The sequence below is a fragment of the Dama dama genome, chromosome 19 (genome assembly GCF_033118175.1).
Source record: "Dama dama isolate Ldn47 chromosome 19, ASM3311817v1, whole genome shotgun sequence".
In the NCBI taxonomy this organism is placed as follows: domain Eukaryota; kingdom Metazoa; phylum Chordata; class Mammalia; order Artiodactyla; family Cervidae; genus Dama; species Dama dama.
The window spans coordinates 61,158,211-61,302,389 of NC_083699.1; the positions used below are offsets into that span (position 1 = coordinate 61,158,211).

At 43.4% G+C, this 144,179-nt stretch overlaps 3 pseudogenes; 2 read left to right on the plus strand and 1 right to left on the minus strand.

Annotated features, from left to right (window-relative positions):
* Positions 1-47,296: 47,296 nt before the first annotated feature.
* LOC133074091 (kinesin-like protein KIF11) lies at positions 47,297-90,232 on the plus strand (annotated as a pseudogene).
* LOC133074254 (5S ribosomal RNA) lies at positions 69,602-69,720 on the minus strand (annotated as a pseudogene).
* An 11,566-nt stretch (positions 90,233-101,798) lies between the features above and the next one.
* Positions 101,799-101,917, plus strand: LOC133074330 (5S ribosomal RNA; annotated as a pseudogene).
* The last annotated feature ends 42,262 nt before the right edge of the window (positions 101,918-144,179 follow it).

Sequence of the window (144,179 nt, forward strand, 5' to 3'; positions counted from 1 at the left end):
GCTCTTTGTTCCTTTTGTTTTCCCTCTGTCTCCCTAAGTCTCCTATCTGCTAATAGTTAACATTGATGAAGTACTTACTGTGCGCCAGGAAATTAAGTTCTTTTGTTAATACTTCCAGAGTAATTCTGGATTCAAGAATATTTTTCTTATTGTGATTGCCTGTGAGTGCATGTGCGCACATGCGTGCTCAGTTGTGTCCATCAAACTCTTTGTGACCCCCATGGACTGTAGCCCACTAGGTTTCTCTGTCCATGAGTTTTCCCAGACAAGAATACTGGAGTGGGTTGCCATTTCCTCCAGGGGATAGAATATTAAAATTTCAATTGAATTAAATTTAATTAACATTAAAATTAAGTTAATATTAAAGTTTAAAGAAGTCCCTTTCTTGTATAGTTTATAGATCTGGGTCTGGGAGTTCAGAAAGGGTAAGTGTGCAAGAACACTCACAGAGCCAAGGAGTAGAACCCAGGCCCTTTGAGAACTCCATTTACATTCTCTTTGTTACCGCCACATTGCCCTCATCCCTCTTTTTCATCCCTGCACATACCAGGAGTGGCTGACTGCCTTTAAGGAACCTTAGTTTCTAGGTTTGTTTTTTTAATCCTCATCATTCAAGAATACTCTCCTTACCTTCAGTGCCCCTTTATTTTTCCCCCTTTTCCAATTGTAACTCAGTTTTTGTGTTTTAAGGAAATCTCCATAACGAAAATAATGACTGAATAGCCTGTTTGCTCATGTATGCCACCAGGTTACTCTTTAAATTAATCTTCAACTGATGTTGGGCTTCCCTGGTGGCTCAGACAGTAAAGAATCTGCTAGCAATATGGGAGACCTGGGTTTGATCCCTGGGTTGGAAGGATCCCCTGGAGGAGGGCATGGCAACCCACTCCAGTATTCTTGCCTGGAGAATCCCCATGGACAGAGGAGCCTGGTGGGCTGCAGTCCACGGGGTCGCAAAGAGTCAGATATGACTGAACAACTAAGCACTCAACTGATTTTACTGAAATATCCTATTTTTTAATACCTTTAATCTAAATGATATGTAGTAATAGGTATTGTCAACATTTTCTCCCAGTTAAGCCTTATTTAAGTACAGATAGTCTCAAATCTTATTTTAAGCTAACAGTCATTTATTTCAGTCACCACTAAGTGGCATAAATGATTTTGTTGGTCAAACCTTTTTAGTTTCAGATCTTTTTTTCCTATTGAAATCTTTGTATGGGTACCTAATATATAAAATAGGGTTTCCCTGGTGGCTCAGTTGGTAGAGTCCACCGGCAGTGCAGGAGACCCAGATTCAATCCCTGGGTGGGGAATACCCCTAGAGAAGGAAATGACAACTAGCACTCAAGAAAAATGGGGTTGGTTTGATGAACAGTGAAGTTGTTTTGATGAACTTAGAATTGGGATTCAGATTATGTGCAACAGTCTTACAAGCCCTCACATCTAGTTTATTTTTTATATTAGCTTCATGTCATTCTTAAATGTCTTATTTGCATATATAATAGTAAATGGTGATGGTTTTTTTTTTCTTTTCTAACATTTTTTTGGAAATAGTTTTATATTTTTAAAAGAATTTCAGGTCCTGTACATCCTTCACCTAGCTTCCTCTAATGTTAATATCTTGCATAACCACTTATCAAAACTAAGAAATGAATGTTGATGCAATACTATTAAGTAAACTACAGATTTCTTTGAGCTGTTTGTGCAATTTTTTCCTTGCCTCTTTTATGGTAGTGACACACAATATTACATCTTTTCATGTGCTGTTGGCCATCTGCTTTTCGTCTGGAAAAATGTCTATTCAGTTCTGTGCAGTTTTAAATTAGATTTTTTTTTTGATGATGAGTTGCATAGGTTATTAATTTATGTTGAACAGTATCATTCACGTTATTTGCAAATGTTTTCTCCCATTTAGTAGGTTGTCTGTTTTGTCAATGGTTTTCTTTATGGTATAGCTGTTTTAGAGAGGAAACTGGTAGTATGTGGTCACATTAAGTATGTCTCTGGTTCAGTAATTTTGCTGAAGTGGCTAACAGAACTCAGGGAAACACTTAACATTTGTCAGTTTCTAAAGGATATGATGAAGAGCACACATGAGCAGCTAGATGAAGAGCGAGGTCTGGAAAAGTCCTGGTACAGAAGCTTCTGTTGCTGTGGAATTGGAGTGCATCACCCTCTCAGAGTGGATGTATTGGCCAACCTAGAAGATCTCCAAACCATACTGTTGGGATTACTGTTCCTTACATGCTGCTGCTGCTGCTAAGTCGCTTCAGTCGTGTCCGACTTTGTCCGCTCCGCTGTCTGGGATTCTCCAGGCAAGAACACTGGAGTGGGTTGCCATTTCCTTCTCCAGTGCATGAAAGCAAAAAGTGAAAGTGAAGTCGCTCAGTCGTGTCTGACTATTGGAGACCCCATGGATTGCAGCCCACCAGGCTGCTCTGTCCATGGGATTTTCCAGGCAAGAGTACTGGAGTAGGGTGCCATTGCCTTCTCTGGTTCCTTACATAGGCCTGATCAATAGTTAACTCTGTTTCTAGCCCTTTTCCCTCTCAGGAGGATGGGGAGGTGGGACTGAAAATTTTACACTTCTAAGCATGGCTTGATCTGTCTGGTTATGAGTCCAATCCAAGAGCCCACTCAAAATTATCTTGACAGAGCAGAAGATGTTCTTAATGCTCTTATCACTTCGGAGTTTAAGGATTTTAGGAACACTGTGTCAGGAACTGAGGATAGAGACACACAACATATATATTGATTACTGTATTCAGTAATATATATACACACACATATAGATTACTGTATTACAGGGAACATATAGGAGGATGCTTGTTACTGTTTTGTTTCTGGTGGCAGGAGTTGGAAGTGATCTGGGAAATAATCATTGGTTGAGATACCAGGTCCTGTACAGCCATTAAATACATAATAGATACACATGAAACAGCATGGCTAGATCTTAAACATAGTTGTAAATTTAGTAAGTCTCAGTTATTTCCTTTGTAGTTTCCTCTTTCATTTTTTTTTTTTTGTTCCTATTTAATCTCTCAAATATGTCTAAAGCAAAACTCCTGATTTTATATTCACTGCCAACAGCACCTACCATAACCAAACCGCTAACAATAAAAACCCATTCACTTTCAATTCTATCCACTCAACATCACTACCACCTACCCAGCTGCTGAGCCAAAACCCTGAGTCATCCTCTTGCCCACTGTCCACCCCATCCCACTGATACATATCACGTCTCTCAAAAACTGAGTCTTGCCTTTTACTTCCACAACGTGTCCTGGTGCCTGAGACTCTTATTAAACCAGCAACTCACAAGGTTTTATTGTAGGAGATTGATTCATGGATCACACTTAGAGAAACCTAAAGAAACACAGTCTGGGAGGAGGGAACTAAGATGGCAGAGGAATAGGACAGGGAGACCACTTTTCTCCCCTACAAATTCATCAAAAGATCATTTGAACACTGAGCAAACCACAAAACAACTTCTGATCGCTAGCAGAGGACATCACACACCCAGAAAAGCAGCCCATTGTCTTCGAAAGGAGGTAGGACAAAATATAAAAGATAAAAACAGAGACAATAGAGTTAGGGATTGAGATCCGTCCAGGGAAGGGAGTCTTAATAGAGGAAGTTTCCAAACACCAGGAAACCCTCTCACTGGCGGGTCTGGGGGAAGTTTTCAAATCTAGGAGGGCAACCCAACTGGGAGGAAAAATAAACCCACAGAGTACATGCCTAAAAGCAACTCCCAGCAGAAAAGTACCCCAGACGCCCACATCCGCCACCAGCAAGTGGGGGCAAAACGGAGAGGAGCAGGTGGCATTGCTTAGGGTAAGGACTGGGCCCGAATGCCCTGAGGGCGATTGGAGGGAGCTAACGTGAGATAGCAACTTAAACTGTGGGATAGCAAGAGAGAGAACCTGGGAAAAGCCCTAAATTTAGGCACTACCCACCCGTTCCCAGAACAAAGGACTGAGCAAATACCAGAGAAGAGCTAGCTGGCTACAGACTGGCCCATCCCCTGCCAGAGGCAGGAGGCAGGGCGGAGGAGAAAGGGGCAAATTCGGCCCCAGAGACGCATCCCCTACCAAACTGCAAACAGACTCCCAGCTTCTAACTAAAGACTTCCTGAAATACTGGATGGTCGACATCCGCCAGGAGGGTCGCAGCTAGAGTCCAGCTCCTCAGAACAGACACAAGGTGCACCCGACTGGCGTGCCCAGAACTGAGGCCGGGACCGCGGAGGGGATAATGCACGCTGCACATGGGGAGAGCGCGCTCATCAAGCTTGTAGCTGCCTGAGCTGCTCGGGCGGGGAAGGCACAAAACGCAGGCCCAACTGAGTCTGCGTCTTTGTGGAGTACCCGAAAACCTGAATCTGAATGGCTGAGGCCTGGGAAGTGCACGCAACTCAGGGCCCGCTCCCTGGAGAGCAGCCTGGACCCTGAGCAGTGTAGACGGGGGAAGCATACATGCTGCAAGCGGGGGCAAACCCAGTGTGGCCGGAACACTGCGAGTGCTCCCCACACACACCAGTGACATTTGTCTGTTGTGCCCCACACTCCCCACAGCACAACTGAACAAGCGAACCTAAACAAAAGACCACCTCCGCCCACTTGTTTCAGGGTGGAAATTAAACACTGAAGAGACCTGCAAACAGAAGCCAAATAAACAAAGGGAACTGCTTCAGAAGTGACAGGTGCAACAGGTTAAAATCCCTGTAGTTAACACCGACTACACAGGAAGGGACCTATAGATAGTGAGAAGTGTAAGCTCGAACTAAGCTATCTGACACTGAACCGAACCCACACTGCCTGCAACAGCTCCAGAGAAATTTCTAGATATATTTTTACTATTTTTTTTTAATTAAAAAAATTTTTTTCTTTTTTTTTCTTTTTTCTTTTTTCTTTTTTTTTTAAGTCCTCTATTACTCCTATATTACTCCTTAATTTTCATTTTTATAACCCACTATAACCTGGCAAATAAAAAAAAAAGGACCCTATTTTTAAAGCGAACTTCATATATATATTTCTTAATTTTTTTGTGTTTTTGTGGTTTTTTAATATTGTGTTTTTGAGAGTCTAACCTCTAGATTTTTAATCTTCGTTTTTCAGTATTTGGTATCAATTTTGGACATTTAAGAAACCAATCTTCAGTACCCATTTTTACTCAGGAGTGTGATTACTGGTATGATCACTCCTCCCCCTTTTGACTCTCCTTTTTCTCCCCCAGATCACCTCTATTTCCTCCCTCCCCCTTCTCTTCTCAGTCCAATTCTGTGAATCTCTGTGGGTGTTCTGGACTGCGGAGAACACTTAGGGAACAGAGTCCAACCTAGATCTGTCTCTCCTCTCTTGAATCCCCCTTTTTCTCCTCCTGCTCAGCTCTATCTCCTTCCTCCGTCTCCTCTTCTTCATGTAACTCTGTGAACCTCTCTGGGTGTCCCTCACTGTGGAGAATCCTTTCACCATTAACCTAGAAGTTTTATTATCAGTGCTGTATGGAGTGAGAAGTCTTGAGGCTACTGAAAAGAATAAGACTGAAATCCAGAGGCTAGAGGCTTAAGCCCAAAACCTGAGAATGCAAGAGAACTCCTGACTACAGGGAACATTAATTAATAAGAGATCATCCAAAAGCCTCCATACCTACACTGAAACCAACCACCACCCAAGAGCCAATAAGTTCCAGAGCAAGACATACCATGCAAATTCTCCAGCAATGCAGGAACATAGCCCTGAGCGTCAATATACAGGCTGCCCAAAGTCACACAAAACCCATGGACCCATCTCAAAACTCACTACTGGACACTCCATTGCACTCCAGAGAGAAGAAATCCAGCTCCACCCACCAGAACATCGAAACAAGCTTCTCTAACCAGCAAACCTCGACAAGACATCCAGCCCCACCCACTGGGAGAAACCTTCACAATATAAAGGAACCACAGACTACCAGAATACAAAGGCCACCCCAAATCCAGCAATCTAAAGAAGATGAAAAGGCAGAGAAATACCCAGCAGGTAAAGGAACATGAAAAATGCCCAAGTCAAACAAAAGAGGAGGAGATAGGGAATCTACCTGAAAAAGAATTTAGAATAATGATAATAAAAATGATCCAAAATCTTGAAAACAAAATGGAGTTACAGATAAATAACCGGGAGACAAGGATTGAGAAGAGGCAAGAAATGTTTAACAAGGACCTAGAAGAAATAAAAAGAGTCAATTGAAAATGAATAATGCAATAAAAGAGATAAAAAAACACTCTGGAGGGAACCAAGAGTAGAATAACGGAGGGAGAAGATAGGATAAGTGAGGTAGAAGATAAAATTGTGGAAATAAATGAAGCAGAGAGGAAAAAAGAAAAAAGAATCAAAAGAAATGAGGACAACCTCAGGGACCTCTGGGACAATGTGAAATGCCCCAACATTCGAATCATAGGTGTCCCAGAAGAAGAAGACAAAAAGAAAGGCCATTAGAAGATACTCGAGGAGATAATAGCTGAAAACTTCCCCAAAATGGGGAAGGAAATAGCCACCCAAGTCCAAGAAACCCAGAGAGTCCCAAACAGGATAAACCCAAGGCGAAACACCCCGAGACACATATTAGTCAAATTAACAAAGATCAAACACAAGGAACAAACATTAAAAGCAGCAAGGGAGAAACAACAAATAACACACAAGGGGATTCCCATAAGGATAACAGCTGATCTTTCAATAGAAACTCTTCAGGCCAGAAGGGAACGGCAGGACATACTTAAAGTAATGAAAGAGAATAACCTACAACCCAGATTACTGTATCCAGCAAGGATCTCATTCAGATATGAAGGAGAATTTAAAAGCTTTACAGACAAGCAAAAGCTGAGAGAATTCAACACCACCAAACCAGCTTTTCAACAAATGCTAAAGGATCTTCTCTAGAGAGGAAACACAGAAAGGTTGTATGAACGTGAACCCTAAACAACAAACCAAATGGCAATGGGACCATTCTTATCAATAATTACCTTAAATGTAAATGGGTTGAATGCCCCAACCAAAAGACAAAGACTGGCTGAATGGATACAAAAACAAGACCCCTATATATGCTGTCTACAAGAGACCCACCTCAAAACAAGGGACACATACAGACTGAAAGTGAAGGGCTGGAAAAAAATATTTCATACAAACGGAGATCAAAAGAAAGCAGGAGTCGCAATACTTATATCAGATAAAATAGACTTCAAAATAAAAGCTGTGAAAAGAGACAAAGAAGGACACTACATAATGATCAAAGGATCAATCCAAGAAGAAGATATAACAATTATAACTATATATGCACCCAACATAGGAGCACCGCAATATGTAAGACAAATGCTAACAAGAATGAAGGGGGAAATTAACAATACAGACAGTTTGTGTTCTCTAATAGGGCTTCCTCAACCCTGAAGGGCTCTGTGCCTATTAGGGCCTTTTGTGTAATCAAGTTCTTTACGCTGTTTATGATTAAGATGTTGTGAGCAGTCATGTGCATTAGTACGCATTTGCCAAGCAGGCTAGAATGCCAGCAAAGGGGTCTAAATTGAAACACTCCTTTCATCCTGGATAATCTTATAGGATATCACCATCTGGGGGACATACTGATTAAAGTTCTAAGTTGATTCTGTTTGGAGAGAGATTGGGGAAGGCCTTCTACCTGTGTCAGAGAAATTAGGAAGTAGTCTAATATAGCAAGCATCAGAAAGACAGATATCGTCTTTAAGGTGAGTGCTGGGGCAGCTTTTCGAAATCCCTGAAGTCCTGATCTGCCTTGCTTGTCAGGTCTTCTCCTCATGACCTTGTCATGGGTGGGATCTTGTGTGCTGGCTCCCAGCAGTGTACTTTTGTCATTTCTATTCAACATTGAACTGGAGGTTCTAGTCAGGGCAAGTAGGTAAGAAAAATAAAAGACATCTATTAATAACTTGGAAAGGAAGAAGTGAAACTATCTCTTTTCACAGATGACGTGATTTTAAATATTAGAAAATCCTTAAAAATCTGCACAAACCATTATACTAGATCCAGTAAATGAATTCAATAAATTTGAATTATCAACACAGACAGTGACAGATTTACTTCTTCCTTTCCAATCTGAATTCCTTTTATTTCTTTTTCTGTCTGATTGCTATGGTTAGGACTTCCGATAGTGCATTGGATAAAATTGGTGAGAATTGGCATCCTTGTCTTGTTTCTGATCTTAGAGGAAATGTTTTTAGCTTTCCCCACATTGAATACGTTGTTAGCCGTGGGCTTGTCATATATAACCTTTATTATGTTGTGGTGTATTTCCTCTGTACCCACTTTGCAGACAGTTTTTATCATGAATGAACACTGAATTTTATAAAAGCTTTTCCTGTACCTATTGAAATGAGCATATGGTTTTTACTCTTCAATTTGTTAATGTGGTATGTCATATTAACTGATTTGCAGATATTGAACCATCCTTGCATCCATGGGATAAATCCCACTTGGTCATGGTATATGATCCTTTTAGTGTGTTATTGGTTTCAGTTTGCTATTATTTTTGTGAGGATTTTTCCATCTATGTTTATCATTGATGTTAGCCTGTAGTTTTCTCTTTTTTTTTTTTTTATGATATCTTTGTTTTCTTTGCATCAGGATCACTCACCATCATTTTTGCATGTATGTCCATTAAGAATATTGCCCTAAAATACTGTTTTCTTGTAGTTTTCTTATTTTTCTATCAGGATATTACTGGCCTGGTAAAATGAGTCCAGAAACTTTTCTTCCTTGGCAATTTTTGGGAATAGTTTGAGAAGAATAGATGTTAAGTCAGAGCTGAAATTAAGATCTACAATCTGTCTCCCTTGAGGCCTAACTTCAGAGGGAAGGGAAGCAGCATTCCCTCCTAAACTGTATGTCCCAAGGGGATGACTGGAGAAGAGTGTAAAGGGTGAAGTAGTGAGAGGGGACATCTAAGAGCAGTGTAGGAGACATGAAGGACATTTTAAGTTCCCTCTCAAGATTTCTATTCTTCTAATTTCCTACTCTCTCACCTTCTTATCATTCCCTTTCTTATCACATTGATGATTTGTGCTCCTGAGCCCATTAGAAATTCTCCAAGACTTTGCTTTGACTTTCTACTCTTGTCTGTCAACAGCCTTTCACTCCATAATTGGCTCCCTCGTGGAGCTTCATGATCAGCTCAGACCTTCACTATCTTCCTTCTAAATATTCCAATTAATTGTATGAACTACTTGTCTTTTAATTATCCCCACTTTTGGTTCATTTCAGCCAAAAATCTTCCTGACATACTCAATTTGCCTAATAGGCTTCTTTCATAATGCCACTTCTTAGTTGATCCCCTGCAGGGCATTCTCAGTGCTTACACTATTAGGCTGACACCAATCTGCCTACACCTATCAAAATTCTACCTCTCCTGTCAATCCCAACTCATTTTCTAATTCTTTATGAAGCTGTCTATGTTTATCCTAGAGAAAGTGACTTCTCTTTCCTAGTAATTTTTGTGTCATTTAAGGTCTTTGCCTCTCATTTATCACAGATTTCCTTGTACCACAGATATGTAGGGAAATGTCTTTTATCCCATGAAGGGTTATGATACACTGGCAAGCAGGAACTATGTCATACTTCTTTGGATCATCCTTGCTTCCTTTACAATAGTCAAAAGACTCATTTAGAAATTGTCTTTGAGTAGGGTGTGGATTTTCCTTCTGTGAAGTGATTAAAACAAACATAACAAGAAGAGTGTCAAAGAAAAATTATTTTCTTTTTGTATCAGTGGATACTCAATGAACTGAGCATGATGTAAGGAGAAAAATATACTCTGAAATTATATTTCAGGACCATGCTTTTGGTAAATAAATTTTGGAGCTATGATATAAAACCTTTCATTTTCCCCCTTGAAATATCTTTTTTACAGAATATTGGAACTTTTCCTGTTTTTGTGCCTGACTCTGCTTTGCTTTTTATGTTCAAGTTAAAAATCAGTGGGTTGCCTGGTGGCTCAGATGGTAGAGTCTGCCTACAATGCAGGAGACCCAGGTGTGATATCTGGGTCGAATGGTCCTTGTGAAAGCAGGATGTGACAGAGTCCAGGTTTGGATGCTGGTGGGAAAGCAATTATCTCCCAGAAGGAAGAAAAGCAGTTTGCAAAGTCTCAGGAGAAAAGTCAACAGAACAGTCACTGAAACACAGACTGGCCTGCAACTCTGTTCTCTCCAATCTGCCTTAGGTCAATCAATCCCTAATTAGGAGCTTCACAAAGGCAGATGGTACTGATTTTAGCAGGACAGTGCGGGTGTAAGAGTGGGCAGAAGGTGAGAAGCACAATCTTTTTTTCAGAATTAATTCCCACCACATCATCAAAAGTCTTCTTTCCTCGTGGCATTCTATACTCCCTTGAAGCACCTGCTGAATGTATATCTTGTTATTCCAATTGCTAAAAGGAGTCCTATAGGCTGAATTGTTTCCTTATACTTAAGGAGGTGGAAAGAGGGAGTCAAAGCAGAAAGAGGAAGGTTGGGTTGTATTTATACAGTCTCTCTTTAAAAAAAAAAAAAAAAAAAAACTTTTTATTTTGTATTGGAGTATAGCCTATTAACAATATTGTGATAGTTTCAGGTGAACAGCAAAGGGACTGAGCCACACATATACATGTATTCATTCTCCCTCAAACTCCCCTCACATCCAGGCTGCCACATAACATTGAGCAGAGTTCCATGTGCTATACACATTTTAGTTTTCCATTTTAAGTGTAGCAGTGTTTTACAGTTTTTCTTTGAGACTCAAAATAAACCCAAGGACTTTTGTCCATGAACTTGAAGTGATGATCTACACATTTCCAAACTGCCTTTCAGTTGAATTATTGAATTATCTGTTAGTATGTAAATACAGATGTCTTCTCGGAGACTAGCTCTGATTTTGAACAAACCTGAATAGAGCCTTCATTGTTTTCACAACCAATTTCAATTCTTTATTTTGTTTTTCTAGTTCAGAATGGACTCAAAATAATTCAGAACATCCTCTTATAGGTATCAAACTTGCCAAATAAAATCAAGGAAGTAGATTGTTATGTGGTTGGAAAGTAATACAGGTTGCATCTTCTTCATTGAGTGGATTTGTTTGTACTAACTTATCTGTTGTGGGAAACAGTCCTGGGCTCCTATCCATTCCCCTCCCCCAGACAGCTAAATTTGTCACTGTTCGTAATAAGTTGGCTGCTCACCCAAACTAAATAGCCGCTGCCACATGAATAATACAGTATTTGTTACCACTCAATTACCAAACTACTTCACGCCCAGATCCAGTAGCTCCTGATCACATTTACCCCAAAACCAAGGATATGAGGAAGGAATGTATAACTAGGTTAATATATCTAGAAAAACTCCTTCCTGAACAAACAAAATTGAGCACAAGTACAAAGTTAAAAGATTTATGATGAATTCTGATATTTTCTATTTTGTTATCTTTCATTTTTTTACTTCATTTGTTATCTGTTACATTGTTGCATGACCCACTAGTAAGTTACAACCTATCATGGAAAAACAGGGCCTTAATGCACATTGTGTGTGTGTGTGTGTGTGTGTGTGTGTGTGTGTGTGTGTGTGTGTTAGTCGCTCAGTCGTGTCCGACTCTTTGTGACCTCATGGATTGTAGCCCACCAGGCTCCTCTGTCCATGGGATTCTCCGGGCAAGAGTACTGGAGTGGGTTGCCATTTCCTTCTCCATAATGCACATTAACATTGATCAATAATAATGGGAAACAGTTGTATGCCCATAGAAGCATATCTGGAGATACCAAAGATATTTGAAGATAATAAAAGTATTTGGAAATATCAGGGTTAATGAGACAACACAAAGCATTGTGTTAAAGAAACTTCAATTTTGTTTCAAAAACATGTTGGCTTGAGTCCTGGCAACTGCCATTTACTAGCTGTTGGATTTCTGGCAAAGTCTTGGGACAATTACTCTTCTCAGAACAAGTGACTGATTTTTTAAAAAAAGTACTCCTTAGTTTTCTTCTCCTCTGTTTGCTGTTCTCTGTTGACTTTTCTTAAGTGATCATTATGAAAATTAAATAAGACATTGTAAATGAAAGGGCATGGTGAGATACTTTCTGAGAGCTGTTATGGATAGTGTTTTACAGATTAGCCCTAGCAGAATTGAAAGATAAATTATAGCCACTCACAAACACTCAGCATTAAAGCAAGAGGTGGGGGAGAGGACTAAGTCCTGGGGTTCTTGGGAGAAACCTTTTAAAAGAGAAATAGAGGCATCAGCTAGAACTGCATTCATGTTCTGACAGTTCAGAGGGTGTTACTTCATTTGTCTCATATTTTCTAACCGTCTTGAGTATTAATGAACATTTCAGATACAAAGAATGCCTCAAGACCACTCACCAAGGAAGAGATGGTAGGCGGACAATGGATCCTTTATAGTTTGCTTCCTTTGGGGGCTTTACCTTTACTTATTACCTGTTTCTACCTATTCTGCTGCCTTAGAAGGCACCTAGGTGAGTTCCATCTTCTCTCTGCTGCTCTGTGCCACACATTTGGGGTTCATTTACAATGGCTGATAGATTTTTAGTTAGTTTCTGGTGTTTTTTCCCCACCATATTCTAGTATAAACCATGAACAATGATTTCCTGGGGGAATAACTCATCTTTCCACCAGAAAGCCAAATGGATGAATTCAGATCTCCTCTAGTCTTGAAGAGGCATGCTCACTACAGCAAAGGCTTGTGGTGAGAAGTAATATTGCTGGGACTTATTCATTCTATTTGGGTCCATCATAGGAGGAACTCCTCTAACATTCAGGGTGTTGAAAAGGAGGTTGAAATAATTTCACAGATCAACATGTCTGCATTGAATTAGTTTGTCTGGTCCTGTTTTCCACAGTCATATCACATCATGCCAGTCATCCACACCCCTGTCTAAATGAAGACCCAGTGTCCCCAGAGAAAATTCTTATGTCTGTGCTTGTGTCACCATCATAAACAGATGCTTGAACTGAATCCCCACCCAACAATAATGTATTTGAAAAACGTGGTTGTGACTATGATCAGAGAGGTGATATTTTGAAAACAATTACTTTCTATTTCTGTAAGAATTCACTTAAGGTCATCAGTGAACACTTAAACACATAAAAGAGAGGGGTATGATGAATTCTGGTCTAGCTGGAGTCGAAACCAGGTCAGTCTTCTCTTTCCTTTTCCCCCTCAGTCATCTTGTCTAATTCCTTTTTCCACAGCAGCAGACACAGTGTAGCTATAGAAACTAAGCTGGACAGAACAATCCTTATTTCTGCCACAAGAGAAAGGCTTATCTGAGCAAAAGTGCTCTTGGTGTTTTGTGGTGAGGACTTCTGGAGCCTAGAACCTTCTCAGGATGCTGAGAGACTCCTCTGTGACTCCAACTCCACTTCTTCAACACCAAGGCTCTTTCAATGGTCCCCCCTTCAGTTTCCACCACCTTTCTTGAGGTATCTGGAGCTTCAGAAAAAAAAAAAAAGCAAGGATAAATCTTTTGATTTACCACATCCAAAGTGAACTAGGCCAGAGGAGATCCAAGCTATGTAGGTGACAGGACAGCTGTGAGTGTGGCATTGCATACAGAATGTCCCCAGAAAAAGGATTCCCAGGGTTTCAAAGTGCCGGGCTAGGTCCTGTGCCCTCCTCTTGGCTATGCCATAGGCTGTTCTGGAGTGAGAAGTGAAAAACCAATGAACAAAATGCACAGCACGAATTCTCACAAACAGAGGTTTGTGTGCCATGATGGACATAGCAAATAAAGAAGCCCAAACTAATAATAACACTGTGGATGGTGTGCACATGGGTGAGGTGGGGAGGCATCCCCACTCTGGGACTGAATTTCAACCTAGCAATCTGATTCTAGAACCCCTATTCTTAAATGACCCTAACTTACAAGGAATTGAGGAAGAATTTTATTTTGTGCTGTTCTTTACCTCTTTTGGTTTTTTATTTTATTTTTCTTTTTGAATTGCCGGGAGACAAAAGAAACTTTCTAATTCAACAGGAAGGGATACTAACCTGGCGTGTTTGATGGTATATAACACAACCTGTGTTATACCATTCTAATATTTATATATTTTTTAAAATTTAATTGAGTCTATGTAACACCGTGTGCCAAGAACTGTTCTAAATGCTATATGTATTTACTTACTTTTAAAATGTGTTTATTTTACACTTACTTTAGTCTGTAGCAAAGATTCTTCCAGACTGTTGTTTAGTTGCTAAATCATGTCCAACTCTTTTGCGACCTCATGGACTGTAGCCCACCAGGCTCCTTTCCCCATAGGATTTCCTAGGCAAGAATACTGCAGTGGGTTGTCATTTCCTTCTCTAAGGGATCTTCCAGACCAAGAGATTGAACCTGTGTCTCCTGCATTGGCAGGCAAATTCTTTACCACTGAGCCACCTGGGAAGCTCTTCCTCGGGATTAGCAAATCTCATAAATAAGTCTTATTAGGCATAGAAGGCAGTGTAGAATCTAAGCAAAAAATGTCAGAGGCTGAACTACACAATGTTGACTGTTCTCAACCTGGTATGTGACTTTAGGCTATTGATTTATTCTCACAAAAATGCCTTAAGTGTTTCCAGAAGGGTTGTTGTTCAGTCACTAAGTTATGTCCATCTCTCTGTGACCCCATGAACTGCAGCATGCCAGGCTTCCCTGCCCTTCACTATCTCCTGCAAGTGGGAGTAAATAAAAGAAAGAATCATAAATAACCTCATAAAATCAAGTATGATTTCTTAATGAATCATACCAGCAGATAAAGAAGCATGATCACAGGTCTAGTTATTATGCAAAAGTCACTCATAATGTGTGTGGGCTTATTAAGGAGGAGACTTCATAGACAAAGCAAAGTGTTCTTTGGAAGCAGTGCAGTTTTCCCACAAGTTCTTGGAATACCAGTTTAGACCTTTCTTTTGGGTTCAATGTTCTATAAAGATTGGAACTCAAAATAGAATGCAAAATAAAGCAACATATTCCTGGAAAAAAATTTTATGTAGCTCTGATTAAAAACAAATAGTCATAAACAAGGTACCACGAAAAGAACTTGTGTGGGTGTGGGTGTGCCGGGCCAGCCGGAAGATTTCAGCGAGCAACACGACGCGTTCCTTTAGGCTAAGAAATAAGGAGACAGAACAGATGGGGTCGAGAGGATCGCTGCAGTCAACGATGATTCTTTATTTCTCAGGGTTACATATATACTAAACCAAGAAGAGAGGCATCCCATAGAAAATTCTTCCCCATGTACATCATCTTTAAGATAACAATAACCAGAGCTCTCTCATGGCGCCAAAGGCATCCTACTTATCTTAAGGGCAGTCGTGCAAAGCCATCTATCTGCACCTTGTGTGCATTCAAGGCTCACTAATGGTCTGTTAGGAGTTAACTTGGATAGTAAATTTCAGAGGGGTGGCGGGACAGAGAGCTATGTCTGCGAACAGACCCTTGATAATCAATCAAGGCAGCTCCCAGAGTCAGCTCTTTCAAGCCGCTCCCCGCATGGGTGTTTCCATTAGGTGTAGTAATAAAGGTGCATTCAATGTCTTAAAATTTCTGAAAATACCAGAGGCAGATATAACCAATAGTTCTACATATAATATTAAATGGTACTTAGCATTCCCCACCAGGTGGCTTAGTATTAAATAAAAGTAAATAAATTCAAATTAAGAAACTTGTATGAAATCTTTAGTATCACTGTGTTGAGTACTAAGGTTTTGTTTCTTCACATAGGGAAATTTTCTTAAATGTGATTTCCTTTCTTTCTATAATAAACAACAACAAACTGCACTCTGTTACAATGAGCCCTAAAAGCTATGACAGCATTCAAAACAATGATCTAGGGGCTTCCCTGGTTCCTTAACCAGTCCAGTGGTTAAGACTCCAAACTTCCACTGCAGGGGCCTTGGGTTTTATCCCTGGTCAGGGAACTAAGATCAATCATGCTTTGGCAAGGTAAAAACAAAAATCTAAATAATTTACTGGGCACGTAAAGCCCAGGTTGGTTAAAATATAGTTACATTTCTTTCTGTGTAAACTGGATGAATTATTTATGATTTGCAGTTGGATTCAAGAGGGAGGTTGTCTATGTGTACAATTATCGGGGAATTTTGTTTTCTGATCTTCATGTATTTCATTGGAATTCAGAGTTTTGCCCCATTTGAGTTGTCAAACATTTCAGAAAATAATCAAAGAGATACTGTATTAGATCTTTGAGACTCAAAATTTGTTAAGAGGGAAGTTGTATGTGAACCAGTGGAATATAAATCCAAAGTAGAGAAAAGATAATATAAAACATACTTTTAAAGGTCAAAATTTTAATCCTATTCCAAGATGTCCTTTGAGGGCATGAAAGTACTTGTATAGTATAAATAAGTGAATTGCATATTTTCTAAAGTGCTTTACAAACAGTGGAGTGCTATACAAATATAGAATAAGACAGCTGCTTCAGTTTTGCCATCTCTACCCATCACACCATGGTGCACCAGCCTTGTGGCACCCACCCACTTGGATCAGGTGCCACAGAATAGGTTTAGCCACCATGTTTTCTTTTACCTAATTTACTCTAACAAAATTTTCCATGGAAACCAGCCACCTTTTGGGATGGGAGGCAGGTAACTGAGTTGACAGACTACATAGATTGAAAAGTACAACAGAGACCCTGTTAATCTGTTAAAGATTTATGGCTAGTTATGAAAGGGTAACAGGCAGGAAGGCCAGGGGTCGCCAAACGGAGGAAATAGGCTGCAAGTGTCAGGCATTTTTTTAATCTCTCTCTTAAGTGGCAGAAGGAAACAAACTAGTAATATATTTTCCCCCCTTCTCTATACAAATTTAAAAAGAGGTTTCTCTTAAAATACTGTGTTGCCATAATGACACCTGGCTCCAATTTTGAGCTAACCAATACATTTTTCTAATGGAAATGTTTGTCTTAAGCTTTGTTATGTACTATGCATTTACCCCAGACTCTGTCTTCAAGTCGGTTCACCTGAGGGCTCAGAACTGACTTGACAAACCAGTATGTTATCCTCATACATTGTTCTCCTAATCCATGTAAACAAAACTATTTGTATGGTAATCTGCCTTTCTTCAAGATTCAAGTCAATCGTTTAATGGATGACTCCCCTAGTGCCAAGATTATCTCAAAATGCATCTTGTGGGTGAGGGGCCATTCTCTGAGTTTTGAGACATTCCTTTCTTTTATTAACAGACTGCTAGTAACTATACAACATCCAGCTAAAGACTAGCAGGCAGGTATTCTTTCTGCCCCCTTCTGATATCTATGTCAGAAGCTTTCTCTATCTTTTTTGTACTTTAATAAAACTTTATTACACAAAAGCTCTGAGCCATCAAGTCTTGTCTCTGGCCCCGGATTGAATTCTTCTCCTCCGGAGGCCAAGAATCCTGGCGTGTTTTGTGGTTCAGCAACAACCTTTCAGTTATTAGGTCACATGACAGTCGTCTTCTCCAGAGCTCCAGAGACTTTAGTAGGGCTTCTTTGAGACACTTTCCATCTGAGTCAAGAGACAACAAAGCTTAAGTGAATCTTGCTTCTTTCAATCATTCAGACTCGGTGCTATTTCCTAGGCAGATAGGCCATCGGAGAGAAGCAGTATATTCAGCAGTTAACACTTCACTTGTCAGAACAGAGTTAGACATGTTTGCATGGTGTGTGTGTGTGTGTGTGTTAGTTACTCAGTTAAGCTCGACTCTCTGAGATCCCATGGACTATAGCCAGTCAAACTCTTCTGTCCATGGAATTCTCCAGGCAAGAATACTGGAGTGTGTTGCCATTCCCTTCTCCAGGGATCAAACCAGGCTTCCCTACATTGCAGGCAGTTTCTTTACCACTGAGCCACCAGTACAGAACTCTGTATACATCACAATGTGGGTGACAAAAGAGCAGGTAAGGCATATAGGTTATCAGGTTAGGCATATCAGGTTATGAACCTGATACCTCAAAGAAATTAGGCCAAACCTCAAGAACATAAATTGACTGGCAAAATTTGGATTTAGAAAATTGAAATAACATCTCTTAGCATTAACATAGTATCTTCATTTTTTACCAGCTGGGTCCCTTGTATAGGTAAAAATAGCTAACAAATAATTGAAAAAAGTTTTTTAAAAAAACAAGTTTAAGTACTTTTAGTTTACATAAGTTCACCTCTTTCTTGAGAACTTTAAGATATTTGATTCAATTTGGAAGTGTAAGAATATCTTTGTGGTAGAAATAACAACTGGAATATTTTTGGAACTTTTTCTAAGCTTTGTCCACTCACATCAAACTGACAGCAACTTCCAGTCTCAGGTTTCAAGTCATAGTAATGTATCTTGGATAATATTTATTCTTCATAGTATTTATTCTTTTTGTCCCTTAGAGAGCAACTGTTCTGCTTTATCTTTAATTGTTTTATCCTAAACTGTGTTAATGCTATACATTATATTACAAATCTCCTGATGTTCTGAAGGGATATTTTATGCTTTTCTCATTAATCTGGTGTGTGGTTTCCATTTCAAAGAGGGGTCAAAAAGGGTTCTGTGAACTCAAAAATGACCATAAATAAAAGGGAGCTGAAACCCAGTGCTCTGTGACAACCTAAAAGGTTGGGATGGGGTGGGAGATGGGAGGGAGGTTCAAGAGGGTTGGGACATATATGTACCTATGGCTGACTCATGTTGATGTATGGCAGAAACCTTCACAATATTACAAAGCAATTATCCTCCAATTAAAAATAAATGACTTTTTTAAAAAAGCACAAAACAACTCTTTCAGAAGAACATAGTGGTCTTTAAGCCTTTCACCGTTAATAAATGAGAATTTGCTTTAAGGAGTAGATGTCAACACCTGCAATGAAAAATAGATTATTTCTCTCCATGTATAACCACTCAATTTAGCCTACACTCATAGTTTCCTAGTGGATACACACTATCACATCCTTAAGTTGTAATTAAAGAAATCTTCTTTTTCTCTCTCTCTCTTTTAGGTTGATGTTCCCCAGTTCTTTAGGAGTGAGCAAACTGAAGTAAACATCATGGAAAGTTCCCGAACATTGCTTTCAGAAACTGGAATTTATGATAACAACCCCTGGTTCAGGGTCCAGAGAGTGTCTGGGGTTTATTTTAACTCAAGTCTGGAGGAAAACAAACAGGGCATTGTTTATGCTTCCCTGAACCATTCGGTCATTGGAATGAACCCAAGACAGGCAAGAAATGTGCAAGAAGCACCTACGGAATATGCAACCATATGTGTGAGGTGTTAAATCTGGTCCTGATCTCCCACCAGTGATCAGCAACTGATTTGTTAGCCAGCACCACTACTGAAGACCAACAGAAAGTCAAACAATGGTCCTTGGCTTGAAAAGTTTCACTTTCAGGATGTTCACATTGGTGCTTGGGCCTCAAGCATCCATAGGACAAATGACTAAAATTTCTCCCAGAAACTTCTTTGGGAGATTTTTATGTTATAGCCTTGGGCAGTAAAATCTTCTTTCCAAAACCAAATGATGTCATGCATAGCAGAGTAGTAGCATTTTTAGATCGAGCTACATTTAACCTGATACACAAACTCAATATTTTCTTTGGGACCACAGAGAATGTAGAACAGAAAGGTTTAGATTCTTTAGATCAGTTCACTATATACTCTTGAAAAAGAAGTCCCAATTCAGATAACTTAACATAAATACAGTGATGATTGTGTGTCTATTTGCAATCTCCCATAAGAAGAAATTTTTTCTTTATCAATCTAATATAGGAGTTTCTTAAATGTAAAGGAGAAATAATTTTAAACTTGATGATATAAGAAAAGAATGGAAAGAATAAATGATGCAATAAAGATGTGGAATATACCAACTGGATACAGGGTAGATGTTTCTCATGCCTGACAAGCAAATGCTTATATCTATCCTGCTAGATTACTAAGCAAATAGAGGTAGTAAATATAGCAATTAATGTATGATGCATTTATAAAGTGACTGTGTGTGGGTAACATAGACTAATATATATGAATGTGACATAATGCTACTGAGTTATTACATTGGTACAAAAGTAATTGCAGTTTTGAACTGTGAATTTTAAATCATTATAACTAGGTTCAAAGGCATCTTTATTAATCAGAATAGGAGCCATTACAATCAACACATTTTTGCCAACAAGAAATAAGTTTGTTTATTCCTGTAGCACAAAACTCATACTTCAGGATTTGACAAACACTTGGAAGGGATTTTCTGCCTACTGCTGGTTGTGGAAGCATTTTCCCTGCAAAATATTGTCCAGATGCTTGAAGAAGTGGTAGTTGGTTGGCGAGAGGTCAGGTGAATATGGCAGATGAAGTGAAATTTCATAGCCCAATGCATTCAACTTTTGAAATGTCAGTTGGGTGGCGTGTGCTTAAGCATTGTCATTGAGAAGAATTGGGTCCTTTCTGTTGACTAGTGCTGGCTACAGGAGTTGCAGTTTTCTGTGCATTTCATCGATTTGCTGAACATACTTCTCAGATGTAATGGTCTTGCCAGGACTCAGAAATCTGTAGTGGATCAGACCAGCAGCAGACCACCAAACAGTGACCATAACCTTTTTTTTGGTGCAAGTTTAGCTTTGGGAAGTGCTTTAGAGCTTCTTCTTGGTCCAACCACTGAGCAGGTCATTGATGGCTGTCATATAAAATCCAGTTTTTGTCACACATCACAATCTGATTGAGACATTTCTCAGTCATTAACATTTCATTATCGTTGCATAGAGTAAGAGAAGATGACCCTTCAAAATGATTTTTTTTAATTTTTTGATTTGCAGTCTGCTTATGAGGCACTGACTTATAGAGCATTGTCACCTTTCCAATTTGCTTCAAATGCCAAATGACCATAGAATGGTCGATGTTGAGTTCTTTGGCAACTTCTCCTGTAGCTATAAGAGTATCAACTTCAATGTTTTCTCTCAATTGGTCGTTGTCAACTTCCGATGGCCAGCCACTTTATTCCTCATCTTCAAGGCTCTCGTCTCCTTGTAAAACCACTTGAATCACCACTGCACTGTACATTTGCCACCAATTCCTGGGCCAAATGCATTATTGATGTTGCAAGTTGTCTCTGCTGCTTTACATCCCATTTTGAACTCGAATAAAAAGATCTCATGAATTTGCTTTTTGTCTAACATCATTTCTATAGTCTAAAATAAATGTAAAATAAATAGCAAGTAATAAGTCATTAGCAGAAAAACATAAAGCAAGAAATGCACATTAAAATGATGTATAACATAACCATATTTAAGAATGTATTCCAATATCAAAGAGCAAAGTTCAACAGGGAAAAACTGCCATTTCTTTTGCACCAACTTACGGGATTCCCTAGTGACTCAGTAAAGAATCCGCCTGCAATGCAGGAGACCTGGGTTCAATCACTGGGTCAAGAAGATCCCCTGGAGTAGAAAATGGCAACCCATTCTGGTATTCTTGCCTGGAAAATTCCATGGACAGAAGAGTCTGGTGGACTACAGTCCACAGGGTTGCAAAGAGTTGGACATGCACACTCAATAATATACTAGTGGGTGTCTGAATAAATGTAAAAATCATTGTCAACAGATATAATCAAGCAAGTGCAGATTAATGGCTTAAACTGCTTCATAGTTTAGCTGATACCAAATTAAAAGTACAATTGATGGAATGGAGAAAAGTCCAAAATATTTAATTGGCCAGTATGGATCAACATACTTTGATTTACTGTATCTGTATCTTGCTGTTCTTCTTAACAAAGATTAGGGGCAGATCATACATGGTAAAGTAGTGCAATTTGATAGTCATTTATTTTAAAATAATGAGGTTGCAGCCACTTAGGAGTAAAGCAAGAAGAAATGAATTTCTGAATTTCCAGTGTACATGGTCTAATTATTTCAAAAACAGCTTGTAACATTCAACAGCTTGAGGCTCTTAGGATTCTCAGATGCTTCTGAGAATAATGCAATAGACCTCATACAAAGTGGATAACAAAGGTTAGGATCTATTAGAGCAAATACATAAACTACTGCACAAATGAATGTGGAATGTGAGAAAGTATGTGTGTGTTATTGTATAGAAGGGAGGGTAGATGACTTACATAAATGCTTTTAAAAAAACTGAAAAAGCTGACATTCCATTTCAGCTTACTAAAGAAACTCAAACTATTAGAGTAAATGGGTCATTAAAGAAAATGTATGAAAATAATGTATTATGTCATGGCAGTTAATATGTTGGTTGGAAAAGAATTTCCAGACACGGAGTATCAGAAAGGAATGGGTTTATTAAGAATAAAGAGCAGAGAGAATGTGGTTGCTGCAAGCACAGAGGGCCGGGGCCGACCTCCTGACAGGTTAGCGAGAGTTGATGCTTTTAGTGGGTTAGTAGCCAATTTTTATAGCCTCAAGATAAAGAAAATTCCTGTGGAAGTTTGGGTGATTGGTCAGGGTGTTATAAGGTGAGTACCAGAGTGAGCATTTTTGCCTAATATGGGTCAAGAAGCTTGCTGGTGATGTTCAGCAGAGCTTTGGCAATGGTTCCAAAGGGGCTCAGTCAGTTCCGGAAATGACCTTGGATATGGCTCTGCCTCTGTGGCCTTGGTGAAGGCCTTGTGGCTTTGGGGAAGGATTCCACAAGATGTGGGGATGGGAGTATGACATTCCATAGAAGTTTTTGTTCCAGAAAGACACAATTGAGATTTGGTAGCAGAGTTTTTCTTATGTAACACTGACATTCAGATTTTGCTGCATAGGATTGGGGTTGTGGGCGTTGGGTTAGAGTCACTGTCATCTATCCAGTATGATAGCACCTCTCCTAGCATTTTGAACAAACAGTTCTAGGTAGGCTCTTTCAGCCAAGACACACTTATGGGCAACTAACTCTGCAAAAGATATACTAGAATAGCTGCTATGCTTTTAGAAATAAAAACAGGAAGTATGGGGAGGATATATTTAGCTGTCCTTATCAGATGAACACGCGAAGTTGAACAGTTTCTTCATGATTTTCTTGAATTTAAACAACAAAATATTTCTATTATTGAGACATTCTTAGCATATCTTATAGTAAAGATAGCATTAATAATGATTTCAACTTTAAATAATTTATACTTATATTTGTACCATGCTGCCCAAAGCACAAATCATTTACATTTTTTATTCCTTCTTAATAAAATGTGTCAGGGTTATATGTGTCCCCAATAAATCTATTTCAGTATTATCTACATGGTTTATTTCATTAATAAAATAAGAAAAATATAATAATTTAATGAATTTTAAACTTGCTGATTATTCCCAATAAGAAGACAAAGTTGTTAAAAACATTTGGAATCAATTTGGTATTGCTTTATGTACAAAAAAAGTGTGGAAATGAAAGAGAAGAATGATTCTCCAACCTTATGGAATATAAAACAACTTGAAGAACTTTCAAAACTGCAGATTACCAGCTCCCAGCACTAAGAAATTCTGATTCAGGAAATCTAGGATATGACTCCACAATCTTCACCATTAAAGGACACCCTAGGTAAATGTAGGTTTCCCAGTGGAGAGGGTAATTTTTTCTATGTAGTTAATTTGACAGCTTTGCCTACTAATTGAAACTTTCTGGCCCCACCCAGAATGGATTATCTGGCCTGATTATAATTACACACACACATACATACACACACATATATATACACACACTTCTTTAAAGAGCAGTTTTAGGGAAGTTGAGTGGAGAGTACAGAAAGTTCCCATATGTCCCCTGCCCTCAAACAGGCACAGCTTCTCACATCATCAACATCCTGGTCCAGAGCAGTGCATCTATTACAATCAAAGAACCAACCCTGACACATCAACCAAATTCCATAGTTTACATTAGGGTTTCTTGGTGTTGTAACTCTTCGTGTCTGACAAATGTGTAATGACGTATCAGTCAGTTCAGTTGCTCAGTCGTGTCTGACTGTTTGTGATCCCATGGACTGCAGCACACCAGGCCTCCCTGTCCATCACCAACTCCTGGAATTTATCCAAACTCATGTCCATTGAGTCAGGGATTCCATTCAACCATCTCATCCTCTGTCATCCACTTCTCCAGCCTTCGGTCTTTCCCAGCATCAGGGTCTTTTCAAATGAGTTAGTTCTTTGCATCACGTGGCCAAAACATTGGAGTCAGTATCAGTCCTTCTAATGAATATTCAGGACCGATTTCCTTTAGGATGGACTGGTTGGATCTCCTTGCAATCCAAGGGACTCTCAAGAGTCTCCTCCAACACCACAGTTCAAAAGCATCAATTCTTCAGTGCTCTGCTTTCTTTATAGTACAACTATCACATCCATACATGATTAAAGGAAAAACCATAACTTTCACTAGATGGACCTTTGTTGGCAAAGTAATATCTCTGCTTTTTAATATGCTACCTAGGTTATTCATAGCTTTTCTTCCAAGGAGCAAGAGTCTTTTAATTTCATGGCTGCAGTCACCATCCACAGTGATTTTGGAGCCCCCCAAAATAAAGTCTGTCACTGTTTCCCCATCTCTTTGCCATAAAGTGATGAGACCAGATGCCATGATCTTAGTTTTCTGAATGTTGAGTTTTAAGCTAACTTTTTCACTCTCCTCTTTCATTTTCATCAAGAGGTTCTTTAGTTCTTCGCTTTCTGCCATAAGGGTGGTGTCATCTGCATATCTGAGGTTATTGATATTTCTCCCAGCAATCTTGATTCCAGCTTGTGCTTCTTCCAGCCCAGCGTTTCTCATGGTGTACTCTGCATGTAAATTTAACAAGCAGAGTGATAATATACAGCCTTGACTTACTCCTTTCCTGCTTTGGAACCAGTATGTTGTTCCATGTCCAGTTCTAACTATTGCTTCCTGACCTGCATACAGATTTCTCAAAAACCAAGTCAGGTGACCAGGTATTCCCATCTCTTTAAGAGTTTTCCACAGTTTGTTGTGATGCACACAATCAAAGGCTTTGGTATAGTCAGTAAAGCAGAAGTAGATGTTTTTCTGGAACTCTCTTGCTTTTTTGATGATCCACTGGATGTTGGCAATTTGATCTCTGGTTCCTCTGCCTTTTCTAAATCCAGCTTGAACATCTGGAAGTTCACGGTTCATGTAATGTTGAAGCCTGGCTTGGAGAATTTTGGGCATTACTTTGCTAGCATGTGAGATGAGTGCAATTGTGTGGTAGTTTGAGCCTTCTTTGGCATTGTCTTTCTTTGGGATAGGAATGAAACAGACCTTTTCCAGTCCTGTGGCCACTGCTCAGTTTATATATCTATATCTATATAGATAGATAGACAGATACACACACACACACACACACACACACACACACATATATAGTGACGTATATCCTTTATTATAACAATGCACAGAATACTTTCACTGCCCTAAAAATCTCTTGTGCTCTACTGCTTCATCCTTCCCTCTCCCCAAACTCCTGGCAACCATTGGCACTTCCCACCGTTTTGCCTTTTCCAAATTGTTGCTTAGTTGGAACCATATAGCATGTAGCCATTTCAGGCTCACTTCTTTCACTTAATAACATGCATTTAATGTTCTTCCAGGTTTTGTTTTTTTGTGTGTGTGTGTGTAGCTTGATCACTCAGTTCTTTTTAGCACTAAATAACATTTCATTATCTGGAAGTACCAAAGTTTATTTATTTAATCACCTACTGCAGGACATCTTGGTTGTTCCCAAATGTTGGCAATTTTGAATACGGTTGTTGTAATCATCTGTATACAGATTTTTGTGTAGAAATCAGTTTTCAATTCATTTAAGCCAATACTAAGAAACATGATTGCTACATTGTACAGTTTGTTTTGGACTTCCCAGATGGTGCTAGTGGTGAAGAACCTGCATGCCAATACAGGAGATGTAAGAGATGCAGGTTTGATCCCTGGGTTGGGAGAATCCCCTGGAGGAGGGCCTGGTAACCCAGTCTTCTTGCCTGGAGAATCCCATGGACAGAGGAACTTGGCAGGCTACAGTCCATAGTGTCACAGAGAGACATGACTGAAACAACTTAGCACACACATAGTATGTTTAATTTTGTAAGAAATTTTCTTCTGCCTTCCAAAGTGGCTGTGTCATTGTGCATGCCCATCAACAACGAATGAGAGTTCCTGTTGTTCCACATCCTCACCAACATCTGGTGTTTTCGGTGTTCTGGATTTTGTCCATTCTAATAGACGTGCAGTGACACCTTATTGTCTTAGTTTGCTTGGTTGCATCTGATGATGTGACATTGATCACCTTTTCACATGCTTATTTGTCATCTGTGTATCTTCTAGGTAAGGTATCTGCTAAGGTCTATGGCCCGTTTCTTAATTGGGTTGTTTCTTTTCTTATTGTTGAATTTTAAGAGTTCTTTGTGTATTTTGGATAACAATTCTTTATCAAATATGGCATTTGCAAATATTGTCTCCCGGTCTAGTCTATGGCTTGTCTTCTCATTCTGTTAATGATCTTATCATTTTTAGAACTTATGTGTTACTATGCTTGCTGCCACATTGGGCCATAGGTTTCTTATGAGTGAGGATTATGCACAGTCCTCTTTCATTTCTTGGCTCAGTGTTTGACACATAGTAGAATGTTTAAGGAATAAATGGTTGTGTTTGTGTAGTGTCATCTATACTCTCACTACTCAAAATCTGACCAAGTCAAACAGCTGGATAGGCATCCTACCACACAAAGATGTGAATCAAGAGAGCCTTGAGCATCTTCACAGTTCATCATTTGTCTGGTTCGAGTGAATTATTTGGTGAAAGAGAAACATTTATTTCCTAAGTAATTTATTTTCTTTATATCTTTTGTAAAACCTCCAAACCATTAAACCAACACAATCCACTCAAATTACACTCTTAGGATAATGAAAAAATTGAAATTATATACCAAAGAATTTTCTGACCACTTCTCTTGATTAGTGGTGTGCAGTAACCTGTGATATGAGCTTTATCCTGTGAATCATTTATTTGCAATGTCAGATGAGTTGATGACTACCCATTCATTGTTAATTTTTATCGCTATGACTTTAACCTCAGACTTCTTCAAACACAATACCTCAAAGAGCTATGTGTCAACTCTTGAGAGGGCAAAGGGCAGAAATTTTTACTTTTCAGCTATTCAAGAGAGGATTTGATTGACATGTGAAATGCACTCAAGTAACTAAAAATTAAATGGTGACTTGATGAATAAATACACAGGGCTCAGAATAAGAGAAATTACACTATGAAATATGAGAGAAAAAAAGAAGCAGGATACCTGACAGATTTATAAAGGATTAGAACAATATGATAATTAATTTCACTTATCAATTTGTCTAGGCCATGATATTCAGATATTTTGTCAAACATTATTTTAGAAGTTTCTGTGAAGGTCTTTTCTAGATGAAATTAACGTTTAAGTCAGTAGACTTTGCGTTAAGCAGACTGTCCTGATAATTTGAGGATGGGTCTCATCCAGTCAGTTGAAGGCATTAATCAAAAAGACTGACCCCCCTAGAAGAAGGATTCCAATACCAGATGACCTTTGGACAAAACTGCAGTGTCAATTCTGGGTCTGCAGCCTGTCAACTCACCCTGCAGATTTTGGACTTGTCAGCCTTCACAATCATGTCAGCCTGTTCCATCTCCCTCTCTCTCGGTATATATATGTGTGTGTGTGTGTGTTTATATATAGTTATAGATATACAGATATATGGATTTATAAATATATGTAGATATATGTATGGCTTCCCAGGTGGTTCAGTGGTAAAGAACACACCTGCCAATGCAGGAGATGCAGAAGATTCAAGTTTGATCCCTGGGTCAGGAAAATCCCCAGGAGGAGGAAATGGCAATGCATTCCAGTATTCTTGCCTGGAAAATCCCATGGACAAAGGAGCCTAGTGGGCTACAGTCCATAGGGTTGCAAAGTGTCAGACACTATTGAGTGACTGAGCATGCACACGTAGATATATATATATAGCTTCTATTGGTCTGTTTCTCTGGTGAACACTGTATAATACAGGCAAATTTCCAAGAATAAATTACTTTTGCATTTTAATAGAGCTTCTGCTTCACTGGAGGAAAAACTTATTAATAGTTTATTGTTAAAAAGAACACTCAATATTGTTACTTAATTTCTGTTGCTCAACAATTAAAATCCTTGATTTTTTAGGCCTGCTCAACTATAATGCAGTGTCAATAATCCTAAAAGTTTTTCTGTCGTAATTATATAAATTTTATTTTTTCATTCTTTTCTATTTAAAGAAGAAATAAATTGCTATTTATATTTCCTAAGTATTTATTTTTGCCTGGACTAAGTCTCATTGACTTCTTATTTCCAGCTTTACCCTTTTCCCTTTGCATTTGAGAATCAAACCATCCCAAGAACTCAACTTTGCCCTAATAATTTTTAAAAATTATTTATTTGGCTGCACTGGGTTTTAGTAGCAACACTCAAGATCTTCAATTTTCATTGCAACATTTGGACTTAGTTGTGGCATGTGGAATCTTAGTTTCCTGACCTGCTAAGTTCTCTGACTTAGTTCCCTAAGCAAACCTGGGCCCCTTGCATTGAGAGTCTTAGCCACTGGACCACCAGGGAAGTCCTGCCCAAATAATCTTGAGGAAGTTCAAATAGGATAAACCACAAAAACTGAAACTGCCTCCATGAATAGTAGTGCATAGGTACTAAAAGAGAAGCGATCACTCCCTGAGAAACCTGTGGGATCCTACACACATCCCCATAGTAACGATGACTCTTTGCCAGTGGAACTAGGATCCTTTGAACATTTCCTCAGTATTCCATTCATCTCTTCATTTATGCAACAAAAGTATACTGACTTTCACCTGGGAACTGGGAACAAAGTAGGAAGACGTGTAAGACATACCACCTACCTTTAAGGAGATTAAAGACCTAGACAGAGGAGAGATATGTAGACAAATCAGTACAGAGCCTTAGAGGTATAGTGATGGAAGTACTTGTAATATATAATACATGTGTATATTGGAGATCAGTGAAATGCTGACCCCAGATTTTATTCCTGTGTCTAATGCCTGTGCCTTTATACCTGTGCCTATAGATTTAACTCTGTTTACTGTGCCTATAGATTTAACTCTGTTTAGGCACAGGTAATGATTATTCAAAAGGAATTGCTGCTAAAAAATTCAAATAATATGTTTCCTGTGACTTTTTTGCCACTAGAACTTTAAAAATTCTGCTCTGAGCACCAGTACTTACCCTTACTAAATCTGTGTGACACACTCATCTGAAAAGACTCAGACTGTAGTCTACTTCATTTTACAAAGTACGCCATCAACTTTCCTCATGTTATATACCCATCACCTCAACGACATTTATAGACTATTTTCTGTTTTGTTTTTAATACATTTTTAGGATTCTCAAGGCAATTATATGTGAGAAATTATCAGAATAGAGATGGTGTTGCCACCCCTCCCAAATTGCCTCTACCAGCAGTTTCATCCCAGGCTGTTTTAAGCATGGCCTGCTAATGGCTCACAGCTGCCTACCCGCCCTCTTCCTTGGACAACTGCCCTCAGATGAATGCCTGTCACCTGTTGGGGAGACTACCAACTTCTCTCCACCACTGCCTACAGCCAATGACGGACTGACTAGTCAACACTGGGTATGATAGAACCACCCCTTATGTCAACAGGGAACAGCTCTGTGGTGCATTTATGTTCCTGTGCACCCCTACCCCCTGAAATCCAGCCACCTGAGGTTCTGTTCACCTCTTTCCACTTCCCTCTTCTGCTTCACTCTCCTCTTAGAGATTCATCCTGAAGCACACTCCCTCAATAAAACTTGGGCATAAGAATCCCTTTCTTAGGCCCAGTATTAGGAAATCCAACCTAACCTGGTCAATCTCATCATTGATGGCTATCTTATACAGTAGCAGCCTGTGGGGGGTGGGGGCGGGGGTGAAGAGAGCAGCTCATGATTTCAGTTTAGGAAGGAAATGATTAAGCAGTGGAGCTATAAACTATATTCTCTTTTTACTGGTGGACCCCTAAGAAAGATGGTAGGCACAACAAACCCTCTGATAGTCATAGGAGACAGAGAAGTTGCACTAAAGGTCCTGAAGATAAAACTGGGAGGGTATAAAGGTGTCACAGATGGAGGGAACCAGGGCAGGGGGGAAGTTGCACAGTGACTGGAGAGATTATTTGGTGGTTATCACCCTAACCTGAGTGCCTCAATGCATGGTACATTCAACCGTTGGCCATGCTGCATAGGAACCACTGGAATTATCTTAGCTTCCTAGTAAATATTAAGTAACACAGAATTGCAGGAAGCAAGAGATAACATCTCTGATAAAGAAAATAATTGAGGAGGCAGTTTTAATAACTACTAACTCCCTTAAGAGTCCTGTCTAGCTTCAGAACATAAGGCAGATGGTTCTTGAAGGTTAATAGTAGTCTACGGAGAAATAAAAAACTGGTTTGTCTGATAGCTTTAGCAATGTCTAATGTGCTAAAGGCTATGTATAAAGGCTAAAGGAGATTATTGTGCCATTTTAGGCCTTGTTAATGATTTATTTTCAGTCAATTTCTGAGTCCAGCCAAACACAGTGGCATTCTCATGGAATGAAATCCACGATGCATTTACTATTTTTGACACGAAATATTTGAATTTGCTTACATATTGTCAGTCTAATAAGATGAGATTAGATTTGGTAGCCACTAAGAGAAAGTTCTGGAGAAGGAAATGGCAACCCACTCCAGTACTCTAGCCTGGAAAATCCCATGGACGGAGGAGCCTGGTAGGCTACAATCCAAGGGGTCGCAAAGAGTCGGACATGACTGAGCGACTTCATTTCACTCACTTCATACTTTATCACTGGAGAAGGAAATGGCAACCCACTCCAGTATTCTTGCCTGGAGAATCCCACGGACAGGGGAGCCTGGCGGCCCATGGCCCATGGGGTCGCAGAGAGTCGGACATGACTGAAGTGACTGAGCAAGAGCAAGTTAGACCACCATGGGGCTTATCAGGTGGTTCAATGGATGAAGAATCCACCTGCAGTGAAGGAGACCCAGGTGACGCAGGTTCAATCCCTGGATCAGGAAGATCCCCTGGAGAAGGTCATAGCAACCGACTCCAATATTCTTGCCTGGACAATCCCATGGAAAGAGGAGCCTGGTGGGCTATAGTCCATAGGGTGGCAGAGAGTTGGACATGACTGAGCAACTAAGCACAGCACAGGCAGTTGTTTGGATACTTATTGTGTGGCTGCAGTTAGTAGCCTTACTATGCGGTCAAGGCAGATGAAACATAGATGAACATAAGGAAAATCCCTGTATGAGGAACTTAGTTTTCGAATTCCCTGTAAAAACTTGGATGAAAAATTAAAGTGACTCACTATGCCCAACAAAAAACCCCCGTTGCTTGCTCACAAGGGGATTGGAAGACTAAGGTGATTGCCTTTAATCATATCACTAGCTAGAAGTTATTACTACCTTGAAATGAATAGGTGTGAATGAACTCAGGTCATGTGTTAATGGACTTAAGGATTCCCTTTGTACCTGCTGACTAATGTGATAAGAAGCTATGTCTTTGTCTACAAAAAAGAAATTCCTTGAAATGGCTCAAGTAAGATTAAGGTCAAAGGACCTCTACACAGCTGGCATGTGGATTGCATTCTACCATTACTGGTAGTCCTGGGGAGCAACAGTGGGTTTTAAATGGGATTGAGACTATACTACAATAGGTTTGCTTATCTTGTAACAAGAAGCAACTTTGGAGAATAAAATTAAAGTTCTGTAGAAACAAAATATCCATCAATTTAGCTCAGTTGGATATATTTCACTTGTTTTTCTTCTACAATGTACAGAAATGAGCAAAGAATAATAATACTTTATGGTTATGCCACATTCCTTTTCATTCTTAGATCAGTGGTTTCATTGAAAAATTGGGTTCAGTTCAGTTCAGTTCAGTTCACTCAGTCATGTCCAAATCTTTGCAACCCCATGAACCACAGCACGCCAGGCTTCCTCATCCTTCTGGGAGTTGGTGATGGATGGGGAAACCTGGCATGCTGCAGTTCATGGGGTTGCAAAGAGTCGGACATGACTGAGCGACTCAACTGAACTGAACTGAACATGTCCATTGAGTCAGTGACGCCATCCAACCATTACATCCTCTGTCATCCTCTTCTCCTCCTGCCTTTAATCTTTTCCAGCATCAGGGCCTTTTCCATTGAGTCAGTTCTTCACATCAGGTGGCCAAAGTATTGGAGTCAGCATCAGTCCTTCCATGAATATTCAGGGTTTATTTCCTTTAGGATGGACTGGTTGGATCTCCTTGCAGTCCAAGGGACTCTCAAGAGTCTCCTCCAACACCACAGTTCAAAAGCATCAATTCTTCAGTGCTCAGCTTTCTTTATAGTCCAACTCTCACATCCATACATGACTAATGGAAAAACCATAGCTTTGACTAGACAGACCTTTGTTGACAAAGTAATGTCTCTACTTTTTAATATGCTATCTAGGTTGGTCATAACTTTTCTTCCAAGGAGCAAGAGTCTTTTAATTTCATGGCTGCAGTCACCATCTGCAGTGACTTTGGAGCCCCAAAATTAAAGTCTGCCACTGTTTCCCCATCTCTTTGCCATGAAGTGATGAGACCAAATGCCATGTTCTTAGTTTTCTGAATGTTGAGTTTTAAGCTAACTTTTTTATTCTCCTCTTTCCCTTCTTTAGTTCTTCGCTTTCTGCCATAAGGGTGGTGTCATCTGCATATCTGAGGTTATTGATATTTCTCCTGGCAAACTTGATTCCAGTTTGCACTTCATCCAGCCCAGCATTTCCCATGATGTACTCTGCATATAAGTTAAATAAGCAGGGTGACAATATACAGCCTTGACTTACTCCTTTCCTGCTTTGGTTGTTCCATGTCTAGTTCTAACTGAGCTTCCTGACTTGCATACGGATTTCTCAAAAAGCAGATCAGGTGACCAGATATTCCCATCTCTTTAAGAGTTTTCCACAGTTTGTTGTGATGCACACAGTCAAAGTCTTTGGCATAGTCAATAAAGCAGAAGTAGATGTTTTTTCTGGAACTCTCTTGCTTTTTCAATGATCCAGAGGATGTTGGCAATTTGATCTCTGGTTCCTCTGCCTTTTCTAAATCAAGCTTGAACATCTGGAAGTTCACGGTTCATGTACTATTGAAGCCTGGCTTGGAGAATTTTGAGCATTACTTTGCTAGCATGTGAGATGAGTGCAATTGTGCGGTAGTTTGAGCCTTCTTTAGCATTGTTTTTCTTTGGGATTGGAATGAAACTGACATTTTCCAGTCCTGTCGCCACTGCTGAGTTTTCCAAATTTGCTGGCATATTGAGTGCAGCACTTTCAACAGCATCATCTTTTAGGATTTGAAATAGCTCAACTGGAATTCCATCACCTCCACTAGCTTTGTTCATAGTGATGCTTTCTAAGGTTCACTTGACTTCACATTCCAGGATGTCTGGCTCTAGGTGGGTGATCATACCACTGTGATTATCTGGGTCATGAAGATCTTTTTTGTACAGTTCTTCTGTGTATTCTTGTCACCTCTTCTTAATATCTTCTGCTCCTGTTAGGCCCAGACCATTTCTGTCCTTTATTGTGCCCATCTTTGCATGAAATGTTCCCTTGGTATCTCTAATTTTCCTGAAGAGATCTCTAGTCTTTCCCATTTTATTGTTTTCCTCTATTTCTTCGCATTGATCACTGAGGAAGGCTTTCTCTCCTTGTAAAGAAGAAAAGGAAAGATATATGCCATTTGAATGCAGAGTTCCAAAGAACAGTAAGGAGAGATAACAAAGCCTTCCTCAGTGATCAGTGCAAAGAAATAGAGGAAAAATTGTGATGTAATCTGAAATCCTTGTTTCTCAAAAACTGCTGAAAATTGTTTAAGGGGTGGAATTTTTTTTTTTTTTTGATGTGGACCATTTTATCAAATTTATAATATTGTTTCTGTTTTGTTTTTTTGGCCCTGAGGAATGTGGAATCTCAGCAGCCTGACCAGAGATTGAACATATACCTCCCTGCATTGGAAGGCAAAGTCTTAATCAATGCATCACCAGGGAAGTCCCAAAGATTAGATTTTTTCAAATGATTGAAGATGAGGGAAACTATAGTGAGGACTCCACTGGAACTCTCTCTATAATTTGGAGATGGGGATGATGGGTGGGGGAGAATGTAATTATAGTACTTTATAAATTTCCCATCTTACATTTTTCCATTTTGTTTATCTGATGGTACCAAGCTTGGGTTTAAATATACATATGCCCAAGAAAGCTGATATAAATGAACAAGATACAATATCTACACTATTAATTTTGACAGTGTATATTCCAAAAGGTACTTTTGGGGAGGTCATAATTTTATCCCATATAACAAAATTGGGGCTAACTGTAAATATGATTCCATTTCTAATCAGCAGGGCATATTACCTTACCTCTTAAATACTATGAAGTAGGAAACAGATGTTAAAAAGTTGGTTTCATAGGTTGTTCCTGACTTCAGTCCTCCTCACAAGAAGACCAACTAGCAGCTATCCACAGACAAGATATCAAGAGAAAATTCCAGCACAGGGAGGTGAGACTGAAGTATGTCCCTGAATCAAAGGAACCTAGAAGGCCCACATTAGAAGGGGAAGAGGAGTGGTTACTCTTTCCTCCCAGTGGCTGGCACTGAATCTCTGGCCCCCTCTGAGCCTACAGTCTCTGCAGTGGGGAAAAGAAAACCCAAGTTTGCATCACTCCTCCAATGTTGTAGGACATGTCCTGGGAGTCCTACAACTCCCTAAAGTCTCATCTCAGACATCACTGAGGGAATCTATGGAACTTAGTCACTGGGAATCAGATAGACACAAAGAAGGAGGACAAGGCTTATAGTAGCCAGTGCTCAGATCTTAGGGGACAACATTCTTACCTGTGGTGGTGCCCAAGCAGAGATACCAGCCAGTGGCTCTGACCATCTGTAGAGCTTAGCCAGTGATCCTGTCTAGCTAGGGAGCTTGGTGTGCAGTTCTATCTAATTTAGGTCCCCAGCTTCTGAACTGTGATGTTGGAGAAGACTCTTGAGAGTCCCTTGGACTGCAAGGAGATCCAACCAGTCCATCCTAAAGGAAATCAACACTGAATATTCATTGGAAGGACTGATGCTAAAGCTGAAACTCCAATACTTTGGCCACCTGATGTGAAGAACTAACTGACTCATTGGAAAAGACCCTGATGCTGGGAAAGATTGAAGGCAGGAGGAGAAGGAGACAACAGAGGATGAGATGGTTGGATGGCATCACAGACTCAAAGGACATGAGTTTGAGATTGCTCTCGGAGATGGTGAAGGACAGGGAAGCCTGGCTTGCTGTAGTCCATGGGGTCACAGAGTCAGACACAACTGAGCAACTGAACAACAACAAGCAGCCAACAAGCCTACTACTCCCTATGGGGCTACTCCCTATGGCCCCAAGCTCAGGGATAACTGCCCCTAAGAAAGGAACTCCAAGAAGCTCTTTTCCAGGAGGCTGGGACAGGGAGTTCATAGGATGCGGGGAAAGCGAGCCTCCTTCGGGGAAGAAGAGGCAGCTACCCGGCGTGTGTTTGCAAGCCTCTGTTTGAAAGGAATGGGTTTGCTTATACAATGGGTAGACCGCCAGATCTTCTCAGAGGACTGAAATTCCAGAAGCAGGGCCGTGTATCTCCCCTTCCCTTTGCGATCCTTGCAAAGACATTCCTAGTTGATAGCGGTACTGACCATGAAGAAGCAAGCAGCAGGAGTGTGTTTGACATGACTGGGTGCCTTCCTGGGCTCAGCTCCTCAAGGGGCCTTTCCTCTCGAAGGAGGTGCCATGTCCTGTTGGGAAGGGGGTTGGGACCTCTTCCCTCCACACTGCCAAAGGGTGGAGAAAAGCTAGCTCTGTCAGAGGTATGAAAAGAGCAATTTGATGGATTTTCAAGCTCTTGCTAGGCTGCACTGCTTCAGGGCCCACTTGAGTGAAACAGGCGCCCTGTGGCCCCTAGGTCGGGTATGCAGATTCACAAACAGGATGTGTTCCCGTCAAAGCCAAGAACTTTCCTGACAGACCTAGGCTCACTAGAGCTCTCCTACAGAGCAAAGGGGATGGAAGAGATGTGTGGAGGTGGCTCTGCCTTTCCCTGTGAGTGTGGGGCCACTCCCTACGGCCCTGCCTCTGGAACTTCGGTCCTCTGATCTGATCTGGAGGTCTTCCATTGTATAAGCGAACCTGTTCCTTCCAAATAGAGGCTTCCAAACACACGCCGGGTGGCTGCCTCTTCTCCCTGAAGGAGGCTCATTTAGAACATACATATGTATGCATACCTGCCAAAATATAGATAATAAAATACCTCTGTGTGCGTGCTAAGTCACTTTTCAGTCATGTCTGACTCTTGGCGACCCTGTGGACTGTAGTCCACCAGGCTCCTCTGTCAGTGGGATTCTCCAGGCAAGAATACTGGACTGGGTTGCCATGCCCTCCTCCTGGGGATCTTCTTGACCCAGGGATCAAACTCACACCTCCTACATTGTCAGACAGGTTTTTTTACGACTAGGGCCACCTGGAAAGCCCCCAAATACCTCTAGATGTGTTTAAAAATGGTAACAATCTCCCCTCAGAGGTGGGAGTGGCACTGGGGTTCTAGGGGCTGGAGGGGAAATGAAGGAACTTTTTTCTGCAATACTGTTTTCTACCTTTTCTATTTTATATGTATTCAAAAAAGTAAAAATAAAAAATAAACTTAGAACATTTAAGAAAATAATTTTATTTTTTTGGCTGTGCTGTGTCTTTGTTACTGCAAGGGCTTTTTTCTCTAGTTGCGGTAGCAGGGGCTACTCTTTAGTTGTGGTGTGTGGACTTCTGTTCGTGGTGCCTTCTCTTACTTTGGAGTACAGGCTCTAGGGCACATGGGCTTCAGTTGTTGCAGCATGTTGGCTCCGTAGTTGCACTTGTGGGCTCTAGAGCACAGGCTCAATAGTTGTGGCTTGTAGGCTCAGTTGCTCCACAGTTTGTGGAATCTTCCTGGATCAGGGATCGAATCTGTGTCTTCCTGCATTGGCAGGTGGATTCTTTACCACTGAGCCACCAGGGAAAAGCCCCTAGGACATTTAAGAAAAGAAAGAAAAAAAATTTTTTTTTTTTCTCTTCAGAGATAGAAGATCAGAAGAAGGAAATGGATGGCTTTCTTAGTACACTGTGTAACAATCTACATGAACTAAAAGAAAATACAGTTTCTTCCTTGGCTGAATCACAGAAGGTGTGTGAAAACTTAACTGAAGACATGAAGAAAACAAAGAAAATCCATTCACAGGTATACAGGTGATTTGAGTGTAAAAAGAAAGCTTTATGATCTTTAGATCCCTGTTACAGACGGAATGCTATATAACTAAATTAGAAACCTTAAAATACTGTCTGCACTTTTGCTTATAACTGTAACTAATATGAAATAATCATGAGTACTTCTCTTGATCAGTTAATAATTGATGATTTGCTACATTCAAAGTGCAGTGAGACAAGACAGTCCTTTCTTCATATCAAGAAGAAAGATGAAGCTGCAGAAATATACCATTGGGGGTACAGTTAGAAGAAAATGATTATAACATTTAAAGTGAACTTGTATCTACATTATAACCAAGGTGACTCTAGTGGTTCCAGAAGCAGCAGTAGCTGTAGTCGTGGCAGAAGGAGACAAAGCTTAGCAGGAGAGGAGAGCCAGAGAAGTGACAGGGAAAGTTATAGGTTGCAATAGATTTATGAACTCAGCCAAGAACAGTGGTGGCAGAGCCTAGCTGCTTCAAAGAAGACACGTTTTAGACAATACTTATGTGTATGGGCAGAAAAACTTGAAGACTATATTTGTGACTGATTGTGTAAGTTTATTTTAGTTTCTGTTCTGTGGAAAGTGTAAAGCATTCCAACAGAGGTTAATATTGAAATTCGTACAAGTAATAGTTAACATTTATTGAGCAACTCACTATGTGTTTATTCCTCCCACCAGTATAGATACAGTTTCTATTACTAGCTCAGTTTTCTATTGAAGAAACTGAGTCCTTGAGAATATCTGAAAATACTTAGATCCTCTTATAGCTATGGTGGTGATTATATTGCCTGAAAGGAATCCATTTTTGGAGGAGCTTTTCTATATGTTTCTAGAACATATTCTTGAAATTTGAAATTGCAGCAGTTTCTTTTACCTCTTCATAGAGTGTTTGCCTTAAACCTGTCTAGATCTTTTTAGGTATATATTCTGAGGAACACTTATGATGTGAGAAGTATTTTAGCATGAGTGACTTGACTTCCTTGGCTTAAAAGAAGCAGGTTTACTAACTGAACTGTTTCTTAGATATTCTAGGACTTGGGGTTAGCACTGACAAACCTGTTTACATGTAGATAAATCTAACACCTGCATTTCCCTCTACTTTGTGATTAGCAGAAATACTGACATTTTATTCAAAATTCAACGGGTTAAATGTGTATTGTCAGCTGCTGTGTTATTCAGAGATGTGTTTCAAGATGCCACATATGAGAAAATGATAAACTCTTTAGACATTAAAATGATCCAGCTAGGTTCTATAAAATGTTTCAGCTATATTAGTTGATAATATTTTTGGACTGCTTGACCCATTAGATATTCAGCATTACTTTTTCTTCTAGTAGTGTTATCAGTTAAGAAGCAACTATGTGTATCCATCAAAATGGTTCTCTGTTTGGTATATTTGGTTAGTTCTGAGGTACACCGAAAGTAACTTGTTACTTATAGTTAAAATAGCTTGCTAATTTAAAACTTTGCTAATTATTTACTTTTTTTAAAAAAAATGCCTGTAATGTGATTATTCCTTTAACATCACTTCTGCTGCCCTCCTTCGTCAAAGAGGTAGAGTTAAAGATCTCTTATCAGGAATGTGCATCATTCTCACCTATGGAAAAATACTTTATATCAGTATGGAGTAAAAAGTTTAACCATTATAATTTTAATCTTTTCCCTCCCCACGCCTTTCTTACAGGAACTTTACCAGTTATTCAATCTTTGGGAGGAGAGGTTCTGTGATTTGGAGGAAAAGTGGAAAAACATCCAGAAGCCAGTTAGCAGTGTTCAAGAAAATACAAAGCAGTAAGCTGTTTTAAAATTCACTTTAGCTTTTCTCTACTTGAAATTCTTTCTGAATAAAAAGTTAAAATAGTACAAATACGATCAACCCACTTTCTCATATGTTTTATATGTTCATTTTATCATCCTCATTTCCTCTCTCCCCCTGTCTCTGTAATATTATATATTATATTAAATAATCATATAATATTATATAGTATGTTGAAGTGATGTGAAGTGAAAGTTGCTTAGTCGTGTCTGACTCTTTGTGACCCCATGGACTGTAGCCCACCAGGCTTCTCTGTCCATGGAATTCTCCAGGTCAGAATACTGGAGTGAGTAGCTGTTCCCTTCTCCAGGGGAACTTCCCAACTCTGGGATCAAACCTAGGTCCCCTACATTGCAGGTAGATTCTTTACCGTCTGAGCCACCAGGGAAGCCCATATAGTTAGTATATTGTATTATATAATATTGCCTGTAGATGAACAATCTTTTGAGTGACAGTGGATACAGATATACATATATTATATAATATATAATACTATATATATACATATATAATTTTCTGAATAAGTTAGGGTCTTTGTAATCTCCACTTTCCCCCAAATACTTTAGTGTACCCTAAAAACATAAGATACTGTCTTATATAATAATTATTTTATTAAATTTTATTGGAATATTTGATTTACAATGTTGTGTTAATTTCAGGTGTACAGCAAAGTGAATCAGTTAAACATATACATATATCCCATTTCTTTTTAGATTCTTTTCCCATGTAGATTATTATAGAATATTAATTAGAATTCCCTGGGTATACAGTAGGTTCTTATTAGTTATCTATTGTAACAATTATCTTAAATTGACAACTACTCTTATCTAACATACATACCTAATTCAAATTTTGCCAATTCTCTCACTAATTTTTTTACAAGAAAAAAGAAAAAGATTTTCCTCCTGGTCCAGGATTTAATTCAGAATCACACATTGCATTTAATTGCCATGTCTCTTTGAGTCTCTTTTAATTTGGAGTAGTTGCTTAGTCTTTGTCTTTCCTGGCCTTTTCTTTTTCCAGGAGCATAGAATATTTATTTAGTAGAGTGTCCCTCATTTGGAGTGGCCTTCATGGTTAGTTGGAGTTGTCAAGAACAACAGAAAAGTAGTGTGCTCTTAGTGCATTTCAGATATCAAGAGGTTTATTTTAACTTTGATAATTTGGGTATAGTGTTGTCCTCTAGATTTCTCCCCTGTAAAGTTCCTTTGCAATTAATAAATAATTTAAGGAGCAATACTTTGAAACTATATAAGTATCCTGTTCTTAGAATCCATTGATATGTGTGTCTGAAATAATTATGATTCAGTTCACTTCAGTTCAGTCTCTCAGTCAAGTCCGACTCTTTGCGACCCCATGAATCGCAGCACGCCAGGCCTCCCTGTCCATCACCAACTCCCGGAGTTTATTCAAACCCATGTCCATCGAGTTGGTGATGCCACCAAACCATCTTATCCTCTGTCGTCCCCTTCTCCACCTGTCCCCAATCCCTCCCAGCATCAGGGCTTTTTCCAATGAGTCAACTCTTCTCATGAGGTGGTCAAAGTACTGGAGTTTCAGCTTCAGCATCAGTCCCTCCATTGAACACCCAGGACTGATCTCCTTTAGGATGGACTGGTTGGATCTCCTCACAGTCCAAGGGACTCTCAAGAGTCTTCTCCAACACCATAGTCCAAAAGCATCAATTTTTCGGTGCTCAGCTTTCCTTATAGTCCAACTCTCACATCCATACATGACCACTGGAAAAACCATAGCCTTGACGAGACAGACCTTTGTTGGCAAAGTAATGTCTCTGCTTTTTAATATGCTATCTAGGTTGGTCATAACTTTTCTTCCAAGGAGTAAGTGTCTTTTAACTTCATGGCTTCAGTCACCATCCGCAGTGATTTTGGAGCCCCCAAAAATAAAGTCTGAAACTGTTTCCACTGTCTCCCCATCTATTTCCCATGAAGTGATGGGACCAGATGTCATGGTCTTAGTTTTCTGAATGTTAAGCTTTAAGCCAACATTTTCACTCTCCTCTTTCATTTTCATCAAGAGGCTCTTTAGTTCACCTTCACTTTCTGCCATAAGGTTGGTGTCATCTGCATATCAGAGGTTATTGATATTTCTCCAGGCAATCTTGATTCCAGCTTGTGCTTCATCCAGCCCAGGGTTTCTCGTGATATACTCTGCATATAAGTTAAATAAGCAGGGTGACAATATACAGTCTTGAGGTACTCCTTTCCTGATTTGGAACCAGACTGTTGTTCCATGTCTAGTTCTAACTGTTGCTTCCTGACCTGCATACAGGTTTCTCAAGAGGCGGGTCAGGTGGTCTGGTATTCCCATTTCTTTCAGAATTTTCCACAGTTTATTGTGATCCACACAGTTGAAGGCTTTGGTGTAGTCAATAAAGCAGAAATAGATGTTTTTCTGGAACTCTCTTGCTTTTTTGATGATCCAGAGGATGTTGGCAATTTGATCTCTGGTTCCTCTGCCTTTTCTAAAACCAGCTTGAACATCTGGAAATTCACGGTTCACATATTGCTGAAGCCTGGCTTGGAGAATTTTGAGCATTACTTTACTAGCATGTGAGATGAGTGCAATTGTGCGGTAGTTTGAGCCTTCTTAGGGATTGGAATGAAAACTGACCTTTTCCTACCCTGTAGCCACTGCTCAGTTTTCCAAATTTGCTGGCATATTGAGTGCAGCACTTTCACAGCATCATCTTTTAGGATTTGAAATAGCTCAACTGGAATTCCATCACATCCACTTGCTTTGTTCGTAGTGATGCTTTCTAAGGCCCACTTGACTTCACATTCCAGGATATCTGGCTCTAGGTGAGTGATCACACCATCGTGATTATCTGGGTCATGAAGATTTTTTTGTACAGTTCTTCTGTGTATTCTTGCCACCTCTTCTTAATATCTTCTGCTTCTGTTAGGTCCATACCTTTTCTGTCCTTTATCGAACCCATCTTTGCCTGAAATGTTCCCTTGGTATCTCTAATTTTCTTGAAGAGATCTCTAGTCTTTCCCATTCTGTTGTTTTCTTCTATTTCTTTGCATTGATTGCTGAGGAAGGCTTTCTTCTCTCTCCTTGCTATTCTTTGGAACTCTGCATTCAAATGGGTATATCTTTCCTTTTCTCCTTTGCTTTTAGCTTCTCTTCATTTCACACCTATTTGTAAGGCCTCCTCAGATGACCATTTTTCCTTTTTGTATTTCTTCTCCATGGGGATGGTCTTGATCCCTGTCTCCTGTACAATGTCACGAACCTCTGTCCATAGTTCATCAGGCTCTCTGTCTATCAGATCTAGTCCCGTAAATCTATTTCTCACTTCCACTGTATAGTCATAAGGGATTTGATTTAGGTCATACCTGAATGGTCCAGTGGTTTTCCCTACTTTCTTCAGTTTAAGTCTGCATTTGGCAATAAGGAGTTCATGATCTGATCCATAGTCAGCTCCTGGTCTTGTTTTTGCTGACTGTATAGAGCTTTTCCATCTTTGGCTGCAAAGAATATAATCAATCTGATTTCAGTGTTGGCCATCTGGTGATGTCCATGTGTAGAGTCTTCTCTTGTATTGTTGGAAGAGGTTGTTTGCTATGACCAGTGCGTTCTCTTTGCAAACCTCTATTAGCCTTTGCCCTGCTTCATTCCGTACTCCAAGGCCAAATTTGCCTGTTACTCCAGGTGTTTCTTGACTTCCTACTTTTGCATTCCAGTCCCCTATAATGAAAATGATATCTTTTTTGGGTGTTAGTTCTAAAAGGTCTTGTAGGTCTTCATAGAACCGTTCAACTTCAGCTTCTTCAGCGTTACTAGTTGGAGCATAGGCTTGGATTACCATGATATCGAATGGTTTGCCTTGGAAACAAACAGACATCATTCTGTTGTTTTGAGATTGCACCCAAGTACTGCATTTCGGACTCTTTTGTTGACTATGATGGCTACTCCATTTCTTCTAAGGGATTCCTGCCCACAGTAGTAGATATAATGGTCATCTAAGTTAAATTCATCCAACAAAAAATGGAAAGGATACCATCCTCAAGGAAACATACACTGAGTTTCTGCTCCCCACATTACTACCTAATGAGACCGTGCCCAACTCTAACCTTTAAGGCAGATAGTAGAATGCAACTTTTTAAGTATGTGGCTAAAGATATTCAAGGGCATCCTGTCCTTTTAAGCTGTTAAAAAGTCACTGTTTTTGTTGAAAGTGGTTTAAAAGTCTGAATCTCAGTAGGTAGTCCCACCTGGCATACCACTGTTTCTTAAGCGTATAGAAAAGAGAAATGCAAATAGAGCTACTGGTAAAGTGAGATAATTGATGCTTAGGTGTTTCAAGTGGTTGCCAGTGACTGGGCTATGACCTGCAGGTTCCCCCAGGTTAAGATAATTTGGCAGAGTCCCAACTTATCCAATATGGCTACAAAGGGAACAATGAGGCTGCTTTCTAAATGAACTGATCTTATACAAATGTCTTAAGACCACCTCTTTCTCAAGAGGTTAGAACAGAAAAGAAATGCCCAAACAATGGCAGTTGTTGTTCAGTCACTAAGTAGTATCCGACTCTTTGAGACCCCAAGGACTGCAGCACACCAGGCTTCCCTGTCCTTCATTCTCTCCTGGAGTTTGGTGAAGCTCATGTCCATTGCGGAGAAGGCAATGGCAACCCACTCCAGTACTCTTGCCTGGAAAACCCCATGGATGGAGGAGCCTGGTAGGCTGCAGTCCATGGGGTCGTGGAGAGTCGGACACGACTGAACGATTTCACTTTCAGTTTTCACTTTCATGCAATGGAGAAGGAAATGGCAACCCACTCATGTTCTTGCCTGGAGAATCCAGGGGACGGGGGAGCCTGGTGGGCCGCCGTCTATGGCGTCGCACAGAGTTGGACATGACTGAAGCGACTTAGCAGCAGCAGCAGCATGTCCATTGAGTCGGTGCTGCCATCCAACCATCTCATCCTCTGTCGCCCCCTTCTCCACCTGCCTTCGATCTTCCCCAGCATCAGGGTCTTTTCCAATGAGTCAGCTCTTCATATCAGGTGGCCAAAATATTGGAGTTTCAGCTTCAGCATCAGTCCTTCCAGTGAATATTCAGGGTTGATTTCCTTTAGGATTGACTGGTTTGATCTGCCTGCTCTCCAAGGGACTCTCAAAGAGTCTTCTCCAATACCACAGTTCAGAGGCAGAATAAAATAACAGTTCAGAGCTCATGCTCTGGCATCATACAGACATGGGTTAAAACACAGTTCTTCCAGTAAACAGCTGCATACCCATATCTTTTAACATATTCCTATTATGCAAAGTAGGATTGATTACCTTGCTTAAGATTTAAATATATGGTAACTTCATATGTTAGTATGTTCCTTCCTAAAACTACCCCATGACCCATTTGATTGGACCTGCATTTTCCTTACAAGCCTCAGTCAGTAATCTTTAGTGAAGAGCTTTCTAGATGGATGACCTCAATTATTGTGCTTTGAATCTGCAATTTCCCTCTCTGAGAACCACTTTATTTTGAAGTTCTGGTTCTTCAACCCATGCCCTGGGCTTCATCAGTGCAAGTGAAGAAGAGGAGGAGAAAAAACAAAGACAGTCGAATTATAAGTAGAACTTACAAACTTTGTAGTTGTGTAAACTTAAAATGGATGCTTTCTTTAAAAATCACAAATTCTGTACAACTATTAGCAATAATTTTAAAAAGTGTTCATACATGTAGGAGGCCCAGGGAGGTACCCTGCCTGTGTTCAGCACCCCCACTTCCCTCTCTCAACTCAGGGATCTTTCTGTATGTTGTAGTGGAATCCGTGGTGTAGTGGGAAACAGAAGAGGGAAAAGTTCCACAGATTCTTCATTTGCGTTTGGTCACCTTTAGAACCATTACTACTCTCCTAGTTCAGGCAGTAAAGACTAAGTCCCAACCAGTTTCAACTCCCTTACAATCCTGCACAAAGCCACCAAATTAAACCCTAAACTAGCAGTCTTCATGAAGATCCCTTCCCACCTCAGAAACTCTTAATGGCGCCCTACCTTTTATTCACTAGAAAGAGCCCAACTCAAATCCAAAGGCCAGGCTAACATCATCCTACTTTTATAGTACAGTACTTGTTTCCTCCTAATTCCCTGAAGGAAATTCTTTAAGGCTCTGACTAATCTGCTCATTGTGCTCCCAACACAAACACCTGCACACCCAGGAAAGATTATTACACCCATCCCCACACCTTTCCTTCAAAGGCCAGCCCAGACCGCTCCCCCTCACCCCCGCATCTTTGCCCCTCAACCATGCTCCCCAAACACACTGTCCAGTCTTCTGACCCTCTCAAGTCAGACCCTCTTCTGACCCTTCTGACCCCTTTTTACTGGCTATACTCTCGTGGCATCTCAATCCATTCCAACCACTTGGAAGGCAGGCCACGTTCATTACACAGAGCGTCATCACTGTGCCCTGCACTTAGTATTTTTTAAACCAGAGGAGGAGTTCAAATAGTGTATCTACATAGGGCAAGACAAACTGTCCATCTTTGATAATTCCCCTTTTTTCACAGTAAAGGGTATTCAACATTCACTACAAAGCTGAAAATTACCTATTAAGGAGTTTATTAAGAATAGTTATTCAGGGTAGAGATAAAAGAGACTTGGACAAGAGTGGAGGCCAGAGTGATAAAAACAATAGGTCTGCATTGGACAAGGAGAACAAAGGAATCAAAGGTCTCGTTAGAATCATGTGTCTAAATGCGAAAGATCAGGGTGGAGGTAAGGGGGGGGATAGGGTGAAGAGTTCCATTTTGGATAGGTTCATTTAGATGCTGGTGAGCCATCTAAGAGGAGATATCAGTAGACAACCGACTATGCAGGATGAGATGACCATTCATCTAAGCTGTAGATATGTCGATTCCTTGGGGAAAGAAGGTAGGTTAATAAGAAGAGGAGCACTTAACGAGGCCTGTGAAATTTCCACCCCATCTGGCCATTATCACATCATCACTTAGGAACTACAAAGATACCTAGGTTCCTGTGGGCTAAGGACGGTCCCAAAGCAAAGTTCCCAGAGCCGAGTATAGCACAGGCCCATGATTCTTTATTTCCTGGGTCTGCGACCCACATCTAATCTGGTCGAGTAACTGTAAACATTGCCAAAACGCCCAGAGTACTCCTATGGAAGCAGGCAGTCACTGAGCGTGAGAGGAGCGGGGTAGCGTTGTCTGCAGGGAGTTGTAGGCTGATGGCCGAGGGCGTTTGCGCAACCTCCTTGAGAGGTCTGCGGGATGCTGCGCCATGTAGCCTGCAACAGCTACTGCAGGACCATGGTTAGAAAATGCAAATCTGACCTTGTTTTCTTGCTTGGAATCATTTGGCAAGGACGCGTTCTCATCACTCAAAGGATAAATTCATAGTCCTAAAGTAACATTCAGTGTCTTTTTCATCACGATTTAGTACCCGTGGTAGCCTTAACATTTCCTAATTATTCTTCAAGACGATTCTGGACGCTTCCTCCGAGAAAGGGGCTTGCTTTGGACCTCTCTTTTCTGTGCTTCCACAGCACTATCTTACAAATCTCTAATACCATTTACAATCACGGCTAGGTTTCCCGAGTGCTTACATGGGCGTTCTAGCCTAAACTATTTACCCTCACCAGCTCATTAATTTTCACACAACTGTCTGAGACAGTTGCTATCAGTCCCATTTTGCAGATGAGGAAACTCTGGCCTAGAGACGTCAGTTCACTACTCAGGGACAGTCTCCCACTAGACTATGGGTTCCAGGCTGGCCCCGAAGGACCAGCTATTTGCTTTTCCGCGGGCCACGCCCTGGGGCGGGGTCTGGTGACTACACCGCTTCCCATGGTGCTTTGCGCGTCAGCGCTGCCACGGCCGGCCAGTCGGCTCCTTTTTAAAGTGAGGAGTTGAGTGGTTCCTCCGTTTCCTGGGCTTGGGACGGAGACTAGGTTTTTGACTGGAAGGCTCGGGCTAGTGCGGGGCAGACGCCACGGTCAGTCATGGTTCCTGGGCGATAAGGATTTCCGCGTGCACGCCAGCACCCGCCAGGGGAGGAGGGTACCTAGGTCAGCGCCGGCCGCCGAGCCGCTCCATGCCTCACAGCGCCCGAGTCCGTGACCCGGCCTTCTTAGAGGACAGTTGTGGCGTCTCAGCCGAATTCATCTACGATGAAGAAAGATGAAAAGGGGAAGAACATCGAGGTGGTGGTGAGATGCAGGTAGGGTGAGCTTGCAGGGTTCCGAGCCCTGGGCTTTGCTGCCGGGCTCCTTCCTGCGCAGTCCGAGGAGAGGGATTTTGTTTGCAATTTTCTGAAGGAACCAGACCTTCCTGTTTGATAGTTTCCTGCGTTCTGTTCGAGAAAAATGACACCCGGTTACTGTGAGGAGTCAATTAGTGTTTTGTTTTGTTTTGTTTTTCCAGAAGAAAGGATATCTGTAACTGAGTTTATAGTTTAAACTGCTATTGAGGAGAAGTTCGTCGCCGTTTTTTAGTGAAATGTGTTTTTTTAAAAAAATACTGTAGACAAAGATTTAGGTGTTATTCTGTATGCCACTCCTTGCAGTTGATCAGTTTGGAAACGACTCCACACCTACTAAACAGATATTTAGCACTTTTAAGTTGTTATTACCATCCTCTCCATCATCTCTATAAAAGTAATCATTTACTTCCTCACTTTGTTCTAGAAGCAATATTTTCTTAATCCTTAGTAAATAAATAAACATCATTGTTGTTAAAAATATAAGTTGTAGAATGAGTTTATGTTTTAAAAAATCAGGGAGACAACTAAAGTTGTGCTACATTTTCCAGTGGGTGGGTGAAGGTGTTCAGCTTTCTCCTGATTAGTTCCCTGCATCACTTCCCAGCTTTAAAATGCGGTAGGAGAAGAAGAACATACTTGAACAATCTATTGATTAACCAAATATTGGATTGATTTGGCTTTTTAGACGCCCTGCACAGTCTGCTGGTATATGTGTATTTTGTGTGTCTATTTTTGTTGCTGTGATATTAAAAACTCTTACCAACTCTGAGAAACTTTTCTGTAAATCCAAACGTATTCTAAAATTAAAAGGTTATTTTAAAAGTGTATTAACAAACTTTATTAGGTTATTGCCTACACAGCTTTGGTGGCTTGAGTTGTACATATCAAAGGTAATAGCTAACTCTAAAGTAGGTGCCTGAGAGGACACTTGTCTAGCCAATTCCCTAAGTCTAGCCAATTACCTGGAGAATCCCAGGGACAGAAGCCTGGTGGGTAGCAGTCTATGGGGTCACACAGAATTGGACACGACTGACGTGACTTAGCAGCAGTAGCAGCCAATTACCAGTTGCACTCTGGGGCCTCTGTTAATAGTTACTTATCTTGAAGGTTAAAAAAAACAGCCCATATTCAAATACAAATTTTTATATGATTTTGATCACTTAATAAAGTCAAGCAGTATTACCTTTTCAGTGTGGCTTTATTTTCTTTAATTTCATTTTATTGTTAGTTAAAAAATAGGTCAGACCTATGAAAAATTATAAAGAACAATATACCAAGCATCTGTGTTTAGAAACAGAAGAATCATTACAGCTAGAATCCCACTGTATCCCTCCGCATCCCTTTCCTCTACCTCAAGAGTTGAACGTTATCGTGAATTTCATGTTTATTATCTCCATACATTTAAAGCTTTAACTTAAAAGAGATTTATTTTATTGCTAATGAAAAGTGCTTAGGTAGTGTCCATTGTTTACAATAATTTCAGTATAAAGAGATGTTTTTCTTTTCAGGTTAGCCTTTTCTTTTTCAAATAGCCCTCCTACTGCAAGGATTTCTGTTCTTGGTGTGGTGGTGGTGGTGTGTGTGTGTGCTTAGTTGTGTCCAGATCTTTGCGACCCCGTGGACTGTAGCCCACCAGGCTCCTCTGTTCATGGGATTTCCCAGGCTAGAATAGTGGAGTGGGTTGCCATTTCCTTCTCCACGAGATCTTCCTGACCCAGAGATTGAACGAACCTGTGTCTCTGCTGTCTCCCGCCCTGGCAGGTGGATTCTTAACCACTGCGCTACCTGGGAAGCCCAATGTGTCCTTAAACTTTAGTAAATAAACAACTTATGCCCTTGAGGGTTATCAACTCTTCTCAAAGGGCCCAGAGAGTAAATATTTTAGGCTTTTCAGATTACATGTGGTTTCTGTCACATCCTCTTCCTCTTCTCTGATTTTTTTCCCCCAGTTTTAAACTCTTTATGGCAACAGTTTATGATTACCTAAGAGATCAGCCTGGGAAATCCCATGGACAGAGGAGCCTGGTAGGCTACAGTCCATGGGGTTGCTAAGAGTCGGACACGACTGAGCGACTTCACTTTCACTTTTTACTTGCATGCACTGGAGAAGGAAATGGCAACCCACTCCAGTGTTCTTGCCTGGAGAATCCGAGGGACAGGAGCCTGGTAGGCTGGTGTCTATGGGGTTGCACAGAGTCGGACACGACTGACGTGACTTAGCAGTAGCAATAAGAGATCAGCTTAAGGGCTTCCCTCGTAGCTCAGTTGGTAAAGAATCTGCCTACAATGCAGGAGACCTGGGTTTGATCCCAGGGTCAGGAAGATCCTCTGGAGAAGAAAATGGCAACCAGTCCAGTATTCTTGCCGGAAGAATCTCATGAACAGAGGAGCCTGGCAAGCTATAGTCCATGGGGTTGCAAGAATTGGACACGACTTAGCAACTACACCACCAAGAGATCCGCAAAATTTTAAGAGAGATGACTTCAGTTTTTGATTACAATGAATGCAATCTTTATGATAACCTAAGAAATAAGCAAAATTTTAAGAGATGACTTCATTTTTTTATTACAATGAATACAATCTTTATGATGTTCTTGTTCAGTAGCTATATGAATATTTATGGGGTGAATGAATGAATTTAGTGGACAGGACTGTTTTTTTAATCCTCAGTCTTTCTTTACCATTTTGGTTGTTTGAATTTTAATCTGACTGTAGTGAAGGCATTAGTGTTAGTCACTTAGTTATGTATGCCTCGGCGATTGCATGGACTGTAGCCCGCCAGGCTTCTCTGTTCGTGGAAATCTCCAGGCAAGAATACTTGAGTGAGTAGCCATTCCCTTCTTCAGGGTATCTTCCCTACCCAGAAATTGAACCCAGGTCTCCTGCATTGCAGGCAGATTCTTTACTTTTGAACCACCAGCGAAAGTCAACTACAGTTGATGGTTTTGCTAGTGTCATCAGCAGCAACCTTGCAATTTCTAATTAAAGAAGTCTGGATAGGAAAATAACTGGTTGGAAGTACTCTTTATCGCAGTATAAACAGTCCCTAAAGCTCCTTTGTGGGAGCTTTGATGACTTTTAGGAGTGTGTGATTTGTGGGAATTTCTACTACTTTGCCTAAACAACTTGAATGGTATTCATTTGGTAATTTAATCACACATCCAGACTAGATCAGACCAATTGGAAAAGCTTTAACCACAGGAGAGCAATTCTGCGTACTGTGACTTGTGCGTTGTTAGGTTTCAGCACATTTAACAAATGACAGCATGACAAGATAGTACTTGGAAGTTACTGAGTTAAATTTCTCAGGATCACAAGTGTGGTCTGACAAGTCAAATATGGGGGTGGGGCATGCCAGAGGACATTGAGGTATTCTTAACAACATAAATAGCAGTTTGGTTAGTCTAGTGATGAGGGGAAAGGTAACTTCCTATTTGGCATTTCCTGTCACAGTATGTGATAATGAATTGGAAAAGTGAACTCAGGGCAAGAATACCTCTCCCTTAGGCTCAGATTTCTGTTAAGTATGTCAGTATCTTATGGATGCTACTCTGTGGACTGTGGTTCTTTTTAGCTTTCCTTTCGTTCCCCTAAGGATGACATTTATTAAGCAGTGTAGTATAACAGATATTAATATTTGAGTGTCTGCTAAGCAGAGTAGTAGACGCTGGGGAAACAGTAAATTACATAGGACTTGTTTTCCCACATTTTGGGGTTGGTACTGTTACCAACCTTTTAATTTTCAAATGAGGGGACAGGCACAAAGGGCTCCATTGCCCGGGCAGACTGGATGAAGAGTCCTCATTCTACCGAAATGCCTAAGGAGGCTTTTATCTTATTTTACTTCACATAGAGTCTTTCCCATCACACCTCCTCTGTCCTGCTCTGTCCTAATCAGGGCCCCATTAAGTTTCTGCTGTATGTTCCTATAGCACCTTTTACTTCCCCTTACTAAACGTCATCTCTCTTATAATCATTTGTTTTATGTTCCCCAGTAGACCTCAGTGTCTTGAGGACAAATTGAATTAACACATGTGAAACACTTGGAACAGTGAGTACCTGGCACGTAGTAAGCACTCTATGTATTAGTCATTATTTTAATATATTGTTTATTTTGTGCCAGTTATCCCTTGGCAGGTTAATACTTTGGATGCAAATTTGGCATGTTCTTTCTACTGCATCATAACCTAACTTGGCTGGATTCTAGGAACAGTGGAAATAGAATTCTGAAAAATAAGTTTCACCTTTTTACAAATTAATTCTCTTAGTGTCTACTCCAAGAAACTGTCAGAATTGTACATGTCTTTCAAAACTTTTTAAACTAATTTTATTTCTGGCAATTGAAACCCATAAAATTCTGCTGTCTGCTTTAGCAGTGTCATTTAGGCCCCATTTAATCTCTGTCACCAACAGTGTAGTTAAAACTTCCCGTTGTTCTTCTCTGAGATATTAACAAAAATGTCATCAGTAACCTGATAACTAAGAGTTCTTAATTCTTAAGTGAACTTACTTACAAAACAGACTCACAGACTTAGAGAACGAACTTATGGTTGCTGGGGAGAAGGGATAGTTAGGGAGTTGGGGATCGATAGGGACACACTGCTATATTTAAAATGGATAACCACAAGAACCTGGAACTCTGCTTAATGTTAAGTGGCAGCCTGGATAGGAGAGGAATTTGGGGGAGAATGGTTACATTTATATGTATGGCTAAGTCCCTTAGCTGTTCACCTGAAACTATAACAACAGTTTTAATTGGTTATATATACCCCAATACAAAATAAAAAGTTAAAAAGAAGAAGAGTTCTTTAATTACCTTGTGTGTTTCATGTTACAGACCATTTAATTTGGCAGACGGAAAACTAATGTCCATTCGGTAGTAGGATGGGATCATGTGTGGAAAGAAGTTAGTGTTCGAACTGGAGGACTGGCGGACAAAAGCTCAAGGAAAACATACACTTTTGATACGGTACTTACTTCCTAAAGTGCTGCTACTTCTTATTATCCACTGATGTAAAATTATCCTAGTATGTATATTTTCTGTAGGTTCTGGTGTAGTTAGAAATTTCAGTCGATCCTTTGAGTTGTCAAATGGTTTCTCGTGGGCTGGATAAATTAATATATTAAAAACAATTATTAAGGTAATTTTGAAGTTTTTTTTTAAGAAATGCCTTTTGTTTTTTGGCTAGGTTTTTGGAGCAAATACTAAACAAATTGACGTTTAGTGAAGTGGTGTTTGTCCAATTCTGGATGAAGTTATTATGGGCTATAATTGCACTATTTTTGTGTGAGTGAAGCACTTTTCAAATTGATGAAAAGTTTTAGATGCATGTAATCAATGTTTTTGTTTAACACTTCTGTTAATTTTGACAGATATGGCCAAACCGGCACTGGAAAAACCTTTACAACAGAAGGTGAAAGGTCCCCTAAGGAAGAGTATACTTGGGAGGAGGTATTTATTGTTTATATCAGACTTCTGTCTCTAAAGTGGCTCAAGTGCAGCTGAATAAAACTTGGTTGGACGCCTCTGTCTGAAATAGATCAGAGTACCATGTCAAACATGAATTTAGGATAAACTACTAGTGTAATGATATTAAAGTATATGTAATGGCTTCTGTTTAAGAAACATAAAGTCTTACTGGGAGAGAGAGGAGCAATACATATGGTACAGTTAGATGATGAGAGAAGGGTCTCTTTGGGGCAGAAGGTTGGAGCAGACTATTGTGGGGAAGTGGAATGTGAGTAGGACTTGAAGGGGAAGGCTTTGCAGTGAGGAAGTGAGTCTTGTAAAGTTAGCATAACCATGGGAGCAGTATGGTACTTTATTAATGATGACTTTGAGTGTGAAATTAAGATCACTGTATTGTTGAAGATTATAGGAAGCACATAGTACATTTCACAAAGAAATGTGTTTAAACCTAAATGAGTTTAATGACTAATATTTTCCAAATTACTAACATTTAGGCAGATCCTTTCTTCTAATGGTTGGGACATTAACTTACTTTATGCATGGGTAATAGTGTTATGGAATTGTAATCATAGAAAATATGAAATAGGCTTAAAGCACAGTTTCAAAATTTATAGAGTCATAACAGGTTTATTAAGGATACTTAGACATTTGAGAAACAAATTTGTTTTATGTCGGAAATAGGGAATATACTGTTAGATGAGCCACTTTTCTGATTAAAAGAATGGTACTATGTTCTCATGAGAAAAGTTGGAGAGGATTATTGAAGTTGGCTTTATAAGGAACTTGATTCAGTTGGTTTCTGTATAATGCTTAGGCATGAAGTAGCTGACTGGAATGACAGATTTGTGGAAGGTGTAAGGAAGAATAATTTTTATTGAACAGATTGTTGTAAATGGCTTGTAAGTGATTTGGCTTCTCTAACATTAGTCAGCTTTTTAATTTTTTTTTAAACCTGTTTTGACATATTTATGTTTAAATATACTATAAAGAAGCCCCTTGTTATATATGAGTTTTAACTATTGCCGTAAATGCTATTCTTTAGGTCTTTATTAATATTATAATTTCAGGATCCTTTGGCTGGTATCATTCCACATACTCTTCATCAGATTTTTGAGAAACTTACTGATAATGGTACTGAATTTTCAGTGAAAGTGTCACTATTGGAAATCTATAATGAAGAGCTCTTTGATCTCCTTAATCCGTCTTCTGATGTTTCTGAGAGACTGAAGATGTTTGATGATCCCCGTAACAAGGTAACTTGAGTCTTTGACAATGAAATGTCTCCAAATGTTAATGTGTGATATTTTGAGATATATATATATATATTTAAACCAATTTAATTGATGCTCTTCTGATATTTGGTCAGAGGGGAGTGATAATCAAAGGTTTAGAAGAAATTACAGTGTACAACAAGGATGAAGTCTATCAAATTTTGGAGAAGGGGGCAGCAAAAAGGACAACTGCAGCAACTTTGATGAACGCCTACTCTAAGTAAGAAAGCCCTTGTTTCCCCCACTGCTCCATTTTGGTTTTAAGAAGAATATCCAAACTTGGGAAATCAAATTGGGGTGTGTCAAGGTATGTGAGTCACACATCTAGATTGTGTGCTGGATTGCTTGCCTTAGTAATTGGCTTGAGGTTTATAAGGAGAGCACCAATATTGGGAGAATGTTGAAAGGAGGACAAAGATAAGTTGAATTTGAGCAGAATTATTAAGTTTTTTTAAGTAGAAGGTTTATTTTCCCAAATGAAATTATACATGGGAGCCCTGATTAAAATGTGGCTGGGGTAGTTGATTTGGCAGTGGGATACTCAGGGGCTTACCTCCTCAGCCTTCAGGAGATTTGCCCTGAGTACTTTTCTGGAGCCCCTAAGGATACTTAGAATACAGTTTGAAAATCCCTTGTTTGAGTAAAGATTAGAAGAAAACCAAATGGCCTGTTTTTTTTCCCCCCAGCTTAATAGAGGTATAAATGACAAAATTTTATATATTTAGGTTGCACAGCAAGACTTTTTTCTTCCCAAATGGCTTCATTTTAATGTAGGAAGACACATGATCACTAGTACAGGCTTTCAAGGGGAGAAAGAGGCATATTTGATAGAATCCCTTATAAGATGAATCCCAGACTCTAGAAATGCACTTTACCAAATCAGAGGTGATTTTTTTTTTTTGCTCGTCTTTGAAGGAAACATCAGAATGTAATTGAAAGAGTTGTAGATTAGGAGTTAGATATATGTGCTTAGTTCCAGTTCTGCAGTTAATTAAGTATGTTACTTCAGGTAGTTAAACTTACCTGAATATCATTTTCCTCAAACTGCAAAATGACTTTGAGGTCTTGCTCTCTTACAGTTGCTCTCTTATAGTCGGACATTTCTACAATATGCTATAGCAGTTATAATTGTAGCTCTATATAAATATGTGTGTATTTAAAGAAAGAAGAAAAATAGCATAACATGAAAGTAATCAGTATCATGGAATTATGGGTGATTTTATAATTTAAATTTCCTATAATACCTTTCTATTAAAAATGGAGTTATAAACAAATCATAGAATGAAGTTTCCATTTGAATTAAATGTTTGCTTTATAGCTTAACTTGATTTAGACTTTGGAAGAATGAATTTAAGAAAATTTGTTTCTCTAAATACTTTTCTCTGAAATATAAAATTCCCATTCTGTAAATTTGAATAATTTAAAATTTCTTAATTTTCACTGAAGACTGGAGTAAAGGTATCTTCTTATCAATGTATGTGATAAGGAAAAGAAACGTGATTCAGTTTTCCAAAATCAGAGTTGACTTTTATGCTTTGTAGCCTTAATTCTATTATCTTGGATTAGGAATGGGCAAATAATGGTAGGAAAACATGAGATATATTTTATAATTCACATCTATAGTTTATATTTCTCCCTGTGTCCCTCCCCTTTTCTGTTATTTAAAATAACTTAAATAATTTTGTAAAAATGATACTTATAAAATTTTCCAAGTCACATGAAAAGTACAAATGAGAAAATTAGAAATTACCATATTCCAACCATCAATGACATTAACAAACAGAATGTTCTTCATCAGATATTGATACAGAAAGGAATGCTATCTTTGGTTCTCTGTATTGTTTTTTATATCACTAAGATAAAAGTTGAGTGTCAGTATACAGTGTAAGATGGACTTTGGAAAACCTTGTAGTCTAGCAGTGATTACTTGTGGTGTTTCAGTGAACACTACTGTTTACTACTTGTGCTGTTCAGAGGAAGGACCTATCTGTCTCCGGTGACCTTCTCAAAGCATAGCAATCTACTTTTAGGACAGTTGACACTGAGTGGGAGTGATCTGGTGGCTTGCCTGATGCTGCTTGAGTTTAAGGTAATGATGTATTTCAAGTGGTTTTTATAAATAGATCAATTGCAAGCCATCTCTTCTGACACACCAGGCAGATGTTCAAACACTATACCACATCCAGCTTTCAGAGGTGCCTGAGGATTCTGTCATTTAAGCTGTTTTCAGGTAGATTATTATTGGTTTCTTCTGTGCAGGCAGCAGGACCAAGAAAGCCAAAACCTAGCATCATTCTATCCATCCACTGTCTTCCAAAATCTTTTTTTTTTTTTTCCAAAATCTTATTATTATCCTGTCTGATAATATCTTTCTCTACCCTGGTGGATTTAGACCTTTCTTTGTTGTTTTCATTATGTTACAGAAGGAAAACAAATAATGTTTTGCATTATAATGATTGGGCAACTTGTTCTTGTTTTCTAGTTGATCCCACTCAGTTTTCTCTGTTACAATACATATGAAAGAAACTACAGTTGATGGAGAGGAGCTTGTTAAAATTGGAAAGTTGAACTTGGTAAGCATCAACTGTAATACCCCTGTTCATTCTTTCAGTTTTCTTTTCTTTTTTTTGGTAGTTTTATTGAGGTATAATTGACAAATAAAATTATGTATTTAAAATGTACAGTGTAGCAGGATATCCTTCCACTTGGCTGAATAATATTCAAGTGTGTGTGTGTGCATGCACATCATGTCACATCTTTATTCATTTGTCAGTGGGTACTTAGGCTGTTTCCATACCTTGTTTATTATTAACAGTGCAGTGAATGTGGGAGTGCAGGTATTTTTTGAGATAGAGATTTCATTTTCTTTGCATACATACCCAGAAGTGGGATTGCTAAGTCAAATGGTAGTTCTCTTCCACTGTTTCTTCTTTCTCACCTCATAGAGCAGTTTGAAAATTGTGTATTTAGAGACAGTACTTTTGTAGTCACTGGGTTATTGGTTTTGTAGTGGGTTGTTATTTGTAGGAAATTATTTTACTGGCTATTTAATATCTTTATGTACAATATGAGGATGAAAGTCTTCTATTCCAAATCCATAGACTGAGGACTTATTTTTATTTTTAAAATGCAAGGTTGATCTTGCAGGCAGTGAGAACATTGGCCATTCTGGAGCAGTTGACAAGAGAGCTCAGGAAGCTGGAAATATCAGTCATTCCCTGTTGACTCTGGGAAGGGTTATTACTGTTCGTGTAGAAAGAACACCTCATATTCCTTATCGAGAATCTAAACTGATTAGAATCCTCCAGGACTCTTTCGGGGACGTACAAGAACATCTATCATTGCAACATTTTCTCCTGCATCTCTCAATCTGGAGGTAAGGTCTTACCTGTCACTTTTTTTGGCTGTGCTGTGTGGCTTGTGGGATCTTAGTTTTCAACAAGGGATTGAACCTGGGCCCTCAGCAGTGAAAATTTGGAGTCCTAAACACTAGACTGCCAGAGAATTCCCTAACTATCATGTATAATATTTTTAGAGTTAACTAATTGGCTTCATTCATTCTATACTACAGTAAAAATAATCTGGACATTGTATGTGGTGGACACACAGAGGAGAACACCACTGAAATATTGCCTTTCTCCTTGCTGGCACTTTTCAATCTTAAAAAGCTAGTTACTTAGTTGTGTTTTTCCAGTCTTCAAAGATAATCGCTGTGGTCATTAGCAGTGAATGGTTTAACTGAGGCCTTAAAAGTGGGTTAAGTGAATAGTAGTGCTTTAGAGGCTGCTTAGAGATCCCTAAAGATGGGGCTAGATGTGGGGGTACAGGTAGGAAAACCAAGAGAAACAACAAAGATGGTAAAGTCTACTTTAATTTTACTGGATTATTGTCTTTGAGCGGAATTAGAAAAGCTTTTATAAAGTCTCTTAACTCCCTCTTTCATTTTAAAAACTATCTTTGTTGAGAAATGATTTGTATACTATAAAATGCATCCATTGAAAGTATATAATTAGGTGATTTTACTATATTCATCGAGCTATGCAACTCTCACCCAAAATCTAATCATTTTTATCCTGGAAAGAAACCCTGTAACCTATTAGCAGTCACTCCCCATCAGTTTCCATTTCCAGCCCTAGGTCACTATTAATCTACTTTCTTTAATCTATACCTTTGCCTATTCTGAATATTTTATATAAATGGAATCACATAATAAGTGTTCTTTCATTTCTGGCTTCTTTCACTTGGCATAATGTTTTCAATGTTCATCCACCTTGCAGCAGGTATCAGAACTCATTCCTTTTGGTGGGTGAATGATAGGGATATAGGACATTTTGTTTATTCATCAGTTGATGAAATTCATTGAGTTTTTTTTTTTTCTAAAGAGCTTAAGACTAAAACAAAAAATTATTAGATTAAATTATAGTAAAGTTGAAGAGTGAAACTTGAAACTTGAAAGAGTGAAAAATAAGGATGTTTTAAACAGTCCTCTATTGTATTTATTTGCTTAATTGGAGTATAGTTGCTTTAAGAACATTCCTCATTTATAAAGGTTGGGTATGGTAGTATTAGTGGGTAAATGTTTATATTAGATATAACCAAAAATTATTATGTTATTGTATAGTACATTTTGGGTAACAAAACTACATTATTCTCATATCTTCAGTAATTGGCCTTTTCTTTTCATCACAGGAAACTGAGCACATTGGAATATGCTCTTAGAGCAAAGAACATACTGAAATAAGCCTGAGGTTAACCAGAAACTCACCAAGAAAGCTCTGATTAAGGTAATTGTGAATTTTTATAGAGTAATAGAAATTTGTTTGACAAATGTGAAAATGAGGAACTGAAACAGATAATTGTTTTTAAAAATGTATTAAATTACCTTTGTGATAAGGCTTTTCATTTAATGGCTTGAACTGAATACCCTGTGTGTTAAAATGCTTTTTCTAATTTTAATAGATGACCTTACAAGCTCTATCCAGTCAGTAAAATTTAAGCCTATAATGGTACTTCAGTGCAGTTTTAATTAGCATTTCCTTAATGAATAGTGATATTCAGCATCTTTTCTCAAGCTTATTATCCATATGTATATCTTTGTTTGTGAAATGTCTATTTAAATCCTTTGCCAGTTTTTAATTGGGTTGTCTTTTTATGAAGTTGTAAAGGATTGTTCATATTTTCTAGATATGATCCTTTATGAAATAATTTGTAAATATTTCCTCCCAGTCTGGCTTCTTTTCCTTTTATTGGTAGTGGGTTTTTTTGTTTGTTTGTTTCTATTGAGACAACTGTAGATTCACATGCAGTTGAAAGAAGTAATACAAAGAGATCCTTTGTACATTTTATTAAACTATATAGTAAAATCATTGCAGGGACACCATTAATAGCAATTCATTGGTCTTATTCCTCAATTTTTCTGGTACTCATGTGTGTGTGTTTAGTTAGTTCTATACAGTTTTGTCATGTGTAGGTTCATAGAGCCACTATCACAGTCAAGATACTGAACAGTCCCATCTCAGCAAGGATTCCTCACTGGCCTTTTATAATCACTTCCTTCCCACTCTGACCTCCTAACCATAATCTTTGCTATCCAATGGTCTGTCCTCTATTTCTAAACCTTTGTCATTTTAAGATGTTATTGAGTGAAATCATACAGTATGTAAACTTTGGGGATTGCTTTTATCACTCAGCATAATTCCCTGGAGGTTAACCTGAGTGGTGCATATCAATAGAGCTTTACTTTTTAATGCTGAGGAATATTCCATGGTATGTATATACCACCCGCCTGCAACGAGGGAGACCCCAGTTCAGTTCCTGGGTCAGGAAGATCCCCTGGAGAAGGGATAGGCTACCTACTCCAGTATTCTTGGGCTTCCCTGGTGGCTCAGACTAAAGAATTCACCTGAAATGCGGGAGACCTGGGTTTGATACCTGGGTTGGGAAGATCCCCTGGAGGAGGGCATGGCAACCTACGCCAGTATTCTTGCCTGGAGAATCCCCAAGGACAGAGGAGCATGGTGGGCTACAGTCCGTGGGGTAGCAAAGAGTCAGACGCAACTGAGCGACTAAGCACAGCACAGCACGGCACATGTGTAGTATACCACACATAGTTTGTTGTCAGATTCACCTGTGAAAGACATACGGGCTGATTTCAGTTTTTCACAATTGAAAATAAAACTGCTTTGATCATATTTGTTTATAGTAATTTGTGTACATGTAAACTTTCATTTTTCTGAGATAATTGCCAAAGAGTATAATTGTTGTGTTGTATGGTAATTGAATGTAAATTTTCTTTTTTTTTTTTTTTTTAAGGAACTGCCAAGTTGTTTTCCAAAATGGCTGGGCTTTCTATTCTGTTGCATTGATTTATGTCTGTCCCTCACTAATACCACAGTTTTAATTACTGTCATTTTTAAATAACTCTTGGAATCAGATTGTTTAAAAGGAAGCTTATATGAGCAAACCTCTCTTGATAAAGGGTGTCAAAATTGTCAGGATCTGAGAAAAACCACAGTGATTTTTATATTCATTATTTTTTAAAGGCCATGCTCTTTTATAAGCATTCATTTTATTTTAGACACTTGAATTTTTGAACCCTATTGCTATTATTCAATCTAAAAATATTTAACAGTAATTTATTATGATAAAATATTCAGTCATTGTTTAAAAATTCCAGTTGTTTCAGTGTAGACTTTTAATATTTTGTTTTAGGATCCAAATAAGGTATGCCAAAATTAGTAGTTGGATTTTGAGACTTGATAGAGTCAGATTTTATCTTATTTATATATTTTTGGCCAAAATACTTCATAAGTGGTGGTATATTCTCCTACTTGGAAGCACATAATATCTGGTTCTTTCCCTTTTTTGATAAGGGATTGATTATATTCAAGTGACCTGATCCACTAGTTCTTTAAGGGTTGCAAAATAATAATTTTTGAACTGTTCTTCCTTAGTTGATTGCTGGACTAACTCTATATAAAGGAACATTCCCTCAACTCCCCAAGGCTGTAGTTCTTATAGGAAAGACAGGACAAATGCTTGATTCATTTCCTTTGACAGTTTGGAGAATAATGGGTTGGTTTCCCAGCTTTCTTAACATCATTATAAACTCATGGATTTAGAATATTTGTGCTAACAATTGTAGTTAATAACCTCATTGACTTTCAAATTTTCCTTCTCTGGCCATTGGGTACCTTTTTCAGTGGGTTCTTGAATCTTTTTTGTTGGCCTAAGCTTCCTTCACTTCCTTCCTATTTTGTTTTACAAGATGTTCCAGGTTCATCTTGAATGTTTCTTGTCCCAGTCCTGGAGTCAGACACTTCCCTAAGAAACCCTGGTTCCTTTTCGTGTGAGATGAGATTTGGAGACCAACCTGGCTAGTGGAGGTTGTTTTTTTCTTCAGAAGCCTGTATTTTTATAATGAATGAAAGCTATTGGCTTTATTCTAACCATATTAATATTGAATGAAAAGTAAGGTTGTGACTTTTTAATCACATATTTTTATGCTTTAAAAAAGATAAGAGGGCTAACTTTGTTTTATTTATTATAAATCTTCCCCAAACTGAATGAAAAAAAAGTGAAATGCTAATCTGACACAATATTCTTCTTGCATAGGAATATACAGAAGAGATAGAGCGTCTGAAACTGTATCTTGCTGCAACTAGTGAAAAAAATGAGTGTACATTTCTGAAGAAAATTTTAGGTAAGCCCTTGGTTATGGAAATTAATTTCTAAGAATGTACAGCAGAGGGAGTGTGGTCAGTAGTATTGTACTACCTTTGTGTGGTGACAGTTGATAACTAGACTTATTGTGGTGATCATTTTGTAATGTATGAGTATCAAATCACTATGTTGTACACCCAAAACTAATGTGATATTGTAAGTCAATTATACTTCAATTAAAAATTATTTACCTAAACTATATCATTCATTTAATAACAATTTTGCATCCCTCTTGTACATTTAATATAGGAAAGCATTTCAAATATCTCATCTACTTTGAAGAGCTATTTCCAATAAAGAACTGACAAAAGACTGTTAGAATGAACTCTCTTCTCATACCACCTCAACTTTATCTTTTCCTTTAATCAATATCTCTAACAAATAGTTTGAGGAAATCTACATTCTTAAAATTCTTTGTCATTTAAGCACAATGTGGAATAGAAAATGGTAGTTACAAAGGAACTAGAAGAATGCAAACGACAGCACTCACTTCTGACACTTGCTAATCTCAAGAAATCAGAGAGGCTTGTTAAAGCAGACCAGAATTGTCTGGTGCAAAATGTCAGTAGTGTTAAAGCTGAGAAGCTGTGCTCTAGAGAAGAATCGTTTATCTCATGAGGACTTTTGTGGTGGTGTGATAGTGGTATGTGTGTTGGGGTGTGTATTGGGGTCTATGTGCTGGGTGCAGGAGGTTTAATTGCTCTGTATGCATACTTTAGTTTTCCAGGTTTTCGCCCCTTATCTTTACCCCTTCCTCCTGTGACACCTGATGCTTTCACACCACAAGCCTCTTTGGGATTCTGCCTGTCTTGTTTATTATTCTTCATATTCCTGATTATAGACACCTAGTTGTATCCTGCACCTCTGCTTTATGTGGGTTATAGTCCTCTGTCACCTTTGTAGCTTCTCAAATTTTATATACATACATGTTTTTTTTTTTCGCCTGTAATCAGTAGGGATTCTCAGTTTCAAAATGGAGAAAACAAGAAAAACAGTCTGTTTATAAACCTAAGACAAAGAATACATTTGCTTTTTGCACTTTGTATCTATTGCTTATTGATACTTAGGCATCATTATCATGATAGTGATAAACAGTAGAGATGATATGTAACTGCCTCAGTTGTGTTAGAGTAAATTTTCTAGGCATTAGGAAACAATATTCACATTAAAATCCTTTTAAATTTTATTTTAGAGCTATGAGTGGAAAACTAACTGTTCAAGAGGAAGAAATTGTAGAATTGGTTGAAAAAATTGCTGCTGTTGAGGAAGAGCTAAATAGGGTAAGCATTCAAAACTGTATTGACTGTCATGTAAAAAGCAAATATTAAAAGGCAATTTCAGAATGTGAGGGACCTGATATTTTTTCTTTAAGATTTTTTTTCTTACTGACCTCTAAACTAAAATTAAGTTATATCACTGTTTTTTTTTAATTATCATTAGTGATAATGAAGAAGTGAGTCTCTTTTGAAGAAGTTATTCTATTTGACACATACTAATGTAGCATTTTAAGAAATTAACTGAATTGTGTAATTTAATATGAAAGCTGTATAGTGAATGCTGAGACATTTTCATCAACATGTTTATCAGGTGACTAAAGGCAGATGTTGGGAGAAACCAGATGTTAAATAACTAAGGTTGAAAGACCTGACCCTTCAGTGCCACCCTCACACTGGCAGTGTTGAAAGGAATCTGAAGAAGTAACACCGTTTCATTAGACCTGTTACTTGTTTTTGTTTGGTTGGCTATGCCCCATGATTTGTGGAATCTTAATTCCCTGACCAGGGATCAAACCTGTGCCCGTAGCACTGGACACGCAGAGTCCTAACTACTACCAGTAGTAGTAGTAGTTATAGGAAGAAACCAGTTACCATACGAAATGTTCTAACCTACCTGGTAACTTGTTACAACTTTTATATGGAAATAATTTGTTATATGTAGGTTACAGAATTATTTATGGATAGTAAAAATGAACTTAACCAGTGCAAATCTGACCTGCAAAGTAAGACACAGGAACTTGAAACCACTCAAAGACATTTACAGGAAACAAAATTACAGCTTGTTGAAGAAGAATATATCACCTGGGCTTTGGAAAGTACTGAGGAGAGACTTCATGATGCTGCCAATAGGGTTTGTCTTTTATTTTTATTTGTAGTCGTGTTAAAGAAGTTAAAGAATGGCTAGAAGTAACTTTCTTAGCATAAGGTAAGAAATTGTGAAATTCTACTTATTCACTACAAATGATACTTCTGTCCATTTAAGAAATATTATTTTACTATTTCATCTAGGTTTTCTTTACTGGAGATGCTTATTTAAGAAAAATCTATTCCTCTAGTTTTGAAAATAGAACCTGACCTTAATATACTTTATGGATGTTTAAAATAATGGTGTCGTACTGCTTTACCTGTGGTCATGGTTGAGACTAATTAGTCATCAAGAATTTAGTATCTTCTAATGATGGACTATGTTGAAAGTACTCACTTTTTTATTAGGTGTATCCTTCGGAAGTAAGTAACACATGAAAGTGAAAGTCACTCAATCGTGTCCAACTCTTTGTGACCCCATGACTATACAGTCCATGGAATTCTCCAGGACAGATTACTGGAGTGGGTGGATTGCCTTTTCCTTCTCCAGGGGATCTTCCCAACTCAGGGATCGAACCCAGGTCTCTTGCATTGCAGGCAGATTCTTCACCAACTGAGCCACAAGGGAAGCCCACTAATACTGGAGTGGGTAGCCTATCCCTTCTCCAGTGGATCTTCCTGACTCAGGAATTGAACCAGGGTCTCCTGCCTTAGTAACACAGATTGGGTAAGAATTTGTCAGGGAGCATAATTATTAAAATTGATTGGCAAAATCAGTTTTCCTTGTCTAGGCTAGCGGAGGAGAAATAAACATTGGCATGAATTTAAAAATTTCTTCTGATACTATATAAAATTTACCAGTTCTCTTTAGAAGTCTTTAATGAAACACAGATATTTTCATTAGATTGCTTTTGTCATATCCATCTTATCAACACTTATTTTTAAAAATCATATACAGTTGCTTAACATAGTTGAAGAAACTACAAAAGATGTATTTGGTCTCCATTCTAAACTGGATTGTAAGAAGGCAGTTGATCAGCATAATGCAGAAGCTCAAGATGTTTTTGGCAAAAACTTGAATAGTCTGTTTCATAATATGGAAGAATTAATTACGGATGGCAGCATGAAACAAAAGGCCATGCTAGAAGTTCACAAGACCTCGTTTGGTAATTATAAACATTTCTCTCTTTTTTTTAATTGAAGGATAGTTGCTTTACAGAATTTTGTTGGTTTCTGCCAAACATCAACATGAATGAGCCATAGGTATACATATGTCCCCTTCTTCTTGACCCTCTCTCCCATCTCCCTCCCCATTCCACCCCTCTAGGTTGTTGGAGAGCCCATGTTTGAGTTCCCTGAGTCATATAGCAAATTCCCCTTGGCTGTCTATTTTTACATATGGTAATATGTTTCCATGTTACTCTCCATTCATCTCACCCTCTCCTTCCTCCCCCCGCCCATGTCCATAAGTCTCTTCTCTACATCTGTGTCTCCTTGGCTGCCCTGCAAATAATTTCATCAGTACCATCTTTAGTTCAAGCATTTCTTATTCCAGTCTTACTGTGTTTAGTGTGAGACTCTTTTCAAAACTGATATTAAAGTATTATTTTCACTATAGAAAATTTGGAAGATGCAGACATGAAAAATTTAAAAAGTCACTTAGAGTTTAAGCTAACCACTAAAAAATTTATTTATTGATTTCTAGTTTCTCTTCTTTAACCTTTTTTATCTACAGAAATCCTGTGTATTCCTTTTAGTTAGAGATTAATTTTTAGATTATTCTGACTCTTACACTAAGTTACAGTTTTGAGTCTGATACACTTACGGATGTGCCAAGTGCTTCCTGAATACTATAGAACATAATTTATGTTTAAAATAATTCCATGCTTATGTAGTGAGTCAGTTATTTTAAGCTTATTTGTTACAAATTTCCACAACAGGGATATGAATTTTGCCAAGGTTGTATTTGTGTTTAAATACACATTTAAGTCCAGGTTGACATCTTTTTTCTTGTTGGTGTAGGTACCCTGCTGACATCCATTGTCTCTGCATTAGACACTATTACTGCAGCAGCACTTGGATCTCTCACATTGATTCCAGAAAATGTGTCTACACTTGTTTCTCAGATGTCTAATATGATATTAAAAGAACAATCGTTAGCAGCAGAAAGTAAAACTGTGCTTCAGGAATTGATTGTTAGTAAATCTTTGATTACATTTTTGATAAGTCTCCAAAAACAATGTTAACTGCTCTTCTTTCATCTTAAGCTTTACTAGACACAGTGGTAAACAGATTACTTTAATAGAGTAGGTTTATATTTTTAAAGACAGGTCTCTTCACTGCTTTTTTTCCTCCCAGAAAGATTAATTTCCAATGGCATATATATAACCTTCAAAACCTTTTTCACTGCTATTCTGTAACATAGAGTGTAGGAGTTCGTATGCCTTTTAATAACTAGAAAGAGTGGTAGGTTTAGCTCCACATGAATTCAAGGGACCTATGACTTGTTAGCTGGCTCAGAAATTGGTCAGTTATCCTTTTCTTAAGGGTCCTGGAATCGTCATGCTAATGTTACACTGACCCAACCAGAAGGGTATATTAAGTAGTTAATTTTAAAGCTACAGAAATACAGAAAAATGTGTAAGAAAAATGACTTATATAATTTGGGGGAACATATATAACAATTTGTGGGGTCCAATGTTGTAATCAGGTCCTTCTGGCCTGTAACTGTGAGGCTTTTTTCCATAATTCTGTAGAAGCCAGTCATCTAATTATACAATGTTGTTTACCTTCTCCACACTTGATTTCTTTATACCGTTTATTTTGTAATTGTATCATTTGTCTAGGGAGTTCTTGGCCATATAACTTACTTTGATTTTTCCCTCTGTATAGGCTCTCTGCCTCCCTTTTTGAGTTTAAGAATATTTGTTGAACATTTTCCAAGTAAATACTGCTCATGTTAGCCAACATTCTGCCTAAATTCAGTGCTTGTATGACATTATTAGGTAGATTTCTTTAGTCACCCAAATTTGACAAGGTTAAAAGATGCCCACTGGTACTTACTTTTTGGGAATTTTTTTTTTTTTAATTGGGTTATAATTGCTTTACAATGTTCTGTTAGTTTCTGCTGTATGAAAATTGATTCACTCACTCAATAAATGGTAGTCTCTGTTTATTGATGTCTTCCTACCAAGTCATAAGCAAGCTTGAGTCTGAAGAGGTGATTGCTGTTCCCACAGAACGAGTTGAAATTAGTATGATAGTTCTTTCAAAAGAAAACCAGTACTCTTTTAAGCATTTACTAATTATTTCGTTATAGTTCTTCATCCTTGCCCTAGTAATAGGAGCTTAGTTCAGAATTTTTTTTCTTCTTTTTATAAAAATTTCCAATCTAAAATACTCTCTAACTTTTCTGTATACCTTGACATGAACCAGAACCATGACAAGTTCTTATCCAATAAAATGTAAGTCACCAGTTCTTCAAACTTAAATGCCTCCAACCCAGAGCCTACTTTTCAAGGCTATTTGGTTTCAGCTCTTTTGACTTAGTAACCTAAAGTTGTTTGAAGCTTATTTCTTTGAAATACAGTTGTAGGTGTTTTTTTTTTTTTCCTTTGTTTGTTTGCATTGCTGAAATTTTATCAAATGACTGTCATTTTCCCCTCTTCTGAATTCTTCTGACTTATGTTACAGTAGACTATTAAGAAGTTATTGTACATAAAGTGACCATTTCTTAATTCCTGTATGCAGGATTAAGTGATTTATGATGAATATAAACTCTAGCAGTAGGCTCTGTAGGCTATAAAAAAGAGAATAGACACTTAGGATTTTAATAATCACGTGTTTAGTTAACAGGGTATTTAAAATGTTATCATTTAACTAGCCAGATTTATGCAAGTGAAAATATCCTTTTTAAAGACTTGTGTATTTATCTTTCAAACCAGAATGTACTTAAGACTGACCACCTCAGTTCACTGGGAACAGCTTTATCCCCCACTGTGGCATCTATACTGGAAATCAATAGTCAACTGAAGAATATCTTCAAGACTTTGTCAACTGAGGCTAATAAGGTAACGAATATTCTTATTATCTCAAATTGTTAAGAAAGAAACTCCACATGAATTCAAGGGACCCAGGATTTGTTAGTTGAGAAGTGTCTACATGCAGAACTCGTGGGTTATGAGAAGGAATCTGGAGGAGGGAGGAGAGAGGATGCTGTGGTCAGAATGCTGACCGTTGATGTGGTCAGCAGAATCATGGCTAAGAAAAACAAGAGGAAATGATCTTCAGGCATCATAGCATACATAGTGGTCTATCATATGGTGTGTGTCCATATGTGGTTATACATACATATGTATGCATATCTGTCTGAATATGGATAATAAAATATCTCTGCATACGCGCTAAGTCACTTCAGTCATGTCCGACTCTTGGCTACCCAATGGACTGTAGCCTGCCACGCTCCTCTGTCAGTGGGATTCTCCAGGCAAGAATACTGGAGTGGGTTGCCATGCCCTCCTCCACAGGATTGTTCCTGACCCAGGGATCGAACCCGCATCTCCTGCATTGTCAGAAGGGTTCTTTATGACTGGGGCCACCTGGGAAGCCCCCAAATACCTCTAGATGTGTTTGAAAATGGTAACAATCCCCCCTCAGTGGTGGGAGTGGCACTGGGGTTCTAGGGGCTGGAGGGGAAAGGAAAGGACTTTTCTCTGCAATACTGTTTTCTACCTTTTCTATTTTATATGTATTCAAAAAAGTAAAAATAAAAAATAAACAGAATATTTAAGAAAAAAATTTTTTGTTTGGCTGTGCTGTGTCTTTGTTACTGCAAGGGATTTTTTCTCTAGTTGCGGTGAGCAGGGGCTACTCTGTAGTTGTGTGTGGACTTCTGTTCGTGGTGCCTTCTTTTATTTTGGAGCACAGGCTCTAGGGCGCATGGGCTTCAGTTGTTGCAGCATGTTGGCTCCGTAGTTGCGCTTCTGGGCTCTAGAGCACAGGCTCAATAGTTGTGGCTTGTAGGCTCAGTTGCTCCGAAGCTTGTGGATCTTCCTGGATCAGGGATCGAGTGTGTGTGTGAGTGTGTCAGTGGGTGAGGGTATGGTCAGGCCGACTGGGAGCCTGGTGAATGCCCAAAGTGGAGGCGGGAGGGTGTGGAAGCCGGGGGTTGGGAAGCCTGTGTGGTCCTCTTGCTGTCTCTCTCTTTCTCTGTCTCCCTTACCCGTGATTTCAGGCTCTTGACCTGTCTCGACAGCGGGGGGGGGGGGGGGGGGGGGGGGGGGTTGCGCATGTGCTAGGATGCGGCTGGGGGTGAGGCAGCCCCCAGGATTGCCTGAGGCGTGCCAAGGGAGCCCCAGATGGAGACCTAACTGTCATCTGGTTTCCTGGAAGCCGAATGCAGAGGGGCTTGCGGGCCACACGGAGACAACCCAGGTCTGCGGAGGGAGTCGGGGCCCAGGCCACCCACCTGGGGAGGGGCTGGGGCTGCGGGGACCCAAGAGTTGGGACGCCACTGCCTGTGAGGGCCGCCGGCTGGCTGGCTGGCTGGCTGGCCGGCCGGCCGGCTGCAAGGCAGCCGATGGCTCTGAGAGCGGTGGGGTGCGAGGGGCCAGGAGCAGGTGGGGCTTGCGGCGCCAGCGCGCCGGGGGCTAAAGGAGAGGGGGGCAAAAAGCCTACAGCACCCGATATTTCCAGGCGGTCTCCCATCCAACTACTAACCAGGCCCGACCCTGCTTAGCTTCCGCGATCAGACGAGATTGGGCGCTTTCAGGGTGGTATGGCTGTAGATGGAGGCAGCTGCCGCCAGGCGCCCTAACAGCCCTGCGCTATGCCTCCCTTTCGCTCTGACCTGCCGGTCTGGCCAGCCGGCCGCAGCTCTCCACGGAGCGCAGGACCCGCGACCGGACTCCGGCTGGCCGATGCCGCCCCGCCCCCGCACACCGCCACCCCCCGGCCAGCACCCGCCTAGCCCGGCGGGCTTCCGACCCGGAGCGCCCCGGCCTGTGTGCGGCGGGGGGGGGCGGGGCGCGGAGGTCTGGAGGTCTCGGGTGCTCTCCCACCCTGGGCCTCTCCAGGCCCGCCCCTGCTCGGCAGCCTCCCCTGCCCCTATCCCGTTCGCTGCTCTGGGCCGCGTGGCCTCTGCACCTGTCTGGCATCCTGCCCGAGGCCCCCCTTGCCCACACGCTGTCTTCGAGTCTCTCTGAACCGTCGTCTCTTTTTGCCTCTGTCTCTCCTGACACCCGGCCTCCCGGCCCTTCCTCTGGCCCCGGCCTCTCACAGGTGCTATGGTTCTGGCCCTGGCTGACGAGCGTGCGGCGGCCGGCTGTCTCACTTCGCGTGGGTGCGTACGAGTGTCTGTGTGTCTGCCCTGTGCCTGCTTGTCGCTCGTCTGCTCTCTCAGGAAGGTCCTGTGCTGGGCCCGCGGCGTAGGGGCAAGGCGGGCCTCGGTAGGGTGAAGGGGCGGGGCTGACGCGCTCTGGTGGGTTTGGGCACCGGGCAGGATGGGCGCGCAGGGCCCCGGCTGGGCTACTCCTAAGCCCGCAGGAGGCTCCGAGGGCCGAAGCCAGGCCGCTCGGGGTCCCGGAAGTCATCCGGGCCACGGGCTGGGCCAGGCGGGTGCTGGCCCGGGGTGGCGGTGTGCGGGCCTGGGCGGCGTCGGCTGGCCTCCGAACTGCAGGCCCTGGCCGGCCGGAGTCCAGTCGCGGGTCGTGCGGCTCAAGTGCAGCGCGTGCCCCGTGGAGAACTGCGGCCAGCAGGTCAGAGGAAAGGGAGGTGCAGCGCAGGGCTCTTAGGGCGCCTGGCAGCAGCCACCTCCATCTACAACCATACCACCCTGAATGCGCCGGATCTCATCTGATCTGGGAAACTAAGCAGGGTCGGGTCTGGTTAGTAGTTAGATGGGAGACCCCCTAGTAGTTATGAACTCCAGGCCCTTGCACAAAGTAGATGACAAGCCAACTTATAGGTGATGAAAATTTATAGTGAAAAATTAGACCTAAATTCAAAGATGGTTTATGGAGTAAAAGCAAGTCTTTTCCATTAGCTTTTTTTCCCCCCATCAACTTCCATAATGCTTTTCCATTAGCATAATGCTTCCTTTTTATTCCTTCTATTTCCTTGTCTATATCCATTTTTTGCACCATAATGTGGTGCCTTATTGGCATAATTTTCTGCCTTACTGTCTTGCCATAACGCTGATGTAGGAGATAGATGGTCTCCAGGATAGACATTTACAACTAGCCTGTTTTTACATTTCCTGAGACAAGAGATAGGTAGGCTCCAGTTGAGGCATTTACAATCAGCCTCCTGTTTGTCCTCTGAAATGGAAGTAACAACAGAAAGAGGGTAAATAGCCAGCGTTTGTCTCTTATAACACTTTAATAGTCATGGCAAGGACAAAGAGGGACAAAATCCTGCTTGAGTAAAGGATTAAGAGATCTCCCCTCCCCCCACCCCCTTTTGGACAAGGGAAACACTACACATGCGCAGAAAGGCTCCTTGTGGGTCCAAAGTCAGGCGAAAATGCCAGACCATAATGAGTCTTGCTTTTCCCCAAAGCCTTCACTTCTAGATCCATCTTAGCTGAGGGGTGTGTGCACACCAGGGGGAGTCCCAGGATAGGTCAGATGTGAAGAAAGAAATGAGAAAATTGGCAGAAAGGAAGACAAAGACCCAGAAGAACTGGCCTATATAAATGACTTAACCACCTCTTTATTGTGCTCCTTTTCACTGGGGGGGCGCCCATAACCTTTCTCTCCAGGTATGTATCTCTGTTTTGCTTCTGTCTTAACTAAACCAGCTGTTGCTCTATGTTCTTTCCCACGTGTTGCTGTGCTATGTCTCTAATAAGAAACTTTGTACCTGCATGTACAGTTTCTGCCCCCATGATAAATGCATTTTTCACTGGGGGCCAAGACCCAGGGAAAATTAGCCTCTAGCTTCTAGCCCTTGCTGGTCTGGTGGCTAGGATTCCTGGTTTTCATTCAGGCTACCCAGGTTCAGTTCCTGGGCAGGGAATTAGATCTCACTTCCTGCCACCACTCACTGCTGCCTCCCTGAGATCAACTCAATTTTTATCACCATTTAATCTACATCATATGAATTTTTCAAATAATTTGTAACTGTTAGAAAAAGGACTTCTTAGGTATTAACATACTGGTATTTCCATAAGGGGGAAATACTTCTTCCCTAAAACTGCATTAAGAAAATTTGAACTTAAGAAAATATGTTTTGATGTAGCAGAATTATTATTTTATCTTTACAATCCAGCATTTGTTAAATACTTAACTGCTAATAACTGTTCAGGCTTCCCTGGTGGCTCAGCTGGTAAAGAATCCACCTGCAATGCAGGAGACCTGGGTTCGATCCCTGGGTTGGAAATATTCCCTGTCGCAGAGTCAGACATGACTGAGCGGCTTTCGTTGTTCACTAATAACTGTTCAGCCTGAAATAAAAACTTTCAAAAATCTTTGAACATAGACGCTCTAACTTAATTCCCCCTCTGGGGTAAATATTTTGCATGTACTTTTAGGTTATATATACACAATAGGCACAGAGCTCTTTTATTATGTATTTTATTTTCATATAAATTAACATCCGAGAAAAATTAAAATAGAAACACTAAATACAGTATTGCACATAGCAATCTCTGTTAAATTCCCCATTATATCATTGAAGTTCATATATACATGGAGGGACTAAAGGAGACAGGAAGATGGCAAAACAGCAACCCGAGAGCCACTACTGTGTCAGTACACATCAACTACAGACTGAAAGGTAAGGACAGTATTTTACATAAATAGAAACATAGTTACAATTCAGATTTTCTTTTTAAATTGCCTCCATAATTGGTTTGCAATAGCAACAGATTCTCCCCTTTATTCATAGCCATACCCCAACACATATCATTTTTAAAAATCTATTAATGTTAGATAAAGCCATCACAATGCTTCAGGAGTGACTTAAAGAAAACCCCAATCAAGTCACAATACTCAGGCAGGCAGGTTTAATGAACAAGTCCTAGGTAGATATCAATCCATCTAAAAGTTATTTATTTATTTATTTTTTTGCCAACAGTTAGTCATGTTTGGCAATTTTATGAGGATCATTTAAAAGCAGTGTGTCATTTTCTTTGAGAAGGGCAATGGTAAAAGTTATAGAGAGGCAGAACTTTGGTTTAACTGACCTTTGCTGCAGATGGGGGCTTTATGTAGGTCCTAAAGGACATGGTTGATAAAGGCCCTCATTTAACTTAAAATATGATTCCTGCCTATATTAAATGATGTATAGAAAGGGTTTTCCTTTTCTATATTTTTTTCCTATTCATTGTGTGATGATTAAAAAAAATGATAACCTTCTTTCATAAATATATAGTTACAGAGACCAACCCAAGAGCTGGGACAGCCTTATCTATGACATGTATAAATGGTACTTCAGTTTTAAAATAGAAAATTTATATGTAGATGTGAAACTGATACAAGTCACTAGAAATATCATGTTAACCATAAATCTAAATGCAGTGACGTGGAGTACTGGTCGTCAGGAGAAAGACTGTTTCGCTGTGATAGGGAATATTCTCACAACAGTAAGTTGGAGGTTACTGTTTAGCATGTTCAGAATTAATGTAGATGCTGCCTCTTACACATGCTGTTTTGGTCTATTGGTAAAATACCATAAACTTTTATAAAAAGAAAAGGTGTCACCTCCTCCACTGGCCTACTGCTTTTGCATTTTTATATGAATACAGTGTAGAATTCAACAATCAGTAAACTGGAAAACAAAGATTATGCAAGAAGCCAAGAAGAAACGTGATTAAAGTGATGAGTTTCCTTCCTGCCCTCATGCCAGCTGAATTCTGTGGAAGCAGCTGCAGTGACTCATTTTTGTTCTGCTTTTCATTGCTCAGGTTTTCATGCTTATTTTTGCTTTCTGAAATAAATGCACCAGGTAAGAGAAATAGTTAGAAGGAATAACTTTAAAGAATGTATGGCATTTAGAATAGCATTTTCATTTGGATCAAATTCTTTGAGAAAAGGTTAAAGATCCACAAGCTCATAAATGAAAAAAGATATAAATAAAATCTATTTATCTCTTAGAATTTTCACTAATGTTTTGAGGGGAAAAAAAGGCTTCAAAATTTAGCTTCTAATTGATGTGAAAGAGTATCGGCTCACCTTTCTCATTTTCAGTCTTAAGTACAAACACATAAATATGAAAATTGAACCGAGGCTTCATCTCATTGTTAATGTGATTTAATTCTCTTCTATGACTCAGATGGTAAAGAATCTGCTCACAATGCGGGAGACCTGGGTTCAATCCCTGGGTCGGGAAGATCCCCTGGAGAATGGAATGGTGACCTATTCCAGTATTCTTGCCTGGGGAATTCCATGGACAGAGGAGCTTGGCAGCCTATAGTCCATGGGGTCTCAAAGAGTCGGATACAACTGAGGGACTAACACACTTTCATCTCATTGTTAATATGATTTAATTCTCTTCTATCCTTATAACAGCATAATTGTTGTTAGTAAATAACTATTCCTTCTCATTCTATACATGACTTGAAGATTTACTTTCATCAAAAAGACAGAACATAAACCAAACCATAATATAATACTTGTTGTTCAGTAAGATTTTGATACAGAGAAACAGAAGGGAAAATACCTTTTAAATGCAGATATTTCTAACTTTTTCTAAATAAAGCTGTTTAATTGTGGCCCAATTTGGGTTATTTGAATATCTTCCATTTACACTATATTAGACTAACTCAATTCAAAATGCTATTTTAAGGTCTAACCCAACTTTTCATTTAAAATAGCATTTACTTACTCTGTAGTGCCAAGTGATAGTCCCTCAAACATTCAACAAAACATAAGACAGTATCACATGGACTCATGTCCACCAAACCCTTCCCTTCCTTGTGCACAACCTGGTGTTTTATTTTGAAGGGAGAAATGAGCAAAGAGGGAACAACTTGGCTTGTTACACTTGGCTGTGGGCTGACAGCTGCTGGTAGCCCCCTGTGTAGCCTGAGCCCTTGGTCTGAGCAAAGAAAAATGCTGTACCTGGCACTTCCTGTTGTTAGGCTCCAAGGGTGCTCATGGGATTATAACAGCTGTGCTGTGACCCATGTATGATGAGGAGAGTGAAAGATGGCCCCCAACTCCACCAGCAGCCCCCCACATATATGCACCCGCTCAGTGGATCCATCTTGATGGTTAGGCTTTGAATGCTGAACACTGAAATTCTTTTAGCCTCTGGTACCTGATAATAGGTAGAAGGAAAAGGAGATTCTCTAAGCCGGAAGCTCACTATTTGTTCAAACTTAAGAGGAAGATGATTAAAATATTATTAGGTGGATTTGTATATTCTGAGAAAAGAGTGTTTAAAAGGCAGAGAAAAACCACAAATCAAAAAACAGAATAAACACTTAAAATTCCAGTCATGTCTTGGTTTTATTTTATAGAGTGACTTTCTCTTTTTCTGCCTACAAACCTCTTCAGCTTCTTTTACTCTAGGGGGGAGAAAACACATGAATAAACAAAGACTTACAAAGATCACTACAGTCCATCTATAGTAGGTGAGCAAGTACATGAAGGATTTGATTTTTTAGAGAAAAATAATACCACATACTCAGGAATGTTACCTGATACTTGATTTAAAAACATAATAGAGCTAGAGGTGAATTCATCCAGTGGCTCTTAACTTGGAATCAAAGAAGGCTGAATAGAATAGGACACAAGCACATTTATATTTTTAGGCATACTAAAGGAGACTTACACACAGGAAAATATAGAAATATCTGTCATATTCAGGTGAGGGTGCTGAGATTGGCTGCATTACATAAATGGGGATGGCACTACTACATAAATCAGAAGCATTAATGAAATAAGCAGTATCATATAAAAACTCAAATGTTTATTTAAAATGATCTCTGAAAAATAAAATAAAATGATCTCAGATTCAGTTTCTATATTATGTTTCCCCAGGCATGGAAATCTATACAATGAATACTTGGGACAGGTTTTGTTTTTTGTTTTTTTTTCTTTTTAATTGAGCTTCATCAAACATGGGAACCAGTCATTTGAAAACAGAAAATAGAGACTGAACAGCAATGTTTGAACACATCTAGGATTTCCTTTTAAACACATGCTCCAAGGAAAACTATTGAATTTACCAGAGGAACAGTTAAAAGAGGACATCATTGGAAGGGAGGTTGCACAGCAAGTCTGGCCCTGCGATCTGATGCTGAGGTAGCATCTGCTCGCTTGGCCCCCTGTGTCCCTCAGGAGGACAAGGGTTCAAGAATGCAGAACAGTATCAGTACTAGGACTGCCCAGAGCTGCTGCAAACATCCAAAAAGTTTCACTTTAAGAGTTCTTTAGAGGGCTTCCCTGGTGATCCAGTGGCTACTCCCAATGCAGGGGCCTGGGTTCAATCTCTGGTCAGTGAACTAGATCCCATAGACTGCAAGTAAGAGTTTGCATGCCACAATTAAAGATCCCATGTGTGGCAACTAACACCTAGTGCAGCTAAAAAAAAAAAAAAAAAAAAAAAAGGCACTAAATGTTTTTTATAAAATGTTATGAATGGTTGCTTCTACTAAGCAAATAGTAAGAAATATGTGTGTTAGTTGCTCAGTTGTGTCTGACTCTTTGTGACTCCATGGACTATAGCCTTCCAAGTTCCTCTGTCCATGGAATTCTCTAGGCAAGAATACTGGAATAGGTTGCCATTCCCTTCTCCAGGGGATCTTCTCAACCCAGGGATTGAATCCAGGGCTCCTGCATTGCAGACAGATTCTTTACCGCCTGAGCCACCAGGGAAGCCCAAGAAATAATGTAGACTGGAATTCTATTAATAAAAACATGCCATTAGAAAGAAAATAACCTACTAGGTTAATTTATTTTTATTATTGTGATTCTGCTCGGAAATTAAAAATACTTCTGGAGAAACTGACAAAGCTGTGATTTATCTTAATAAAAGACTTCTTATGGAGATCTTGAAACCTGTTTCCTGAAAGAAATGAATTATAAATATATTTCTTAAGCCTGATGGCAAAGTTTCTAATGACAGAATTCATCTCCTATGCAGCTAAATGAATCCCTGTTTTTAAACAACAGAATGAAACAAATCATTGAGTATAGCAGCTATGAGGTTACTGTTACAGCTCACAGTAAGGCACTATGGATCAAAGCAAAGTGTTTGTTTTTTTTTTTTAGCAGTTAGTGAAAATCTAGTAGATCCTCTCTTAAATTTACTTAGAACTCTTTAAGGCATTTTGTAATATTAAAACAAAAAAATTACTTCACAAGTATTTAAACCACCAAAGTATCTTAATTTTACTATCTTATTTTCTAAGTATCACAACAGAAAGCTCAGTCTAATACAAACATTTTAAGTTTTACACAGAAAACAAGTGTGGCCATTCCTACAGCAAGAGAACTAGAGAGTGTGGTCAGGATGCCTGAGTTGGCGCAGGGCTGAGGGCCCTGAAACCCAGGCAAGAGTCACAGGTGTGTGCAGATACCAAGGATGTTGCCCCAGCTCAGGGTTCAGGGCAGTTGTGCCCTGAGAGGTTTCAAAGAGAAATCTTAGTTTTCCTTAGAAGGGGAAATGGGGCTGAGAGCAAAGACTCTGTATGGAGTAACCTGGGAGCACTGCAGGGAACCCTGTTGCCTTAGGACTCCCCGCTGAGGCCAGAGCTTCTTCCACCCAACTGGTTCAGGCTCTGGATGTGAACGTGACTGATGGGGCAAGTGATTCCTGTGTCCCCAGACTCTTGGCTGCACACACGGCTGAGCTAGGAGCTGGGCCCTGGGCACCAGATGGCCGAGAGGATTCTCAAAGTCAGGTGCAGAGGAATTTCGGAAAAGCAGCTCCCAGGCCAGGTGGCTCTGTTCCAGGTCAGTCCCCCAGGATGTGCTTGCTTGGAAGCAGGAGATGTGGGCACTTGTGGGCAGCTCTGCGAGCAGGCCCATCTATCCTTAGCCTCCTAACAAATGCTGCTCCCAAATGCCAGTTCTCTTTCAACAAAACTCTGACAAGACTTCCCCCCCACACTTTAGGCAGGAAAAAAGAACGTGTCCCTGGAGGTGAGCTGGCAGAAGTAAGAGGAAAAATACTGAGGGAAGTGGGGATGGAGAGACCCCAGTCCTCTCCTGCTCAGGCCTTCCTCTGGGCACTGAGGATAGTCCACAAGCTCCAAGTGCGAGCCTCCTGATAACCCCCTTCCCTTCTGCCTCACCCCTCAATGATTCCTGAAATTTTTTAAACTGTGTAGGAAAAAGAAGCTCATTACATAACATTTCAAATAACATTTCAATAACATTTCAAATAGCAAACAAAAATGACCTACACGTCCAATTTGAAAAGGAGAAGGGAATAGGACCTCCTTCACAAAGTGCTTCCCTGATAGCTCAGTTGGTAAAGAATCCGCTCACAATGTGGGAGATCTGAGTTTGATCCCTGGGTTGGGAAGATCCTCTGGAGAAGAGAAAGGCTACCCACTCCAGTATTCTGGCCTGGAGAATTCCATAGACTAGTCCATGGGGTCACAAGGAGTCGGACACGACTGAGCAACTTTCACTTCACTTCACTTCACTTCACTTCACTTCACAAAAAGAGAAAGCAGCCTGGTGAGCAAGGATGAAGCCAGGGCTTGGCACTTGAGTTTAACTTCCAGTGAGGATGGGGATGGGGGTCTGTGGATGGTGTGCAGAGATATAACTCTTGCAAGATTCATGAAGATGATTTCTTTCTAATGTGGCTGTGCCCTTGATTAAGGACATTCTTTAATCAAGACTTTACCTTGTTAGTCAGTCTCCCAACAGAAACACAAGCCATAGATACACTGCTGTTGTCATTCAATTGAAAGGGAAGGGAGCCACTCCTCTAACACTGAGCAGTAATAATCCAGTCTAACTGAGTGTCCCAGGAGCCGGGTTCGAGCGTCAGGTTGGGAGCAGAGAAGAGTCTTCCAACCACGGGCTGAGAGCAGTGCACTCCTCCCCCACCAGCTTAGCAGAGTCACCTGGACTCTTTGGTCTAAAAAATAATGCTACCTTTCTTTCTTTCTAGTCTCTCTGCTTTTTGTGATGCTGTTTTCTTTCTAGTCTCTCTGCTTTTTGTGATGCTGTTTTTCCAAAACCACTGGAAATGAGAGAGGAGTTTTCATTATCACATGGTTTGTTTTTGTTCATATTTTCTTTGTTTAGGTTGCTCACTAGAAGTTGCAGTTCTTAGAATTAGCCTACTGAAAAAATTTTACTCCCTTTTATAGTTCTCGATTGGCAGCCTATTAAGTTCAGTGAAAATATTTTAATCCAAAAGAGCAGGGAGGGGCTCTGGTCGGAGGCTGGTGGGGGCAGGGGAGCAGGGAGACAAGCAGGTATAGATGCCTAGTGGACTGACTCCCGGCTCCACCGGCCCTTCTTTATAACCGCGATTATCACACACCCACACACCCACAAAAATCCTGAAAATACAGTGGAAACAATCAACCACAATATTTCTTATGACTACAGATGAAAAGAACTTAAGTGTTGTCAGGGACATATTTCTGAATTTGAGTTGGATTTATGAACTTTAACGCTGACAGTCTGACTCAGGGATAAAAGCAACCACATCCGCCCCTCCAGGGGTGACGACGCAGTTAGAACGGCTCACAGCGACTTTGACTCTTCTGACCAGACTTCACAGGAGCCTTAGAACTCTGAGGGACCGGCCTGTGGGACCCGCCTCAGGATGCTGGGCTGGCGGAAGGCACCTCTGTGCATCCCACACCACACACGCCACTCAGCGCGCAGACGCGGGAGGGGAGTCTGCCACTTAGTGAACAAGATCCGCTCAACTTTGGAGCCTATTCATAGTCCAGAGTCCAAGATTCCATGACAATTAGATTTATATGTTTTGTGCTTACGCTCTAAAAGCTGCAAATATATTCCTCTCATGAGTTTAAGGCTAATAAGCAGAGATGATTTACATCAGAGTTCCCTGAAACTGTTATTGTGGAGAAGAGGTGGGTCCAAAGAGGTGGATCATTTCTTCATAAGGAAACACATTCAAGTTATCAAGTTAATCCCCTAGATTCAGGATCTCTTTGATAACTGTCTAATGTCCTATAAATGTAGGACATTATAATTCATGGATGAGCTACCGCAGGAAGAAACAGCTATTTCTTAGGTTTGGAAAGGCTGTAAGTGAGGAAAGATGGGTCCAGAGGACAAGGCTATGCGCTTACTTCAAGGCAAAGGAAACAAAATATCACACACACACATACACCGCAGAATAACCTCCTGAGGTACATATTGTTGTTACCCAACTTTTACTCTGAAGGAGCTGAAACTTAAAATGGTCAAATTACTCACTTGTGGTCAGAGTGAGTGGCAGATCCAGCCAGACACAGACAACACCTCTTCAGCCCAAGCTGTAAGCCTCGCTCTGTATGGCCTCCTCACAAGGCAAATGCACAAGACGATGAAAAACATGGCCACCAAAGTCTTCCTTTAGTTATTAACATGAACATAGTTATTTACACTTATGCATTTATATTTATCATATATTTACATTCATTATAGTAATTTATATTTATTATATTTGTTTTTATTTCTGTTTATTTAGAAGTATTTGATTCTGAAAGGCTGAATCTCCTAGTACTCTGAATATATAATATGTAGCAGGTTAAAATAGTTTTTGATAAAAGAAAGTACCTAGAAAAATGGGTACATGTGTTTTACCAGATCCTGGAGACTCCAGGTTCAATCTCTGGGTCTCCCACATTGCAGGCAGATTCTTTACTGTCTGAGCCACTAGGGAAGCCCCATTCTGGAGAGAAGTAGTCTAACTGGACAAATTCTGAACCCTATTCAAGGAAAAGTATTAATGGAAACACAATGGGCTATAGTGTTCATTTTTGAAAAAGGAAAGCATATAAGATCATCCAGAGAAAACAAAACTACAACCACATTTTCTTGATTCTAATATATGGGAAGAATTCTTGATGTGGTTGTCTGCATAACAGATGTGAACTGTAGTTAGTAAAAATGCAAAAATACAGAAGACAGAAACTTTTCCATTAGGCTTTTTGTTTGTTTACACAAATGCTCACTATAAACAGACTAAATTTTAAGCTTTAACTCAGTGAAGGCATTTGTGAGGAGAGGCAAGTCAGTACACACTTGGAGTGTGTAGTGCCCTTGCTTTTTGGTGATATAACCTGACAGAGGGCTACAACTCTGAGAAACCTACAAGGAAAGTGAGCACATTTCCCCTGTTACCGCAGTTCATAGTGGCCTTACCCAAATGGCAGCCAGTAGGTGCTTAGAGTCTCTGACAAGTGTTGAAAATGCTGACATTCTGTGCTGCTGAACATGGGAGATGCATGTATTTTAGAGACTAGATGATTAAATTGTAATGTTCACACTCCACTGTGTAAACAAGACCCTGATTTATATTCTGTTAAACCAGAGCATCTTCTGTTCTTCCATAAGAAATTTACTATGGTATCAGAAAGTTGAGAAATCTGGAAGATGCCATTTAGAACTTTTAAAAATGCTTGGATGATACATTTTAAACATTCACTTAAAATAGGAATATTTGTATTCATAAACATGTTGGACCTTTAAAGCCCTGATAACAGTTTCCATGGTTAATTTAAAATCTCTCGGGACTTCCCTGGTGATCGAGTGATTAAGAATCTGCCTGTCAATGCAGGGGACATGGGTTGGATCCTTGCTTTGGGAAGACACCACATGCCAATGAGCAACTAAGCCCACGCACCACAACTACTGAGCCCGCAGACTCTAGAGCCTGTGAGCTACAACTACTGAACCCTCATACCCTGGAGCCTTGCTCTGCAACGAGAAGCCACTGCAATGAGAAGTCCATGTACCATGGAAGAGTTGCCGCCGCCCACTACAGCTAGAGAAAGACAGCACAGTAACAAAGACCCAGGGCAGCCAAAAAGCAAAACAAAAACAAAAACAAAAACCTCTCATTAAAAAAAAAAAAAAGAGTTGCTTGTCTCATGGCTTTTGTAGTGTCATTGTTCAATTGCTCAGTGATGCCTGACTCTTTGTGACCCCATGGACTACAGCATGCCAGGCTTTCCTGTTCTTTACCATCTCCTGGAGTTCAAATTCATGTCCACTGAGTCAGGGATGCCATCCAGCCATCTCATCCTCTGTTGTCTCCTTCTCTCCTCCTGCCCTCAATCTTCCCCAGCATCAAGGTCTCTTCCAGTGAGTCAGCTCTTCGTATTAGGTAGCCAAAGTATTGGAGCTTCAGCTTCAACATCAGTCCTTCCAATGAATATTCAAGGTTGATTTCCTTTAGGATTGACTGGTTTGATCTCCTTGTGTCCAAGGGATTCTCAAGGGTCTTCTCTAGCACCATAGTTCGAAAGCATTAATTCTTCAGTTCTCAGCCTTCTTTATGGTCCAACTCTCACATCCATACATGACTACTGGAAAAACCATAGCTTTGACTATATGGACTTTTGTCCGCAAAGTGATGTCTCTGCTTTTTAATACACTGCCTAGATTTGTCATAGCTTTTCTTCCAATGAGCAAGCGTCTTTTAATTTCATGGCTGCAGTCACCATCTGCGTTGATTTTGGAGCCCAAAAACTTGGAATTCTCCAGGCAAGAATACTGGAGTGAGTAGCCACTCCCTTCTCCAGGAGATCTTCCCAACCCACGGATGGAACCCAGGTCCCCTGCATTGCATGCAGATTCTTTACTGTCTGAGCCACCAGGGAAGCCCCCAAGGACTATTAGACATAGACATAGACTATAGACAGACTATAGACATAGAGAGTTTATCATGTTTCCTCCCGTGACACTCAAAAGAGAGTACAACAGAGCTATTTATACCACAATGGTTTGGAATTATGTGCGAGAAAGATGTAGGCGATACAAGGCAGGAGCGCATCTAGGAAATATACATGTTAAGGGAGAACAAAACCACATTTTTTTCCTCTACTGGATTATTCCTTTCAGGCTAAAAATATGCTTTTGATTCCTCCATTTAAAAAAATCCTTCACTCCTTCCCCCTCCAGCAAGACCTTCTTTCTCTGCTGACCTCCTAGTGTACTGGCTCCTCCAGAAAGCTACCCATCATCCTCTTCTCCTGCGCCCATCTAACCAGGCATCTGTCACTGACTACCTAATGGTGCCTGCCCTTGTGAAGACACCGATTCTCCCTTCTGTGAGCACCACAGCATGTCACATGGCTCTGGTTTACACCCTTCTTCTGGAAGCCTCTTCCACGTGGTCCACCAGGCTCCACAATCTGGCCCAGCACCCCTCTGTGCAGTCATCATCCACCTCTTTCCTCCTGCTCACTCTGTTCAGGATGCTCACTGCATCTGCCTTCCTCAGGCTTTGCACTTGCCACTCTCCCTGGCTGGAATATTCTATCTCCATAGCCCCCTGCTTTATTCCTTCACTTCCTTTAAGTCCCTGCTTACCCATCACTTCTCACAGAATACTGTCTGACAGGCCTACGTATACTGCTGTACCTCCTTCAACTCTCTCTTCCCTTTGCCCTGAGTCCCCAGAGGATAGGGCAGGCCTCTCTCCTCATTGAGCACTAACACAGAACACCTTCATTCCCTTCTGAGCCTTAGTTTTCATGTTGTCAAGTGTAACCTCTGGACAACACGATGGCTCATGCTGGGAGAGTGCCACCTGCCCTTTGAGTAAATGCAGAGTGGCCAGGGCTTGGTGGGGAAGGTGGGGAGAAAGCTGGTGGATTATCCAGAGAATGTCAACATTGCTCAGTAAGATAAAATGGCAGATGAAACTGATTAAAGTTTCAAACTTAGAAAGATATTCAAAGTATTGGGGATCCTTGGTGTTTTATTACTGATTTTAATAAACAAACAAAACACCCAGAAGCCAAATAAATTGAAATAGAATGAAATAAAATGAAATGCTCATGGGCTTCATGTAAGACAACATTCAGAAAGAGCAAGCATGAGTTGGTGCAGTCACCATGGAGAACAGTATGGAGGTTCATCAGAAAAACAGAGATACCAGAAGATCCAGCAATCCCACTCCTGGGCATAGATTCAGAGAAAACTGTAATTCAAAAAGATACATGCACCCCAATGTGCACCCCAACAGCAGCACTACTTACAATAGTCAAGACACGGAAACAATCTAAATGCCCACAGACAGATGAATGGGTAAAGAAGATGTGGTACATATATATTCAATACAATAGAGTATTACCATTATCTAGGTCCATCTAGGAACATGGATGGGTGAATCCAGGGATGGGTGAATCCATACTAAGTGAAGTAAGTCAGATGGAGAAAAACAAATATCATATGATATCACTTATATGTGGAATCTAAAATAAGACACAAATGAACTTATATGTGAAACAGAAATAGATTTATATAGAGAACAGACTTGTGGTTTCCAAGGAGGGGGCTGGAGGAGGGATGGAGTGGGAGTTTGGGACTAGCAGATGCAAACTATTATATATAAAATGGATAAACAACAAGGTCCTATCATATAGCACAGAGAACTGTATAGCACTGAGAATATATATCTCAGGATATATATTCAATATCCTGAGATAAATCATAATGGAAAAGAATATATATATATGTATGACTGAATTACTTTGCTGTACAGCAGAAATTAATATATTATAAATCAACTATACTTCAATTAAAAATTTAAAAAATAAAAGGAAGCAGACAAAAGCATCTGAATTTGAGTTTGATATGGAATTATAATATGCAGATAAGAAATATTATGCATGTATAATAACTTTGATGATGTTGATGACAACCATGGTGCCAATGATCTAAAGCTCCTTTTAAGGAGGAACAAATTATAAACAAGAGCTTTCCACAGAAACTAAGGAGCCTAGATTGGAGGACACTTATTTGCCACAATGGCTGTTCACCTGGACAGCTGAATACACTAGAAATGCCTGTGTCCAAGGCCATACTGCACTTCCACGGCCAGTTCCACAGCACCAGGATGGCCAGTCCTCACTGAGGGCCCACTGGCTAGGAAGCACCATATAAAAGGTCTGTCCTTGCCTCAAGAAATGTCTGCTTTCTTCACAAGGGCTCAGACTTCCTCTCCTGACCTAGCAGTTGCCCATGGTTCACGCTTCTAAGCCTGTTTATGATGAGTAGAAGCAAAGATCTTGAGCAGCGATCTTGTCAGGGGCCCATGGGGAGGGGTCCTAAGTGAAGATTCAGTTGCCAGGCAAGGGCCCAGTGGGCAGTAGATGGGGACATTCTGGTAAGAGGGTGGAGGCCCAAGAAAACAGAAGTGAGAGATGGGGCTTTACCCCAGAGCTAAGGCGAACACATTTCTTCCCCCTTTTATTTATTTTAATCATTATCATAGCCACTTTTTGTTCCTAAGGATTTATCTTTTCTCCATTAGAACTACAGTTTGAGAAAACTTGGACAATCTGACTCCTCTCATGGAGATTAGATCTGAAAAAAAGTTTACTTGGAATAGATGAGTCATTTCAGATCACATACACACAAATTACCTATTTTGTGTGTGTGTGTGTTTTAACATGACTTAAGATTTCCTGAACCTGAAGTTTATACAGAGAAATACTGCTCATTTCATCATTTCAGAGTCATTATTTAAATAGATGGAGATCTTTTAAATTTTGGAATGAACTCTGTTACTTGTTTTCCTTTGTGCCAGCAGATTTATCTCTCAAATTTTGATTTAGCTCATTTAGTCATATTAGTAGTAGAAAGACTTGGTTTCCTTGAGTGTATCTCCTAAGCACAGGGGAAATGGCCAGGACGATTTCAAAACTGTGACCAACCTGAACAGACTGCTGAGGGCAGGTGGGGTGTTCAATTGTGGTCCACGATTAGGCCTAGTGGCTAATGTGAGAAATTCTATTTACTTGCTTTTTTAAAAAAATAGCTTTATTAAGATATCATTAACATATTATTAAATGTCCACTTAAAGTGGACAGCTCACAGGACTGAACAGGGAATTCTCTGGTAGTCTAGTGGTTAGGACTAGACTGTGTCCTAACTAGCAGTGTCACTGCTGAGGGGTGGGGAAGGATGAGGGGACTAAGACCCCACAAGCCGCATGATGTGGCCAAAAAAACAAATAACAAAACAAAACAAACAACAGAAAAACCCACACCCACACCCCACAAGGCTGTGCAGCTGTGTATTCTTAGAATATTCCACTCACCGAAGGAACCTTGTCATAAGTCAATTCCTATTCCTTTCTGCCCCCAGCCCTCAACAAGGGCTAATCTACTTCCAGATCCTATATAAATACTTGCCAAGTTTGGGTGTTTCATATAAATCAAATCACACCATATAGTCTTCTTCTGTGACCATCTTTTTTCACTTAGCACAGCATTTTGAAGGCTTACCCATGTTATAGCATATATCAGTACTTCGTGTCTTTTCATCGTTGAGTGCTATTCCATTGTAAGGATGTGCTATATTTTATCTGTCCATCCATCTGCTGATGGACATTTGAGTGTGTTTCCAGTGTTCAGATGTTATGAGTAACACTGCTGTGTGTCCTCTTCCTTGGATCCCAGGAGGGAGCTGCGGACCTCACGGCAACTCTAGGCTGACCTTTTAAAAAATATTTTGGCCATGTCCTTCCAGCATGTGAGAGTCACATTCAAAATTGAGTTTGATATCTTATAACAGTTGCTTCTTATGTGTTAATCAGACTTCAGCAGGCAAAACCAGTGAGTTAACTGCTCTTTGTCAAATAAAATGACCCAGCATGGCTGGGTCTAATGCTGCCATCAGCTTCAAATCTGTTGTAGAGACTAACACCTATGTGTTGGAGATGATCCTGCCCACCCCCATCTCTCACAACTAGCTTCTGAATACCCATTACTGATCCCATGGTCCCACATTTTTTAATTTTATTTTTATTTGGAGGATAGTTGCTTTACCATGTTGTGTTGGTTTCTGCCATACAACAATGTCTATCAGCTATAAGTGTACACATGTCCCCTCCCTCTTGATCTTCTCTCCCACCCCCTACTCCATCCCACCTCTCTAGGTCGTCACAGAGCACTGGATTGAGCTCCCTGTGTTATATAGCAACTTCCCACTAGCTATCTATTTTACATATGATTTACATTCATATGTTTCAATACTACTCTCTCAACGCTTTCCATTTCTCTCAGGTCCCCATTGCTCTGCCATGTCTGAGTGTGCAGTGCCAAGCAGACAGGAAGAAGGATGTTTGGCCAGTGGGCTCCTCTGCTTGGGGGGCTCAGAGCCAGTCAGGAATATGTTACAAGGGGGTGACTCATGGAGCCCCTGACTTCCTACATTTTTCACTACCTAAAAAATCCAGGCTCCAATGAAGTCCACACAAACCTAAGAATTTAGTTTTAGACAAATCTGGCCCTCCTCTTCCCACAGGTTATAACCATCACATTGAGAGGCTCCTAAAGAAATTGAAAATGACTCCCAAAATAATAGCTTGCTGGTAAAGGAATAGCTTACTTTAGGAATTATTTTCAGCTTACTGTTGTTTAGTCACTAAGTCGTGTCCAATTCTTTTGCAACCCCATGGACTGTAGACTGCCAGGCTCCTCTATCCATGGGGTTTCCCAGGCACTAATACTGGATTGGGTTGCCATGTCCTCCTCCAGGTTATCTTCCCAACCCAGGGATTGAAACTGTGTCTCCTGCATTGACCAGGGGGTTTCTTTACCACTGAGCCACTAAGGAAGCCCATTTTCAGTTCTTATAAGCTGCATAATGTTGTTTCTAATGAGTAATTTTAAACATCTTTACTCCATGAACCATAATTTGATCCAAATATATTTTACTAAAACTTTGCTAATATATAAAAAAAAACTTTTTAGCAAATGCTGAAGAGAAATTAATAATTGCTCAGATACCTTCATAAGAGACCTTCAGGTCTCTACAAACTCACCAGAAATGTTTAAATCCTTTTTCAAAGCAAAAAATGTCTGTGGAGAAGCTCAAACCAGAACCTTTCAGGGTGAGTTTTTTCCATTTTTGAACATGAGGCTTTGAGAAAGGATTTTCCCAAAATTTAAAAATATCTCTTGAAACATGATAAGATAAAGAAGCAAGTGCAATGACTTTTTTCCATCTAACCTTCGCCTTAGAGTTTTACATCATTTTTGGAGAACTAAGTTTTAGAAAATAAATTTTCTGATATCCACAGTTTCAGATCTTTTCTTAGCCATGGCTTTTTGTAAATCATTTTAGGAGAAAAAAAGGGAGAAGTCTGTTTTCCTGATCTCTAAAATCTGGTTAACATAAGCTTGTCATGATGCAGCTGAGACTTAGACTTTTCTGACTGCCAAAGTTGCTCCAGGCAGGAACTCAAGATAACAGATGTGCAGAAGGTCCACTTCCTGTCACCTCTTGCTGCCTCGCCTCGTCCAGATCATCACACCTTTCACCTGGGCCACCTCAGCCACTCCCAACTCATTTCTCAATACCATGGTCCCCCATCTCCTACCCACTTGGCCAAACCGTCTCTTCTGTGCATGAATTGCATCAAGACATTCCCTTTCAAAAGCCCTGCGAGAACTTTTACTGTACCCATGATAAAAGTCAGTCTCTTTGCATGACTGCAAGGGCCTGAATGGTAAAGCCCCTGCTTGTTCCCTCAGATTCATCTCATGACCTGGAGAGCAGTCAGTCTTTTCTGTCAGGCTCTGTGACCTTCCCACACCTCTGCCAGCCAGGCTCACCATCCTGCCCCTCACCAGCCTCAAGTTCTTTAGGTGTCAGCATAAATGTTGCCTCTTCAGAAAGGCCTCCTCTGACCACACTTTCTAAGTGAAACTCTTCTGCTTTTCATTCTGCAAAATTGGTCCACTCTTTACTTCCTCATAGTGCTAATTTCAAGCTATAATTTAAAAATGTATATGTTCACTTTTTTATTGTCTGCCTCTCTCACTAGAGGGTAAGATATACATGGCCAGGAAATTTGCTGAGCACACAGTAGGATGTAAATATTTGCTGAATTAATAAATTCATGAATTTAATTGCCTATTATATCTTAATGCATATGAATTACTCCTTTAAAGACTGTACTTCATATTCCTTACACATTCCCAGGCTCTACTGGCCACTGTTCTGTCTTCTTGTTTTCCAGCCAAGGCGTCTGCTACAGGGATCAAAACTAGGAAGAAGGTTTCTTTATGGGTCGTTTCTCTAGAAACTGATGCCTGAATTAAAGGGGTAAGTGGTTGGTCAACTTCACATACTGCTCCATATGACAGTGCTGAGTGGAGATGTAAGGGGCAGCTCCACTTAGGTGTACAATGAACACATGATTACAGAACAATAAGTCTGTCTCTTTAGCTCAAGTTTATTTTTCATTGCTTTGAAAACAGTTGCTTCCTTCTACTCTGATGACATCCCATTTCAATCTGAACACACAGCTCATATGCATACAAATGATGGAAAAAGGAGTGTTAACATGGATGAGGCACCTTCAGTTTAATGTGCAGTATCCTAAGGCAGGGAACACAGACATTTTTCCTCCAACCACACACCAGTGGGGTTGAGACCAGATCCGACTGCCCCTTGCCTGCACAGTGGGAGGAGTAGCTGCCCTTTTTCCTGGTTCCTCAGAGTAAATTAAACCAGCAAGTTAAGTTAGACAGCACTTTAAGCACAACCCTTACTAATGACATCACTGATTTATTAAATTAAAATGTCTTAAGCTGACTATAAATGAAATGGTGACAGGCCTCACTGCATGATGGGGCTTGAGGCCTGGCTCCTGGAGATTGGTCTCCTTGTCTAGGACACTCTCACCCCCAGGACCACCTGGTACACTCCTAATCAGATCTGTGTGAACAGAATTCTGGAGGAACTGATCCCTCCTTGTTGCTTCCTCCACCTGTCACACTGTACCAGGGCTAGGCTGTCAGCTCCAGAGAGACAGGGTCACCATCAAATGACTGAGGGTCTCCTGGGCCTGGAAACTCAACATGGAATGAGATGATGACCACATGTCACACAACTGGACTCTGCCTAAAAACTGAGTCTAGCTATAACAGAGCATTTTCTGGCAATGAAGCTGTCTTGGGCACAACTGTCTCCCCCAGGACCATGGTCCCTCCATCACTGTGGAAAAGCATGTGTCAACAGAGGGGATATTATACACACACACACACACTTATAGCTGATTCACTTTGCTGTATAGCAGAAACTAACACAACATTGCACAGTAACTATACTCCAATACAAATGCAAAAAAAAAAAAAAAAGGAAAGAAAAGCACCAGTGCCTCCATAACCCTGCACTAAGTCATCTAGCTCCTATCCCCCGAGCTCCCTGGGCCTCCTGAGTGGGCAGGGATGCTGGCAGCCCCCAGGAGATGAGATGGGTCTCCTGGGTCCTCACACGGGGATGATGTGCTTGGGCAGCGTTCAGGTCAGTTTGTCCCCATCCTCTGGATAGTGTCAAGCTGACATTTAAAAAAACTATTTTTCATATTTTGTGCTGCTCAATAATAATGAGTCCAGATTTCTCTGGAGATGGACCTCTAATTAATAAGTGTACAAGCCTAGTTACACATACATGAAAAAAAAATTTTTTCTGACTCAAGACAAAACCAATGGGTCAGCTGTCCAAAGCATCAAGAGGAGTAGAGCATGATTTAAAACCAAGAAAGGATAGGTCACTTCAGCATCTTCAAACAAAAGTTCATCCTTGGACTCAGAATCAAGACATTTTACCAACCAAGAAGGCAACTGCATCACAATAATGCCTTCCATTTTCAGATATATTCTTAACATGTCTTGTCAGAATGTCACATGACCTTGTGGGTCATCATAATCAGGAGGTCATTTATATTACATGATGGACAACAGCCACTGAATATTGAGCATGGAGACACTGCCCTATATACTCTAATATAGCACCTTGTTCAGTTATAGTCTCTCTGCAGGACAGCTATTACTGTCTCCACTGTGCTAACTCTGAAGCCATGCCTGTCTTGGGCTCAAGCCAGCAAGCGTGTGTGCATACTAAGTCACTTCAGTCATGTCCAACGCTTTAAGACCCCATGGACTGTAGCCCACCAGGCTCCTGTCCAAGGGATTCTCCAGGCAAGAATACTAGAGTGCGTTCCCATGCCCTTTTCCATGGGATCTAGCTGACCCAGGGATCAAACCTGAGTCTCATATCTCCTGCCTTGGAGATGGATTCTTTACCACTAGCACTTACCTGGGAAGCCAATAAAAACCCTGGTCTGGAAATGCTTGTGTTTTCCACACCCCATTGATTAGAAGGACAGCAAACCTTTTTCCCATAGACTAGAAACATACCATTTCAAGAAATATATCTATTAAATCATATAAGTCATCAGAAAAAGCCAAAAATACATTACTGCCACTCCATACTCAACAATTAGTAATGATTTTTATAGAGTATTTACAACCTTAAAATATTATTCAATGTATACATTACAAATTAGAGCAAGGAAAACTTGATCAGAAAGGAAAATTTCAACGATGCCCTTAAAGCATCTTTTGAGTTTAAGACATGCTAAGACATTCTGGTAATTACACAGGTTATTTTTAAAGGCTTAATAAATTAAGGCTAGTAAATTATCATTTACTTGCTCCTCCCTAACTCCAGTGACAGTGCCAAGAAGGGGGTTGTCACTCACAGCAATCCTCCTCTCTGGCTGCAGGACTGCTGAACCAATCACAGTCCCCACAAAACCAACCTCTGGCCACTGTGGCTGATCCAAAGATGAACACGACTCATCTGGAATTCCTCTCTGGGATTTCTCTAGAAGCTCGAGAATGCCCTCTCCTCCTGGGTTGGGAGAATGTGAGCCAGGGCTGGACTGATGGCCAGGGGTTCACCCTTAAAGAAACAGCCTGGCCTGGAAATTGTGCTAAAGCACAGAGAGATTGGAGGGAGGGAGTTGAAAGGTGAGAGAAGGTGAGAGTGCAGATGAGAGAGAGAAAGAGAGGAGAAGAGGGAGGACAGGAGGAGGAGAGGACACTGAAAAGACAGGTACAGACACACGTGACCAATGCCCCCACCCAACCCCAGGCTGTGGCTGGCATTTCTGCAGTGAGGAATCCACAGACACCTTCCATCCTGTCATTTAGAGGGCTAAATAACTCTCTCACCTGCCACGTGCTCCTCCTCAGTCCTCCGTTAAAAGCAAACGAGCAGTGTGCACTGGACAGCACCTGTCACCTGTCCATTAACATCACTACCGAGATGAAATGAAGTCACCTCCAGTGAGTCAAAAAGCCCGCTGTATTTTTTTAAGCACAGGAAGAAGTATAAAAAAAGGATCAAATTGATTGTATGAGATATTTAGTGAGCATATCCAATGCCTAAGCTCTCATAAATAGTGGACTGTTGTCAACAGTGTTACCTGGAAACCCAGCTCTATCTCAGGGACAAGGCCTTCACCATTTCTGACAGTGAATGACTTGCTCTGGGCCAATATCATCTCCATGGGAGCCACTCAGCACTTCTGGATAGGCCATGTGGTGAAGAGAGCTTGGATGAGAGACCCCCTGCGAGCTCATGCCAGGACCTTAGCTAAGAATCCCTTGCTCACTTATGTGCCCTCAGGCCCTCTCCACTCCTGCTCTGTCCATGCCTACCTCTCACCATTTCCACTCTATCAGTATTGAGGTAGGAGATAGCGGGCCTCTGGACCAGACACCTGGTATTTGTCAAGTGGAGTAAAATTCAAGCTTTGTTCTCACCCAGACACTCCAAGGAAAAAGCTAGTGGTAAAAGCTGAGTTCTGCTAAAGCAAAGAGAAAAGGTGCCCACTCCTGAGGTCAAGGAAGACTTCCCTGTCTGTACATGTTCAGGAAGTCTTCTTTGGGGTTGAAAAGGGAAGGGACCCCACACCATAGTAAGTGTGGACATGCACCCATAGGCATCTATGGAGGGATACATCTTAGAAGAAAGTTGCACACACATCTTTGGGAAGGTGCGTGGACCAGTCAGGTGTGAAGAAAGAAACAAGATTATTGGCCAAAGGTAAACAAAGACCTATAAGGGCTGTCCTATATAAGTGATTTAAACATGTCTAGACTGTGTTCCTCCTCACTCAGGACATCCACACTCCTCTCCAGGTGTGTATCTCTGCCTTCCTTCTGAGCTGGATGAACAAACTGTTTTCCTGTGTGCTCTCCCTGTTGCGCTATGCATCTAATCATAAATGTTGGACCTGTTTTTACAGTTTTTGCCTCCTTGAAACAGTCTTGCTTACAAACAGGGTCAAGAGCCCAGGCCACTTTTGCTTCTTGCCTCTAGTCCCTGGTGGTCTAGTGACTAGGACTCTTGGTTTTCATCCAGGTTCCCCAGGTTTGATTCCTAGGCAGGGAACTAGGATCTCTCCCTCTGAGATCAGTATCATCCCAGCTGCTGTGCAAAGTGAAACACTGATCTTTCTATATTGTTTCCCAGTGTGACTGAGCCCCAGGCCCTTCCCAGGCTTAGGCCAGAGCTGAAAGGAGGCATGTGTGGAACCAGTGAGCACCAGGAAGGGAGGCTGTCTGTGACATGCCAAAGTTAAAAACAGTTTCCTCCTCACCATTTTCCAAACCGAGCAAGCCTTGCTTGGTGAAAAGCTGGAAACATCCACATCTGAAGAGTGGTCCAGATAGGCCCATGTTCACTCAGTTCTCTCTCCTGCCTCACCAACCTGGACTCCTGGCAAATGTCCCTTATATTAACCTAGGTGATGCATCTTGAGGTAGAACAAGTTCACTATCTACAAGTAGATGTTTACAGTGTTTCCCTTCCATTCAGACTGCTCTCTTTTCCATCCACTGGTCACGGAGGCAGACTTCCTGCTCTGATGGAGTCGCAGACTCTAGGTAGGTAAATTCTATTAGCGAGAACATGCCACTTGCTCAGCAAGTGTCAGCAATTAATCTCACCTGATTTAAAGACCAATTGAAATCTACTTACGTGAAAACTAGGTGAGACAGCATGGTTTTGTATATAAGCAAGACCAAAATGAAGATGATAAGAAAAAAAAATTGTGGAACTTTGTACTATGATGAATAAAGTCCCTTAACAGGTATGTTTTCTAAAGCAAAGTCCTTGTTAGGGTCAGGATGTGGGAAGCGCACTAATAGGCTCAGGATTAGGGTTTGGTTTCCCTTTTATTCTCCCTTCAGACCCCACAATTTGGGGACATGCTTCCCAACTTGGTAACAATGCACTTGTGTAAGCTTCATACTCAAGGGACAGAGACTCTATTCCATGTACTTAAGAAGGGAAATTTCCCTTCATTTCTTAAGATATACTTAAAGAAATGTGATACGATCTGATAAGAGTCTTGAAAATATCTCTTAAAAATATTGATCATCTTTTTCTTGGTGACACCTGCGAGGAATTTTGATATGAGTGGTGAAATGTGTGACAATATCCCATGAATTGAGCAAAAGTTAAACCAAACTGATTCATCTTACCTTCTTAAGGTTTTTTGGAAATGAGTGGGTCTGTGATCTCAGCAGGGTTCTTTCACTCCTCTTCTTACCTGTCTGCTTCTGTGTGGCTTCCTCACCACATAATCTGGTCTACTAGACAGTGGTCCTGGCAAACCATCACCCCAGATGCCCTTTGCATCATCACAGCCACTGTGCTGATTCTTCTTACTTGAACTCCAAGTACTGCCCAACCTCAGCACACTCTTAGACTGGAAACCCCAGAGTGAGGACCTAGTTTTTCATTCAGGCTATGAAAGTTGGCAACCCCTAACAGGTCAAACCTGAGAAAACACCAGTTTTAAAATGCCACTGTGTAAATGAAAAACACCTACCTTTCTCGTAGAATAAGTTTGTTCTCTTTATTCCAAAAGGCTTTAAAGTGAGAGCTGAATTCATGCCAGATACCAAAGAAAATGTTTGGGGACACTTCCTCCTCTCCAATTTTTGGTCTCATGGAGAAATAGGCTGTAGTCTCCAAAAAGCTGTGAAAGCACACACACACACACACACACACACACACACACAGAGGTATAAAAGCTATAATTACTTTCCAATATGGGCTATTCTTTCTCTGTCCAAAGGCTGATTTCATTCAGACAGTTACTATTACCAAGAGGACTTAACTCCTCAGGCACCAACAGGAGTTCTCTTAAGGTTTCATGTTAGAGTTTTTGGACACAGATGTTAGCAGCAGATAAGAGTCCTCCATGTACTGCTAACTATCCCTGGTCTATCCATTTTCAAATTAATCACTATGTGTCTGACCTATTTCAGAAATGAACCTGTAATCAAGTTGGAACATAAGGGAAGATGTGGGTCTATACCTTTTTTCTAGACTCTAAACAAATGAAATATCAGCCCTCTGCCCCTAAACTAACATATATTGTACTGCTTCTACTTCCTATATTGCTGATGGGGAAAAATCAACAGCCCTGGGAGATACTGACAGAGGCTCCCCCTGAAGATCGTGGTAACACAGCTGAACAGCCCTGGGAGATACTGACAGAGGCTCCCCTTGAAGATCACGGTAACACAGCTGAGTGGGTATGAGCAGGGAGGCCAGCATCCTGAGAGTGGCAACAGTGCCCATCTCCAGAAGGTGCCATCAAGGCCGCGTCATATTACACATACATGATGCTCATAAGAGTTTCAAAGGGTTGACAGACAGCACACAACTAGTAAATCATAGATTTATGCTGCATCTTGACGTGGACCTCCCAGACTCCAGAAGTATTCACTGTTTAAGCCACCCAGTCTATGGTATTTTGTGGTAACACTCAGAACTAAGGCAAATGATCTAGATTTTTCAGTACATAAATTTCAGGGGGCAAAGTCTATTATAAACACTTAAAAGACACTGTCTAATTATAATTGTTTGAATTTCTTTATATCTTGCTCCAAACAAACTGTGAGAAAATAAAATCATTTATTACATATATGGACTAATGGGAGTTTTGAAAAGAAACTGGGTATTTGATGAGATTAGAGATTATTATTATTGTTGGGGATGAAACTGCTGGTATTTATTTTTTAAAGGGGATCTTTTAGAGATACATACTAAAATGTACCTGAATGACATTAAACCTGTTGAAGACTTGCTTCAAAAACAGTGTGTGTGGGGGGCGGGGGGCAAGTGGGCAGGGGTATAGGTGAAACCAATTCAGGAACTGCTGAAACTGTATGATGAATGCATGATGGTCACTGTACATTCTGTTTACTGCCTCTGAATCACAGTTAAGCTCTTCACCTGCATGGTGTTTAATTTACCTACCCCTGCTTCCTTTAGCAAAGTATCAAATCATTGTCTTCTATTTCTGGCATCCCAGATGTCTTATTATTGGATTTTCCTCCAGATCCTAAAAGCATATGCAGATTTCTGCATCTATAAATAATATTCTGTCAGCCATGCAAACTCATGAAAGACAGCATTATTTATATACAAATGTTATTTGTATTCAATGTTCCCACATCCTCACTCATTTTATAAAATCTGGCTTCATAGACCACAATTCCACTACTTTTCTCTCAAGAGTCTCTGATCTAAACCTATCATTTTTAGCAATTTTCCTTCTCATGACCTAAAATAATGGAACCATTACTGTCTTGTTTACTTGAACTTGAAAGTGAGAAATTATTAATGGCTTTCTTTTGCTCCTTTAGGCTAAACTGATGCAAACTGAATTAAATATATTCCATTTTCTCCTTACAAAAGTCTCAGGAGTTTACAGGAGACAGTTGACATAATGGTCACCTATTTCATGGCCTAACTTTGTATTAGCTTTAGATTTTTTTTTTAAAGTTGAAAAGATAATATAGAGAATTCCAATATAGCCTCCATTCAGCTTCTCCTAATATTAACAGCTCACACAACCACTAAGAGATAACACTGAAAATAAAAAGATTCTCTTGTTAGGAGCCATTGCAAACTATCTTCTGAGTAAAGTGAGTGAAACTGTATAGGTGAGTAGGGAGGACAGGTCAGGGTGGTCCCCCAATGTGGTGCTGGCCTGCTGACCCTAAGAGACACAGACAGACAGACACACAAAGATATATATATTTAATTGAAGTATAGTATTGTGCTAATTTCAGGTATACATCATAGTGACCCAGTTATTTGTTCAGATTCTTTTCCATTATAGGTTATTACAAAATACTGACTATAACTTATAATAATGACTATAAAGTAGGTCCTTGTTGCTAATCTATTTTATGCACAGTGGTTGTATCTGCTAATCCAAAACTTCTAATTACTTATATTACATGTAAGTTAGATTCTAATAGTATTTGCCTTACTCTGCCTGGCTGATTTCAATAGGTGTAATATTCTCTAATCATGTCTAGCTCTTTGAAACATGGACTGCAGTATGCCAGGCTCCTGTTATTCACTGTCTCCTGGAGTTTCCTCAAATTCATGTCCACTGAATCAATGATGCCATCCAACCATCTCATTCTCTGTCACCCCCTTCTCCTCCTGCCTTCAAACTTTCCCAGCATCAGCATCTTTTCCAATGAGGTGGCTCTTAAAATCAAGTAGCCAAAGTATTGGAGTTTCAGCTTCAGCATCAGTCCTTCCAATGAATATTCAAGATTGGTTTCCTTTAGGATTGACTCGTTTGATGTCCCTGCTGTCCAAGGCACTCTTAAGCATCTTCTCCAGAACCACAGTTCAAAAGCATCAATTTTTTGGCACTCAGTCTTCTTTATGGTCCAACTCTCACATCCATACTTCCAATGATTACTGGAAAAACCATAACTTTGGCTATACAGACCTTTGTCAGCAAAGTGATGTCTCTGCTTTTTAATATGGTATCTAGGTTTGTCACATCTTTTCTTCCAAGGAGCAAGTGTCCTTTAATTTCATGGCTGCAGTCACCATCTGCAGAGATTTTGGAGCCCAAGAAGATAAAGTCCGTCACTGTTTCTACTGTCTACTATTTTCCCATCTATTTGCTACTGTTTCCACTTTTCCCCCATCTATCAGGCGAAATAATGGGCTGGATAAAGCACAAGCTGGAATCAAGACTGACAGAAGAAATATCAATAACCTCAGATATGTGGATGACACGACCCTTATGGCAGAAAGCAAAGAGGAACTACAGAGCCTCTTAATGAAGGTGAAAGAGGAGAATGAAGAAGCTGGCTTAAAACTCAGCATTCAAAAAACTAAGATCATGGCATTGAGTCCCATCACTTCATTGCAAATAGATGTGGAAACAATGGAAACAGTGGCAGACTTTATTTTCTTGGGCTCCAAAATCACTGCAAGATGGTGACTGCAGCCATGAAATTAAAACATGATTGCTCCTTGGAAGGAAAGCTTTGACAAACCTATAGTGATCATCGCTCAGTGTTGTCCAACTCTTTGTGACTCCATGGACTGTAGCCCACCAGTCTTCTCTGTCCATGGAGTTCTCCAGGCAAGAATCCTGGAGTGAGTTGTCATGCCCTTCTCCAGGGGATATTCCTGACCTAGGGATCGAACCGGGGTCTCTAGCATTGCAGGCAGATTCTTTACCAGTGACAAACATAGACTGTATTAAAAAGCTGAGACATTGCTTTGCTGAAAAGGTCTGTACAGTCAAAGCTATGGTTTTTCCAATAATCATGTATGGATGTGATAGTTGGACCATCAAGAAGACTGAGTGCCGAAAAACTGATGCTTTTGAACTGTGCTGTTGGAGGAGACTCTTGAGAGTCCCTTGTACTGTAAGGAGATCAAACCAGTCAATCCTGAAGGAAACCAATCCTGTATATTCATTGGAAGAACTGATGTTGAAACTGAAGCTCCAATATTTTGGCTGCCTGAGGCGAAGAGATGACTCATTAGAAAAGACCCTGATGCTGGGAAAGATTGAAGGCAGTGAGAGGGTAATAGGCAGGAAGGCCAGGGGTCTCCAAACAGAGGAAATAGGCTGCAAGTGCCAGACATTTTTATCTCTCTTAAGCGGCAGGAGGAAACAAACCAGCGATGTATTTTTTCTTCTCTATACAAATTTAAAAGGAGGTTTATCTTAAAATGCTGTGTTGCCATGACACCTGGTTTCACCTGAAGCTAACTACTCTCAAACCTTGAGTTAACCAATACATTTCTTTTTCTTATGAAAATATTGTCTTAAGCTATGTTAATGGACCCCAGACTTTATCTTCAAGTTGGTTCCACCAAACGGCCTAACCTACTTACTCAGATATTGTTCTCTAATCTATGTAAATGAAACTAGTTGTTGGTAACCTGCCCTTCTACAAGATTCAAGTCAATCGTTTTAAGGCTAGGGATGAATTATCTGGTGCCATTCTAAATTCTAAGACATTCCTTTCTTTTCATTAACAGACTGTGAGTGACTATATAACTTACAACTAAAGACTAGGAGGGGGTACTCTTTTGCCCCCTTCTGATGCCTATGTCAGAAGCTTTCTCTATCTCCTTTATACTTTAGTAAAACTTTATTACACAAAGCTCTGAGCGATCCAGCCTCATCTCTGGCCCCCGGATTAAATTTGTCTCCTCCGGAGGCCAAGAATCCGGCGTCTTATCTTTCAGCAACAAACTTTCAGCACGAGGGGAAGGGGATGACAAATGATGGGATAGTTGAATGGCATCACTGACTCAATGGTCATGAGTTTGAGCAAGCTCCAGGAGATGGTGAAGGTCAGTGATGCCTGGTGTGCTGCAGTCTGTGGGGTCACAAAGAGTCGGACAGGACTGAACAACAACATTTACCATGAGGTGATGGGACCGGATGCCACGATCCTAGTTTTTTGAATGTTGAGTTTTAAGTCAGCCTTTTCATTCTCATCTTTCACCCTCATCAAGAGGCTCTTGGGTTCCTCTTCACTTTCTGCCATGGATGGTGTCATCCACACATCTGTGGTTATTGACATTTCTCCCGGCAATCTTAGTTCCAGCTTGATCTTCATCCAGCATAGGATTTTGCATGATGTATTCTGCATAAAAGTTAAATAAGCATGTCTATGTAGAAGTGCCAAAGAATCTACAAAATAATTCCTGGAACTAATAAACAAATATAGGAACATTGAAGGATACAGGTCAATAAACAAAACTCAAAAGTTTTCTGATATACCAGCATTGAACAATTAAATTTTGAAATTAAAAACATAAATGATTTCCTATAGCACAAAAACATGGAATACTAAGGTATAAATCTAGTTACAGATATAAAATCTATGAGGAAAATTACAAAACTATGATGACAACATCAAATAAGATAAATAAATGGAGAGATATACTATGAACATGGGTTGTTGTTGTTCAGTTGCTATGTTGTGTCTGAGTCTTTGTGACCCCATGAACTGCAACACGCCAGGATTCTCTGTCCATCACTATCTCCCTAAGTTCGCACCAACTCATGTCCATTTAGTCAGTGGTGCCATCTAACCACCTCATCCTCTGTCACCCCCATCTCTTCTTCCCCTCAATTTTTTCCAGTATCAGAGCCTTTTCCAATGAGTTAGCTCTTCACATCAGGTGGCCAAGTATCGGAGCTTCAGCATTGGTTCTTCCAATGAATAGTTAGAGTTGATTTCCTTTAGGATTGACTGGTTTGATCTCTTCGCTGTCCAAGGGACTCTCAAGACTATTCTCCAGCACCACAGTTCAGAAGTGTCAATTCATTGGCGCTCAGCCTTCATTATAGTCCAACTCTCACATCCATACACGACTACTGGAAAAACCATTGGTTTGAGCACACAGACCTTAGCAAAGTGATGTCTCTGCTTTTTCATACACTGTCTAGGTTTGACATAGCTATTCTTCCAAGGAGCAAGTGTCTTTTAATTTTGTGACTGCGCTTACCGTCTGCATTGATTGCGGACCTTTTCCCTGCGCCTCCCTTTCGCTCTGACCTGCCAGTCGGGCCAGCCTACCACCGCTCTCCACAGGGCGTGCGCTGCACTTGAGCCCCACAACCGGCGACCAGACTCCAGCCGGTCAGTGCCAGCAGCCTGGCGGCCGGCCAACGCCACCCCCGGCCAGCACCCGCTTGGCCCCCTCCCCGAGCGGCCAGTGGATGTCCGTGCGGAGGCTGGGGGGTGGGGTGAAGGGCGCGGAGGTCTCAGCGCTCTCCCACCCTCGGTCTCTCCAGGGCCGCTCCTGCGGGCCTAGATGCAGCCCAGGCAGGGCCCTGAGCGCCCATCCTGCCTGGTGCCCAAACCCACCGGGAGCCACCAGCACAGTCCACTGGAGCGCAACAGCCCCGCCCCTTGGCCCTACCGAGGCCCCCCCTTGTTCCCATGCTGCCAGCCAAGCAGGACCTTCCTGAGAGAGCAGAAGAGTGACAGGCAGGCACACGGACAGACACACAGACACTCGCACGCACTCACACGAAGTAAGACAGCCGGCCAGCGCAAGCTCCTCAGCCAGAGCCAGAGCCATAGCACCTGTGAGAGGCCGGGTGTCAGGAAAGACAGAGGCAGAAAAAGACGAAGGTCCAGAGACAGACTCGAAGACAGCGTAGGGGCAAGGGAGGTCTCGGGCAGGATGCCTGGCAAGTGCCGGGGCCACGTGGCCCTGAGCAGCGAACTGGATGTGGGGTAGGGGAGGTCGCCGAGCGGGGCGGGCCTGGAGAGGCCCAGGGTGGGAGAGTGCTGAGACCTCGTCGCCGCTCACCCCACCCCCCCCCCCACCCCTGCACGCTTGGCCGGCCGCTCTGGTCCCGGAAGCCCTCCGGGCCCCCAGGCCGGGCCAGGCAGGTGCGGGCCTGGGGTGGCGGTGTGCGGGGGCGGGGCAGCGTCAGCCGGCCATAGTCCAGTCACGGGTTGTGCAGCACAAGTGAGGCGCGAGCCCCTGGAGAGCTGTGGCCGGCTGGCCCGACTGGCAGGTCAGAGCGAAAGGGAGGCATAGCGCAGGGCTGTTAGGGCGCCTGGCGGGAACTGCCTCCATCTATGGCCATACCACCCTGAAAGCGCCCAATCTCGTCTGATCTCGGAAGCTAAGCAGGGTCAGGCCTGGTTAGTAGTTGGGTGGGAGACCACCTGGGAATATTGGGTGCTGTAGGCTTTTTGCCTCCCCTCTCCTTTAGCCCTCGCCACCTCCCTTCCCCCCCCCCCCCCCCCCCCCCCCCCCCCCCGCTCCCCCGGCCCCCGGCGTGGCTGGCACCGCAAGCCCCACCTGACCCTGGCCTCTCGCACCCCACCACTCTCAGAGCCATCGGCTGCCTTCCAGCCGGAGGGCCGGCGGCCCTCGCAGGCAGCGGCGTCCCAACTCTTGGGTCCCCAAGCCTCAGCCCCTCCCCAGGTGGGTGGCCTGGGCCGCGACTCCCGCCGCAGACCTGGGTTGCCTCCGTTTGGCCTGTGAGCCCCTCTGCATTCGGCTTCCAGGAAACCAGATGACGGTCGGGTCTCCATCTCGGGCTCCCTTTGGCACGCCTTAGGCAATCCTGGGGGCTGCCCCACCCCCAGCCCCAGCTGCATCCCTGCACGCGACTGCACATGCTCGCGCGCAGGCACACGCGCGCACACACACACACACACACACACACACACACACGTCAAGAGCCTGAAACACACACAGACACACACACACACACACACACAAACACACACCCGCTGCCGAGACAGGTCAAGTGCCTGAAACCACAGGTAAGGGAGATGGAGAAAAGAGAGAGAGACAGCAAGAGGCCCACACAGGCTTCCCAACCCCCGGCCTCCACACCCTCCCGCCTCCATTCTGGGTATTCACCGGACCCCCAGTCGGCCAACCACACCCTCGCCCACCGACACACTCGCACAAACACTTGATCGCTGATGCAGAAAGATTCCACAAGCTGCGGAGCAATTGAGCCTACAAGTCACACTATTGAGCCAGCGCTCTGGAGCCCAGAAGCGCAACTATGGAGCCAACATGCTATAACTGAAGCCCATGAGCCCTAGAGCGTGTGCTCCAAAGTAACAGAAGGCACCACGATGAGAAGTCCACACATGACAAATAAAGAGTAGCCCCTGCTCACTGCAACTAGAGAAAAAAGCCCTTGCAGTAACAAAGACACAGCACAGCCAAAAAATAAAATTATTTTTTTAAGTGCTCTAAGATTATTTTTTATTTTAACTTTTTGAATACATATAAAATAGAAAAGGTAGAAAGCAGTATTGCAGACAAAAGTCCCTTCCTTTCCCCTCCTTCTAGCAAGAGCTTAAAAATCCATGCACTTGCTCCTCCCTAACCTCTGCCAGACCGCCCATTGCTCTAGCCCTTGGCAGTTTGGACTCTACCGGTCCACACCTCCTCTAAAAGTAGGCCTTTGGTCTAGTTCGAGTGGGAAGGCAATAGTGGAGCTGACCCCAGTAAGGCACCCAGTCATGTCTGATACACTCCCTCAGCCAGATCCTTCATGGGCAGTACAACTTGAAGCCAGGGATGTCTTTACAAGGCTCGCCAGGGGCAGGGGAGATGCTCAACCTCGACTATGGAATTTCGGTCCTCTGAGCAGAACTGGAGTTCTCCGCCCTGAAACACCTAACCTGTTCCTTCCAAATACAGGCTTGCAAACACTCACCAGTTGGCTGCCGCTTCTTCCCTGAAGGGGGATCACTTTCCCGGCATGCTGCGAACTCCGCTTCCAAGCCTGTGGAAAAAGTGCTTCTTGGTGATCTCTCGGGGCTGGTCTCCCCTGAGCCTGGGGACGAGCGAGGGGACCCACACTCCCAGGCAAAGGCAGAACCACATGCACACGTCTGCCCTTGCCCGCTGCACATTCAGAGAGATCAGGTGAGAAAGAGTCTGTCAGGCAGCTCCTTGGCTCCCCCAGCAGCACAGCCTGTGTTTGAAGGGGCAGACCCTACCGAGGGGCACAGTGGGCCTCTTTCTCTCCCTGCTGCGCTGAGGCTGCTGGGCGAGCAAGGGCTTGGGCATCCACCCACTTGCTCACCCCTTCCCTCTGCCAGAGCCCTCCGACCTCTAGGCCTTGGCAGTGTGGAGACACCCCCTGCCCGCACCTCCCCTCCAAGTAGGCCTCAATGAGGCCTAGTCCCAGTGTAAACACCCTAGCGGGGCTGACCCCAGGGAGGTGCCAGGTCATGTCTGACACGCTCCCCGCACCCTGCCCATTCATGGGGCAGTACCCCTGGAGGCCAGAAATGTCTGGGCAAGGCTGACCAAGGGCAAGGGCCATGCTGGGCTCTGCCTCTGGCCTGTGGGGCCTCTGAGCAGAACCGGCCCTCTCCCACAGAAAGACCTCCCAGGCTGCTTCCAAAGGTCGGTTTGCAAGCACTCTCGCCGGCTGGCTGTCCTTTCCTCCCGGAGGGAGGCCCGCTTTCCCCGCATCCCTCTCACTCAGCTCCTGGGCCCGGGAGAAAAGGGCTTCGGGGTGGTCCTCTCTCAGGGCCCTTGCTTCTCAGCCTGGGGGCCCCCACACACCCAGGCCAAGGCAGAACCACATGCACATGTCTGTTCCTACCCCCTGCACCGTCAGAGAGCTTGGGTAAGCCAGAGTCTGTCAGGCAGCTCCTTGGCAACCCCAGCAGCACCACCTGTGTGTGAAGGGGCAGAGCCGACCTAGGGGCACAGGGGCCTCTTGGTCTCCCTGCTGCGCTGAGGCTGCTGGGCATGCAAGGTCTTGGGCATCCACCCCCTTGCTCTCCCCTTCCCTCTGCCAGAGCTCTCCGACCTCTAGGCCTTGGCAGTGTGGAGAAAACCGCTGCCCGCCCCTCCCGTCCAAGTAGGCCTCAATGAGGCCTATGCCCAATAGAAAGGACCCAGCGGGGCTGACCCCAGGGAGGTGACCGGGCATGTCTAACATGTTCCTCGAAGCCTGCCCCTTCATGGCTCATTCCCCCTGGAGGCCAGGAAAGTCTGGGCAAGGCTGGCCAAGGACAGGGACCATGCTGCGCTCTGCCTCTGGCCTGTGGGGCCTCTGAGCAGAACCAGCACTCTCCCACTGGAAGACCTCCCAGGCTGCTTCCAAAGGCCGGTCTGCAAGCACTCTCACCAGCTGGCTGCTGCTCCCTCCCCGAAGGAGGCCCGCTTTCCCTGCATCCCGCTCACTCTGCTCCCAGGCCCAGGAGAAAAGCACTTTGGGGTGGTCCTCTCTCAGGGCCCTTGCCCCTGAGCCTGGGGGCCTGCTAGGGGGTCCACACTCCCAGGCCAAGGCAGAACCACATGCACATGTCTGTTCCTGCCCCCTGCACCTTCAGAGAGCTCGGGTGAGCCAGAGTCTTTCAGGCAGCTCCTTGACAACCCCAGCAGCACCACCTGTGTGTGAAGGGGCAGAGCCGACCTAGGGGCACAGTGGGCCTCTTGCTCTCCCTGCTACCCTGAGGCTACTGGGCGAACGAGGGCTTGGGTATCCACCCCCTTGCTTCCCCCTTCCCTCTGACAAAGCCCTCTGCCCTCCAGGCCTTTTCAGTGTGGAGACAGCCCCTGCCAACATCTCCCCTCCAAGTAGGCCTCAAATGAGGCCTAGGCCCAGGGGAAAGGCCCTAGCGGGGCTGAACCTGGGGAGGCGCCCGGGCATGACTGACACACTCCCTGCAGCTTGCCCCTTCATGCGCAGTACCCATGGAGGGCAGGAAGGTCTGGGCAAGGCTGGCCAAGTGCAGGGCCATCCTGGGTTCCTCCTCTGGCCTGTGGGGCCTCTGAGAAGAACCGGCCCTCTCCCAATGGAAGACCTCCCCGGTGGCCTCCAAAGGCCAGTTTGCAAGCACTCTGGCCGGCTGGTTGCCGCTCTCTCCCCGAGGGAGGCCAGCTTTTCCCGCAACCCGTGCACTCTGCTCCCAAGCACGGAGAAAAGCACTTCGGGGAGGTCCTCTCTCAGGGCCCTTGCCCCTGAGCCTGGGGGCCAGCTAGGGGGTCCGCACTCCCAGGCCAAGGCAGAACCACATGCACACATCTGTTCCTGTCCCCTGCACCTTCAGAGAGCTCAGGTGAGCCAGAGTCTGTCAGGCAGCTCCTTGGCAACCCCAGCAGCACCACCTGTGTGTGAAGGGGCAGAGCCGACCTAGGGGCACAGTGGGTCTCTTGCTCTCCCTACTGGCTGAGGCTGCTGGGCTAGCGAGGGCTTGGGCCTCCACCCCCTTGCTCTCCCCATCCCTCTGACAAAGCCCTCTGCCCTCCTAGGCCTTTTCAGTGTGGAGACAGCCCCTGCCAGCACCTTCCCTCCAAGTAGGCCTCAAATGAGGCCTAGACCCAGGGGAAAGGCCCTAGTGGCGCTGAGCCTGGGGAGGTGCCCCGGCATGTCTGACACACTCCCCGCAGCCTGCCCCTTCATGGGGCAGTACGCCTGGAGGCCAGGAAAGTCTGGGCAAGGCTGGCCAAGGACAGGGACCATGCTGCGCTCTGCCTCTGGCCTGTGGGGCCTCTGAGCAGAACCGGCCCTCTCCCGCTGGAAGAACTCCCAGGCTGCTTCAAAGGCCGGTTTGCAAGCACTCTCGGCGGCTGGCTGCCGCTCCCTCCCCGACGGAGGCCAGCTTTTCCTGCAACCCGCACACTCTGCTCCCAAGCCCGGGAGAGAAGAGCTTCGGGGTGGTCCTCTCTTAGGGCCCTTGCCCCTGAGCCTGGGGGCCTGCTAGGGGGTCCACACTCCCAGGCCAAGGCAGAACCACATGCACATGTCTGTTCCTGCCCCCTGCACCTTCAGAGAGCTCGGGTGAGCCAGAGTCTGTCAGGCAGCTCCTTGGCAACCCCAGCAGCACCGCCTGTGTGTGAGGCATAGAGCCGACCTAGGGGCACAGTGGGCCTCTTGCTCTCCCTGCTTCCCTGAGGCTGCTGGGGGAGCGAGGGCTTGGGCATTCACCCCCTTGCTTCCCCCTTCCCTCTGACAAAGCCCTCTGCCCTCCAGGCCTTTTCAGTGTGGAGACAGCCCCTGCCAGCCCTTCCCATCCAAGTAGGCCTCAAATGAGGCCTAGACCCAGGGGAAAGGCCCTAGCGGGGCTGAGCCTGGGGAGGCGCCCGGGCATGTCTGACACACTCCCCGCAGCCTGCCCCTTCATGGGGCAGTACCCCTGGAGGCCAGGAAGTCTGGGCAAGGCTGGCCAAGGGCTGGGGCCATGCTGGGATCCTCTTCTGGCCTGTGGGGCCTCTGAGCAGAACCGGCCCTCTCTCTCTGGGAGAACTCCCAGGCTACTTCCAAAGGCTGGTTTGCAAGCACTCTCACTGGCTAGCTGCCGCTCCCTCCCCGAGGGAGGCCCGTTTTTCCTGCAAACCTCGCACTCTAGTAACCAACGCACTCTAGTAATTGTGGTCACTCTGGTCCTTCACAGACCTACAGAGGCCATCTGCTGGGTGAATGCATGCTTGTGGTCACTCTGGCCTGTCACAGGCCTCTCAGAGGCTGTCCTCAGTGTAAGTGTAGGCTCATAGTCACTCTGGCCTGTCACAGACCTCTCAAAAGCCATCCGCTGGGTGAGTGCAGACTTGTGGTCACTATGGTCTGTCACAGACCTATCAGAGGCCACCCACTGGGTGAGTGCAGGCTCGTGGTCACTCTGGCCTGTCACAGACCTATCAGAGGCTGTCTGCTGGGTGAATGCATGCTTGTGGTCATTCTGGTCTGCCAGAGACCTCTCAGAGGCTGTCCGCTGTGTGAATGCAGGCTCGTAGTCACTATGGCCTGTCACAGACCTCTCAGAGGACATCCACTGGGTGAGTGCAGGTTCGTGGTCACTCTGATCTGTCACAGACCTATCAGAGACCATCCGCTGGGTGAATGCATGCTTGTGGTCACTCTGATCTGCCACAGACCTCTCAGAGGCTGTCTGCTGTGAGTACAGGCTCATGGTTGCTTTAGTCTGTCACAGACCTCTCAGAAGCCATCTGCTGGGTGAATGTGGGCTCGTGGTCACTCTGCTGCACAGTCTCCATGGAGCTGTCGAGAGGCACTGTGTGGCTGCCCCAGCCGGGCGCCACTTATTGCACTCTTGCTGCCCCCAAGCTAGGTCTGGAGAAGGTTAATCCCAATGAGAAGCTACTTTCAGACTTCAGCTCACGTCCCAGAAACTAGTCTTCCAGCCTAAGCAGGTCACTCGGGTTTCCTGTGTTAGTGCTCACAGCTCACACACCTTAGAGAGTGTGCTGGATCTAGGGACACATATCCTCTGCTGTTAAAACTGACATTAGACTGTGCTCCCAGGGATGGACTCAATGGGTGATGGGAGAATGTCTGTCCTACCTGCTTGGAGGCACTGTGTCCCCAGCCCCTGCCTTCTCCCCACTCAGGTATGGAATGTGGGAGGGCAGGAGGGGGAATCTGGGTCCCCAATGAGACCCACTCAGCGAAGCTGGGCCTGGGTTGGGCTTGGAAGATGTGACTGAGAGTTTGCTGGACAGGACGCCATATTTAGAGGGCCTCCTACAGTGTAGGTTTCAGGGCTACATAGCAACTAAGTGCAGAGCATGGTGGCTGACCTGATGGCTGTGGATCCTGCAGGCCAAACGCTGAACCCTGAACATTGGAAGATTGTCTGGAGTCACAGGACGTGCTTGCTATCTCTGCTGAGATGATCTCAATGGGGACCCAGGTTCCCCCTCCCACTCTCTAGAAGCCATCAAACTGAAGCCACTTCTCATGGTGAACTCTGAGGAAACTCAGGAAAGAAAAGAATACCTGCTTTCCAGCAGCCATCAGACTGCAACCCCTTCTCATGGTGATCCCTGAGGAAACTCAGAGAAGAGAAGAATCCCTGCTTTTCAGCAGCCACCAAAGTGCAGCCACTCCCCACTGTGAGCCCTGAGGAAACACGGGAAGAAGAATACCTTCCCTCTAGAAACCATCAGGCTGCAGTCACTTCTCCTGGTGAGCCCTGAAGAAACTCAAAGGAGAAGAATACCTGCTCTCTAGCAGCCATCAGACTGCAGCCACTCCCCATGGTGATCCCTGAGAAAAGTCAGAAAGGACAGGACAGGATACTGGTCCCAGGTGGTAAGGTGTGTATCACAGGGGATGATTACAGTGAGATGGGCTGGTGTATCTTCCCCCACACAGAAAAGTGCTAAATTCCTTAATTTTAGATGCTGCCTCCTGGTTTTGAAATCCTAAAAGATTCTTACTGAATAAAACGTAACTCTCAACAACTAGATTATAAATATTTTTATGTCTACACATATGAAGTAGAGACTTTCCGAAGAACAACAAAAGACAAATCTCAACATTCAGAACACTGGCACCAGTGGTGGGCACTCCCCAAAGGATGCAACTAGTGGAGCAAATAGAACAATCATCACCCTTTTTTACCATAAGATTGTGGAATGGACACTGAGAGTGGGGAATTGTTACAGGGAAGAACAAAATCTGACTCAATGTTGAATGTTTTACTTTAACCTTTGCTTCCTGTTGGTCTGGTTGCTACAGGGATACTGTCCATACATAATGGCCTGCCTCAGGAAACCCCGCCCCTCTGCCTTTGTCCAGGACCTGTCCACCTGTGGATGGCTACAGCAGGGAGAAAGTAACACATCTCCTCCCGAGACTGGCCATTCCAGGAGATATTTGCCAGATTAATGGCCTTTTTACTGTATTTCCTCACCTCCCAGCTCTGTGTTCTATAAAAGACACTGGCATCCAGACCCTGACAAGATGGTTTCTTTGAAATATTAGTCTGCTATCTTCTCAGTCTTCCGGCTTTCCAAGTAAAGTCATATTCCTTGCCTCAGCACCTCGCCTCTGATTTATTGCACTGCTGTGAGGCATGCAGAGTGAGCTTGGACTTGATAACAATCCCACGTGCCTTGCAGTCAAAAAATCAAAATATAAAATGGAAGTAATATTGTAAAAAATTCAATAAAGACTCTGAAAATGGACCATATCAAAAACATCTGAAACCAAAAACCAAAAGGAACACAGTGGGTGTCTGAAATATTTAGAAAGGAGTTTGTGCCCCTCTTGCCCATACCCCCTGAAGCCACACTGGACAGTTAGACCCTGTCCATTCAGGACACCCTCTCCAGACCCCAGGTGGAGATGCTCTGCCCCCAGTGCCCACCTGGGTCTCAGGAGTAGAAGAGACACAGCCTAGGGGGTCTCTTCTCTGGTCCAGGGGAGCATCACACCAGCCACCCTGTCTCCCTGCCCGTAATATATAAGGAGGGTTGTCAGCACCTGGGCGAGTGATGTGGGCACCTGGACTGCCTCGTCCTTGTAAGACTTGGTGTGAAGACAACACAGAAGGAGAACCAGCCAAGAGGGATCCAGGCAGCAGTAAAACCCTCTTCACAGGGACCCTGTGAGACCCAAGCACTCACTCTGCCCACTCTGCTCCGACTTTCGGGAACTGGCCTTTGTCATTCTCTGGGCAGGAGGTGGGAAGGACAACCCAGTCTCTCTTCCACCTCCTGAGACCCAGGTGGGCACTGGGGGCAGCAGCACCTCCACCTGGGGTCCAGAGAGGTTGTCCTGAGTGCACAGGGCCTAACCGTTCAGTGAGGCCAGCCCTTGTCCACAGTGCACTGACCTGCTGCAGGGTCTCAGGTTCCCTGGCATCCAGCTCACCCATCGCCAACCCCAGCTTGGTGCCTTGGGAGCCCATCATTGGCAGGCACCCCGGAGGTGAAAGCTGCATGCCCAGTGAGAAGGAGGAGAAGCCGGTGGGGCAGGGGTCCAGCATGGAGTGTCCAAGTCTCCTCTGCTCCCCCAGGAACACCCAGCCCTGCCTGCCGTGGTCTTTCTCCTCTTTAGTATTTGTCTTTCTGGCTGATGTTGCCAAACACCTTCCTCTGGAAAAGAAGGCTCCATGACCGTGGAAACGGCGGAGGTGAGGAGGCGCTGTAGCCTTAAACCCAGGGAGCTTGAGAACTAACTTCCCTGAGCCCTGAATGTACTGTCTGTTACATCTGTACCAACCGAGGCCAAGATCCAGGCAGACTCTCTGTGGAAACACTTTCCATGTCCAACAAGAGAACCAAACTAGGCCAAGATCTGGGCAGATTGTCTGTGGAAACACGTTTCATGTCCAGCAAGAGAGGATGTGTTAACCCACAGCTGAACCCTGAGACGTGGGACGTGCTGTAACTGTGGAGACTGCAGGGAAGGCGTTTGAGGGCCTTCTTCCCGGGAGGCTCCCCTGAGGCCCCTGGAGTTACTGGACCCAGAGGCGGAGCACTCGCACTTCTTTCCTCACTGCAGGCCAAACGGTGCCCCCAACCGCACAGCCCTGCTCCTCTGCCTCCCTGAGTTCAACAGAAACCCCCCTGTCACGAGGCCAAAGCCCAGTCTTCTTGGTGAGCAGAGCAGGGGCCGGTGGGAAGGGGGAGTGGAGGCTGAAAGCTTTTGTAGAAGAAAAACACACATGTGTGTTCCCATGTGTGGTGGCCAGATGCTACAGTAATTGGTGTTCCCTACACATTTATGGGTGGGTTTTAGTTTCTATATTTTCTAAATTTCTTTTTTTTTTTTAAACAGCTGCATATTATGAGAAAATTTTTGCAATCAACCAGAAGAACTTGCAAAATAAGATCTTTTTTTTTTTTTTTTTCTTTTGCTAAAATGTTGCAGTTTTCTCTTGGTGACAGATGAACAGACTCCTACTTTTAAGTATTCATTTAATTGACTGCGCTGGGTCCTAGCTGTGGCAGGCAGGACCTTCAGTTGCAGCATGTGGGATCTAGTGCCCTGACCAGGGATTGAACGTGGCCCCCTGTGTTGGGAGCTCAGAGTCCTAGGCTCTGGATCAGCAGAGAATGCTGCGATCTCTTACTTAAAAAAAGGTTATTGATTTATTTTTGGCTGTGCTGGGTCTTCGCTGCTGTGCAGGCTTTTCTCTGGTTGTAGGGTGTGGGGGCTGCTCTCTCATTTCTGTGCTGAACTTCTCCCTGTGGTGGCTGCTCTGGTTGGGAAGCACGGGCTCTAGGCTCTTGGGCTGCAGTAGTTGTGCATGGACTTAGTTGCTCCATGGCACGTGGGGTCTTCCCAGATCAGGGATTGAACCCGTATCTCCTGCATTGGCAGGTGGATTCTTAACCACAGCACCACCAAGGAAGTCATTCCCCTTCCCCCTTCCTGCCAACATCCCATTTTAAAAAAAGATTAAAAATGATCTGTTTAGTAAGTTTTCAGGAGTCTGAGCTCTGAGGTCAGCGTCTGTGGTATCATTCTCCCAACGGCTTCAGATACTGGCTGGGCTCATGAGTCTGGTGACCAGAGCAGGTCTGGTGGCTGAAGACAGGCTTGGCCTCTGGTGCTCTGCCCTCACCAACTCACCCAGGGTCCCCGAGCCCCAACAGCCAAGCAGAGCAGTGTGCAGGTGGGGCTGGTACAGCCGTGGGGCCGCTGTGGTCAGGGTGGAGCGTGTGGCAGAGGCAGCTGGCTGTCCGTCCCTGTGACTGCTGGTAGCCTGTGTGCCCATGCAAGGCAGTCACGGTGTCAGGTGAAGCCTGGCCGCTGTCCTGGGGACAGGATGGGACCTCAGACAGCTCATGTCCGCACTCCCCATCTCCCAGCTCCGCTTCAGATCATGGCTTGTGGTTGCTGGCAGCTCCCTGGGCTGGAAGGCTGTGTAAAGCGCCAGCCTCCTTGCTCAAGGTCAGCTGTGACCCCAGCTCTGGGGTCACACACCATCTGTGCCACAATCCAAGTCATCCCACTTCTGTGAGGGAGGGCCTGTGTGGGGCTGTGGGTGATGGGGGATTTGGGGGCGTTGTGGGCTGGCCCCAGGAGTCAACTTTTTGAGGGGAGGGGAGCAGAGGGGAGGGGAGGGAGAAGCTTTGACCTGCTCGGCCTTCCAGGGGATTCCAGGCCCAGCTCTGGTGGGAGGTGCAGGTGAGAAGCCCCTGCAGGTTTCTGGGTCCCCACCGTTTTTCAGTTGAAGCCCCTCTGCCTGCACCACCCCTCACTCTCCCTCCTGTGGCCCCGGCCTGAAGCCACAGAAGATGGGGAGTTTACATGGCTTCCCTTCCTGTAGGGAAACCAAGCCACAGACAAACACGTTCCTTTAAGAAAGCATGACAGAAACAGGAAAATAATAGTGGGTGGTTATTACTGACACGGTTCATGTAGAGATGCTTCACAAGCCTGGCACACGGAGGGAACTGAGGGCCATTGCCCTGAGTCCTGGAGTTCGCACCCTCTGCCCCCCGCCCTGTGGCCCACTCTCCCCTTGGTGTCTTCTGGTGACTGGGCTTCAGCCTCCTGAACCCCTTCTGGAAGGATTAGGCCAAGGCAGAGATCATTCACAGAGGGGAGGGTGTGGTCGACCTTAAGAACGCCATTGCCCCAACTCTGTGTCGGAGCTCAGTTCCGGGTCTGAGCAAGCGTGGCTTCCTGGGGCGGTCACCACCCTCACTCACCCAGGATGGGGGGGCTTTGTGTCCACTTTGTCCCCTGGTGCAGCCTGGTCACCCCAGGACCCGTGCTGTGTGAGCATCTGCTCTGCTCACAGCTCACCCTGTGGTCCATCAGACTTCACTCATGAAAGGGAAGTGTAAGGATGAACTATTCCATGTTTAAGAATTTCATGGTCGAGTCAGCGTTGACCAGAGCGCATGGACACAGGTATGAGGCCCATGCATAGAGAAGCCGCGGTGTGGGCTTCAAGGACCCTCCGTGTGGGGGTGGGATGGGGGCCGGACAGGGATTTCCTGCAAACGTGGCTCCAGGCTCTATTCTCGGCAGGGGTGACGACTGTGGGCACTGCCTGTCTGTGGAGGGGCCCCTGGGGCTGCCCAGCTCAGCAGGAACGGCAGTGGTGGGAGGGGAGGTCACCCTCCGTTAGCACCCCTGACCTCACACCCCCTCATCAGGGCAGCCCAGTGCCTAAACAGCCCCTTCCTCGTCTAGCTCTGAAGACCTGGAAGGTGTAGGGGCTGGAGGACATGCAGAAAACAAATTCCGTAAAGCAATTATCCTTCTATTAAAAAATAAAAAAGACTGAAGAAAAAAACACTAAGGACAGCAAAGGTGGGGCTTGCATTCTCAGCCAGCCTCTGCCAGATTCCGCCTGTGCTTATGCATCAGACCAAAACGCTGGTGCTCCCACCCCGTATCACAGATGAGAATAGAGACACAGAGAGGTTGAGCATCTTGCCCCAGCTCACACAGCTGCTGGGGTCAGGGCTGAGAACTGGACCCCTGTGGTCGAATCTGGAGTCCAGATGCTGTGATGACTCTGAGGGAGCGGCAGAGACCAGACGGCCCATGCTGAGCCAGGCACACACACGCACACACACACACACGTGCACGTGGCCTTCACCTTTGCGGCTACAGAAGTCAGAGGAAACCAGAAGGCAACCAGGAGAGGCCAAAGGAGAGTCGAGATCTATAAGGAGGAGAGGCCACACTTCCCAGGAGGCTGGGGAATCCCTTTCCCCGGTGAGTCTGTCTCAACTCTACATTCCTCTCCCTGGACCCAGGAACTGACTGTCCAGTGACCTAACTGATTTGGCTCCAGAATTATGCCTTCCCAGGTGTTCAGCTACAACTGGACTCCACTGCTGTCAGTGATAAGGGGGGAATGAGTACATAGTCTGGGCTTCAGATTTGTTTGGAGACAAAATTTATTAGAAGAGGAGTACAAAAAACCATGAAGGCAATTGGCGTGAACATCTCCAGAACACTTAAGAAACACTCTGCTGTTTATCTACCTCCTCTCCTGTCACGAAAGTGGAAGGTCTATTTAACAAGTAATTCTGTGCTTATCACATTCTTTCTTTAAAATATCTATTATATATTTATTTATTCGGCTGTGCTGTGTCTTAGTTGCAGCATGTGGGAGCTAGTTCCCCAATCAGGTATTGAACGTGGGTCTCTGCATTGGAGCCTTGGCCCCTGGACCACCTGGGAGGTCTCTCCTCATACTCTTGGGGACAGTAACGGGTCACAGACCTCCTCTGAGGCCCCCTTAGAGCTAAGGCATGGGGTGGCTGCAGTAATCCTCCTGTGGCTAAGATGTGGTTTGTTGGTCACGGCTCACTCACACTCCCTGCAAACATAGGGCTACTCCACTGTGTGTGTCCTCTGGTGTATGATGAGGACGGACTTCTGACTGAAGCTTCGCCCACACTCCCTGCAAACATAGGGCTTCTCCCCTGTGTGTGTCCTCAGGTGTGAGATGAGATGGGACTTCTGACTGAAGCTTCACCCACACTCCCTGAAAACGTAGGGCTTCTCCCTTGTGTGTGTCCTCTTGTGTGAGATGAGATTTGACTTATCACTGAAGCTTCACCCACACTCCCCACAAACATAGGGCTTCTCCCCTGTGTGTGTCCTCTGGTGGGTGATGAGATGGGTCTTCTGACTGAAGCTTCGGCCACACTCCCTGCAAACATAGGGCTTCTCCCCTGTGTGTGTCCTCTGGTGTCTGGTGAGGACGGACTTCCAATGGAAGCTTCGCCCACACTCCCCACAAACATAGAGCTTCTCCCCTGCATGTGTCCTCTTATGCGAGGTGAGATTTGACTTATCACCAAAGCTTCGCCCACACTCCCTGAAAACGTAGGGCTTCTCCCTTGTGTGTGTCCTCTTGTGTGAGATGAGATTTGACTTATCACTGAAGCTTCGCCCACACTCCCTGCAAACATAGGGCTTCTCCCCTGTGTGTGTCCTCTGGTGTCTGATGAGATGGGTCTTCTGACGGAAGCTTTGCCCACACTCCCTGCAAACATAGGGCTTCTCCCCTGTGTGTGTCCTCTGGTGTCTGATGAGATGGGTCTTCTGACGGAAGCTTTGCCCACAATCCCCGCAAACATAGGGCTTCCCTGCCTGTGTGCGTCCTCTCGTGTGTGATGAGACTTGGCCTGTCCTTGGAGCCTTGCCCACACTCTCTGTATTTGACTCTCATAATCCCTGAGACCCCTGCCCCCATTAGTAATGTGCCTCTGTTCTCTGGATTCAGCTTCTGGCTTGTGCTGGGCTCTTCTGTCATTAGCTCATGCACCCCAGAGCCCCCCATTTGTCCTCCAGGTGAGTAGGAAGAGGCTCTGGAAACCCTCTTCAGCCTTATGCTTTTCAGCAAAGGTTGGGGCCTGTCCTTGGCCTCCTGACCCTCAGGTTTGTCGCTCGGGCTGTGTGGATCTGAATATCACTGATTTAGATTGCCTGAGCGGGGATCCTCTGGTTAGAGAAGGTCTCTTTCAGATGGTCTCAGGAGGGTCTGAGGGGGGTGACTGTGTTGGTTGTGTTGGCTGAGGAATTTCTGACTGGAGAAGGCCAGAGAGCAGGAGGCACATGGGTGGATCTTGGGCTTCGGTTCTGCTGAAAGAGGAAGCTTTTGGTCAGGTAGCTGGTTTGCCATGGTCAGGTCTGCCCCACTAATCATCTAAGTGTTGACAGTGCACGATTTGTCTCCCATCAAGTGTCTTTACAGTCCACTTTTCCATTCTACTCTTATTCTCTACATCTACAGAAATCCAGGAAGCTTGTGTCAAGGACCTTTTCTACATATCACCCAGATAGGGACCTTCCAGCAGCATCAGAGGCAGTGTCTCTCCTGATAGAGGTGGATCTGCAGGGACTTTCCCTGCGTGTAAGTGTCTGAAAAGTCGTGTCACAGTGGCCACAGGTATTTTACCGTACTGAGGGATAAGACTTGATGACTTACGTGGAATCTCCTGAGCGGCTCCCTGTGAGGGGAAAGGGTCTATTAAGTTAGGGGCGCCTGGCCTGGAGCTCTCTGCATATGGGAGGCAGCACAGGGGGTGGTTAGAGCAGGTGTGAGTAAAGCTGAATTTATGGCTCCTTGTTCAAAGAGCAGCCTTTGTGCCGATCTCTGCAGGAAGTGGGTTTCAGACTGGGCGAGACCGAGCAGCCCAGGTCCCACTGACTACAAGTCTCTGGCTCCTGCTGCCCAAACTGGTTCACAAATTGCTCCTCTCTCAGTTTCCCATAAATCATAAAATAAAGGCATATCCTTTCTCAAGCCTTACCAGTACTCATACCTCATTTATTTCATTCAGTCTTAGCCCATTTAACATGCACTAGGAAGTCCTGTTTAAAAATACATCTCCAGCCAGACTCTTCACACCCTCACTCCCAAGCATCTTTAGCCAGCCCACTCTCCTCTCATGTCTGGCAATGAACTGACCTCTGAGGGGACTCCCCACTGCTGTCTCTTCCCCAAAATGAACCAAAGCATCGTCATAGAACAGAGAACATGCCGCTTGCAGCTGAAAGCCTCACGGTTGTTCTGTGTTACCCAGGAAGACCCCTGGGGCCTGCACGTGGACACAGGCCCTGAGGCTTCCGTGTCCCATCCAGCCTCCTTCCCCTCCCTCTGTGCTTCCTCCCGCGACCCCTGGCATGGCCTCTCTTCCCGGCCCTGGGGCTGTGGCACTGGCTGCTCCCCTGCCTGGAATCCTTTCCCACGGGTGTTATCTCTGCAGAGACCCTGCCCCAGCATCCCCCACCACACCCCACCCTCTGCTCACGCTGACCCAAGGCACGTTCCCTGCGCTGGTTTTACTCAGACCACCAGCCCTTGTCTGGTATGAAGCCCATGCTGCCCCAGGGCAGTGGTTCTGTCTGTTTCGGTGCATGGAGCCCTGTCTGGCACAGAGTATGAACTCACATGACAACAAACTGGAACAGTAACTGAATGCACATCACTGTACATGTGTCACTTAGAAATGGGAGGAAATGAGGAAGAAACAGGTAAAGGGCAGAGAGCTGGTAGGTGCTAGAAAACTTGCTTTTTGCTTCTAAGCCTTTCAGCAGAAGGTGATGTTACATTTTTTTTTGCATGAAATATTGAAAATTAGAACTAACATTTTTAATATAAAAATTTTTCCTAACAAGCATATGAAAAGAATCAAATTCTGAGGCATTTTAATTGCAACTCAACTGACTTTGGACTGGATTGTACTCTGCTTTGAAATCGGACCACGGAGGCTCCCAGGATGGAGTAGGGTGCTGGAAGAGGGGTGACACTCACCTCTCCCGGTCGCAAGCTCACTCTTCCCCCTGCTGTTCCACTTGATGCCAAGGTCCTGACCATACTCGTCCCCATACCAGACCAGCAGCTCACAGCCTGGCCTGATCACCTGGCAGGTTCGGTAGAAGATCTGCTCGTGATACTGGAAGGCCACCAGGTTCTCCTCCTCATCGTCCCAGGCACAGTTCACATACCTGGGGTCGAGGCCGGGAAAGGGAAAGAAACCTCAGGTGATGAGTGCCCTCCACTCTCCGACCATGCCCAGCTCCTTGCCTTCTGCCTCTGAGGCCGCCCCTCATGTGGACCTTCTGTTCACACCTTTGACCAGGCCATGTAAATTCCCATGCTTTTCTCTCCTTACCTAATTAGCCATTTTCCGGAGCCCAGTTCCAGACTCGTCTCCACCTGGACTGTCCGTGAGGCTGGTGACCTCCAGCTCCTCTAACTCTGAATTAAGTTCTCTTTCATCCACAGGACTTGGTTCTCCTTGGCTAGCACGCAGCCCTCAGCACTCACCCCAGCCTGCCTTCTCTCCCGAGGCTTTCTCCCATCTCCCCACGTCTATCCAGGGTCCTATTCGCTTGCCCAGCCCCACCCACAGAAACTTGGAGAGAGCTCTGATATAACTTGAGACACGGAACAGTAATAGTTTGTTCACTGTCTGCCTGCCCTGATGAAAGGAGAGGCCCTCAGAGAACAGCGCTGCTCAGGGCCATCCTGCCCCCCATTCCTTCCGAGGCCTCAGGGCCCACTTCTCACTGGAACCGAGCCTGAGGAGGTTGTTGCCCACATAGAGTCAAGGTCTCCTGTGTTAGGTTATCCTGGCACTGTGTAGTTACTCAAAGAGAAAAAATAAGGTTACTGTTCCTAAAATCAATTGGCTAATGTCTGTTTGCAGTATGTTCTCCAAAAGGACAGGGGTTGTGTGATCTGCTTCAGTAACGAAGTTCACTGTCTAAACTGAAACATAAAGTGCTTGGTAAGTGTCAATTAAGTGAGTCAAAGTGTCCCTGGTGAATCTAGACTCCTCAAGTTGTTTTCATGTCCACCAGTTTTGTTCAGCATATAGACTTGTATCTTGACAGCACATGCTATATTTTTATTTCCTTCTTTCTAGTGTCTTTTGAATGAAAAAGCATGATATGGAGGGAAAAGAGGAAAGAATATGTGAAAGCTGTTGAGGGAGCCAGGTTGAGAAAGAAAGGGGTGTGGGATTGAGGGAGTATCAATGTCTACACACTGCAGACTCACTGCACTCACCTCATCCAGTTGGCCCAAGACGTGTCCTTTCCATCCACATACTCATAGCAGTTTCTCCCTTTGGTGATCTGAGTGTCAGAAAAGGAGTTAAAAGCTTTCCTCTTTCTTTCTTTCTTTTTTTTTTTGGTAGGAAGCAATAGAAGAACTATTTCCGTCTATAGTCATTGGTGCTTTTCATCCTGCATGGATTCAACTGCCAGTTGGACCACACGGTAAGCTCCTTACTCATCATTCCAAGCCTGAGTCTCTTGGTTCATTGAAGGCAAGGGCTCCACAAGAGAGGAGTCACTTCTGTGTGTCTGTACACTATGTTCCCACCTCTCCTCTGACCTTTAGATAGAAGTCCTGTGAGTGTGTACCAAGGTGTTCCCACCTCTCTTCTGACCTTTAGATAGAGGTCCTGAGTGTCTGTACACTGTGGTCCCACCTGTCCTCTGACCTTTAGATAGAGGTCCCGAGTGTCTGTACACTGTGGCCCCACCTGTCCTCTGACCTTTAGATAGAGGTCCTGAGTGTCTGTACACTGTGGTCCCACCTCTCCTCTGACCTTTAGATGGAAGTCCTGTGTTCATGCCCAGTGCACACCGTACACAGGGCTGACTGTGTCATTGCCGACCATGTCATCACCATCTGCATCCTCCCATGTAGACGTGAAGTACCCCCCACCACACACAAGAGATTAGAGGCCAGAGGACAGGGAAATGGGTGCTTCTCACCAGCCAGGCATATCCACTGTTGGCGGCCTCTTCATCGTCTGTGATCTGGCCCTCGTAGGGGCCAAAGTGCAGGCCCAGCGGCAGATCGGACTCCTCGTTCCACACTCCAAGCCCAGCGTCAGGGATGCTCGACAGTCTGATGCTTAACCCAGGGGGCAGAGTGAGGGCTGAGCGATTGGCATGCCCCTTTTCCACTGCACAGTCCTTTACAAAGGTTGGGGGCCCATGGGCAGCACAGCTGTTGATGAAGAAGTTCTGACACTCCTCACAATCTGGAGGTGAGAACAGGGATGAGAGGAGGTATAGTGATGTTGCTGGTCGTAAAGACCTTCAGAAAGAACTGGGGCACTCATGGCATTTGGCCTCGATCCTGCACCCCAAGTCATAGAGGAAGGGGATGACCGGGGGGCCAAATGGTGAGGTGAGGTTACTGGACCAAGGCCTCGTAGCCCCTTCTCCGTGAGTGGGCCAGAGGGGTCACTCACAGAGGTAGTCATCATCCTTGGGCTCGCTGACCTCTTGGTACATGTGGCCCTTTCTTTCTCATAGACTGTACCTCTTCACTACAGTCTCCTTTCTTCTGAGTTCTAAGATGGAGAACAGAAGCTAAGCAAGGCTGGTGGGGTCTGGGGAGTTAGTCCCTGTTTTATCGGGAAGTGTGAGATCTCCTACCTGTCCATCTATACAGTTAAAACTTTCTTACATGTATTTTTCAAACTTTTACTTTTGTAAGTTTATGTTTTAATGTTACAGTATTTATTTCTTGGCCATGCTGCATGGCTTGTGAGATCTTAGTTCCCTGACCAGGAATGGAACCCACACCTCCTGCAGTGGAAGCGTGGAGTCTTAACCACTTAACCACCAGGAAGTCCCTTCTCTATACTTTGTTTCTTCTCCCTTTAACTACAGGTTCAGGAGACTGAGGCTCCACACTGACCACAGATGCCCAGTTCAGTGATAGCATCCTGCACTTCCCCTTAGTAGGTTTAACTTCCCAACCTTCTTACTTAGGAAATAGTTCACCGACACATCTACTCAGAAAATATATGTTAAGGGCACATGAGCAGAGGTCTGGGCACAAACACTAACAAAGCACGGTTCCCATTATCACAGTTGAATTTATTGAAACACTTGTAGGTGTCAGACTTTTGCATTTAATGTAAGGCTTTCAAGCACTGTATGAGTTATGTATCCTTATCTTCACTTTACAGATAGCAATCAGGACCTCATAAAATGTATAAGATTTCCCCAAGGCCCCAGTGCTAACTTCATGTCTCAGATCAGTTCAGCTTAAACCCCTGCCTACCCAAAGTCCATGCCACACACCTAGGCCATACTTATTAGTTTTTCTACAGGAATTAGAGGAACTAATTAGAGGAACTCCCCAAAATTTCTCTTACCAACTTTTCTCTGGGGTGCTGTCCAGGGGTCCTTGCTTTTCTGGGGGGGGGGGGGGGGGGCACCAGTTTCTGAGTCTGCTTGGAGCCACTTGTCTTCAGCAATTTTGCTGCTCCTGGCAATTCCTTCAAACTAGATTCCTTACTTAATGGTGCCCTGGGCATTCCCTTCCATGTAAGTAAAAGACAACATGCATCTTTTTAGTTCTTTAGGACTTTATTAAGTGTTTCCACATGCATGACTTTAATTAATACTTTGACAATTCTTGGAAATACCTGGTGAAGTTGGGGTCTGAACACTGGAGTGTAAAATGAGGACCTAAGTGGGTAGTGAATCAAAAGTAGAATTCATATCTTAAGGTTCTTTCTCTTCAACTTTCTGCATAAAAGTGAGAGCAAGGCAGGGAGAATAGCTGGAGGTCAGGGAAAGAAGAGGGTAAGGGCTCATAGAGAAATCCAGGGGGTTTTCTATTAATTTGGCCCTTTGATGGATGAGGAAGTATGGAAAATTACAGAGGGGACAGAACACATCTGGAAAATAAGGTGACAAAGCAGTGAGATTGAGAAGAGAAAAGAAGATCGGCAGAAACACATTTAAACAATAAAGAAAATAAGCTGAAAGCTGCAGATTGCCGTGTCCTCTTAGAGACAATGTTTGGAACTAAAGTAGCTGGTCTCATCAATTCTGCTAGAACAAGGCTGTATGACTAGCTGGTTCTCCTCAGTTTCCTGATCCATAAATTGGTATACATGCTAATTCTTAATGTTACAGTGGACATGAAATTTAATAACATTTCAACAAATTGTTGTGTGAGCTATTTAATATAGTATGAATGTGAGTGTACATCCCTGCCATCAATTTATCACTTCAACTGCATCTATATTTGAAGTCTAGCTCACAGATACTATCTTCAGCATTCTTTGACTGTCCCACTCCTAGATGAATGTTTAAATGTGGAGTCACTCATTCACAAAACATTCAGGGGGCCCTCAGGGGTTTTGAGCTGGGCCTGGACTTCTGAGAATTAATGGGTATGCGCTAGGCTCTCAAAGCTCACAACACAGGGGTAGGCTAAACAAATGATTCCAAACAGGAGAGTTGCCTAATCAGAGCTCAGGAGAAGGACTTGTTACTTCCTCCTGCAAGAATGAGCATTTGAAATGATGCCCAGATGATGAGTTTCTACTCAAAAGTGGATAATCTATGTGAAGTCCTTCAGTTATTTTCTTATTTGTTGCTTTTCAGTCATAAACCTGAGGCTTGTCAGGGTTGTGAGTTGCTTCCTCTTATTGGAGTGGGAGGCTCAGAGGTAGGGATCCTGTCGCCTTCTTCATCCTGGACTGTCCACTTTACACACTGCCCAGCATGTCCTTAAGCATCTTCATCTTGGACCGTCCACTCTACAAACTGCCCAGCATGTCCTTAAGCTTCTTCATCCTGGACCGTCCACTCTACAAACTGCCCAACATGTCCCTAAGCTTCTTCATCTTGGACCGTGCACTCTATAAACTGCCCAGCTTGTCCTTAAGCTTCCCTTAGTCAAATGTCTTAGCATATCCCTCCCTAGCATAGCACAAAAGAACTGAGGTTGAAAACATCTCTCAGATGAATGATATAAAGATGTATGAACAAACTTCATAGAACTATGGAAGTTTTAATCATTTTGTAAGGAGTTTAGAAAAAGTGCTTTGGATTAGATTGCACTACGAGTGATACTGTGATCTCGGGCATATAATCAATCATTTTTTTTAACCTCAGTTTTGTGATCTATAATGGTGATAGCTATATACCTACTTATAGGTACTGTAAGATTGTTTTAAGGTTTAAGTAAGTTTATTCACATAAAATGCTTAAAGTCTGAAATATTGTGAAAATAATGTAACAATAGAACAGGCTACTGTGGTTGTTGTTCTTACTAACTATAAAGATGGTGGTGATATCAGACAGTGTGCTAAAGATTCAGGACAGGATGGCAGCAGTCTCCAGGATCACTGTGTTTTCTCCTATTCTCACCTGTGACTGGATTCATGAGAAGGACATTTTTGCAACAGGATTTGGGGAATACTCACCTTCTGGTATTTACTGTGCTCCACTCTAAAGGTCATTGAAGAAGGTTTACCTAAAAAATGATGAGAATCAGTGTTTTGGTTGGCAAATGTTTCCAAACTCTGGGCATTCTAATTAAGGACACATAATCCTGAGCCAGAGAGTGACAAGGACAAGGATTACCAAAGGAGGAATGGAAAATGATTCCTGTATCATCAACTCCGATGCTTCCACTGGGAGCATTACATAATTTTCTTAAAATTAAAAAAAAAATATGAAACTTCATCTGTGTCTCATCTGATGTCCATAAAGTATCTAATAAATTTACTAGCCTTTCGTGACAAAAGTACACAACAAAGTAGAAGTAGAAGGAAGTGACTGCAATATAATAAAGGTCATATATGAAAAGTCTACATCTAACATCATAGTCATCAGTGAAAAACCAAAAACTTCTCTAAGATCCAGGAAAAAGGCAAAGGTGCCCATTCTCAACATTTCTATTCACCATAATGTTAGAAGTCCTAGCCAGGGCATTAGGTTAGAAAAGGAAACAAAAGGCTTCCATTTGGAAAGAAAGAAGTAAAATTATGTCTGTTCACATAACACATGACTTTATGTACACAAAAATCTTTAAAATTCCACACACATACAAAAAAAACCTGCACAGAAGGTTGCACGGTACAAAGTCAACATTCAAATATCTTTCCATGCTTGAACAATGACCATTCCAAAAAGGAAAATAAGAAAACAATCTTAATTATTTTTTATTTTTCTAAAGCTATAGTCAAGATCTAAATTTAAATTAAAAAAATATTTATTTGTATTTATTTATTTGTGCCAGGTCTTTGTTGCAGCATGTGGGATCTAGTTCCCTGACCAGGGACTGAACCCAATTTCTCTGCATTGGGAGTGTGGAGTCTTAGCCTCTGGACCCCCAGAGAAATCCCAATAATCTTATTTATAATAGCATCAAAAAGAATGAAATAATTGGGAGTAAACTTAAGGAAATGAAAGACTTATACATTGAAAACTACAAAGTATTGCTGAAAGGAATCTGACCCAAGTAAATAGAAAGGCGTCTCATGTTTATGGATTTGGAGACTTAAAATTTTTAAGCTGTTCATACTACCCAAAGCAATTTAAAGATTCAATGCAATTCCTATTAAAATCCCAATGGAATTTTTCTCTGATACAGAAAGTCCATCCTACAGTTAATACTGAATCTCAGAGGACCCCAAATAGGCAAAACAATCTTAGAAAAAACAGCAAAGCTGGAGGTCTCTGATTTCAGAACATATTACAAAGGTACAGGAACCAAAAGAGTGTAGTTTTGGCATAAAGTGTGTGCTTAGTCGCTCAGTCTTCTTGACTCTTTGTGACCTTTTGGACTATAGCCACCAGGCTCCTCTGTCCAGGGGATTTCTCAGACAAGAATACTGGATGGGGTTGCCATTTCCTTCTCCAGGGGATCTTCTTAACCCATGGACTGAACCTGCATCTTCTGTGTCTCCTGCATTGAAGGCAGATTTTTCACCTGCTGAGCCACTGAGGAAGCCCATTGGCATAAAGACAGACATGTCAATCAGTGGAACAGAATAGACAGCCAGAAATAAACAGAAATACACTCTTGGATACATGGTCTAATGATCTTCATCAAGGGTGTCAAGACAGCGGGGAAAGTTTAATCCCTATAACGAATGGTGCTGGGGAAACAAAATATCCATATGCAAAATAACAAGCATCTTACATCATGAAGAAAAATCAACTCAGAATGGATTAAAGACTTAAATGCAAGACTTGATAAGACTCTTAGAGGAAAACAAGGGTGAAACTTCAAGACACTGAATCAGCAATGATTTCTTAGATATGGTACCAAGTGTATAAGTATTGGTAGCAAAGTAAAAATAGACAAATGAGATTACATTAGTCTTAAAACCTCTGTCCAGCAGAGGACACAGTGAACAGAGTGAAACGGCCACCTACAGGACAATAGAAAATATTTGTAAAATAGGTATCTGATAAGCATATACCAATATGAAGCCTACCTATAAGTCAGGAAGAGAACCTGATTGACCATGATGGCACCCTGATATCAAACTCCCATGCTCCAGCATTGTAAGAAAACAAATTTCTGTGGTTTAAGGAATGCAATCTGTTTTGCTATGGCAGTCTGAACTGACTAACACAGTGGAAAAAGGAATTCAATAGACATTTCTCCAAAGAAGGTACACAAATGGCCAACAAATATATAAAAAGATGATCAATATTACTAATCAATAGGGAAATACAAATTGAAACCTTCTTTGATGCACAATATGAATAAGAAGATAATAGCAAGGATATGGAGAAATTGGAACCCTTATACACTATTGTTGGAAATGTAAAATGTTGCAACTTTCATAGAAAACAGTATGGCGTTTCCTCAGAAAATTAGAACTGCTGTATGACCTAGCAATCCAACTCAAGAGTATATTTCCATAAAAAATTGAAAGCAAGATCTTGAATAAATAGTGTGCACATCTATGGTCATTGCAGCATTATTCCCAGTTGGCAAGATGTGGAAGCAATCTAAATGCTCATTGGTGGATAAACAGATAAAAATTATATATAAGATATATCTTATATCTGTTATATACACATGCACACAATGGAATGTTTTTAAGCCTTAAAAAAGAATTCTGTCCTATGCTACCTCAGGGATGGGTCTTGATGACATGCTAAGTGAAACGAGCCAATCCAAAAAAGACAAATATTGCCTGATTCCACTTCTATGAGGTATCTAAATTAATCAAATCCATGGAAACAGAAAATATAATCATGGTTGCCAAGAGCTATGAGGAGGAAGGATTGGAGAATTGTCCCTCAGTGGGTTAGGGCTTCAGTTATGCAAGATGGAAAAGTTCTACAGATTTATTATACAGAAACGTGTATATATATCCCCGGTGGCTCAGCGGTAAAGAATTGCATGCAATGCAGAAGATGCAACAGACGCAGGTTTGATCCCTGGGTTGGGAAGATCACCTGGAGCAAGAAATGGCAACCCACTCCAGTATTCTTGCTTGGAGAATCCCATGGACAGAGGAGCCTGGTGGGCTAAAGTCCATGGGTACGCAAAGAGTTGGACACGACAGAGTGATTAACACTATGGCCACTAACACTAATGTGTACATAGTTAGCAAGAGTGTACCATACACTCAGAAAATGTTAAGAAGGTAAATTAAGATGTGCAGAGGTATGGTGAACCGTGACATATATATTCCCTATGAAGAATCTCTCTTCATGTAAAAACCTTTGCAGACAACCAAATGTTTGTTTTCATGTCCCTTTCACTAGTTTTAATAACCTAAGGGAACAGAGGGACTTCCCTGGTGGCACAGTGGATGAGAATCTGCCTGCCGATGCAGAGGACACAGGTTCGATTGCTGGTCCAGGAAGATTCCACATTCTGTGGGGCAACAAAGCCTGTGTGTCACAAACTACTGAGCCTACATGTGCTCTGCAACGAGAAGCCACTCATTGCAACCAGAGAAAGCCTGTGCACAGCCATGAAGACACAGTGCAGCCAAAACTAAATAAATAATTTTAAAAATTGGGAGAACAGAAATAGAAATATACCATGTTCATGGATTGGAAGAATCAATATTGTCAAAATGGCTATACTACCCAAAGCAATCTATAGATTCAATGCAATCCCTATCAAGCTACCAATGGTATTTTTCACAGAACCAGAACAAATAATTTCACAATTTCTATGGAAATACAAAAAACCTCGAATAGCCAAAGCAATCTTGAGAAAGAAGAATGGAACTGGAGGAATCAACCTGCCTGACTTCAGGCTCTACTACAAAGCCACAGTCATCAAGACAGTATGGTACTGGCACAAAGACAGAAATATAGATCAATGGAACAGAAGAGAAAGCCCAGAGATAAATCCACGAACCTATGGACACCTTATCTTTGACAAAGGAGGCAAGGATATACAATGGAAAAAAGACAATCTCTTTAACAAGTGGTGCTGGGAAAACTGGTCAACCACTTGTAAAAGAATGAAACTAGAACACCTTCTAACATCATACACAAAAATAAACACAAAATGGATTGAAGATCTAAATGTAAGACCAGAAACTATAAAACTCCTAGAGGAGAACATAGGTAAAACACTCTCTGACATAAATCACAGCAGGATCCTCTATGACCCACCTCCCAGAATATTGGAAATAAAAGCAAAAATAAACAAATGGGACCTAATTAAACTTGAAAGCTTTTGCACAACAAAGGAAACTATAAGCAAGGTGAAAAGACAGCCCTCAGAATGGGAGAAAATAATAGCAAATGAAGCAACAGACAAAGGATTAATCTCAAAAATATACAAGCAGTTCCTTCAGCTCAATTCCAGAAAAGTAAATGACTCAATCAAAAAATGAGCCAAAGAACTAAACAGACATTTCTCCAAAGAAGACATACAGATGACTAACAAACACATGAAAAGATGCTCAACATCACTCATTATTAGAGAAATGCAAACCAAAACCACAATGAGGTACCATTACACGCCAGTCAGTATGGCTGCTATCCAAAAGTCTACAAGCAATAAATGCTGGAGAGGGTGTGGAGAAAAGGGAACCCTCTTACACTGCTGGTGAGAATGCAAACTAGTACAACCACTATGGAGAACAGTGTGTAGATTCCTTAAAAAACTGGAAGTAGAACTGCCATATGACTCAGAAATTCCACTCCTGGGCATACACACCGAGGAAACTAGATCTGAAAGAGACACGTGCACCCCAATGTTCATCGCAGCACTGTTTATAATTGCCAGGACATGGAAGCAACCTAGATGCCCATCAGCAGACGAATGGATAAGAAAGCTATGGTACATGTACACAATGCAATATTACTAGCCATTACAAAGAATTCATATGAATCGGTTCTAATGAGATGGGTGAAACTGGAGCCCATTATACAGAGTGAAGTAAGCCAGAAAGATAAAGACCAATACAGTATACTAACGCATATATATGGAATTTTAAAAGATGGTAACAGTAACCCTATATGCAAAACAGAAAAAGAGACACGGATGTACAGAACAGACTTTGGGACTCAGTGGGAGAAGGCGAGGGTGGGATGTTCTGGGAGAATAGCATTGAAACAAGTATTCTATCAAGGGTGAAACATATCACCAGCCCAGGTTGGATGCATGAGACAAGTGCTCAGGGCTGGTGCACTGGGAAGACCCGGGGGGATGGGATGGGGAGGGAGGCAGGTGGGGGGATCAGGATGGGGAACACATGTGGATCCATGGCTGATCCTAACCCTAACCCTAACCCTATGCTTATGGACAGAATCAGAGGGATATTTAGTGACAGCATAGACTATAAGGGACAGCATCAAGGCCTAAGCTAGGGACAGTGTCAAGGCTTCAGGTAAGGTTATTCCTAGGGATATTTCAGGGCTTTCAATAGGACCAGCATCAGGGCAGTAGTTAGAACCAGTGTCAGGGCATTAGTTAGCGACAAAATCAGGGTGTTACTTAGGGGAAAAGTCAGGTCATTATTATTGACAGTGTCAGGGCCTTTGTGAGGAGGAGGTGCTTGAGCTTACCAAGGAACAGGATCAGAGAAATAGGACCATTGTCAGGTCATGAGTTAGGGCCACAACTAGGGTGTTATATAGGGAAAGAGTTAGGTTATTAATGACAGTGTCTGGGCCTTAGGTAGAGTCATCATCAAGACCTTAGTTAGGAAGAGCTTCAGTTCAATTCAGTCTCAGTTGTGTCTAACACCTTGTGACCCCATGGACTGCAGGACGCCAGGCCTCCCTGTCCATCACCAACTCCCAGAACTTGCTCAAATTCATGTTCATCGAGTCAGTGATGCCATCAAACCATCTCATCCTCTATCATCCCCTTCTCCTCCTGCCTTCAATCTTTCCCAGCATCAGGGCCTTTTCAAATGAGTCAGTTCTTTGCAACAGGTGGCCAAAGTATTGGAACTTCAGCTTCAGCATCTGTCCTTCCAATGAATATTTAGGACTGATTTCCTTTACGATGGACTGGCTGGATCTCCTTGCAGTCCAAGGGACTCTCAAGAGTCTTTTCCAACACCACAGTTCAAAAGCATCATTTTTTCAGTGCTCAGTTTTCTTTATAGTCCAACTCTCACATCCATACATGACTGCTGGAAAAACCAAAGCTTTGACTAGATGGACCTGAGTCAGCAAAGTAATGTCTCTGCTTTTTAATATGCTGTCTAGTTTGGGCATAGTTTTTCTTCCAAGGAGCAAGTGTCTTTGAATTTCATGGCTGCAGTCACCATGTGCAGTGGTTCTGGAGCCCAAGAAAATAAAGTCTCTCACTGTTTCCATTGTTTCCCCATCTATTTGCCATAAAGTGATGGTACCGGATGCCATGATCTTATTTTTCTGAATGTTGAGTTTTAAGCCAACTTTTTCACTCTCCTCTTTCACATTCATCAAGAGCTCTTTAGTACTTCTTTGATTTCTGCCATAAGGCTGGTGGCGTTGTGTATCTGAGGTTATTGTTATTTCTCCTGGCAATCTTGATTCCAGCTTGTGCTTCATCCAGTCCAGCGTTTCTCATGATGCACTCTGCATGTAAGTTAAATAAGGCGGGTGATTGTATACAGCCTTGACATACTCCTTCCCTGATTTGGAACCAGTCTGTTGTTCCATGTCCAGTTCTAACTGTTGATTCTTGACCTGCATATAGATTTCTCAGGAGGCAGGTCAGGTGGTCTGGTATTCCCATCTGTTTAAGAATTTTCCACAGTTTATTGTGATCCACACAGTCAAAGGCTTTGGAGTAGTCAATAAAGCAGAAGTAGATATTTTTCTGGAACTCTGTTTCTTCTTTGATGATTCAACAGATTTGTCAATTTGATCTCTTGTTCCTCTACCTTTTCCAAAATCAGCTTGAACATCTCAACATTCATGGTTCACATACTGTTGAAGCCTGGCTTAGAGAATTTTGAGCATTTGCTAGCACGTGAGATGGGTGCAATTGTGATGGGATTCCAGTTGAGCTATTTCAAATCCTAAAAGATGATGCTGTGAAAGTGCTGCACTCAATATGCCAGCAAATTTGGAAAACTCAGCAGTGGCCACAGGACTGGAAAAGGTCAGTTATCATTCCAATCCCAAAGAAAGGCAATGCCAAAGTATGCTCAAACTCCCACAAAGAGTCGGACACGACTGAGCGACTGAACTGAACTGAACTTGAACATTCTTTGGCATTTACTAAAACCGTGGGTGCCCACCTGGAGCCTGGGCCTAGGGGCCCCAACTGGCATTTTTTGCCCAGGGAGCCCTAACGTGGGGCGGCCCAGCAACTGCTGGCAAAGGCCTCCCGTGGCAGTTTGCTTCCTTCTGCCAGAGCTAGCTTTGCTCCCCACTCTGGCATTAGTCACTCCAGGGGCCGGCCCGCTACACCTTGCCGAGGGCCCATGGGAGGTGCCAGGTGCCCTTGGCCAGGTGACCCTGGCATGGCACCTGGCCCCCGGCCCCCTCAGATGCACCCCCACAGCCTCCTTACCCATGGGCAGGACTGCACTGACCTAGGAATATGTTTGCAAGGCTTGCAGAGTGCAGGCAGACACCTGCCCTGACTCAGGAATTGAGGCCCTGGGAGCAGGCCCTGACGTCTGGCATCTGAGGAGCCACACACTGGCTGCACAAGAGGCCTGAAAACCCATCCTCTGGGCCTGCCTTTCCTGCTACCAAGGACGATAGTGTCCCCAGTCGCCTGTGGGCTGAGAGTCATCCCTGGCTGGGAAGCACTGGCTGGGAGGTCATTTTGCTGTGGAAATGGCCCCTGGGTCCCAGGGCCCAGGGAGGGCTCCCACACTCCCAGGGAATGTACAGGCAACTTCCACATGGGTTTTCTGTCAGGTTTGCTCTGCCAGAGAGACCTCTTGAGTCTTGCCCTGTCTGCACTTTGCTTGGCTACTGCGGGCAGGACACCCTGGGCGCCCACCTTGAGCTCGGGCCTAGGGGCCCCAACAGGCATTTTTCACTGGGGAGCCCTAATGCAGGGCAGCCCAGCAACTGCTTCAAAGGCCTCCCATGACTGTTTCCTTCTGCCAGAGCTAGCTTTGCTCCCCGCTCCTTCACTGGGCACGCCTGAGGCCGTCCCGCCACCCCTCAGTAGGGGATAATGGGAGGCGCTAGGTGCTCTCCGGTAGATGAACCCAGCATGGCATCTGGCCTTCTCAGACGCACTCCTGCAGCCTTCTTCCCCATAGGCAGGACTGCGCTGACCTAGGAATGTGTTTGCAAATCTCGCAGAGTGCTGGGAGACACCAGGCCATGACTCAGGAATTGAGGCCCTGGGAGCAGGCCCGGCCATCTGGCATCTGAGAAGCCACACGCTGGCTGCACAGTAGAGGCCTGAAAACCCACTCTCTGGGGCTTCCTTTCCTGCCTCCAAGGACGATAGCGACCCAGCCGCCCGCAGGCTGAGAGTTACCCCTGGCTGGGAAGCGCTTTCGGGGAGGTCACTTTGCAGTGGCAATGGCCCTTGTGTCCCTGCGGCCAGGGAGGGCTTCCACACTCCCAGGGAACGTCCAGGCAACCTCCACAGTGCTTTTCTGTCACGTTTGCTCTGCAGGAGCGAGCTTGCAAGCCTAGGCCTGTCTGCACTGTGCTCGGCTCTTGCAGACAGAACACCCTGGGCGCCCACCTGGAACCCGGGCCTAGGAGCACTACTGGCATTTTTCACCCGGGGAGCCCTAACAGGGGGCGGCCCAGAAACTGCTTGCAATGCCCTCCCGTGGCTGTTGCTTCCTCCTGCCAGAGCTATCTTTGCTCCCTGCTCCGCCATTGGGCATGCCAGGAGCCGGCCCGTCACCCCTAGCCAGGGGCCCATCGGAGGTGCCAGGTACCCTCAGCCAGGTGACCCCAGCATGGCACCTGGCCCCCTCAGATGAATTCCCATAGTCTCCTTCCCCATTGGCAGGATCTCTCTGACCTAGTAATGTGTTTGCAAGGCTCGCAGAATGCAGGTAGACACCTGGCCCTGACTTGGGAATTGAGGCCCTGGGAGCAGGCCCAGAGGTCTGGTGTCTGAGGAGCCACACACTGGCTGCATGACAGAGGCCTGGAAACCCACTCTCTGGGGCTGCCCTCCTGCTTCCAAGAAAGATAGCATCCTCAGCTGCCTGCAGGCTGATTGTCAACCCCGGCTGGGAAGCGCTGGCTGGGAGGTCATTTTGCAGTGAAAATGGCCCCTGGGGCCCCACGCCCAGGGCGGGGCTTCCACACTCCCAGGGAACTTAAAGGCAACCTCCACATGGCTGTACCCTCACGTTTGCTCTGCAGGAGAGAGCTCGTGAGCCTAGGCCTGTCTATACCTTGCTCAGCTCCTGTGGGCACAACACCCTGGTCGACCACCTGGAGCCTGGGCCTAGGGTCCCCCACTGGCATTTTTCACCAGGGAAGCCCTAACGTGGGGCGGCCCAGCAACCACTTGCAGAGGCCTCCCATTGCTGTTGGCTTCCTTCTGCCAGAGCTAGCTTTGCTCCCCGCTCCTGCATTGGGCACGCCAGGGGCCAGCCCACCAACCCTCCCCGGGGGCCCATGAGAGGTGCCTGGTGCCCTCAGCCAGGTGACCCCGGCATGGCACCCGGCCCCCTCAGACACATTCCTGCAGCCTCCTCACCCATGGGCAGGACCGCGCTGGCCTAGGAATGTGTTTGCAAGGTTCGCAGAGTGCAGGCAGACACCTGGCCCTGACTCGGGAATTGAGGCCCTGGGAGCAAGCCCTGAGGTTTGGAGTCTGAGGAGCCACACACTGGATGCTCAACAGAGGACTGAAAACCTACTCTCTGGGGCTGCCTTTTCTGCCTTCAAGGAAGATAGTGTCCCCAGCTGCCTGCGGGCTGAGAGTCACCCCCAGCTGGGAAGCGCTGGCTGGGAGGTCATTTTGCAGTGGCAATGACCCCTGGGGCCCCGTGCCCAGGGAGGGCTCCCACACTCCCAAGGAATGTCCAGACAACCTCCACACGGCTGTTCCGTCACGTTTGCTCTGCAGGAGAGAGCTCGCGAGCCTAGGCCTGTCTGCACCTTGCTTGGCTCCTGTGGGCAGATCACCCTGGTCGCCCACCTGGAACCCGGGCCTAGGGGCCCCAACTGGCATTTTTTCTCGGGGAGCCCTGACACAGGGAAGCCCAGAAACTGCTAGCAAAGGCCTCCCATTGCTATTTGCTTCCTTTTGCTAGAGCTAGCTTTGCTCCCCACTCTGGCATTGGGCACACCAGGGGCTGGCCTGCCACTCCTCAGCAGGGGCCTATGGGAGGTGCCAGGTGCCCTCAGCCAGGTGACACTGGCATGGCAACCAGCCCCTCAGACGTACTCCCGCAGCCTCATTCCCCATGGGACAGTCCCCTGTCCCATGGGCAGGACCGCGCTCACCTAATAATGTGTTTGCAAGCCTCGCAGAGTGCAGGCAGACACCTGGCCCTGACTCGGAATTGAGGCCCTGGGAGCAGGCCCGGAGGTCTGGTGTCTGAGGAGCCATACACTGGCTGCTCGACAGAGGACTGAAAACCAGCTCTCTGGGGCTGCCTTTCCTGCCTTCAAGGAAGATAGCGTCCCCAGTCGCCTGCAGGCTGAGAGTCACCCCTGCCTGGGAAGCACTGGCTGGGAGGTCAGTTGGCAGTGGCAATGGCCCCTGGGGCCCCGTGCTCAGGGAGGGCTCTCACACTCCCAGGGAACGTCCAGGCAACCTCCACACGGCTGTTCCGTCACGTTTGCTCTGCAGGAGCGAGCTCTCGAGCTTAGGCCTGTCTGCACTGTGCTTGGCTCCTGCGGGCAGAACACCCTGGGTGCCCCCTTGGAGCCTGGACCTGGGTCCCAAACTGGCTTTTTTCGCCTGAGGAGCCCTAACACAGGGTGGCCCCGCAATTGCTTGCAAAGGCCTCCCATGGCTGTTTGCTTCCTCCTGCCAGAGCTAGCTTTGCTACCTGCTTCAGTTTTTTGCAAGCTAGGTGCTGGCCTGCCACTCTTCACCAGGGGCCCATTGGAGGTGCCAGGTGCCCTCGACCATGTGACCCCAGCATGGCACCCGGCCCCCTCAGACACACTCCGCAGGCTCCTTCCTCATGGGCAGTACTGCACTGAGCTAGAAATGTGTTTGCAAGGCTCAGAACGTGCAGGGTGCCCTGACTTGGGAATTGAGGCCCTCGGAGCAGGCTTGGAGGTCCGACATCTGAGGAGCTAAACCCCTGCTACGAGGAGAGCCCTTAAAACACATTCTGTCGCCTGCCTTTCCTTCCTCCAAGATAGATAGCTTTCCTAGTCTCTTGCATGCTGAGAGTCACAGAGGGCTGGAACGTGCTTGCTTTAATGTCATTATTCAGTGGCAAGAGGCCCTGCGCCTAGGTCGGGCTCCCACACTCACAGGGAAATCAAAGTGACATCCAAATGAGTCAGCTCTTCACATCAAGTGGCCAAAGTATTGGAGTTTCAGGTTCATATTAGTTCTTCCAATGTATATTCAGGCCTGATTTTCTGTAGGAGGCAGTGGTTGGGTCTCCTTGTAGTCTAAGCGACCTTTGAGCGTGTTCTCCAACACCACAGTTCAAAAGCATCAGGTCTTTGGCAGTCAACTTTCTTTATAGTCCAGTTTTCACATTCATACATGACACATGGATAAACCATAGCCTTGACTAGATGGATCTTTGTTGGCACAGTAACGTCTCTGCTTTTTAATATGTTGTCTAGTTTGGTCATCACTTTCTTTCCAAGTCGTAAGCATCTTTTCAGAGAAGGCAATGCCAACCCACTCCAGTACTCTTGTCTGGAAAATCCCATGGATGGAGGAGCCTGGTAGGCTGCAGTCCATGGGGTCGCTAAGAGTCGGACGTGACTGAGCAACTTCACTTTCACTTTTCACTTTCATGCATTGGAGAAGGAAATGGCAACCCACTCCAGTGTTCTTGCCTGGAGAATCCCAGGTATGGGGGAGCCTGGTGGGCTGCTGTCTATGGGGTCGCACAGAGTCAGACACGATTGAAGTGACTTAGCAGCAGCAGTAGCAAACTTCTTTTAATCTCATGGCTGCAGTCACCATCTGCAGTGATTTCCGAGCCCCCAAAATAAAGTCTGCCACCGTTTCTACTGTTTTCCCATCTATTTGCCATGAAGTGATCAGGCAATATGCAATGATCTTAGTTTTCTGAATGTTGAGCTTTAAGGTAGCTTTTACACTCTCCTCTTTCACTTTCATCAAGAGGCTCTTTAGTTCATCTTCCCTTTCTGCCATAAGGGTGGTGTCACGTATATCTGAGGTTATTGATATTTCTCCTGGCAATCTTGATTCCAGCTTGTGCTTCATTCAGCCCAGCGTTTCTCATGACGTACTCTGCATATAAGTTAAATAAGCAGGGTGACAATATACAGCCTTGACATACTCCTTTTCCTATTTGGAACCAGTCTGTAGTTCCATGTCCTGTGACCCCATGGACCGCAGGATCCCAGGCTTCCCTGCCCATCACCAACTCCCAGGGCTTGCTCAGACTCATTCCATCGAGTCAGTGGTGCCATCCAACCATCTTATCCTCTGTCGTCCCCTTTTCCTCTGCCTTCAATCGAGACTATTATAGACAGATATTTTAAAGTATAATTATTTTTGATAGTTTATCTAAAAACTCATCACATTTACATTTTTTAGGAGTTTTTTTGTTTTTAGAGCAACTTTCTTTGTTGAGAAGCTTGTGACAAATATAACAATATAGCAATATTTAACTTATAATAAACCTAGGCACTATGAAAATTTTATGCTTAATGTTAATGACTCTTAGACATGTCTGTATTAGAGTAGCAAAAAATAAATAAATACTAGATATTTAATATTGACTATTTCCCAGTGCACATGAATCTAAAATTTAGGTCAATTTTTTTCTCGTATTTAGAACCGTTTGATTTGTAAGGGCTTCCTTTCCTTTAGATTGTTTAAACAAGAACTCACAACTTCAGCAATATTATCAAAAACAGAAGACTCACTCTGAGACATACATAGATCCACACAGACAGACAGAGATCTTCTAGTTTTCCGCCTAAGATTTAAAATATCTCTTTGACCTCCTTTTTTGGGGGAGGGGGGAGGGGCTTGAAGTTCTCATTTGCCCAAGGCTGAAGTCTCAGGCAAAGTGGGCAGTGTTTTTCAAGGAAAGGGTTAACTTCAAGCTTTGCCCTAGGCAGGCCTTTTTAACAAGCTAATTGTTTTTAATTGCATATGCAAAAGAACCAGCTTTACAGTTTGCAAGAAAAAAAATTTTTTTATTTTAACCAATTTTCTCTGGTTCTATAGAACATCATGGCCTGGCCCGGCCCGCCCCGCCCCTGAGCCTCCTGAAAACGTGCAGCGCGGGATGGGAAGCAAGGGAGGGAAAGACGTCTGGAAGGCGGCGCGCCCCGGGCGGGCGGTGGGCTCCGGTGGCCTTTCCGGTTGAAGGGGATGAGGAATCGCGAGAGGTGGGGGGCGGCGTGCAGAGTGGAGGTCGGGTGGGAAAGGCGGCTCTCCTCTGCCTTCCCGCCCGCCCCTCCATCCCCGGCCGGGCGACCCGGCACTCTTGCCCCGCGCCTGGTGGCGTAGTCTCCGGTGTCCGTCTTCCGCCCGACCTCCCTGCCACGTTCCCTCGAGGTTGGATCCGAGGCTTGGTGGGGGAAGGGGTGCTCAGCGCGCCCTCGCCCCACACCACGCACCTTTGCCCGTGGCGCCGGCCACGACTACCTTCCCCCCCGCCACGGACCGCAGGGCCCGGATCCTCCGGTCGCGTCTCGCGGGCTGTGCGGCGTGACGGGTGGCGGCTCCCCGCCGCGGGGCCGCTTGCCTGCCCGTAGCCTCCTGCCGCTGGCCCTGGGCCTGTCTGTCTCGGCCGGTCGTCGGTAGTCCGCTGCTGTGGGCCTGCTGCGCGGTCGCCAGGCGCCTCCCCACGTCCTCTGAGACTCGGGGCTTGCTCCCAACCCCTCCCGCGGCTGTCTTGTCCGGTTCTCTCGCCCTCTCACCTCTGTCGTGTCCCCTGCCCGCTTGGCGCCACGCTTCCCGTCGGAGCCCCTTCCCTCTGCCCTTGGTGGTGGGGGGAGAAGGGTGCCTGGGGCGCGGGTAGGGGGCCCCGGTGGTTGAGGGGAGAGGATGGGGTCCGGGGGGCAGCCGTACGGGTGTGCGAGGTGGTGGGGGAGGGCTCTGCCCTGTTTCGGGGGGATGTGGAGGTGGTCGTCTGGCGTCGGCGGGGACCTCCGGAAGGCGGTCGACCGGCGCACGGTGGGGCCCCCATGCGTCACGGGCCGGCAGCGCCGAGGCCCGCGGGCGGCTGCGGGCGGGGACGCGGTGGTGGTCGAAGTCGGGGCGGTGGCCCGCGAGGCGCGCCCGCCTCCCCCTTTCCAGGTACCTTGCGTGGGGCTTCCCTGGTGGCTCAGATGGTAAAGCGTCTGCCTGCAGTGCGGGAGACCCGGGTTCGATCCCTGGGTTGGGAAGATCCCCTGGAGAAGGAAATGGCAACCCACTCCAGTACCCTTGCCTGGAAAATTCCATGGACGGAGGAGCCTGGTAGGCTACAGTCCATGGGTCACAAAGAGTTGGACACGACTGAGCGACTTCACTTCACAGCTGATAAAAAGCTTGGGTTGTCTCCTTGGGGTGGATTTGCTCCTGGATGGATTTCACCTGGCGGCAGTAGGGAGGCGCGGGCCTCTCCTGGAAGTGGGCGTATGGGCGGAGCACACCTGGCCCGCGTCGGGGGTGGAGCGCGCCTCCTCCGAGCTCCTAGGCAGTGGCTCCCAGGTCTCAGGGGTCTCCATTGCGGCAGGGAACGCCTGTTTCATGGGCTCCTGGGTCCCCATGGATCGGCATCCAGTGAGCGGAGCGGAGGGGTGCGGACCACAGGTAAGGGAACTGGGACTCGGTGGCGCAGGGTGGAGCAGGGAACCACGTATTCCGCCCTCTCTGTTGGCACAGTTTCGGAGCCCCCTAACTTGGGGTCGCAGAAAAGCCTCCATTGGGGTCAAGGCCTTTACCACTTTACCCCTTTGCATAAAGCTCAGACCCGCGCGGTTTTCCCAAGCAGCCTAGTGCCTGCAGCAACGTCCCCAGGAAGTCCTCCAAGGGATTTATCCTGCCTGATGACTTCGCCTGCTGGGACTCCACAACCCTTACTCTGGCCGGCTGGCCCAGCCCTGCTTCTGGCACTTTGCAGGCCAGTGGGCCCTTGATCACCTGCTGGGATGGGAAAGGGAAGGGTCCACCAATTGCACCCTAGAAACTTAGTAGCGTGCATGGATTTAAAAACCTGGTGGCCACCCAGGCAGAAAAGAAGGGAGGAGGGCACCTTGCTTCCCTTTCCTGGAGGAATCTGTGGCTGTCCTGCTGACAGGGGGCCTTTCCATGGGGACCCTGTGCAATAAGTGTGGTGTTTTGGAACTGAATAATTAGAACGTGTAAAATTTTTAAATTATGTGGTGCTTTAATTAAAAAAAAAAAAAAAGCTCCAAGGTTTTTCCAAATTGAGGTCTAAAAATTGAAGGCCTATTTTCCTTTCACTGTGGCATTCTATGAAGAAATGTGTGTTTTTTTAAGAGTCAGAAAAGTGAGGGAAACAGAAAACCCAGAGGTGCCCCTGTGGTTTGGCGAAGGCCTTAGGAGGTCACTTGTAAATGCTGCTGGCTGTCAGGAGGCAGTCTCTTCCTGTGGCTCATGAGCACAGATCTCTGCAGGCTTGTCCTTTGCATGCATGTTCTTGTTTGTGGAAATCTAGCTTGGAGCCATCTCCTGATGTGTAAGAATTTCCCAGACTAGACCCCTTGGCAAATCCCTTAGGGCCAGGGACTCCTTCCTTCATTGCATTTGTCTTGTTTGACTGAAAAGCAGCAATGACATATTTTTCTTTAAATCTGGTCTATCATCCAGGACTTGGAGTAATATTTCCTCTCCCTCTCAATAGGCTTGCGTTCCAGGAATGAATTGTAGTCAATTGTCCATAATTTTACAGATGAGGAAACTGAGACCCAGAGAGGGTGGAGGACTGTCCAAGGGAGAATGGAATATCCTTCCAGAAACCCTGGCTCCTGGGTTTTTAATTAGCTTCCTACCCAGCATGGTCATTAATTGCCAAGAGTTGACATTGAGAATAAACTATTGGTGGAAGTGTAAAAGGCTTTTTTTAAAGAATGTGCCTACCAGCTGTGCATCTTATGGAGTATCTTCATTATACTCTCCAACCCTTGGAAAGTGCTGGGCACAGGGCAGATGCTTTATCATTTTTATTGAATAAGTTCAATTTCACACAATTATATCCATAGTGTCAGCAACACTATTAGGTATGTTAGAACAGTGATCATCACAGTTGGTACTTCACGGATCAGTAAACAAAGAAAACTTTTTCTTAGGAAGACTGTAAAAGAATTGCTAAGTTTTAAGTTTATCCCACAGGGATATTACAAAAAAATGAAACATCTCTCCGATCATCACCAAGGCTATCGGAGGTCTGTTGAGGACCCCACGCAAGGGAGGGTCTACCTCTTGGGACACCCCTGCTTCAGCATCTCCCTAAGCCAGCAACCTGGGACAGCTGAGTACACTTGAAGTTCCTTCTTTGACCTTGGGAGTTTTTTTGGAAGACGGTTTTTTGACAGACAGGGGTGGGGGAAGGTTAGGGGATGTTTCAAGCGCAGTCCATTTATTGTGCACTCTATTTCTGTTTCTGTTCCCTGGTGGCTCCGTTGGTAAAGAGTCTGCCTGCAATGCAGGAGACCCAGGTTCAATCCCTGGGTCTGGAAGATCTCCTGGAGAAGGAAATGACAGCCCACTCCAGTATTCTTGCCTGAATAATTCAATAGACTGAGGAGTCTTGTGGACTACAGTCCGTAGGGTCACAAAGGGTTGGACACGGCTGAGTGACTGAACACTTACTCCTATTATTTCTTTAGCTTCACCTCAGATCATCAGACATTAGATCCTAGAGGTTGGCCCCTGCTTTAGTTCCCTCTTTCATCTTCTACACAGCTCCAGCCTGCTTCCTCCTTCTCTTCCACCTGCAGAACTACCTGCTGGGCTTCTCTGAATGTGACTAAGAATCTCCTTCCCTCACTTCCTTTTCTCTGAGTCCCTTCTCCTAACTGGGTTTCCCTGATCTCCATTTAGGCACTTTTGCCCCAGGTGGTGCTAGTGGTAAAGAACCTACCTGCCAATGCAGGAATTCGATCTCTGGATTGGGAGGATCCCCTGGAGGAGGTCACGGCAACCCATTCCAGTATTCTTGCCTGGAAAATTCCCGTGGACAGAGGAGCCTGGCGGGCTCTGACAGTAGGACGTGACTGAAGCGACTTAGCCCAGCACACCAGAGGACCTTTGAACTGCAGACTCATGTCATTGTTTTGGCTCTTTGGAGTACCTTGTCATTCCACGTGTATGTTATTCCACGTGTTGTGTATTGCTTCCTAAAGGCCCTAAGAGGGTAACAGGCAGGAAGGCCAGGGGTCTCTAGACAGAGGGAATAGGCTGCAAGTGTCAGACGTTTTTTTATCTCTCTCTTAAGAGGCAGGAGGAAACAAACTGATGTTACATTTTTCCCCCTTCTCCATACAAATTTAAAAGGACGTTTCTCAACATTCTGTGTTGCCATGACGACTCCTGGCTCCACTTGAATTTTACTTTTCTCAAACCTTGAGCTAAGCAATGCATTTTTCTTATAGAAATGTTCGTCTTAAGCTATGTTAATGTACTATGTATTTACCCTAGACTCTGTCTTCATTTGTTCCTACTAAAGGCTCAGAACCAACTTGACACACCAGTATGTTTTACTCATACCTTGTTCTCCTAATCTATGTTAAGGAAACTATATATTTGCTTGGAAATCTGCCTTTTTTCAAGATTCATGTTAATCATTTTATGGACCAGGATGACTCACCTGCTGCCAATGTTATCTCAATGCATGTTGTGGGTGAGGGGCCTGGTGCCATTCTCTGAGACATTGCCTTTCTTTCATTAGCAGACTGCTAGTGGCTGTATAACATCTGTCTAAAGACTAGCAGGGGGTGGTCTATGTCAGCAGCTTTCTCTATCTCTTTTATACTTTAATAAAACTTTGTGGCACAAAAACTCTGAGCGATCAAGCTTTGTCACTGGCCCTGGATTGAATTCTTCTCCTCTAGAGGCCAAGAATCCTGTCATCTTTCATGGTCTAGCAACAAGCTTTCAGCCTTTTGTAATTCACATTGAATCTTCATTTCAGATTGAAGATGCATTCCATGGTATTGCCATCTTAAGTCTTTCCATCACTATGGAATATCTGTACGTGTATTCAGGATATTTTTCAGCAATCGTGTATAATTTCCAGTGTGCCAGTCTTGTCATCCTCATTACATCCATGGCAAAATATTTTATTAATGTTGACCTTATTGAAAGGGAATTGTTTTTTAAATTCCTTTTCAGATTGTTATTTGCTAGTGTATACAGATAAAACTGTGTAATCCTTCATTTTTATCAGTTTGGACAGCTTGATAGTTGTCTTTACTTTCTCATACTTTAAGATTACCCTGGCTCATATATTTACTGTCTCACCCCTAGTCTCAGTCATTTCTTCAAAGAACTTCTGTCATTTTTTTTTTTAACATTGAATTATTTTTGACTATGCTGGGTCTTTGTTGCTAGATGTCTAGTTGTAGTGAGCAGAGGCTACCCTCTAGGTGCTGTGCCATGGCTTCTCATTGCAGTGCTTTCTCTGGTTGCAGAACTTGGGCTCTGGAGCATGCAAGCTTCAAAGTTGTTCGGGGGCTTAGTTGCCCCTGGGCATGTGGAATCTTCTAGGACCAGGAATTGAACCCGTGTTCCTTGCATTGGTAGGCAGATTCTTTACCACTGGGCCACCAGGGACGTTTCCTGTTCCCTTTTATTAGAGAATGATATTTAAAACATACATGTAGGAGCTAAATATGCTCAGCTGACAATACATGGAAATATATACATGTATTCCAGCTTACCTTTGAACAAATTCAGTTAAAGGTACTTTGTGGTGATGTCTCCATGGATATTGTAAACTTTCCTTTTGTTTATCTGTAACTTCCCATTTCAATGGTAAGATACCTGGCTTCCACCTCTTGTCATGTATAGAATTCAGTGCTTGTCCCATGTGGTTACTGAAAAAACTGTCAGACTGTCTTCCAAAGGGGGCTGTGCATGCATTCCACCAGTATCTTGAGTATGTTTTTGTATGATAGTTTACTATCAGTACACTCTCCGTGGCCAGGTGTCTGTTTCGATCTTTACCAGTTATGAATGGGCTTGTTTGCTCTAGCGTTCTTGGACAACTTGAGTACAGATTCTTTGTCAGACATGGATTTTTTAGGAAAACGATTGTATTTATTTTTGGCTGTGTTGGGTCTTCGTGTGTGGGCTTTTCCCTAGTTTGGGTGAGCGTGGGCCATAACCAGTGGTGTGCGGGCTTCTCACTGCAGTGGCTCCTCTTGTTGTGGGGCACAGGCTGCCGGGCTTCAGTAGTTGCAGTATGTCAGCTCGGCGTTGTGGCTTCCAGGCTCTAGCGCACAGGCTCCGCAGTTGTGGCACACGGGCTCCATAGCATGTGGGATCTTCCCATCCCAGGGGTCACACCTGCATCTCCAGCACTGGCAGGCGGAGTCTTTACCACGGAGCCTCCAGGGGAGCCCTCAGGCGTAGTTTTGATTCTAGTTTTCCACACATGTACCTGGTGAGAGAGGCCAGGATCAAGAGGCCTGGCAGCTGGGGGTCCTCAGCCACAGTTCTGGCTATGCCATCGAAAGCTCTGGGGCCTTTGGCGAGCACCTCAACTTCCCTGGGACTGTTTCCTCCCCTCAGAAATGCCCAGCTGTGGGACTGTAGCCCACCAAGCTCCTCTGTCCCTGGGATTTCTGAGGCCAGAATACTGGAGGGGGTGCCATTTCCTTCTCTACAAGATAGCATTTTGAAGATATTTTCTCCTGGATTGTGGTTTTGATGAAGGAAGTGGGGGGGAGGGGGAATCCCTTCCAGGGCTTGAGAGTGGGTTCTTGTCTGACACTGGGAAATGAGTTGTCCAGGGAGAGGAGTGCTGTCCAAGCGAGAGACTTTATTGGGAAGGGATGCCGGGGCAGAGGGCAGGAGAGTGAGGGAAACGGGGAGAATTGCTCTGCCACATGGCTCACAGTCTCAGGTTTTATGGTCATTGGGTTAGTTTCTGGTTTGTCTCTTGCCAGTCATTCTGAATTGGGATCCTTCCTGGGGACACACGCATCACTCAGCCGAGATGGATTCCAGCAAGGAGGATCCTGGGAGGTTGGCAGGACCTCTGGACTGGAGTCTCCCGTCTCCTTTTGACCGCTCCAGAATTCTGGATGGTGGTAGCTTGTTAGTTCCTTGTTCCTTACCAGGACCTCCTGTTGTAAGATGACTCCTGCAAGTGTTTTCTCTTCTCTGTTGCCTGGCAAGGGTGGGTGGTCAGTGGTTCATTTAGCAGTTTGTCTTTTGGTTCTCTCGAGTAAGGTCCTTCACAGAATAAATGTATGAAATTGTAAAAATCAATGTTTTAAATAATTTATATTAATAATTTGGTAAGTTGGCTTTTTTGTTGTGTGTTAGAACTAATCACCAGACCAAAGGTCATGTAGATTTTTTGTTATTTTCTAAAATTTTTACAGTTTTTTAAATTGAATTATGGTGTTGCAAAGTTTGTGTTTATGTTTGTTTCATTCCATCTGGTTTTTATTTTTTAACAGTTATTTATTTTTAGTTGATTGATCGTTGCTTTACAATATTGGTTTGATTGGTCATACATCAACATGAATTAACCATAGGGGTACGTGTGGCCCCTCACTCTTGAATCTCCCTCCCACATCCCACCCATTCCCACCTCCCTAGGCTATCAGAGAGCCCCAGTTTGAGTTCCCTGAGTCAGACAGCAAATTCCCAGCTTAGGTTGGTGTGTATGCATCCGTGCTGCTCTCCCCATTCATCTCCCCCTCCCCCTCTCGTTCCCCACCCTTGTCCGTAAGTCTCTTCTCTATGTCTGCATCTCCATTGCTGCTACGTGA